The sequence below is a fragment of the Anguilla rostrata genome, chromosome 5 (assembly GCF_018555375.3).
Source record: "Anguilla rostrata isolate EN2019 chromosome 5, ASM1855537v3, whole genome shotgun sequence".
NCBI lineage: Eukaryota > Metazoa > Chordata > Actinopteri > Anguilliformes > Anguillidae > Anguilla > Anguilla rostrata.
The window spans coordinates 7374161-7514721 of NC_057937.1; the positions used below are offsets into that span (position 1 = coordinate 7374161).

General features: G+C 45.2%; 10 protein-coding genes and 1 non-coding gene across 23 annotated transcripts; 8 read left to right on the forward strand and 3 right to left on the reverse strand.

Annotated features, from left to right (window-relative positions):
• The first annotated feature begins 2298 nt into the window (after window positions 1-2298).
• Window positions 2299-13576, forward strand: LOC135254562 (ankyrin repeat domain-containing protein 50-like). 2 transcript variants are annotated; one of them, XM_064334827.1, is made up of 4 exons: window positions 2299-2572; window positions 3005-4233; window positions 4725-5221; window positions 9807-13576. In XM_064334827.1, exons 2-4 carry the CDS (start codon window positions 3740-3742, stop codon window positions 13136-13138), a joined length of 4323 nt encoding a protein of 1440 aa, XP_064190897.1. In that variant the 5' UTR covers window positions 2299-2572; window positions 3005-3739; the 3' UTR covers window positions 13139-13576. The 2 variants fall into 2 exon arrangements, with proteins under 2 accessions (XP_064190897.1, XP_064190898.1); XM_064334828.1 differs by having other exon boundaries at window positions 3011-4233.
• Window positions 13577-20862: 7286 nt separating this feature from the next.
• lap3 (leucine aminopeptidase 3) lies at window positions 20863-26457 on the reverse strand. Its single transcript, XM_064334834.1, has 13 exons — window positions 26233-26457; window positions 25650-25765; window positions 25450-25504; window positions 25116-25221; window positions 24708-24867; window positions 24360-24524; window positions 23818-23976; window positions 23326-23450; window positions 22992-23080; window positions 22495-22597; window positions 22292-22371; window positions 22013-22125; window positions 20863-21608 (listed from the first exon to the last, which is right to left on the reverse strand). Exons 1-13 carry the CDS (start codon window positions 26326-26328, stop codon window positions 21422-21424), a joined length of 1554 nt encoding a protein of 517 aa, XP_064190904.1. The 5' UTR covers window positions 26329-26457; the 3' UTR covers window positions 20863-21421.
• An 864-nt stretch (window positions 26458-27321) lies between these two features.
• On the reverse strand, window positions 27322-29427 carry clrn2 (clarin 2). Its single transcript, XM_064334836.1, has 3 exons — window positions 28610-29427; window positions 27993-28172; window positions 27322-27898 (listed from the first exon to the last, which is right to left on the reverse strand). The coding sequence occupies exons 1-3, from the start codon at window positions 28860-28862 to the stop codon at window positions 27630-27632; spliced, it is 702 nt and encodes a 233-aa protein (XP_064190906.1). The 5' UTR covers window positions 28863-29427; the 3' UTR covers window positions 27322-27629.
• Window positions 29428-29964: 537 nt separating this feature from the next.
• Window positions 29965-35988, forward strand: LOC135254565 (dihydropteridine reductase-like). The gene is made up of 7 exons (XM_064334835.1): window positions 29965-30128; window positions 30580-30672; window positions 30857-30953; window positions 31402-31542; window positions 34143-34251; window positions 34791-34874; window positions 35398-35988. Exons 1-7 carry the CDS (start codon window positions 30036-30038, stop codon window positions 35501-35503), a joined length of 723 nt encoding a protein of 240 aa, XP_064190905.1. The 5' UTR covers window positions 29965-30035; the 3' UTR covers window positions 35504-35988.
• A 917-nt stretch (window positions 35989-36905) lies between these two features.
• On the forward strand, window positions 36906-54545 carry LOC135254563 (transmembrane anterior posterior transformation protein 1 homolog). 4 transcript variants are annotated; one of them, XM_064334829.1, is made up of 16 exons: window positions 36906-37135; window positions 40140-40270; window positions 41650-41768; window positions 42904-42936; window positions 45843-46005; window positions 46124-46259; window positions 46490-46587; window positions 47124-47193; window positions 47674-47753; window positions 48003-48113; window positions 48428-48487; window positions 48908-48976; window positions 49328-49404; window positions 49760-49923; window positions 51024-51143; window positions 52076-54545. In XM_064334829.1, the coding sequence occupies exons 1-16, from the start codon at window positions 36946-36948 to the stop codon at window positions 52324-52326; spliced, it is 1872 nt and encodes a 623-aa protein (XP_064190899.1). In that variant the 5' UTR covers window positions 36906-36945; the 3' UTR covers window positions 52327-54545. The 4 variants fall into 4 exon arrangements, with proteins under 4 accessions (XP_064190899.1, XP_064190902.1, XP_064190900.1 ...); XM_064334832.1 differs by lacking the exon at window positions 51024-51143; XM_064334830.1 differs by lacking the exon at window positions 42904-42936 and having other exon boundaries at window positions 36907-37135.
• Window positions 54546-55862: 1317 nt separating this feature from the next.
• On the forward strand, window positions 55863-85417 carry LOC135254567 (prominin-1-A-like). 7 transcript variants are annotated; one of them, XM_064334838.1, is made up of 27 exons: window positions 55864-56390; window positions 63144-63202; window positions 64173-64199; window positions 65098-65303; window positions 66433-66553; window positions 66900-66963; window positions 67342-67431; window positions 68458-68481; window positions 69307-69524; window positions 69830-69904; window positions 70211-70274; window positions 71042-71201; window positions 71568-71720; window positions 72100-72223; window positions 73699-73802; window positions 74108-74192; window positions 74314-74460; window positions 74644-74715; window positions 75371-75463; window positions 76050-76067; window positions 76487-76540; window positions 76880-76960; window positions 77407-77475; window positions 77795-77884; window positions 79867-79982; window positions 84048-84085; window positions 84182-85417. In XM_064334838.1, the coding sequence occupies exons 1-26, from the start codon at window positions 56165-56167 to the stop codon at window positions 84067-84069; spliced, it is 2562 nt and encodes an 853-aa protein (XP_064190908.1). In that variant the 5' UTR covers window positions 55864-56164; the 3' UTR covers window positions 84070-84085; window positions 84182-85417. The 7 variants fall into 7 exon arrangements, with proteins under 7 accessions (XP_064190912.1, XP_064190907.1, XP_064190909.1 ...); XM_064334842.1 differs by lacking the exon at window positions 76050-76067 and having other exon boundaries at window positions 55863-56390; XM_064334837.1 differs by lacking the exons at window positions 84048-84085; window positions 84182-85417 and adding an exon at window positions 80307-80479 and having other exon boundaries at window positions 55863-56390.
• Window positions 85418-87164: 1747 nt separating this feature from the next.
• LOC135254568 (fibroblast growth factor-binding protein 2-like) lies at window positions 87165-89192 on the forward strand. The gene is made up of 2 exons (XM_064334845.1): window positions 87165-87909; window positions 88574-89192. The coding sequence occupies exon 1, from the start codon at window positions 87231-87233 to the stop codon at window positions 87903-87905; it is 675 nt and encodes a 224-aa protein (XP_064190915.1). The 5' UTR covers window positions 87165-87230; the 3' UTR covers window positions 87906-87909; window positions 88574-89192.
• Window positions 89193-92918: 3726 nt separating this feature from the next.
• Window positions 92919-94409, forward strand: LOC135254569 (fibroblast growth factor-binding protein 1-like). Its single transcript, XM_064334846.1, has 2 exons — window positions 92919-93064; window positions 93399-94409. Exons 1-2 carry the CDS (start codon window positions 92999-93001, stop codon window positions 94101-94103), a joined length of 771 nt encoding a protein of 256 aa, XP_064190916.1. The 5' UTR covers window positions 92919-92998; the 3' UTR covers window positions 94104-94409.
• A 12083-nt stretch (window positions 94410-106492) lies between these two features.
• Window positions 106493-116058, reverse strand: LOC135254570 (annexin A5-like). Of its 3 annotated transcripts, none has more exons than XM_064334847.1 (13): window positions 115937-116058; window positions 115679-115711; window positions 112605-112680; window positions 111455-111549; window positions 110940-111053; window positions 110425-110515; window positions 110249-110328; window positions 109939-109989; window positions 109179-109272; window positions 108535-108630; window positions 108228-108286; window positions 107664-107786; window positions 106493-107189 (listed from the first exon to the last, which is right to left on the reverse strand). In XM_064334847.1, exons 2-13 carry the CDS (start codon window positions 115679-115681, stop codon window positions 107127-107129), a joined length of 945 nt encoding a protein of 314 aa, XP_064190917.1. In that variant the 5' UTR covers window positions 115682-115711; window positions 115937-116058; the 3' UTR covers window positions 106493-107126. The 3 variants fall into 3 exon arrangements, with proteins under 3 accessions (XP_064190917.1, XP_064190920.1, XP_064190918.1); XM_064334850.1 differs by having other exon boundaries at window positions 115933-116025; XM_064334848.1 differs by having other exon boundaries at window positions 115679-115714; window positions 115937-116013.
• Window positions 116059-117491: 1433 nt separating this feature from the next.
• exosc9 (exosome component 9) lies at window positions 117492-123573 on the forward strand. Its single transcript, XM_064334851.1, has 12 exons — window positions 117492-117661; window positions 118412-118506; window positions 118724-118843; window positions 119209-119311; window positions 119462-119599; window positions 120773-120855; window positions 121102-121234; window positions 121440-121528; window positions 121663-121809; window positions 122440-122615; window positions 122764-122842; window positions 123313-123573. Exons 1-12 carry the CDS (start codon window positions 117596-117598, stop codon window positions 123395-123397), a joined length of 1314 nt encoding a protein of 437 aa, XP_064190921.1. The 5' UTR covers window positions 117492-117595; the 3' UTR covers window positions 123398-123573.
• Window positions 123574-124719: 1146 nt separating this feature from the next.
• Window positions 124720-124793, forward strand: trnai-aau (transfer RNA isoleucine (anticodon AAU)). Its single transcript has one exon. It is a non-coding gene; the product is annotated as a tRNA-Ile (tRNA).
• The last annotated feature ends 15768 nt before the right edge of the window (window positions 124794-140561 follow it).

Consider the following 140561-nt stretch of genomic DNA (forward strand, 5'->3'; position numbering starts at 1 on the left):
GTTGTGACACCAAAATCCTTATTTTATACAGATTAGCCTCCTGAGGCTGGAATAAGGATCGACATCTCCAGATGCTGCAGGAATACGCCTGGCTGTTTTGTGAAGAAGGAGGCAGTCAGTAACATGGCTATAACCGAACAGAGGGCCCCGGAGTTGTACTTCCGTTGCCTCCATTGCTGAGCTTGAAAAAGTCCAACCATTGGCTCTACCACAATCTGGCATGGGTTACATACAATGCATTGTACCTATATTCCTTTGGCCTGAAAATAGTTCTGCAAGCCTCTTGGCCAGGACATCCTTCCGAAATGCAAATTAGAGCTGGCTCTCAACTGACCTGCCTGATTAAAGAATGATTAAAAAGTGCATTAAAAGCTGAAGTGCATCGTCTATTTATCATAAGAAAACCATATGGAACATTGAGTTTTTTTTTTCTCTTTTTTTAAATTAAGTGCCAACAATGCAGCTTTTTAACATCTACTTTAATAACTGTCCAGCTAAATTCCCTGCTGTATTTATTAATGATTTTTTTTTTGGCAACAAACTTTGTGAAGTTTTTTTTTTTTGTTTGTATTTTGACAAGAGTGACCACATGAGCGATGACTGGTGAGATTATGAAGTTGCTCGAGTCGACCTGTCTCAGATGAGTGAATCATGATTCTCCCCACCTTTCTCATCACAGTCTCAGATGAATTTGGTATATGAGTTTGCCAGAGAACAGTGGCACATACAGCACCCATTTCAACAGGTACCTGATGTGCACAGATTACTCCACACGCACAGTATGTCTTTGGCAGCTACAACAAACCAATTTATTTAGACGCTTTTCCTGGCAGAGGGCTGTTTACATTTGATGAAAATAGACTTCTGTCGCCAGGGGCTACATGTGAAAAGATATAATTACAGCTAGCATGACATGTTCTGCGGCCATGTAGTAATTAGAGGAACCAGTCGACAGTGCTATTATGTCGCAACACAATAGTGAAGTATTAGTCATGAAAGTCAGAGCTAGTCGCCTGACAGCCAACAGGCTACTGCAGCACCATGTGAAACAATACATATGACTGTAGCACATCCAGTAAACTAACCAAGCCCATAGCAAATGACATACATTTCAAATTGTAGCTTATGTTCAGCAATGCAATGCACAGTTTGTGATTAGGGCTTTAGGGGACTGTGCTTTCATGATAATCTGAATGCAGTAAAATGCTTGTGTGGAAAAACTGCGGGTTCCAAACATGCACACTGTTTAATCCGACCCTCGTTCTAACTACCACTGAGATGGAATAACTAACTTTCTGCAATTGTTATATACTATCTCTGTTTTAGTGCATGTTTTTGATGAGCCCAGGCAGTCCTTGTGTGTGACGATGTTTTCATTGTAGTCAAAGGAAACAATGGTTTGTACAGTATAGCAAACTAGTCTGACACATCAGCTTTTTCTGAGACACATGCAGAGCATGATTATCATCTCTGATACCTGCAGCCATTTGTAAGGAAAAACAACCAACCCTCTCAAGCACACATGTAATCTAATTTTCAAAATAAAAGAGCAGAATAGAATAAATGTACATATAAAATTATTTGAACTGAATTTGTTTTTCAGACTCATCCAAATGAAAAGAGGTCATTGGTTTCCAGTGAGGGACTGGTGTGTGATGCTTTTTCGCTCCCACTCCAGATCGTCATTCACACACGTGTGGGCGTTTGTACTGTGATTAATTATGAGTCAACTTGTGGTCAGCGCATTATATTGACGCCTTGAAGTACACAGACACACACCCTTTGTAGTGCAGACTGTATGAAATCCCCAGCATTATCCAAATATCCAATTTACCCAGATCACCCTCAATGAAAATCAAATTTTTAGTTGACCTTCCTGTTTTCTTTGCAGGTGATAAATATAATAAATTGTGGCACATTGTTGCTTAGTTTTTTTTTTTAAGTGTCCTTTGGACAGACAAGGCAAATGCTTTAAAACTATACAGTCTATATGTAATAAAGAAGAATGGGTGAAATAATACCCTCTGTCCACCTGGGTCTGTTTCCAAATACCTCTGTTGGACAATCAACAAACTAGTCAATCAACTAAATTGTGTGTGTGATTTATTATAGAGACTGCAGTCATTACGCAGTTGCTTCTGTAGTACAGTAAATGCGTAAACGTGCATATTCATGGTGTTGCATTGGTATGGGGGTATTAGTTGTTTAGTTCTGCGTGTAAAATCATTGAGAAGAACTTCAACTCCCAGAGTGCCAGGGCTGGATGACGCGTGTTACCTATGAGGAGCTGGTTTGAACATTTGGAGGAGGGGAACATGCTTAGTCCTGTGCAGTGATTGGGGACAGGAGGGACTGCAGTGGGTGAGAAACGAGCGGACAGGCTCGCAGAAAATGCGAGGGATTATAAACTGCTGATCAAAACACAGTGTGGACTAACAATTACTTTGTCAAGAGAAAATAAACGTAAAAGACCACAGCAAATATAGACCGTGCTGGTGGTCACAGGGCAAACGAGTGGAGCGTCTTCTACCCGCGGTGAAGAGGAAGGGGAACATCAGTCACATCACCAGGGGTAAGAGATACATATTAAATCCAGAAAGTGCATGGGATACGCACCCACGCGCATATACACACACTGACGCCCCAAATCATAAGACACACGGACCGCTATGATTGACGCGTGTAATGCCCAGCGATGGAAAGATCCCTGGAAGCCTGATTTGCGAAAGCTCAGGCTCGGTTCGGTTGGACTTGGCGTGGGTGCCAGGATGCGTGCTTCTGCACAGTACTGAACATCGTGTACATATTGTAAACCGATCGCGAGATCCCTGTAAGATTGAACCCACGCCGCACGTACAGTAGCTTATATAGAAGGACGCGAAGTATAATTTATTTATTTATTCATTTATCTTTACCTGAATCTAATTTTGTGAACTGTAGGACGTTCGACCAATTAACGCTGTGTTCTGGACTGAATTTAACAGCGTGATTTTGTCTCTTGCAGTTGCAGTCAAGCGGAATTTGCCGGCTCTGTAATGTGGCCATGACAGATAAACCAGCACACGGAGGGATAAACCGCACCAACACCAGTGCCAGCCTGCGGAAATTCCCCAACTGCGTTGCAAAAATTCCAAACAGAGACATCGGACACCACAACCCGTTGCCCGATGCCATAAGGAAGCCTGTTACTGCATTTTACCATGCCTGTCCTGCAAGGCTGCATCACTTTGAGATGTAAAAATAAACTGTTTGAGGGAATGTAAGTAAACAAAATCAAAGAAGTCACTGAAGATCTGTTGTTGGGGCTACCGAGGCTGTGTTTCTGGACGCAGCAGTCTTGTAAACGCTGAATCTGGAAACTTCCGGATACAGCCGTAAGTGCTGGGATGGTGATGGAATGGGACCAGTGATAAAACCCAGCAAACTACCGGAATAACCCGTATGTGGGAGTTCTCTGGTAAAAAGGCAACACTGTTACCTCCACCTGCAATGCTGTTCTCTAGACTCACGCCATTTCCCAGGTGGGCCCCAGTTACCCTCATATAGCCCTAGAAACGAAGGCTAACCAGGGGGCAGGGCTAAATTCAGTTTGTGCGTTGGGGCACTCTGAGAACCTGCCCAGAACGAAGATGCTGGCCTGAGAGCCGGAGGGGGACGTCCTGAGCGGGGGCGGCCTGTGCGGGACGCCCTGGCGTCGCAGGATGAGGAGGCCCATGTGAGGGGCGGGGGCGGAGCCGCGATGGCGCCCCCCGGACCCCAGCAAGGCAGGCCCTTCTACTGCAGGGAGTGGGTGTTCCAGAAGCTTCAGCGCTGCCTGCAGGAGAAGTCCAACCCCCTGGCGGGGGGGAGCACCGCCCCCACCCTACAGCCAGGCGGCGGGGCCGGTCCTGGAGCTGGGGGGGCCGCCTCGCCCTCGGGCAGAGGGGCGTCCTGGGGGGTGCTGCTGGTGGGGGGGCCGGGCTGTGGGAAGACCGCTCTCTGCAGGGAGCTGCTGTGGCCCAGCAGGACACAGGGGCTCCTCCGAGGCCTGCACCTCCGGAGCCTGGCCTTCCACTTCTGCCACGCCCTGGACGCGGACACCCTGAGCGTCGGCCGCTTCGTCCGCGGCCTGGTGGCCCAGCTGTGCCGCAGCGTCCTGGTGCCCGGGTTCGAGGAGGCGCTGCGAGACCCTGCAGCCCAGAGCCTCCTGCAGCCCGGGGAGTGCGAGAGGGACCCTGCTGAGGCCTTCAAAAGGTACAGTTTACCTGCCCTTATGCCCCTCTAACGATTCAATTTACCTGCCCTTATGCCCCTCTAATGATTCAATTTACCTGCCCTTATGCCCCTCTAAAGATTCAATTTACCTGCCCTTATGCCCTCTAAAGGTACAGTTTACTGGCCTTATGCCCTCTAAAGGTACAGTTTACTGGCCTTATGCCCTCTAAAGGTACAGTTTACCTGCCCTTATGCCCTCTAAAGATTCAATTTACCTGCCCTTATGCCCCTCTAAGGATTCAATTTACCTGCCCTTATGCCCCTCTAAAGGTACAGTTTACCTGCCCTTATGCCCCTCTAAAGATTCAATTTACCTTTATTTTCCTTGCTGGTGCTGATTACAGACTAGTGCCCAGGGGCTCTTGCTTTTTAGGAATGTGTGGTGTTGTGGGGCCCCGAGAAATGACATCAGAAATATGCATCCGCCTACCAATCTTTAATAACACTGTGCCCCCCCCCCCCCTTAACAGGTGCGTGTTGCTCCCACTCCTGTCCCTGAAGCCCCCGCAGCAGTCCCTGTTCCTCCTGGTGGACTCGGTTGATGAAGGCTGCCAGCTGGGTGAGGCGGAGCCCAGAATGGGGGCGTGGTCAGCGGCGGAGTCCAGAAAAGGGGCGGGATCAGAGGCAGAGCCCAGTAAGGGGGCGGGTTCAGGGGAGGAGATCAGGACGGAGGCGGGATCAGAGGCGGAGCCCAGGACAGGGGCAGGGTCAGGGCAGGAGCTCAGGACGGAGGCGGGATCAGAGGCGGAGCCTAGGACGGGATCGGAGGCGGAGCCCAGTACGGGGGCGGAGTCAGAGGCGAAGCCCAGAGTGGGGGCGAAGTCAGAGGTGGAGCCCAGTGTGGGGGCGAGGCCCTGCAGGACCATCGCTGAACTTCTGGCCAGCCACCACCAGCTCCTGCCCCCCTGGCTGCTCCTCATCTGCTCCTCCCGCCGCCAGAACAGGGCCGTCACCAAGCTGTTCACAGGTAAAGCCTGCTCCCTTTACACTGTTCTACACTAAAGCCTGCTCCCTTTACACTGTTCTACATTAAAGCCTGCTCCCTTTACACTGTTCTACACTAAAGCCTGCTCCCTTTACACTGTTCTACACTAAAGCCTGCTCCCTTTACACTGTTCTACACTAAAGCCTGCTCTCTTTACACTGTTCTACACTAAAGCCTGCTCCCTTTACACTGTTCTACACTAAAGCCTGCTCCCTTTACACTGTTCTACACTAGATCCTGCTCCCTTTACACTGTTCTACACTAACGCCTGCTCCCTTTACACTGTTCTACACTAAAGCCTGCTCCCTTTACACTGTTCTACACTAAAGCCTGCTCCCTTTACACTGTTCTACACTAACGCCTGCTCCCTTTACACTGTTCTACACTAAAGCTGCTCCTTTACACTGTTCTACACTAAAGCCTGCTCCCTTTACACTGTTCTACACTAAAGCCTGCTCCCTTTACACTGTTCTACACTAAAGCCTGCTCCCTTTACACTGTTCTACACTAAAGCCTGCTCCCTTTACACTGTTCTACACTAAAACCTGCTCCCTTTACACTGTTCTACACTAAAGCCTGCTCCCATTACACTGTTCTACACTAAAGCCTGCTCCCTTTACACTGTTCTACACTAAAGCCTGCTCCCTTTACACTGTTCTACACTAAAACCTGCTCCCTTTACACTGTTCTACACTAAAGCCTGCTCCCTTTACACTGTTCTACACTAAATCCTGCTCCCTTTACACTGTTCTACACTAAAGCCTGCTCCCTTTACACTGTTCTACACTAAAGCCTGCTCCCTTTACACTGTTCTACACTAAAAGCTGCTCCCTTTACACTGTTCTACACTAAAGCCTGCTCCCTTTACACTGTTCTACACTAAAGCCTGCTCCCTTTACACTGTTCTACAGTAAAGCCGGCTCCCTTTACACTGTTCTACAATAAATCCTGCTCCCTTTACACTGTTCTACACTAAATCCTGCTCCCTTTACACTGTTCTACACTAAAGCCTGCTCCCATTACACTGTTCTACACTAAAACCTGCTCTCTTTACACTGTTCTACACTAAAGCCTGCTCCCTTTACACTGATCTACACTAAAAGCTGCTCCCTTTACACTGTTCTACACTAAAGCCTGCTCCCTTTACACTGTTCTACACTAAAGCCTGCTCCCTTTACACTGTTCTACACTAAAGCCTGCTCCCTTTACACTGTTCTACACTAAAAGCTGCTCCCTTTACACTGTTCTACACTAAAACCTGCTCCCTTTACACTGTTCTACACTAAGCCTGCTCCCTTTACACTGTTCTACACTAAAGCCTGCTCCCTTTACACTGTTCTACACTAAAGCCTGCTCCCTTTACACTGTTCTACACTAAAGCCTGCTCCCTTTACACTGTTCTACACTAAAGCCTGCTCCCTTTACACTGTTCTACACTAAAGCCTGCTCCCTTTACACTGTTCTACACTAAAGCCTGCTCCCTTTACACTGTTCTACACTAAAGCCTGCTCCCTTTACACTGTTCTACACTAAAGCCTGCTCCCTTTACACTGTTCTACACTAAAGCCTGCTCCATTTACACTGTTCTACACTAAAGCCTGCTCCCTTTACACTGTTCTACACTAAAGCCTGCTCCCTTTACACTGTTCTACACTAAAGCCTGCTCCCTTTACACTGTTCTATACTAAAGCCTGCTCCCTTTACACACTCCTATACTAAAGCCTGCTCCCTTTACACACCGCTCACTCCTACACTACACACTTTTTACTCCTACACTAAAGCCGGCTCCCTTTACGCACTTATCACTCCTACACTACACACTGCTTACTCCTACACTAAATCCTGCTCCCTTTACACACTGCTTACTCCTACACTACACACTGTTTACTCCTACACTAAAGCCTGCTCCCTTTACACACTGCTTACTCCTACACTACACACTGTTTACTCCTACACCAAAGCCCGCTCCCTTTACACACTGCTTACTCCTACACTACACACTGTTTACTTCTATACCAAAGCCCGCTCCCTTTACACACTGCTCACTCCTACACTGCTCTACCCACTGCTTTAGACTGTGCTTTATGCTGTGTCACAGTGCGGTTGTGCTGAAAGGCGCTGGAATGGACTGAGGTCTGTGTTGCGGGTTTTGGTGCTTGTTTTCGCTCTGTTTTCCCCTTGTGTATGAAGCTAAGACATTTAAATGCATGTTCCGAACCAGAAGGGCAGGATACGGAATTTAAAAAGTGTTCTTTTTAGTGTTCTCCTGGGAGAACTGAACACGATGCTCTCTGAAATTCCCTGAATAATCTGGCGGTGGTTACTCATCTACATTTTAATCAGGATTCACGCTCCGATGCGTTTTAAACTGGCGCTCATTTGCATTTTGTTAAATCACCTCGCACTTTGTATGCTAATCTCATATTTTAAAAAATTATTTGAAAAATTTAAAATTCTGTAGAAAGAGGGTTTAGTTTTGTGAAGTATTGCTGTGAGTCAGATGATCCAGGCTAATGCAATATGCCCAACAAGGAATATTACTTACTTAATATTAGCAGCTTAATATATGAAACAGCTGTACAGCAATCCAATTCTGCCATCGGCCAGATATTACTGTTATTTGACCATTTCCGAAGTACAGAAAATTCTGACCAGGCCTCAAGCTAAAACAGACAAGGGCGTTCTGAAGGTTCCTGAGACAGACATGTCCGGCGATAAAATCCTTCCCCCTCCCCCCTTTTCATTTTCTGACCTTGGCTTGCGGCTAAACTCTCTTAGAGGGTCGTTCCCACCGGACGGCTGTGTGTGTTTGTCTGCCTGTCCGAACATCCTGCAGTCCTAATTAAAAAATCTAACTGGAAAAGTTTCCTCATGGTCATTTATGCTGCTGCTACTGTTCTAATATGAATTGTAGATCATGTACAGATATTTGAAGAGCATAATAGTGGTTAAAATGAAAACCACAGGCTTTTTATGAGAAACGTGTCTGTTAAATCGGGTGGTGTGCAGTCTGAGGGAATTTGGAATAATTTTGGGGTAATTAGGCTTTGATTAATTTTTTCCATATGCTAACAATTACGCGATGATGTTCTTAAAACAAAGTGTTGAAACACAATCTGCCCATTAGCTGAGATAAACTGGATCTCACTCAGACTGCAGAAACATGAGCAGGCTTTCTCTTTGTATGGAAACTGTAATATAGTCAGAAATATTTTCATTTCTCCTAGGATGGTTGGAGTGAAGACCTGCAGGTTGCTTTCAGTGTGTTTGTGTGACTTGTTTTGCACTACTTACAAAAGCTTTTTTCCACAGTGCAAATGAATCAAACGCTGACACATAGTCAGAATGTCACAAATTCTTTGAGTTCTGCAACACAGAATCTGGAATTTATTCCCACCCCATTGAAGGTCATTTTGTGATACTCCCAGTAGATTTGTGTTGCTTACGCACTGTGCAATAATGCTTTATAAGAGACAAAAAGGGGCTCGTCTGTACCCTGACCCGTCTGTACCCTGGTCTGTCTGTACCCCGACCCGTCTGTACCTGGCCTGTCTGTATCTGACCCGTCTGTACTCTGAACCATCAGTATAAAATCCACTGATCTTCCACTCCTATGGCATTACAAGGATCTGCGTCTTTTTTTGTGGATATGAGATTTGATTATTTTCTCGTGAGTTAAGAGAGAGTTTTCTTTTGTGCGAAAACCCTGAACTGATTGAAAGATGTGACTTTTTCCATTGTAAGAACCACAATGGCAGCAGTGCTGAATGCCTCTTATGTAGTTTCATTCTTCTCCATTCCCTGAGGTGCAGGATGATTGGGCTATAAAACTAACAAAGCATGGACTTAATGCTGTTCTTCTGTGACATGGGTGTTAAAGAACCTTTCTCATCGGAAATGTTGAATCTGGATCCACTTACTGGATGGACCCGAGGCGCTGCCGTTTTTTTGGGGCGTGTTTTAAGACCCCGGGGGGGGGGGGGGGGGGAGAGTGCTAAGGAGGTCTTTTCCCACCAAAGAAGGACCGCGTTACGTTTGTGAAATATGCACGCTGGTGTGAATTCTCCCCCAGTGCAGAAGTCCTGGGAACAGTAAATCTGCACCAGTCTCCCTCCCCCGGGGCTCAGAGACACGGAGAACATGCACTTCCTGTTTCCTGTGTCTGACGCCAGCGTTTAGAGCCAGAACAACCAAAAAACACTGGCACATTAAAGCAGCTCCTGGTAACGGTGACGCTGCTGTGGAAATTGTTATTGTAGCAATAAATGAGGATAATTAGACTATTTTAGTAAAATCAGTCAGATGGGCTGCAATATTTGGACCTTTATTACAACCAGAGTGAGTTGAGATTCCCGTAAAGACCCCACCCAGTATACAGTACTTTCTCTGTTATACGGTTGGCTGTGGTTTAAGGTTCTTCAACCAAAGACCGCGTAGCAGACTGCAAGCCTTTAAAGACTGTCCAGGATAGAAACACAAGAAAGCCAGCAGGCTTATGTCCACTGTGGTCCTCTAAGATTCAAACACAGACATGACGCTGTTTTATATTCCCGTTCTCCCCTCTCAGGGTTTCGTAAAATCAGCCTGGACGACCTGCGGAAGGCGCACGTGGTGAAGGACGTGCAGCAGTACATCCTGCACCGGCTCGACCAGGAGGAGGCGCTGCGCCGCCACCTGACCAAGGAGACGGCCGAGATGCTCAACCAGCTGCACATCAAGAGCGGCGGCTGCTTCCTGTACCTGGAGCGCGTGCTGGACGGCGCCGGCGACGGCTTCCTGCCGCTGCGCGAGATCCGCCACATCCCCGGCACGCTCAACGGCCTCTACCTGTGGCTGTGCCAGCGCCTCTTCGCCCGCAAGCGCTTCGCCGCCGTGCGGCCCGTCCTGGACGCCGCGCTGGCCGCCCGCCGCCCGCTCGCCGTCAAGGAGCTGTACCGCGCGGCGTGGACCCGCGACACGGCGCTCACCATGGAGGAGTTCCGCCGGAAGATGGACGCCCTGTCCGAGCTGCTGGTGGAGGGCGCGGCGGGGACCAGGACGCTCTTCCACGCCAGCTTCGCCGAGTGGCTGCTGGATGTGAAGCACTGCACGCCCAGGTACCTGTGCAGCGCCGCCGAGGGCCACCGCATGCTCGCCATGAGCTACAGCTGCCGCGCGCGCGAGCTGGGCCCGGCCGAGGTGCGCGAGTTCGCCCTCCACCTGGTCCGGGCCGACCTGCGGGTGGAGCCGGCGCAGCTGGCGCTGTGGATGGTGTGGAACGGGACCCCGGCGCAGGACTCCCTGGGCGCCTCCCCGCCGGAGGAGCGGGAGGTGCTGGAGCTCCTGGTCAAGGCCGGGGCGCACGTGAGCGGCGGGGGCGAGCGGGGCGGGGCCGGCGGGGAGCAGGGCCGGCGGGGGGAGGAGTCCGTGCGGGCGCTCCTGGAGAACGGCGCCTCCGTCAACTGGACGGACGGCGGCGGGCGGAGCCTGCTGGCCAGCGCGGCGCACGGCGGCAGCCTGGGCGCGGTGGACCTGCTGGCGGGCCGCGGGGCGGACCTGGAGCTGGCGGACGGGCACGGGCAGACGCCGCTCACGCTGGCGGCCCGGCAGGGGCACGCCGCGGTGGTGGAGCGGCTGATCGGCTACGGCGCCGCCGTGGACCGCAGCGACCACGACGGCTGGACGGCGCTGCGCTCGGCGGCCTGGGCGGGGCACGCGGGGGCGGTGGCGGCCCTGCTGCGGGCCGGCGCCAGGGTGGACTGCGCCGACGCCGACGGGCGCACGCCGCTCCGGGCCGCCGCCTGGGCGGGCCACGCGGACATCGCGCTCAGCCTCCTCCGGCACGGGGCCCAGGCCGACCGGGCCGACCGCGAGGGGAGGACGCCGCTCATCGCCGCCGCCTACGCGGGCCACCGCCGCGTCGCCGAGCACCTGCTGCGCCACGGCGCCCGGCTGGACCACCAGGACGCCGACGGCAGGACCGCGCTGGCCGTGGCGGCGCTGCGGGCTCCCTCCGGCGGGGGCGGGGGCGGCGGCGGTGGCCACGCCTCCGTGGTCGGCCTCCTCGTGGAGTGCGGCGCGGAGGTGGACCTCCCGGACAAAGAGGGCGTGACGCCCCTGCTGGCGGCGGCGTACGAGGGCCACGCCGAGGCGGTGGACCTGCTCCTGGAGGGCGGGGCCGACGTGGACCACGCCGACCGCAGCGGCCGCACCCCCCTGCTGGCGGCGGCGTCCATGGGCCACGCCGCCGTGGTGAAGGCGCTGCTCTTCTGGGGCGCGGCCGTGGATGGTGTGGACGGCGAGGGCCGCACGGTGCTGGGCGTGGCCGCCGCCCAGGGGAGCGTGGAGGTGGTGCGCCTCCTGCTGGACCGGGGCCTGGACGAGAGCCATCGGGACGATGCCGGCCGGGCCCCGCTCCACGCCGCCGCCTTCGAGGGCCACCGCGCCGTCTGCCAGGCCCTGGTGGACCACGGCGCCCGCTGCGGCGAGGTGGACAACGACGGGCGCGTCCCGCTGGTGCTGGCCGCCCAGGAGGGGCACCGCGACTGCGTGCGGGTGCTGCTGGAGGCCTGCCAGGCCAGCCCGGACCAGCGCGGGTACGACGGGCGCAACGCCCTGCGGGTGGCGGCCCAGGAGGGCCACCGCGACGTCGTGGAGCTCCTGCTGGCCGGCGGCGCCGACGTGGACTGCCGGGACGCGGACGGGCGCACCACGCTCTACGCCCTGGCGCTGGAGAACCAGCTGGGCATGGCCGAGTGCCTGCTGGAGCACGGCGCGGGCGCGGAGGCCAGGGACCCCGAGGGCAGGACGGCGCTGCACGTGGCCTGCTGGCAGGGCCACCTGGAGATGGCGCGGGCGCTGGTCGCCCACGGCGCCGACGTCAACGCCGCCGACGGGGAGCGGCGCTCGCCGCTGCAGTCGGCGGCCTGGCGGGGGCACGCGGCGGTGGCGCGCCTCCTGCTGGACGCCGGGGCGCGGCCGGACCACGCCTGCGACCAGGGGGCCACCGCGCTGGGCGTCGCCGCGCAGGAGGGCCACGCCGAGGTGGTGCGGGCCCTGCTGGACCGCGGAGCCGACCCCAACCACGCCGACCGCTTCGGGCGCACCGCCGTGCGGGTGGCCACCAGGGGGGGCCACACGCACATCGTCCAGCTCCTGGAGAAGTACGGCGCCGTGGGCCAGGTCGGGAGTCCCCCCCCCACCAAGAGCGCAGCGCCCCCCCGCACCAAATCCACTGGCACAAGCACGGGACGGGACGACCCTCCGCCCGCGGGCCTCGCCCAAACTTTCGTCTGCCTGTCCGAGTGCCCCGTCTCTCCGGCCACCCGCTCCCTCCCCAACCACTCCCCCAAGAGCTCCCAGAATTCCCTGCGCACCGCCTCCTCCGCCGGCACCGCCCGGACCACGCCCGCCGACGGCGTCCCGCCTCCCAGCCACACCCTGCAGGTCCAGCAGCGCTCCCTCCCGCGCAGGCGGGACCGGGGGCCCGGCGCCGCCCCCGCGTCCGCCAGCCGCTCCCCGTCCAGCGACCGCGAGGGAAACCGCGTCAAACTCGCCCCCAGGGGCCGAAGGTCCGGGAGCGGCGGCGTCGGCGGCTCCGGCAGGTCGGGCTCGGGGCGGAGGAAGTTCCAGAACGGCCCGGCGCCGGAGTACGACGTGAGCCGGCTCGCCGTCGGGCCGACGGACCCTCTGCGCAAGAGCCATCAGGGCGGCGCCGAGAACAAGCGCAACGCCGTGGCGACCGGCCCCAAATATCACCTGCAGGGCCAGCAGGGCTTCCTGTGCAGAGGGGAGGGCTACCCAATCAGGGAGCCCGAACTCTACCCAATCAGAGAGGCCGAACTGAGCCTGAAACGGGCCCTCATGTTGAGCGAAGCAGCCGACCCTTCTCTTAGCTGTAAGAAGGAGACGCCCTTGTAGCTGGTGACTAATTATGCGGTTATGCAATTATGTCTCAGCTTGTTTACTTCGTTGGAAAATATCACCGCGGTCCTTCGTTCGCGGACAGAACAGAAGCCGGGAGTTTCAAGTGCGTCATGCGCAAATGTCAGCTTGTGGTTCTTACATCAGTCGTGTTGAATTCATGCTGAATTTAGGAAGGGGTGCGAGACAGTGGCAGAATCATCTACCCTTCTGGCTTAAAGCTCTGAGGGGTTCATACATCACCACAGGTCCCCTCCACTCTCAGTTTATAGTCGTCTCAACTCATTTCGCTCTCTCTTCACAATGTATAATTACTGGCTTTAGTTCTCTCGCCACGTGGGGACCCTGTGTTCTTCTGGGATTCTGAACCCCCCCCAAGACTCCAGTTTCTCACAAGAGAACAGCCATCTGTCTGCCCTTCAGACTGTGGGAGGGCGGGGGGGCGGAGGGTGGTGGGGGGGTGGTATAGAACGGGTGTCTGTCTGTCCTTCAGACCATGGGGGCGGGGCAATGTGATTATTTTACAGAACACACTAGTTCTGCCATGTTAACAGCCTTTACAGCGTAACCCTGTGCACTTTTTTATTATTTAAAATGTTTCAATATCCATATTTATTGCGCAAAGTATGCACTTTTTAGACAAACTTTGTTTTAGCCTTTTTATATTTCTGAACAAAGCAGTTGATGAACATACACTAAATTCTGCATTGCCTTTTTTGTGATTATTATTATTAATTTTATTATTATTATCTCCTATCTGCAAATGTGCATGCCTTTTATGACACCAGTTCAGGAACTATGTTCTCCTGGTGGTGGTGTGCTTACTTAAACTCCATTTAACAGCCAGAGCATTTAGGAACAAACACAGGACATTTTTTTAATGGGCATAAATGCTCATGTTTGTGCTGGTTGTTTACCCCCTGTCGCTATGTTCAGAGGTTTACAGACTTGTGTAAGTTTGGCCCTCTGAATTACTGAAGTATTGATTTGATTTTGTCACCAGGGCCCGTGATAACTCAACACAGTTACGTTAATATCACCGTCTGGAATATTTTTTTCATTTTGGCATGCGTCAGAACTGGTCTTTAATTGTCTGTTTACTTTGAACAAGCAGTTTGATGCACAGTGCCAAACCCATGCCAAATCCGAGCCAAAGCCATGGCAAACTTGTGTATGTACCATGTGAGCTGAACATGCGTTTGTCCTGACCTGGCGATGGACACACATGCATGTTTTTTTGTGCGAAGTCAGATTTTTGCCGTTTGCAAATAGTGCAATGTGAAACCCACAATACCACTTTTCTTCTAATGAAAAAAGTAAAGTAAGTAAATACTTTGGTCTGTTACATTAAATTACATTTAATAACCAAAAAGAATTAAAACTACAACCTGACTGAATTGTTTTGTGTGTGTGCGAAACAGAATAGTTTGAAGAAGTTCTGGATAATGTTCAGTCATTAAGCCATTTTATTGATCTTTCTCAGCCTGGACAGATGTCTGTTTGAGACAGGTTTTGTTTTTCTAATTGCACTTAAAAAATATGTGTACAGTAAATGGCCTAAAAATATACATTAAAGTTCTCATTACAAATATTTCTTGTACTGTATTGAGCTTGATTAGCTGATGTATATTACAGTGCTAAATAAATACATTTGCTTTACTCCAGATGCAGTGACCAGTTACTTTCCCTTACACCAGTACTCTCGCACTGACTGTACATCTTTCATTCACATTTTGAGAGGATGTTGGACATAAAAACAAGGCATTTTCTTACATTACCTAAAGACCCTTTGGCCTTTATTGGGAAAGTGCTCTGGTATACTGAGGAGAAAAGAACTTGAATTGCACAGTTTAAAGCACATTAAAATATCTGAGACTGAACTGCACAGTTTACAGCACATTGAAACAGCTGTGAATCAATTGCACAGTTTACAGCACATTAAAACAGCTGTGCTTCCGGGTGCACATTTGAGAGCAATCCAGCCCTCGTCCCACAAAGGGTTTACAATCATGTGCTCATCCTGAATGCAGCTCTGCATTTGTGTTTCTGTTGTGTAGGCATGTAACACAACTCAATGCAACCAACCCAATGCAATTCAGCTAAACACAGCAAAATTCAACACAACCCAACACAACTCAGCTCAACACAGCTCAGTGCAACACAACAGGAAATTACTGAAACACAACACTGAACCGGAGAGATGGGGCTAACAATGAACATGAATGCAGATTGATGCCAGTCAGTTTCTTTATCCGATTTTGGAGAGTCTCACAGATGTAGGCGGGTTGTGTTGGAGGGAAATGATTTGAAAATCTTGTACTGTGACTTGTGTGGGTGTGAGGATTTAGTCTTGCAGATTTTTAAGAAATTGAACTAAGGAAAAACAGAAACTCATATAATATCATTTGAGGTTTTACGCACATAATCCATAATTCAGATAAAATAAGTATTGTATGAATACCAATCTGTATAGGAGAGCTACAATCCCTAAGACAAAAAAACATGAAGTTGGCAAATTGGTTTCACAACAATGCACAACCACATTCTTATATCTTGCGTGGGCTTGATTTTCAAAATATTTTCATCAGATTAACAATCGAGCAGCTAGATAAATCTTGCTACCTGACAAAAAAAAGTTCTATAAGAACTGCAATATTCTCAGGACTGCAGTGAATCCACCAATCAGATCCACAGATTGCAGTGAATCCACCAATCAAATCCTCAGACTACAGTGTGAAGTGCTAAATGTATTCATCATGTATGTTACAGAGAAAAAAACAGGATTGCAAATTCCAGCAGACAAACATTTCATTAATTTACAGTCTGCGCAGTCTGTGCTGCCTTTCAGAGGTCTGAGCTGTTAAAAGGCAAGGAAATTGGAAATGTAAGTAACCGTTGCCATGGTGATGCCACTGATGAGGTCCTTGAAGACCAGAGTTCTGCTAAAAAATAAAAAAACATCTGTAATGCAGCACTGCTAACACGTGTATCTGCTTCTTTAACCTGAATGCACATCGCCCTGCAGGAAAATCTCACTGTAATGGGATCGCCCTGTAAGAGGATTGGACCATTAGAGCATCACCCTGTAACAGAATCGCCCTGTAAGAGAATTGCAGTGTAAGAGAATCACACCAGAAGGGATTCACCCTGCGATAGAATCACCCTGCCAGAGAATTGTCCTGTAAGAGAATCGCCCTGTAAGGGAATCACTCAGTAAGTGCAACGCCCCTATTCAAGCAGCAGCACAATATGCTCCTCTGTTCCTGTGTGAGGGAGTGTGTGTATGTATGTGTGTGTGTGTGTATATATATGTTTGTGCATGTACATGCATTTTTCTGTTTGCATACATGCATGCATGCGTGTAGTTATGTATGTGCATGCATGCTTGTGTTTGTGTACGTAAATGCATGCATCTGTTTGCATATGTGCATGCGTGCATGTCTCAGCCTTTTGGAGATATTCGTTTTGTGTTCTGTTGCAGAGACAGTTGTCTTGGTAGCTGGGCTGTTTGGTGTTTGTTTTCATGGTGTCAGCAGAAGTGAGTTGTGGGGTTTAGACAGCAGCAGCAGTGCTGATAGTCTTTGGACCCTGTTTGTTATACACAAGGAATTTTGGCAGAGAGAGTCTTTCCCTGATGCTGTCCCACAAACAGCCCTCCGACTGCAGCCTGGTTCAGCTCAGGACAGCGCTGACAAACAAGCTCACCCCTATGCAGCTGCGCAGACGTCCTCTCTCCTGCACCTAGCTGCACAGACGTCCTGTCACCAGTACACAGCTGCGCAGACGTCCTGTCACACACACGGCTGCGCAGACGTCCTGTATCCTGCACACAGCTGCGCAGACATCTTCTGTCCTGCACACAGCTGTGCAGATGTCCTCTCTCCTCACACAGATGCGCAGACATCCTGTCTCCTGCATACAGCTGCGCAGACATCTTCTCACCTGCACATAGCTGCGCAGATGTCTTCTCTCCTGCACACAGCTGTGCTGACATCATCTCGCCCATACGCACCTGTGCAGGGCGTTCCACTTGCTTAGAACCCATAGGAAGAGGAAGCCTAGGAAGAACATTCTAGAGAGGAGAGTGCACTAGCATGAGAAGAATTACTGGACATACCACAGCAGTTGTGCTTTAAACAGAATTAATCTGCCTTGCAAGGACATTCTGCTATTTCATCTTTGATGATCAATGGGAGATGCTCTGCAAAAATGATTAAAAATATAACTGCATTTTCATGTGTGTTTTTTATTTTACTTTTGCTGCCTCATTTTTGTTCTTCAGTTCAGTGATTTGCTCTCCCCTGTTCCACCTCCCCACCCCTCATCCCAGAGCTGATCCAGGTTACCATGGCGCTGTTTCTAATACTGGACACAGCAGGCACCCACACCCGCTCACATCCCTTTGGCAGATTTTATAATTGGACGCAGTACACCCAATGAGTCAACCTTGATTTAGCTCACTGACCAGCCAATAATATCTCTGCTTGTGTGCACTGCTGGGGACTTCCTCTGCAGTTATATAGATCAGTAGAGACTCCACTGTAGTGATATAGAACTACAGAGACTCCACTACAGTGATATAGAGCTGCAGAGACTCCACTGTAGTGATATAGAGCTACAGAGACTTCACTGCAATGATATAGATCAGTAGAGACTCCACTGTAGTGATATAGAACTACAGAGACTCCACTGCAGTGATATAGAGCTACAGAGACTCCACTGCAGTGATATAGAATTACAGTCTCCACTGCAGTGATATAGAGCTGCAGAGACTCCACTGTATTGATATAGAACTACAGAGACTCTACTGCAGTGATATAGAGCTACAGAGACTCCACTGCAGTGATATAGAGCTACAGAGACTCCACTGCAGTGATATAGAGCTACAGAGACTCCACTGCAGTGATATAGAACTACAGAGTCTCCACTGCAGTGATACAGAGCTGCAGAGACTCCACTGCAGTGATATACAACTATAGAGACTCCACTGCAGTGATATAGAGGTACAGAGACTCCACTGCTATGATATAGAACTACAGAGAGTCCACTGTAGTGATATAGAGCTACAGAGACTCCACTGCAGTGATATAGAACTACAGTCTCCACTGCAGTGATATAGAACTATAGTCTCCACTGCAGTGATATAGAGCTACAGAGACTCCACTGCAGTGATATAGAGTTACAGAGACTCCACTGCAGTGATACAGAGCTATGGAGACTCCACTGCATTGGAACAGTGGAGCAGCAGAGGCTCAATTGGAAGCTGAAATGCCATACTAAAATTAGATGTCTGCACTGGTAAATCACTGACAACAATGTGGGTCTGAAACACTTCTGTTCCAGAAAAAAAATGAACAGCAGCTTCTTAAATCCACTGAAGAGAAGCATAGAACTGCTGTCTTACAAAAAAAAAATGAAAAGAAAATTTTCTTTCCCAGGGATATGGTTTGGTTTGTAGAGCAAACCAGCTGATATTGGATAATGTAGAGATACTGAGAGCGAGACTCTTGGGAAATGGCTGTGTTTATACTAATTAATCATTCAATGTAAACCCTGGAGAGAATTTGGCATTTAGAGGCATTCCTGTACTGTCCAGTGCTCCCACAGACTAAGCAAGTCTGAAATGACTGAAAGACTTGCCTAGGTCCTTCTCGTGTGCGTGTGTGTGTGTGTGTGTGTGTGTGACTCTGACTGATTGTGCATTTATGCCTGTGTCTGACTACAGCACAGTGGCTAATGGCATTTACTGTCCAACTGGAAGCCAGGGCTTGCTTGCTGTTTTTACAGTTTGCTTTCCCAGTCATACCTAATTTACCACTGAAGTAAAAAAGGACACAGGAGTGGCGTGGCTGCTTATAAAGTTTTGTTTCACGCAGGACATTATCCAAAACAGTCTGTTACCAGTTAGTGAAATATGCGTCTCAGGATGCTGGTCTGTAAATCTTTTGAATATTTTACCTCCTAAAGCGTCTTTACTTTTCTCACATGCTGAAGCCCCGGCAGTTTTCTTTATAGTTGAGAAAATAAGTAGACACTAGGTCAGCTAGTACGAGCGTTCTCCTTTTTCCACAGCAGAGCACTTCAAATGGGTTCCACACCAACCCACCATTCAAATGGGCAGGCAGTTCCATGTGATTTACTTAAATGCTCCTCTCTGAAGAACAGCACTGTTGTTAACTAATTGTGATTGTCATCAAGCTTGCTGACAACCGCTAGTTTTCAAATCTGCTGTTCAAGGCATGGAAGCTTTATTTATTTATTTACTTTTTTTTTTTGGTTACGTCTGATAAGAAAACAATTAATGTATAAAAGTGCCAAACAAAAGCCAGGCAAAATGTAGTTATAATGATGGCATGCTTTCATTTTGGGTTTCGGATGGCCTCCATAGTGAATTACAGCTGTATGAATTCTATGAATGCTTTCAAAAATCAAAGGCAAAAGTCTAGCTCTCTGTGCAGCCTGTAGATGGAGGACAGGCTTTGGACTTTGGTGGCAGGCTGTCAACTCTCCACTCCTTCGTTAGGTTGCCATAGAAACAGATGAGGAAATGACTGCATCACAGGGGAGGATCTCGGAACCCTGCAGGAAGGCCACTGTTCCATGACAGGAGGAAATAATTTGGACCTCAGCAGTGGGCTGTTTAGGCTGAAATCACAGGCAGCTGGACAGATGCCAGATCCAAGTAATGTTTTCTGTCTGAGCGTTGCTAAGAGACAGGTAACACATCTGCACCCTGCTGTTGGCTGATGCTATACAGACCCCAGGGCTGTGATTGGCTGGTAACAAGCAAGAAATCGCAGAAAAGTCAGGGTGAAGCAGATGTTTATAGGGCAAAGTATGCTAACAGCATGAGATAACACACAGAGGGGCTGACACATTTTTTTTTTTAATTCGGATTTGAATAATTAAAAAAAAAAAACATTAAAATTGTAAACACATTTACCAACACTCGCTACACGTATACAGGGCCAACACACTCTGCACGTATACCAACACAACTTACATGTATACTGACATACCATTTGTACTGCAATGGTAGTGTCTGGTGCTGGCTCCAAACATCCAATTGTCTAATGTTCCACAGAGAATGCTGGGACGTATCTTCATATCATTGGTCTCTGGTGCACTGCTCTGGCTCTGGGTCTGTTTAGTGAGATGCGGATTTTCGTCTGTTAACATTTTTACGCAGGACGCATTCCAGCTGTCTTTGCACTGACACGATTCCGCTGTGCTGCCTGAACTCCCAAATTCACTGGATGTCTCTGTACTGACACGGTTCTGCTGCATTATTAACGAGGGTGATGGTGGTGTGAACATGCAACTGTCAGTAAATGTTTCCAAGGACTGTTTTGTAAAATAAGCTTATAGGAACATAGGCCTTATAGGTAAAATAGGTATTCTTTAGCTAAGTGTAGGCTTTCCTTGACAAGTCAGAAACGAGAGAGGTGAAATGACAGTGTTTTTGTGAAGATGACTCACGACAATCCTCCACTGCAGTAAAGCTGGCTTGCGTAACTCAATGGTATATCGCCACCTGCTGGAGAGTCACAATGCAGTAATCCAAGAAAAATATTGGCATCAAATTTGAATGGGAACAAATAAACGTTCAAAAAAATTACCATCATTACATCCAGATTATTTTTTACAACAACTAAGCTTATAAGTAAGTCCCTTTGTGTCTGTGTGTGTGTGTGTGTGAATTTATAAACTCCCAACACCTTGATATAATAGTTTAGTATTTCACTGAAATCGTTCACATCTGCAAACATCTTCGTTATAATAGTTACACTGACTCTCATACCGAGAACCGTTGTCAACTGCATTTGGCCCACAATGCTCATAACTTTAATAATACACAACACAATGATCATGAGTTTAACAATACACACGTTTTTTAACATCACCGTTTTATTGCATTACACAGTACAGATATTTTCAGGAAATGAATTATGACACTTTATTTAGATGCTCCTTGTGGCTGCTGCAGTGTCACTGGCAGATAGTGTTGGATAGCCAATAATTCTGGATCATTACAAAAGCTTAAAACATTTCCTTAAAAGTAATATTGGATACAGTATAGGTATAAATCTCTGTTGAATCCTTATTTCTTTTTGTCCTCCAAATGTTGGAGCGTTGTGCAGTTTGTTAAGAAATCTTCCTTTACACGTGACGTCTTACCACAGTTATGAATTACTCAACAAATGAAAACGCACTTGTTAAAATTGGATTTACATAACTGGATAGACCCAGCCGGTTCTAGGAGATCTAGAGCCAGTTCTTTCAGGATTCTGCACTGAGGCCAGCGGCGAACTCCACCAGGGTCCGCGTGGGTCGGCCTGACATGCCCTTGCGCAGGTACGGGACCTCGTCTTTGTTTGACATCACCCCGGCGATGTCCAGGTGCGCCCAGTGTGGGGCCGTCACAAACTCACCCAGAAACGCCGCTGCAGTGCATGCACCTCCAGACCTGTGGGCGGACAAACCTCCTCTCAGCCAATCACAATGAAATCCCACTCTCAGCCAATCACATCGCAATCCCCCTCTCAGCCAATCACATCGCTATCCCCCTCACAGCCAATCACATCACAACCCCCCTCTCAGCCAATCACATTGCAAACCACCTCTCAGCCAATTACATTGACAGAATGAAATGAATGAAGAATTGCTTCTGTCCCATTAACCTTTACAGGTGATTGGAAAATGAGATGCACTGCAGAAATATAAATGGTGACATTTACTTGAAGCAGAAAAATGCAAATGACATGAAAGCAATTCCTGCCAACATCCTCTCTCGCTCTGTTGTAGTTCCCTAAAAGGAACCAGAAAATCTTACTTTTAAAAAATCAGCTTTATTCTATTGCATTCACCCACCGGCTGTATTTCCCAATGTTGTTGAGGTCAGCCAGCTGGCAGTCAGTGACCTGTCGGGTGTAATGCTGGAACAGGGGCATTCGCCAGACTCGATCGCCAGTCACGATGCTCGCCTGAATCAAACACACAATATTACTCACGACGCTTGCTCAAATCAAACACACAGTATTACTCACGATGCTTGCTCAAATCAAACACACAACATCAACGCAATATAATTTCTGTTTACCAGGAAATATCTGCAAAGGGAAGTGTTCAGTCCAATATTAATATACATACCTTATGCAGGCGACTCCACAGCCAATCAGAATTGGTGAATACTCCCGTAGCAGCAGATCCTAAAGCTACATCCATCGCACCTGTAAACCCATTAACAAAACTCACAAAACGCTCAACATCAGTACGTTTTCAGCTTGTATGAAATCAAGCAGCAGATATACTGGTCGCGGCGTCGAGTTCAGTGAATCGCGCGCACTCCGTACCCGTTAAAGTGGCAGCGTTGATGATCGCTTTGGGGTTGAAGCTGTGGGCGTAGCAGAGGGCGTCGGCCAGTATGAGTCTGCCTTCTGCGTCTGTGTTATCCACCTGGAGGGAAACACAGGGGTGGGCTTTAAGCACAAGTATCCGCCTAAATTTTAAATCTAGTTTAAAATGATCTCATTACTATGATTCAAACAAGTCAAATTGCAAGGAGCAATTGCAATTGCAAGTCCGTCCGATACTTAAATACTAATTCAGGATTGATGGCATATACTCCAGAACATGTCTACCTCCCTGAAAATCTGCTGCTCAAAGTATCTGACGGTATAATCCAGATTGTCTCAACAGACTTCTACTGCTTTAAACTGCAGGTTCTACTGCAGGTTCTAAGCGCAGAGAATATCTGAAACATGTTCCACAGCCTGTCCTGTACGCAGGTATTACAAACCAATGCAGCCTAATGAAAGAACACTGTATGTACAAAAAAGCAGAGCAGTACCTGGATGGTTTTTCCGTTTTTCGCCCTGACAACGTCACCAGGCTTATTAGCTTTCCCACTGGGCATGTTTTCACACAGAGGCGCCAGACCTTGAGAAAACAAAACCCTGTGAAATTCACGCGCAGACAAACAAACCCCACTGAACACAAATTCACGCACAGGCAAACGCCGAACACAAAACTCGCAGACAAACAGCAAGGTTCTGGATGATTCGGAACGTGCGGTAATGAGCAGCAGCGAATGAAAACGCGTAGAAACTCTGACGATGCTTCAGCGGTTGTCGATGGTCGATTGTTAAGTTGCCGGAATGTTCTTAGGCTCGCCGTGACCTCACCGATGATGTTGATGGGAAGTTTCAGGGCCGCCGCGGTGACGACGGCGGAGCAGACGGTCGCGGCCCCGCCCATATCCGCCCTCATGGCGTCCATTCCTGAGGAGGGCTTCAGAGAAATCCCACCGCTAAAAACATAAAACACACCCACGGTGTTACTCAAGAGACATAAAACACACCCACTGTGTTACTTAGAGACATAAAACACACCCACTGTGCTACTCAGAGACATAAAACACACCCGCTGTGCTACTCATACAGTTACCCACTGTGTTACTCATACAGTAAAACACACCCACTGTGCTACTCATACTGTAAAACACACCCACTGTGTTACTCATACAGTAAAACACACCCACTGTGCTACTCAGCCACTTAAAACATACCCACGGTGTACTTTTTCTTACTCCTGACATTCCTGATTTAACAAAACATTTAAGAAGGAAGTAATAAAGTAATGAAAAGAGGAAGTAGATACGATCATGTTTACAATACCTGTCAAAAGTAATTCCTTTCCCGACTAGTACCAGTGGCGGCTGACCGGATTCCAGGCTTCCCTTGTAGTGCAGCTCCAGGAAGACAGGGGGCTCCTCTGAGCCTTTTGAGACACTTAAGAATGCCCCCATCTTCTGCTCCTCTATCCAGGACTGCTGTCTGCCAGAAACGCATACATACACACATTTACAACAAAAAAAAACAGCTGTACAATGTCCTGTCTGGCTTATTTTGTAATAGGTGACCGTTTAAATTGATGGTTACTTTATATCTTGATGGGAACTAAACATGAATTGCTTAAATACCTTGTTGTAAAAATGGCAAAAGAACAATGCGGAAAGTACTGACTTAAAAAACTCTGGCTCTGATTCAATTAAACCATAATGCCTGAATTCAGCTGCCACTGAAATTCATACCGGAAACCTCTGAATAACAGTAAATCTTATCGTTAGTAAAAATGTAAGCTCAGACATCACTCCAGGTTCTATCAGTGTTGGTCCCTGGCCAGGCTCAGGGGAAAACATCATCAAATCTGACGCTACCTTTTATGGACAGCAACTTTGTCGGAGAACGGTGAAAGTTCCTGTTGTATGCAGTCCGCAAAAAACGTTGGGGTGACGTGATTGGCTGGTGCTTCCATCAAGCGACGGGCCAGATTCTGTCCTTCCGCGTACAGGACGCCCCTCTGCCAAGCTGCGGTACTGGAGCTGAAGAACAACGAATACTTTATACATGAAAAAAGGAATACTTTAAACTCTTGGGCTGCAATGAGCTTCTCCATGACGCAGAAAGTGAGCAGCATGACTGCATTTTAAAATAAGGATGTGGAGATGTGTGTCGGCTGCTGCTGCTGCAGGACTGTAGTGAAGTATGCACGGGTTCCAGCACACCTGCCGTGCAGCTGAGTTTTGACGGGCGTCTTCTTCTTCTGCTTGAACTCATCATACTGGAAGAGCCCCAGGACCGCCCCCTCCGCCGCGGCCTGGGCGTCGCCACAGGGGTCCACCTCCACCTCCCCCAGCTCCAGGTCCTGCAGCAGTCTGCAGCCCACTGGGGGGAGGGGGGGGGCAGTGCAGTCAGAACAGAGACAGCACAGGGACAGTCAGCCATAGTCAGCTCATTAGTTGGTTACACGCAGCAGTGCTGCAACTGCACACTGTATCAGTTTTCAGTTGTCATTTGTCAAGTACATCAGTATAGGAGCTTAAATGAACTAGACTGGGCCACTGAGTGAGCACAGACTACAGACAGGAGTCATCATGATACAAGCAGACAATCTGTAAACTAGGCATTTTTACCTGAAACAGCAGCTCGAATATTTTCTTTGCAACTGTCCCAGTTCTCTTTGCCACAAACCTCTGCTGAATGTTTACCAAGACCGACAACAACAATGCTGGAAAAATCCTGAAGTAAAATAGAAAGGTGGGAAATTGTGTTACCTGCACTGAAAGAATTTAAATCATTTAATTTTAAATAATTTACATTTGACACAAAAAAGTCAAAAGTCACATTCCAGAATACTTTGAAGTAAAACTGAAGTTTGATATTGAGCTGTAGATTTGCATTTTTGTGATGTGCTAATCACATACATACAATTTCATCTAATTGACATAAGTGTGTTTGCTAACGTACCTGATGTACACCATAAAATACCCGGCTTTTCCCCTTTTTCAGCGCTGGTCCAGATCTGTGTTGCGTTAACGGAAAAGTGTACATTCATAAATACAATCATTTAAAAAGCATTTTAGCCATTTTTGTAACGTTGATTAACTGTGCCGACAAATGCACAATCCCAGCCACGTCGTTCATTGCACTTGTTTCATCAGACTCACATTGACAACAGCTCTCGTAGCTTTCCTGACAGTGAGCGGTCAAAACTCTCCGCCGCCTCCGTGAAACGCAGGCTCTCATCGTCCTTTTCTTTCTCGTACACACCAAGTACCAGGCCCTGTGGATGCAGCGACACCGATGTCATGGCAACTCGTTAATAATCAGCGAGATTATTCAAATACCACGTACACAACACTGAAGCACACAGTGTGAAAGACTGCTGTTGAACTTTGCACACTATTTGAAGCAGCTCGGGACTGAGCAGGTCTATTTGTTTCCATGACAATCTGTATGTTAATCTATCCGTTTAAATAGTTTTACTAACCCAGTACAACAATACCACGGTCAAATAACTTGCTAGATAAAAAAAGATGTGCAGTGTTCTCAGTTTAAACAGTTAGATTGCTGGATCAACAGTAACGACCTGAGTACATTAAGACCGTAAATTAAATTGTGTGAGGATGAATCGGGTTTAAAATGTACGCAATGAAGCAAACTAATAATATCGATATAACTGGCTGGCGACGACATTATATAATAGCGACATCGTATAGTAACTGTTAAGCGGCGAGAAAGGACACTTACTTTTTTGGCATGCCAGTAGTTTTGGGATACTGAAAATGGTCTACAGCTTGGTCTACTAACCAAAGGTAATAGTAATTTTCTAAACGGAAGCATCATTATTCTGTAGAACAATAAAGTATACCATAGGTCAGTTTTACAATACCGACAAAAAAGTCACATGTGCATTCATTATCGAGCTTTCATAAGTCATTCCAACCTTTTACTGTCGCGTTTGCTTATGTCATCCGAGAGCGACACAACGAGTAAGGGATACCTCGCAAGAGGAGTTCCTCACCAAAAACGTTTTCAGAGTAACAAAAGCCAAATTACGGGTACAATGCATGCACTTTACGCATTTGTAAAAACACTCTTGCTAAAATTTTTATGCGAACCAACTTATTGATATGAAAGGTATGACGAGTTGCTACAAAGCATCCAACAATATGAAACTAAAAAAGCCGTATTTCCCCAATGTTGGGCAATTACGCAGATGCTTCCATGCAAACCGGGGAAACATCGCCATATCCAAAACATCCCTGTGACTGCAAACTACCTTGTATCAACGTAATCACATAGTTATATTATTAAATGCATATGAAAAATGCAAGAACGTTTTATTTCTTAGTAACTTAAGTCCACTCGCCCATCATCAGTGGCAGTACATTCACTGCCCACTCTTACACACACGTGCTCCCTCTTAGATCTACCTGCTGCTGTTCCTGTCAGTGCCCACTTGTTCCGCAGCCTCAGGCTGGGGACAGGGCTAAGAAACGTGACTGGATGTGTGGGTGGTCACATCAGGTGAAGCTTCTTCTGAAAACCAATTCACCAGAACGTAATTGGCAAGTGCTGACTGGTGATCACTTGATGCTGAGATGCCCCATTCATACCTGCTTAAATTTAATGTCCTCAGACATGGCACTTAAATGTCTACCCAAGAATAAGAAATCATATTTCATCATTTTAGTGACATCTTAACATGTAGAACACAACTGAAATATAACAGAACCTCTGATAAGAATAGGGGTAGAGGGCATGCAATCATTACACTGCATATAATGCCTGAACTTGATTTAAGAAAACTTCACTGTAGTAAAAAAATAAATAAAGTGAAGCTTGAGGTTTGTGCCATCATGTACATTTTTATTTTATACAAACATTCTAAAGGAAATGCTAAATAGCTTTAAATGGTTTTACATTTAATCGCTGTACAGTGTCATATAGGTACCAGTCACTAACAGATTGCTCTATTGTTCATTTGATAATTGTACTGTATGTTCCTTGTTCGGGTAACTCACATAGCTGTACATGTTAAAAACAGTGGTGCCTTCTCTGGGATGTAGAGCCTGTAATTTTTGCATGTTCTCATACTAATGCATGCATTAGCACTCAAGGCTATCCAGAGCTGCAAGTCCTTCTCAGTACAGGAGGTCTTCTGCTCTGGCTGTCGGTTCCTCTGGCTTCTTGGTCTGTATTTTCGGAAGGTGGATCCTGCTCATGGTCACGACGATAAAGTTTGCCCCGTGCGTCGCCGCGCTCGCCACGCACAGCCAGAAGGAGAAGTCGTAGTCTTCCTCCAGGACGATGAACTGGAAGATTTCCTCCCTGAAGTTGGCCACCCTCTCAGTGAGTCGGTGGTGCTTCGTGGCCGCGACGAAGCAGACGATGGCGAACGCTCCAAAGAGACCTGGAGGGAGGTCACAGAGAGTCACAGTTACGGGCCGCCAGAGTCTCAGCGCTGACGCTTCACTGTTCCCTGTATAACGGTTATGCTGTCATACCTGCAATGAAGTTCCATAAGTATAGTCCCGGTGGGCCTTTTATTGACTGGTATGGAACTTTTCTCGCATTATAAATGCAGAATGCCAGACTGACTGAAGCAAACCCTATGGCGACGAAGAGAAACAAGATGATGATCACGTGAAGTCCACCGTTCAGCCTCCTCACGAGTTTGGGGAAAACTGGAAAATGACAACAAACAAAAAAAAAGACATAATGCACATTTTCAGAGTGTGTTGACTCACTGATTTCAAAATAACTGCAAAAACACAGCAACTGAATAAAATTCTGTCACTATTGTGACTTGCTGTGCTGTTTCAACTTTAATGCCAGGTTTATATACAGCATTTAAATGATTTAGAATTTTTAAATAGAATATCAAATTGGCACTAATAAAACTGGAGAACAACACAATGCAATCCCATTTTGTGTGGAAAGAAGTATTTCTATATCAGTTCCACTGTTTTGTATATATATGTTTATTTTTTTATCACAAAGCCTTGTAATGGCAGAGTATGAATGTTTTACATTAATTAAATGAAAATGCAGGAATGTTGTTCTGTCTAAGCAGGCATGTTCCACACACTACAATAGCTCACAGAATCGCACACATTCTTACTGTAGATCTTGGACCGTCGGCTTCCCAGGCCACATTTCCAGATTCTTCCACCTTTGAAAAGTCCAAAGTAAACATCCCCGACGAATTTCACCAGCTCCGGATCTGAGGCGTTCACCAGCTCTGCTCCAGTTTTGCACAGGATCTTTCCAGTCACCCACTTCTCCGTAGAGAGAGCCACCACGATCAGGACAATAGACGCGATGCTGAGCACGGAAGCCAAGGAAAAAGTAATCTTCTTCCAGATCCCAGGCATTTCATAGCTTATGATATTCTGACCCCATTCTGCCAAGCCGTAACATGATGCCAGGTTGTGCCAGTGATCTCATGGCAGTAATGCTACATTAGGAATATACAAATAGTTACCAAACCAGTCCTGCATTTTAGCTTGATTGCAGAGTCAAAACAGTCCCATAAGGGGTTCAGAAATGTCCAGCTTATTTTGAAAATAGCATGTTGTCGTTAGAAGGTCTGGAAACAGAATCTACTGTGACAAAGAGACCTGGCTTGCCTCAGGAGGAAATTCTATCTCTCACACGGTGCTAGTGTTCCAGCCAATGGTTTAATTTCCCCTCCTCCACCTTTAATAAACAGAGACCATCTTCCCATGTTTGCCCTCCTTCCAAATGCGATGCTGTCAGATTGAAATATTAAAATGTCTCAATATTAGGCACGGACACCCTCTGCTATTCATCTACAGCCATGCCATTACCGTGTATCAGATGACAGAGGACTGCCATCTCACTCTGTCCCTAAAGGTCAGCCTCACGCGTGAGCGGAGCGATTCTTCCTAGCCACTGAGTTCCAGACGGTGAAGAAATAGAACCATAAGGTCAAGACATCATGTTTAATGACGCTGAAACTAAATGTGGGGGAAATGTTCAGAACCCAGCCACTGAATATTAAGCAGTGCTGCTTGGGCAGGGGATAAAACTGTCGGCAGTAACCATATATTTCCTCCCTTTAAACTCACTCAATGTAAAACAATTCCCTGTTTTTTTTTTTTTGTTTTTTTTTTAAACACAGAGGTGTCATGGGCATAGATTGCCCCCTTTTAAGTAAACCTATTGTGTAAATATTCATAGACACGGTCGATGTTTTGCTTTACGAACCTACAACACGTTACAGCCAAAAATAACTCACAATTCTCACTGGAGTGGGTCATTAATATTATCATATGGCAGATGGACAATGATTTTAAATCCTAGTCGGCAATAATATAGCCACTCAAAGGTTCAACAAATGACGTCCAAATAGACTACGGTGTGTAAGTCCGCCGGCCTACAAGTGGCGCTGTGTTCTGCTCTTTACACCTTTACCCGGCCGATGGGCGGGAGCAGCGACATGCCAGTCATTGTGATTCACACTGACCTGCAGCGTGGGCGTGTTTGCCTGAGTTTATTTGGTTCTTTGGTGCAGAAGGAACAGCATGGCAGGTGCTGAAGTGCAGCGGGTTATTATTTACGGGGGGAGAGGTGCCCTCGGTTCCAGATGTGTCGAGTTCTTCAAGTCAAAAAGCTGGGTAAGTCCCAGACGATATTTTACAGTTGATAACTGTCACTGTGGGGCTATCGCAGCATTTGGGCATGCAGATACGTTAACTAGAATTAGCCGTCTGGTTAGCCAGTGTTCTGTGCATGATAGCTTAGTTGGGGAGTTCTGAGATGCCACTGTTTCAGGCATTAATGTGCATTGGTTTTGGGGTGGGGGGAGACATGTCACCCCCAAAATTTAATTGCTAAATTTGTCAGTGTGCTTGTGTGACTTGATGTTTGACTATGCGTCAAGCAGTGCATCTCCCCCATAATTTAAATGAAACGCGTCTATGCATATGTCAGTCATCTGTTTACCATGCTGCTTGCTCTATCTGAGATATTTGACCAGTAACACGCAGGCGTGCTTACACATCTTAAGTATCATTCTTAGCGTGTGTCGTAATTTGTTTGTAACGACTTTGCTTGTGTCATTTGAAGTGGGTTGCCTGTATTGACCTGAGCGCCAACGAAGAGGCGAACGCGAACGTGATTGTCAAACAATCCGAGTCATTTACGGAACAGGCGGACCAGGTAGGAGGGACATCTTTCACTTCACACATCCAGTTGTCAAGGATACTGTAATTTGCTGCGCTCGAGAAAGAAAAAAATCGACTGGCACGATCGGAACAAAGAAATCGTGAATTACTGTATATTTTAATGGGGGGAGAAGAGTGAGTGTGTGTCCCGATGTGTGTGTGTTTCCGATGTGTTTTAGGTGACTGCAGATGTGTCCCAGTTGCTTGGAGGTGAGAAAGTGGACGCGATCCTATGTGTGGCCGGAGGATGGGCTGGCGGCAGCGCCAAGGCTAAGGGTCAGTGCCTCATATTATCGAAATAACATCTTAAAAGACTATAGCGACAGAAACAATCATTTCACAGCAAAGCTCCAGTAAAATATCGAAATAGCAGCCACTTTTTCATTAAACAAATCTATTTTACATTGACTTTGCATTTAATGACAACTCGGTTATGTCATTTAAGCAAGTGTGGCGGCAAAATGTCCTGTTCTTAAAGAAGTTATGCAGGAAAGCATAATGTGCATTATACACAATAAAGAGCACTAACCAGTAGGCCTAAATCTGCTCATTTTGTCAATATTCAGTTCAATTGTTTCATTTTTCTTTAATAATCTTTTGCTCACAATATGTTTTTTTGTTCCTACTGGATTCAAATAATGTCAGAAGATAGCCTATATATTTTTTAAAAAAACATAAAATCATAATCTCTGGAACATGCATTACGTCATTGTATTCTCTCTAGCTCTGTACAAAAACGCCGATCTGATGTGGAAGCAAAGCGTGTGGACGTCCACCATCTCCAGCCATCTGGCCACCAAGCACCTGAAAGACGGGGGTCTGCTGACCTTAGCGGGAGCAAAAGCAGCACTGGCTGGCACTCCAGGTGAGAGCAAGGCTACCTGGGGCTCCAGGTGAGATCAAGGCTACCTGGGGCTCCAGGTGAGAGCAAGGCTAGCTGGCACTCCAGGTCTGAGCAAGTTTAGCTGGGGCTCCAGGTGAGAGCAATGCTACCTGGGGCTCCAGGTGAGAGCAATGCTAGCTGGGGCTCCAGGTGAGAGCAATGCTACCTGGGGCTCCAGGTGAGAGCAATGCTAGCTGGGGCTCCAGGTGAGATCAAGGCTAGCTGGGGCTCCAGGTGAGAGCAAGGCTAGCTGGCACTCCAGGTGAGATCAAGGCTAGCTGGGGCTCCAGGTGAGATCAAGGCTAGCTGGGGCTCCAGGTGAGAGCAATGCTAACTGGGACTCCATGTGAGAGAAATGCTACCTGGGGCTCCAGGTGAGAGCCATGCTAGTTGGGGCTTCAGGTAAGGGCAATGCTGCAGTGTTTCTTACATTTTCAGTATAATTTATTGTTCATGGTGATAGCTTCGCTGGAGTACAATGGTACAACGGTATAAGCCCAGATCCTTATCTGTATCCCTGCATGGCGTTTATGCAATTTTCTTATCAGGTTAATGTCCTTTCCCAATCAGATGAAGCGATAGGATTCAGTCATTATCTGTGTGTGTGTGTTTGTCCTCTTGTGGTGCATGTTTGTTTAGTCACGCATTGTTCCAGTAGTTATGAAGACTGAACAGCTCAGCAGCCCTACAGGAAATTAAAACTGAGCATGAAATATCTTCCGCCAGTGGATTCAGAATTAGAAGGTGGAAGATAGCATGGAAAGAACATTCCCAATGTTAGGCATGTTTAATAATTTCTTTAACAAGTGGAAACTGCACTCCTGTCATTGGACACAGTTTTTGTTCACCCCATGGGGTCTGTTACCTTTAACTGAAAGATAGCTATGCACTGAGACCCTGCAGTCCACTGAGACCCTTGCACAGAGACCCATACACTGAGACCCGTGCACAGAGACCCATACACTGAGACACATACACTGAGACCCGTGCAGAGAGACACATACACTGAGACCCGTGCACTGAGACACATACACTGAGACCTGTGCACAGAGACACATACACTGACACCCGTGCACTGAGACCCGTGCACTGAGACCCTGCAGTCCACTGAGACCCGTGCACAGAGACCCATACACTGAGACCTGTGCACAGAGACACATACACTGAGACCTGTGCACAGAGACACATACACTGAGACCCATGCACTGAGACACATACACTGAGACCTGTGCACAGAGACACATACGCTGACACCCGTGCACTGAGACCCATACACTGAGACCCGTGCACTGAGACCCGGCAGTCCACTGAGACCCGTGCACAGAGACACATACACTGAGACCCGTGCACAGAGACACATACACTGAGACCCGTGCACAGAGACCCATACACTGAGACCCATACACTGAGACACATACACTGAGACCCGTGCACAGAGACCCATACACTGAGACCTGTGCACAGAGACACATACACTGAGGCCTGTGCACAGAGACACATACACTGAGACCCGTGCACTGAGACCCGGCAGTCCACAGAGACCCATACACTGAGACACATACACTGAGACCCGTGCACAGAGACCCATACACTGAGACCTGTGCACAGAGACACATACACTGAGGCCTGTGCACAGAGACACATACACTGAGACCCGTGCACAGAGACACATACACTGAGACCCGTGCACAGAGACACATACACTGAGACCCGTGCACAGAGACACATACACTGAGACCCGTGCACGGAGGACAATGATTGGCTCAGCTGAGGCTTCAGGAAAAGGCTGCCTCAGCAGGCAGGTCACATGGTCTATTGTGTGCGTGTGTGGGGAGCAGAAAGCAGCCTATTGACTCCTGCAGTTTTGCACACTCGTGGCATTCCAGCCAGGGCCAGACTGCGTGTTCTCTCCCGGTTTGGGCCGCCTGTCTGCAGAGTCGTTCATACACACTAACAAACACACACATTAACACACACGCACTTTCCAGTTACAAGTGTAACAAGCGTTCATATCGACCTAAAGTGAACTTTTGTCCCTTTCTGATTATATGGCAAAATGACAGAAACTATTATCATTCTGACAAAGTTCACCACATGTTTATTTCTTCACCTAAATATAAAAAAACGACAGACATGTGTGACATGGATTTTGAGGAATGCTCATTGAGTCAGCGCTCCACCCCTCAATCTCATTGGCTGTGGCCAAGCTAACGGCATTCTCTGGGACTCAGACAAGACATTGGCCAGATGACACCCTGGAGCAGTGTCAATCAGAACCTGACATCCCTGCCATGAACTGCAGGAGAAGGGGGGGCTCTAGACACCCATTTCAGCACCGGTCTTTATAGCTTACCTCTCACAGACTTTAGGACACTTCTCTCCTTTTAAATCACTCAACACTGGTTGAGTTCCTATTCCTTGCATTCACTATGTTGCCATTTTCACACTGGGTGAACATTTCAGAACAATATTGTCACAGCATATTGTAGTGTTCAAATGGAATTGAAGCAAAATTCAGGGCACACTGGCACAAGTTAAATATGCAAAGAAAGCTGTTTAACTCTCCTCTCCCTCGCCCACAGGCATGCTGGGATACGGCATGGCTAAGGCTGCCGTGCACCAGCTGTGCCAGAGTCTCGCCGGGGAGAAGAGTGGCCTCCCGCCGCGCGCCAGCGCCGTCGCCATCCTGCCGTGAGTGTTCAGGACTATCGGGCCTGTGGTGTTCAGCAGTATCAGGTCCACAATGTTCAGCAGTATCAGGCCCACAATGTTCAGCAGTATCAGGCCAATGGTGTTCAGGAGTATCGGGCCTATGGTGCTCAGCAGTATCGGGCCAATGGTGTTCAGGAGCATCGGGCCTATGGTGCTCAGCAGTATCAGGACCACGGTGTTCAGCTGTATCGGGCCTGTGGTGTTCAGCAGTATCAGGCCTATGGTGTTCAGGAGTATCGGGCCTATGGCGTTCAGCAGTGTCGGGCCTATGGTGTTCAGCAGTATCAGGCCCACAATGTTCAGCAGTATCGGACCCGTGGTGTTCAGCAGTATCAGTGTCATGCAGTATTTGTGAATGTGGACACATTGGACAGTGGCTTATAGTTTGTACACTTTATTTGTGAATGTGGACACTGGACAGTGGTTTAAAGTGTGTAGTTGGTATGTTTTATTTGTGAATGTGGACAGTGGCTTACAGTGAAATGCTAACAGTTACTTTTCCTTTCTGTGTGGCTCAGTGAGACCTTGGATACGCCCATGAACAGAAAATCAATGCCTGATGCGGACTTTGGTTCCTGGACACCACTGGATTTTGTGGCAGAGTAAGCGAGTGTGTGTGTGTGTTTGTGTGTTTGTGTGTGTGTGAGATGATTGAACTTCTCTCTCTGTCTAATGTAGCACGCAGCCTCTGTCCTCTAACAAGGCTGATTGCTACTCTAATATGTTTTGCCTGTTTTCTATTGCCTTATAATTGAGTGCAACAAGAACCAGAGCACGATTTACCCCATGAGCAGTTATCACATTCACTGGTCTGCTGGTCTTCTTCATGTAGTACACTGACATGCACAGGTTCTGTATGTATGACATAACGAATGTATTGTCTGGCTGAAGGATTTATCTGATAGATGAAGATTAGACAGGGATTTGCTGTAAACACTGTTTAATCCTGAAAGCTGTCCTGACAGAATTAAGCACCCATTACACACCTGACTGAGAGTGTTTAAGGAGTCCTTAGAGATGTGGGAGTCTTCAATTCTGTTGAATTTCTAAAAAAAAAAAAGTGCAGGGTGCAGACAGTGCTGCAAAATACATGAATATATGGCAATATCTGTCCCATCCTTCCAGAACCTTCCTCAAATGGACAACAGGAGTGGACCGCCCGGTGTCGGGGAGCCTGGTGCAGCTCATGACGTCTGGGGGCCAGACTGAGGCCAAGGTCATGCAGCAGTGAGGAGAGCGCCCCCTAGCTACAGGCAGCGGCAGCAGCAGCCACACACTGCTCCAACGTCCTGTCAGGAATCCACCATCTGTAGCCAGAAAATACGGAGCCAAAGAAAGAGAAACTGTTTTTCTTTTTAACACTGTTCTTGTTTTTCACTTTCTGGTGAAGTGGCCTTACCCTGTGCTTGCACTGTCCTCAGCAGTATTTGTGAGAATGTCAGTTGAATATGATGATAAAAGTGTGATTTGTCCTCTCAACTGTAGAAATCAGTATTTTGTACAAGTTACCTGTGTGCTGGCAGCAGTGTTTTAGTTCAGCCTGAATTACATGTGGTCTCAGAACAGAACAGGAGAAGATATATTGTCAGAATGGCGTTACGGTGTCTGGGGGGGGGGGGGGGGGGTTGAGCTCTGATGTGCTGCTGACACGGGTTTATGAGGATGTGAAGCATCCCCACGTCACAGAAATCAATAAATCACAAATCATTTGTGCCATTTTTGTGTTGGTTTGTGCCTGATCTGTGATTATAACTTTAAAAAAAAAAAAAAAGTTTAGATTGTTTTTATAATGTAATTGTTTTACATAACTCCTCATGCCCACACACACACTAAACAGGGTTTGTATAAGAACTTCATAATTTTATATGGTACAAGGAATCTGTGACCAAAATTACACCTGCAATCGTCAGATCGGTCACATGTGCATTAAAAATGGTCCAAAACAGATGCAAATGTCAACTATAATGACCACTAATTTTTACCACCATTCATCCAATTGATCTTAACTCGGTAGTGCTGGGGTCATACTAGTCCTTTAAAGGGTCTAAAATGTGCAAATATGCGTGGCTACACTGTTTTCACTTCACATCTAGAACATGACAGAAACAGAAGCACCAAACCTCTGAAAGATGATACTTTCGCACCATCTAGTGGAAGTAAAAAGAATATGATAAAGATTATATCATCAATAGAACTGCATGAGCCCACGTTTGAGGGTTTCAGGTCATCTCTGTGCTCTACAAAGTGGTTCTGTCCTCCCCACCTGACTTTGAGTTGCTTTAAAATGCTTATCATACCAGCCTTAAAAGTGCAGGGTACAACTGCACAGCTCAGCTGATGGTGACAGCATGTATACTGCATAGATTCAGCTGAAGGTGACAGCACATGTACTGTATAGCTCAGCTGATTGGTGACAGGTTTTTGGTCTTCAATCAATACCTTAATAAGTAGATTCAGGTGTCTTAGTAGTGGCCGGCCAAAACTGACACCAACATCGGGCCTTTTCTTATATTATTGGACCATCGGATTGGACCGACGTCCCTGAAGTTAAACGTCATCAGCACAAAAACAACCAAAGGAGCTTTCTGGGATTTGGAGTAATATATTCCAACGTGACGTGATGACGTTGAGTTTATATTTTGCGTCAGTTGCTCTTGCTGCGACTGAGCGAAGATGGCGGATTCGGTGGCAGCTGGGCTTGGGGAGGAAAAAGACACCGAAACGGAGGACAAGGAGAGGGAGAAATTGACTGGGAGCAGCAAAATAAAGTCAGAGAAGAACAGCAGCCCTTCGGAAGTTACGGAAACTCTGGGTTTTTATGAGAGAAACGCTGGCAAGAAGGGTAAACAGAGCAGTCTCTCAGGTGAGTCGGTCGCTGGCCAAGCAGCCAGCTGTACCAGCGGTGGACACCACTGCCCGTCCAGCTCTGTCACAGTGGACTGTGCAAAGGCCCTGGGGGTTATGTCATATTTTTGTTTTTAATCGTTACGTTAGATATTAGCATGACACTTCGTTGTGGAGCCTCATCTAGACTGGCTAGTTAAACTACCTGCCAGCGAATTATTGCTAATGTTAATGCTAACGTCAGTGTTACGTTGGATGTGAATATTTCGTGCAATGACGTTTTATCAGAATAAATATGTAAAGTTAGCAGTCTGCAAGCTAAACTTCAGATGCAAACGAACATAAAAGACAGCTAAATATGTAGCATATTTAATCTACCTGGTTGCCAGTAGCTGGAATAAGCAGTAACCACATGCGTTCAATGTTACCGAGTGCAGGAGAATTCCAAGTCCAAAGTGGGCTAACGGGCTAGCCAGGCTGTTGGTCATGGCTAGATCTAATGACATAGCCAGGCTGTCAGTTCTAGGTGATGTGCTAGTCGGGCTGACGGGCTAGCCAGACTCGTGGTCCAGCCTAACAGGCTACCAGGGCTCTTGGTCTTAGCTAACGTAAAGCTAGCCGATGGTCTCTGTCCTAGCTAACGTTTGCTAATTATCGAGAGTGGCTGCTTACCCTTTCACCAATAACCCAGCTTCCATTCTAGAACTCATGGCATTGTTTAATCATTAGCACATGTAACTCGCCGCTATATTTCACTACTGTCAATATTCAAAAACCTGCTATGCTTTGTCTCCGTGCATGGTATGGCAACTCATATTGCTAGATAGTCCATGTAATGACAGGCAGTCGTGTAGCTTGTATCTGTCAAACGTTATCCCTTGCTAGCCAATTTTCATGCCGAACTGGGAAACCAGCTGGATATCGCAAAACCCGGAGCTGTGTAACGCAGAACGATACAGTACCTTGTGGCTAACTGACTGATTAGCCAGTTACCTTCGCTGGTTAACAGAATTGAAAATAGATACATTTCTTAGCATTGTAGTTCAAGTGGGTTATTATTAGGCTAAATACCTAGCTAAATGTTTTGAGGGAATACATACTTGGTTTTCATTTGTGAGGGAAGTATCAGTGTGGCAGGCAATCCATGTCTGCATTTAATTAATAATTTCTTAGTATGTATTTATTTTTAGCACGTCTAGCGTTACCCGTCTAAACCTCAATGCAGAATAAGGGTGTGTGAAGTATCGATCCGCGGTCCATGATGCTGTTCTGGGGTTCAGCCTTGACCAACGTGCTGTTTGATGGCCAAGACAAGTCTCAGTGGACATGCATTTTACTGCCAGCCAATTATAGGCTCATTTAAAAGATATTCGGAAGTATTTGCATTTGTAGATTTTACAGAGGAACGTTGACAGTGTTGACATGCAAGTAAACGCAGAATTTTTGCGCAGAATTAAAGCCATGGTCCAGTACGTGGATCTCATCGGTGTAAGGTTGGAATCGGTATCCCACGCGTACGATCCCCTTATTTCCTTAACTTTATGTAATGCTGGTTCTGTCACCGAGCATGTTTCTGCAGGGGATAAAAGTGGAACTGAACTAATGGTTAACTCTCTATCCGTCTTTATAATAGAGAAAAACAACTTTAGTACTGTTTGCTAACTAGAGTAGATTTTCAAAGCATAAAAAACATTAATAATGAAATCTCATTAAAGTCGTATGTAGAATTTTGATCATTAGCTATTCCAGTTTTTTAAAAACAAAGGTGGCCTGCATGTATAGGTACTCTATATCAACCAGTACTGTTAATGAAGTGTTTGGTATCGTATCCTAATACAGCTTCAAATAGCTCTACTGCATTTCCCAACTTATAAAGCCTATTGAGTAATAGTTATTGTGGATTTGGCCCTGATGCTTTCTGTGCTAAATGGATTTTAGACAGCCCCCACGGACTCATCCTTCCACAGGACTTACAGGACTCATCCAGCAGCAGTGGCCTTAAAATGAGCAGAGCACAATCACTTCAACGCCAACTAATTACTTTAGCTGTGATTTCTTATACCAATACAGCAGCCAGCAGGAGAATGAGATGCACAGTATATTTCAGGAGTCCATTAAGGTGTGATTGTCTTTCTTAACTTTATTTATTTATTTATTTATTTATTTTATTTTGGGGGGGCAGTTAAGGTTAAGGTTCAGCTGTCCATAGATAAAGTATTCATGGTTTCTATTGTCTGACGGATGGTCTGGTAAAGCCAGGGAGATAGATTGATCAGAGGTACTAAGCTTTTAATTTTAGCTTCTTTAAATACCGAAGCTTCACTTCCTTTTATAGTGCAGTTATAAGGCAAGCTATCAACCATAAAACAGCTCCCGGGGTCCTTTGAGGAAACCCGCTGGGTTGATGACTGAGTGGTTTTATTGGATATTTCATAAGAGTATATATGAAGGCTAAACATAGACTTGACGTAGTCTGCTGTGTTGTGGCACTAATTCAGGGCACGGCTTGGGGGTAAATGCATTCATTATCTGCCACCGTCTGCTCATGCTACCTGAATTACCTGCCTTTTGGCACGCCTTTCAGCTGCTCTGTCCTGAAGGTGAACCTGCGCATCCAGGTGCCAGTTACCTGGCAGCAGACCTAGATCTGGATATGAATATTTACACTGTCTCCATGGCAACGCTGAACTGTCAGAGGCTTTTTTTTCTGCAAGGCTGAAACACGCAAGCCAATCACAGGGCACTGGGGAACCCTGAGAGACTCCGCCCCTTACTCATTAATAATACACAATGCTCAAAGAAGCCCCTCCCCTTACTCATTAATAACACACACTGCTCTGAGAGACTCCTCCCCTTACTCATCAGTAACGCATAGTGGAATGAAATGCTCAGGCTCTGTGTATTCTCCAGTTGTGTTTTCACATTTGTGAGAGTAAATATGTGTATCGGCTGGTGCCAGGGGGAATGTTTTTTTGCTTCTGTTACGCCGTTGTTTAGAATTTTTATCTCTTCCTGAAATTCAGATCTCACGCTGTTCCGGTTCATCGGCACTGAGCTGACGAGGGGCTACTTTCTGGAACACAACGAGGCCAAGTACACCGAGCGGAGAGAGAGGGTGTACACATGCCTGAGAATCCCCAGGGAGCTGGAAAAGGTACGCTGTGTCTCTTCTGCCTGACGTCAGCCGTGTTTGAGTACCTGGTCTTTCGCCAGATTCTGATGTGGTCATTCGCCAAATTCAGATGTCTTTTCCACATTTGAATTTAATAACATAGCTTGACGAACGCTGTAAATGTGATTAATTTTTGCTTCTCACTAGATTAGGCATAAAGACGTGTAGTTGTTATTTTTAATCTGGTTCTCGTGCTCTGAGCTGTGTGATCCATCCCTGGGCAGAGTACTGACACCAGACAACTGCACCGGACGGGTGATGATAAACAAGTGGTCACACTGCCGCCTACTGGCCAATCAGAAGAGCTGCATCGCTCACTGCAGTGTCGTGTCTGTCCAACAGAGGGTGCTGTTGCCTCAAGGGTCCACCATGCAGTACTTTGACCTATTCAGGTTGAGTAATGAACTGCAGCGTAATAACAAGTTTGACCACCAGGCGATAAGAATGCACCACCTTGCTTTCTTATCACCAGCTCTGCTGCATGGAATGTATAATCTTATTATTATCAGTGCACACAGAGTCATTGGAAATATGGCACCTCACTCATTTTTTATGATAACAGATGCAGTATTTGCACTCTACATAGTGTTTGTAAATCAGTACTAAGTTAAACCATTTTGAAAAGGTCATATTCTAAATGCATGGCTTGGCTGTGGTGGCCTACCAACTGTGGGAAGCCATTTTGGCTCCATTAGCTGAGGACTTCCCGGGAAATGCATCCACACAGCTCTGCTTTCCACGGGGTACAGAATGGAGATTCGTTTGTAGTGGATATTTGGGGAAAGATCCCAGTATGGGAGGCTGGTTCTGTGCGCTTCCTGCTGGGCTTGTGAAGGTTGCTTGATTGGCTGCTGCAATGAGAGCTCGGGCCAATGAAAAGGCCGCTCGACCCCAGACAAAGAGGATTCCTCAGATTCCTGCGGCCCCGCCTCCCCGTGGCTCCAGTAAGCTGAGCCTCTGCTGTCTGACTGCAGCTGTGTCACCCGCTCACAGCGGCAACATGATCGCTGTCTTTGCAAAGGTGTGTGTGTTCGTGTATACGTGCGTGTGTTCCAGTGCTTGTGTGTTACCGTGCATACGCGTGTGTCTGTGGGTGTCTGTTTGTGCGTGTGTGTGTGTGTGTTTGTTTGTGTGTGTGCGTGTGTGTTTTTGTGTGTGTGTGCATGTGCACACTCAGCAGATTCCCTTTAGCTGTGGTCATGTTTAACCCGGGTAGCAGCTGTCTGTGGCGCACTGTTGGCTGGGTGTTAGTGTCCATGCTGTACTCTGGCTCTGCCGGTTGGCAGATGTAAGTTCATTCTCATGTTTTAGCCACACTGTTTTCTGTGCGTTAATGTTGATGCTGAACCTTGATCCTGCAGCTGATGCTCTTCGGGTTCTTCCTGTGCCTGGATGCCTTCCTGTACGTGTTCACCCTGCTGCCCCTGCGGGTCCTGCTGGCTCTGGTTCGACTGCTCACCCTGCCCTGCTGCGGCCTCAGGTGAGCGTCCAGTACGCCCCGTTATATACCCTAAATACGTGGAACAGTCTCATATACCCTAAACACAGGGAACAGTCACGTATACCCTAAACACAGGGAGCAGTCTCATATACCCTAAACACAGGGAAGAGTTATATATACCCTAAACATGGGGAGCAGTCCCATATACCCTATACTCAGAAAGCATTCATGTATACCCTGTACACAGGGAATGGTCATATATGCCCTATATATACACATGAAACTGTCCTGCTCCATTTGTATATCTTATATAGGCTGAAAGTTTAGCATGGAAGTGCTGCACATGTGATCTTGTTTCGTTATGAAACATATGTGCCACGTGGCTCGCCTATTAATCAGCAGCTAAAGCAGAAGTAAATGGTAAATGGACTGCATTTATATAGCGCTTTTATCCAAAGCGCTTTACAATTGATGCCTCTCATTCACCCATACACACACACTCATACACACACCAACGGTGAAAGGCTGCCATGCAAGGTACCAATCAGCTCGTTGGGAGCAATTAGGTGTTAGGTGTCTCTCTCAGGGAGACTTCGACACACCCAGGGCGGGGGATCGAATCAGCATGCCTCCGACTGCCAGACAGCCGCTTTTACCTCCTGAGCTATGTCGCCCCCCCCTAGAAGTGCCCCCCTAAGCCTTTATCCAGGACCTTATCCAGGCTTTCATTCCGTTTGCTTCGTTACAGAAACACGAGTTACTGGCGTTTGTACGGTCAGGCATTCCTAAACTCAGACGAAAATGCCTCATTTAAATAAAGTGCGTTTTATGTCTGAATGTTTCTCACGTTGAAGTGGCACACTACACTGCGTCCTTGAACGAACCCCAGCAGTGCGCGGTTATGTCTGTGCGTGTCTGTGCGTTCAGCGAGTACACAGTCCATATGTATGTGCTGCACTGCAGAGCGCCACACCCATGGTAGGTGTGAAATGTTTTGAAGCCGAGCATTTCGTTTTCCAGTCCTGACGTTATTTATGTCCATAAGAACATAAACTGAAATCTGAAATATCAAAGTTTCATCAGCAACACGACACACACAGGACATGGGGAAGAAGATTAAACAGGTTGTGATTATTTTCCCCCTCCCCTTCTCTTCCACTTTTTCTGCCCTCAGGGCATATGTCTGCCCGTACTGCAAAAAGAGCAGGTAGGCCGGTCTGCCTGTGGCTCTGTGTGCGCGGACGGCAGGTGTGGCTTCGCCCCGCTGTAGAGCTTCAGCCCACCGCCGTCTCCGTAGATCTGGCAGTCGAGCAGCTTCGCTTCCCTTCTCTTTAACACCGCCGCCGGTCTCCCTGTCCGGAGAGGTCCCCGCCCGACGGCAGCGCTGGCGCTAAGGCCGCGGTTGCACCGGAACGCCGAGCGTTCGCGTAGCGGAAACGAAGCATTCCAGTCGAGTGTGCTACTTGTAGTGCGCACTTGGCGCCCGACCACGGCTTGTGTAACGGTTGTAGTGCGCTAGCTCGGGCGCCAAAAGCAAGCTTCCGCTACGTGAACGCTCTGGGGCGGTGGGAGAGAAACGGGCCTCATTCAGCTTCGCTCAGCATAGCCGCAGTTTCACCATTAATGGCTCACTTCACACTGAGGGTTTGCGGCCTGTCCAGAAGCTTTATGTGCAGGGGAGGAATGTGACACCTCCACCCTGATCACTGCTGTAACACATCCACCCTGATCACTGCTGTAACACATCCACCCTGATTACTACTGTAACACATCCACCCTGATCACTACTGTAACACATCCACCCTGATCACTGCTGTAACACATCCACCCTGATCACTACTGTAACACATCCACCCTGATCACTACTGTAACACATCCACCCTGATTACTACTGTAACACATCCACCCTGATCACTACTGTAATACATCCACCCTGATTGCTACTGTAATACATCCACCCTGATCAGTACTCTAACACATCGATCCTCATTACTACAGTAACACAGCCACCGTGATCATTACTGTAACCCATCCTTCCTGATTAGTACTGTAACGTCAGTGTAAAACGTGCTTTGGAATGTCAGGTCAGCAGGAAGTTTGAGAAAATGAGCATTACATCCTAAGTTAAAGTGGAAACATCTTGAAAATCTACCTGGACTTTGTTCTTTGTTTGTTCTGTGAAACACCAGTATCTCCATTTGAGTGCTGCTGGGGATACTGTAGAGCTCAGTAGGAGAAGATAGTCGGCGTTGCCCCCCAGGACTTAATTCTGTTGGCAGAGGGTTCTAGACGATGGATTGAAGAGGCTGAAGCTGTGGAATCCACTTGCTTGGATATCCCAACAGAAACTCCAGCCTGTCAATCACAGTGGGCTGAGTGTGGTCACAGTGACTAATGCCCCCTAGTGGCTGAGAGTGGGTCTGCCATGGTAAATGGACTGCATTTATATAGCGCTTTTATCCAAAGCGCTTTACAATTGATGCCTCTCATTCGCCAGAGCAGTTAGGGGTTAGGTGTCTTGCTCAAGGACACTTCGACATGCCCAGGGCGGGGTTTGAACCGGCAACCCTCCGACTGCCAGACAATTGGTCTTACCTCCTGAGCTATGTCGCCCCCATGGGAGAGGCCTATGTGCTTTTTTTATAATCTGAGAATCTTATCTACAATCAAGAAATCGCCCATCGGTTGTTTCTGCTTTTTGTGCTTCTTTGGCTCAGAAACCATCATTTCTGCTTTTGTTGTGAGGATATTTATTCAGAAATTTTGGTTCACAGAAGCGTGATTATTATATATATTATCACTTCCCTTTCTGTCACAGTTTATCTCACCGCAGTATCACGACTGCCTGGCTAGCATAGCTGTAGCATTTTTGAAGACGGTGCTAAATGAAGGCTACCAGAGATTTATACGAGTTTGTTTTTTGGAGGTGTGGAGCTGTGGTACCTAAAAGCCTGTTAACCCCAGCACATTCTGAGCATCCTCATGCTAACCACCTCCCCCTGTAACATTGAGCTCGCTGCGGTGTGCTTTGCAGAACAGATGAAGGTTAAATTCCGCGATGCGGGGGCCCTGTCGCTCCAAACGCAGCGGCTAGCTCCTGGCTTACAGTGGAGGGGTATTAGCCTGAGCCGCTAAGCCGCCAAACTGCTAATGGAATGAATTGGCTGTTTAATGTGATGAGATTGACCTGTAGCCTCACCCTGCTATGAGTGGCCTGCCGTTCACCCTGCACCGCAATACAACTTCTCTACTCAGCCACATGGGGACGCTCTTCACATTAAAAATTTTTCATGGGATTGTAGGAAACGTTAATATTTGTACTGAACTGGGATGAAGTTCCACCTCAGGGACTGAATTAGACATCTTGATGTGCAGTGGTTCCCCCTTTGTAGCCAGCAAACTGACAATTTTGAGTGACTCAGCAAAAGAAGTATCAAATTAATTAAACTTAACTTAACCCCTTCTTGAGTCCTGTGATATCTTACCGTGTTCGTTCCCTGGATGTACTAACGCCATTGGCTGAATGCTTTTTTGTAATAGTGTAGTGATCAGCATTATGTATGTCAAAGCAGATCTTTTAAATTCTTAGGAATCTGATAAACCAGGTCTGTCTGTCTGTGTGCAGCAGAGTATGTGTGTCAGCCACAGTCACATGGTATCTCCACCTGGTGAAGATTGTGACTCAGGGTCTGGTTTAGTGTTCAAGGACCTACTGGCTGAGAGCCACATGTGGACTCTTGGGAAACCTAAATACTTCTGAGTATGCTTCAGTTGCGTAACATACAATATAACCTAAATACTTCTGAGTATCCTTCAGTTGCGTAACATACAATATAACCTAAATACTTCTGAGTATCCTTCAGCTGCGTAAAATGCAATATAAAGAAATCATGTAATTTCTAATTTTCTGTTTCATTTTCTTTTACGCATGTTGCATGTTGTACTTACTGGAATCTTAATAATAATAATAATAATAATATCTCTCTCTGTCTAAAGACCCAGTCTGATGTAGTGTAGTTCTATCCCTGGACTAACATGTCCTTTTCTGTGTGTGTGTGTGCATGTGCGTGTGCGTGTGTGTGTACACGCGTGTGTGTGTGTGTGTATTTTCAGCGGCTCACGGCTCCTGCAGCCGGCCCAGGTGTGTGACCTGTTGAAGGGCTTCATCATGATCATCTGTTACTCCATGATGCACTATGTGGACTACTCCATGATGTACCACCTGATCCGGGGGCAGTCGGTCATAAAGCTGTACATCATCTACAACATGCTGGAGGTATGTCTATAACATGCCTACCCTCATGCAGGTAGTGGATTGGCTGCTTGAAATTGGTCTTCCCTTCCCACTTGCAGGTAGTGGATTGGCTGTTTGAACTTGGCTGTCCCCCTTGCAGGTAGCGGATCGGCTGTTCTCCTCCTTTGGCCAGGACATCCTGGACGCACTGTACTGGACTGCCACAGAGCCAAAGAAGAAGAAGCGGGCCCACATTGGAGTCATTCCCCACTTCCTCATGGCTGTGTTGTATGTCTGTATCCTTCCACAGGGTTCAGAGGTCAGGGTTCAGCACTGTGTGTGCTAGTTTCTGCAGGGTGTGTGTGTGTGTGTGTGTGTGTGTGTGTGTTATTTTCTGCAATGTATGTTAGTTTGAGAAGTGTGTGTGTGTAGGTTTGAGCAGTGTGTGTGTGTGTGTGTGTGTAGGTTTGAGCAGTGTGTGTGTTAGCTCCAGCACTGTGCAGTTTTCCTCAGCATTTTTCCACAGTTCTCCATGCCATTCTCATAATGGTCCAAGCCACGACCCTCAACGTGGCCTTCAACTCTCACAACAAGTCACTGCTCACCATCATGATGTCCAACAATGTGAGTTTCTTCAGATAGAAAACCCAAAAGCTAGCCTGCATTTTTGTTAAACTCACCTGCACTGGATAGCTTGTTAGTTTACTAGTAGCTGTTGCTGGCTGTAACAGAGCTGGTGTTGTTGGTAATGTAGCAAACAAGGAAAGATTTTGAAAATTGTGATTAGTGTTCGAAAGCTAGCAAATAAATTATTTTAAAGAAATGGTATTAGCTACCTACTTTTAGCTACGGTAGAGCTGCAAACTGAGCAAGCAAATATTTCAGATGAATTAACTTTCATTAAAATGATGGTTTCCTGACATGTAACTTGTTTTGCTGGGACTTGTGACAACAGCAAATCTTACTGCCTCTGTCTTATAAGGGTCAGATTGAGTTTACTTTAAGCCTCTTTGTTAGGTTTGAGTTCCTTCAGTTACGTGGATAACTGTGTAAGGAATAATTAAAATGCCTACTACAGTGTCTCTGTCACAGGCAAGGATAAGCCTCACTGCAGTTTGATTGAACAAACCTCATGTTTGTCCCCTTTTTATCACATGCAGTTTGTGGAGATCAAAGGAAGCGTGTTCAAGAAGTTTGAGAAGAATAACCTGTTTCAGATGTCCAACAGTGGTAAGATCTTCCAGCTGTGCTTTTCATTCCATACATGGCCAGGAGGCCATGACTGGTCAAAATGTGGGCTTGGTTTTACGAAACTCCTGTGAATCTCATCAGGAAAAGATGAGTGATTCTTCTGAGCACGCTCAGATCTGAATCTCATGAGGAAAAGATGAGAGATCCTTCTGAGCATTTATGAACTGAGACAGAGTTGCAGCAATCAGTGCTTTAAGCATTTTGCTTGGCTATGATTATTTTTGCTTAGTATTTTAATGTGCTTCTGGATTATACTGTGTGTGTATTATGAATTTTTTTAAATGAATGAATGTATTTAGCAGTGTGTTTAGAGAAGGTATTTTGAGAGGTATTTGGAATATATGTCTGAAATGCGGTTTTGTCATTGGTAGGGGTGCTTGTTTTTATCAAATCAAATTGATTCTTTTTGTATAGCGCTTTTTACAACTATTTTTTAGCACCAGTGTCTTTCCTTCCTAGATATCAAAGAAAGATTCACCAACTACGTGCTGCTCCTGATCGTGTGTCTTCGGAACATGGAGCAGTTCTCATGGAACCCAGGTAATGAGGAGCTCCTTTCTACAGACACTGTATTACTGCCCAGCTGTAACAGACGAAGGGTCTGTTTTCCTTTTCGTTAAAACGCTCAACTGCACAGAATTTTAAAAGTACTGTTTTCTGTGGTTCTCACTGAGTGGAACTGCTGTGCGTGTTGGCTTCTCCAAGTACACTGTGTTACTGTCTGATCGTCTGCTGAGTCAGTGTATGATGACTGGCTGACTGTTGTGTGCTACTTATCCCAAAGTTCCGATCACCTGTGGGTTCTGTTCCCTGACGTCTGCATGGTCATTGCCTCAGAGATCGCCGTCGACATTGTAAAGCACGCTTTCATCACAAAGTTCAATGACATCACGGCAGACGTAAGTGCGGTGTGCACGACATCACAGCAGATGTATCTACGGTCCCTGTGACATCACAGTAGATGTAATTGCAGTACCTATGACATCACGGTAGTTGTAACAGTAGTACCTGACATACGTGATACCATTTTAGATATGGCTATAAATCCTTCCATGTATGTCTCCTGGCCTGTTATGCTAATTATGCCATAGGATTATGTCACTGTGTGACTTACATTTGCAGTCTGTAATTATACAGTCTGTGTACAGACTGTATACTGCATCCTGGTTCACAAATTTTACCAGAAGATTCCTCGTGTTCTTTGTCCCCTCAGGTCTACAGCGAATACAGAGCCAGTCTGGCCTTCGACCTCGTGAGCAGTCGGCAGAAGAACGTGAGTCGGAAATGAGAAACCACGTTTGTGTTACAGCGTCTTCATCTGCAGCAGTGTGCAAGCAGGCCCTCGGTATCAGGAACAGGAAGCTGCTGGATTAAACCTAATGTAGTTCACATCGAATATAGCAGCTTCACAAACCACAGTGGAGATGTCTAAATCAGGAACCTTACTGTCAGAGATGCAGATTGAGTTATACACAGTGGAGCTTTCTAAATGCCAAATCAGGTGCTGTAGTTACACACATGCAGATTGAGTTGTACACAGTGGAGCCATCTAACTGCCAAATCAGAGACATATTAATGTAAATGCAGATAGAGTTTTACACAGTGGAGCTTTCTAACTGTTAAATCAGAGACTTATGAATGCAGATAGAGTTGTACACAGTGTCCTGATTGTGACCCGTCTGTGTGACCTCAGGCTTATACAGACTACAGCGACTCTGTCTCCAGGAGAATGGGATTCATCCCTCTTCCTCTGGCTTTGCTGGTGAGTTCAGCTGTTCTTCAGCACACCTTCAGTCACCTGCTTCTCCTTTCCTTAGTCATACTTACTTACTGTGTCCTGTATAGGACCCAAGTGATTTATGATATCCATTTTTAAAACTGGTGATACATTATTTGGTTGTTTGATGCATACATTTTATGATGCCTATTATAAATGTGTTTTTTAGCCATTATTTGTGTCTCTGGAGGAGTGTGTGGATCAGTGTAGAAGCTAATGGGGAATGTGTGGATCAGTGTAGTTTCTGATTGGAGAGTGTGTGGATCAGTGTAGTTCCTGATTGGAGAGTGCGTGGATCAGTGTAATCACTGATGTGTTGTGATTGTTGTGCGGCAGCTGATCCGAGTGGTGACCAGCTCAGTGAGGATACAGGGGTCGCTGGTCCTGGTCTGTCTGCTGCTCTTCTACCTGGGGTGAGATTCATTTCCCAGTCCAACATTTTACACTTCACTGGTGCAGGGCTTCTGTGTGGTCTTCAGGTCCATGCTTTAGTCCCTCTGTCATTTACATGGCTGTAGTCCTTCTGCCATTTACACTGCTGTAGTCCCTCAAATTAGCACTGCTGTAGATACAGTCTAGCTTGTGAAGTGTGTGTAGACCTGATTTGTGAGCTCACTTTATGACCTGATTTGGGAGCTCCAGCCCTCAACCATGTATCTGTACTTAAGTGGCACTCAAGTGTATTTCTCAAAGATCAAAGCATGTCACTGTTGGATTGAACGGATGTGCCTGACCTACAGTGACCCTCTACACACTGTCTTTCCCCAGGATGATAACACTCAAAGTGTTGAACAGCATTGTCCTGCTGGGAAAGTCTTGTTTATATATTAAGGAGGCCAACATGGAGGAGAAGCTGTTCCAGACCCCCCCCACTGCGGCCCCGGGGAGGGCCTCCAGCAAGACCAACAGGAGCAGATTCACGGCCCCCCCAGGTAAGAACCCAGACTGTTTCCCCCAGGTTAGACACCTTGACTGGACCGATTCTGCAGGTTAGAGACCTACACTAGACCGGTTTTGCAGATTAGAGACCTACACTGGATCGGTTCTGCAGGTTTGAGACCTACACTGGACCGGTTCTGCAGGTTAGAGACCTACACTGGACCGGTTCTGCAGGTTAGAGACCTACACTGGACCGGTTCTGCAGGTTAGAGACCTACACTGGACTGGTTCTGCAGGTTAGAGACCTACACTGGACTGTTTCTGCAGGTTAGAGACCTACACTGGACTGTTTCTGCAGGTTAGAGACCTACACGGGCCATGGTCTAACACTGCATGTGAGAGACCCTGCAGCTGTGTGTTCTCTGTGGTGTCCTGTGCCCTTTGACCTGCCCTCCCTGCACATGCCCAGTAAGGGGCTGCTGCTCTGTCTGTCTGTCCAGCTTGCTCTGTCCTGCAGTCCTGCTGATCCAGCCCCAGAGCACAGCTGCCTGCTTTTGCAAGGGCTGTCCTGTTCTACTGCCCGTCTCCCAGCAGGGCACACTCTGTCAGTCAAGGGCACACACTGCCAGCTAAGGGTACACTCTACCAGCTAAGGGTGCACTGCCAGCTAAGGGCACACATTGCCAGCTAAGGGTACACTCTACCAGCTAAGGACACACACTGCCAGCTAAGGGCACACTCTACCAGCTAAGGGTGCACTACCAGCTAAGGGCACACATTGCCAGCTAAGGGCACACTCTGCCAGCTAAGGACACACTCTGCCAGCTAAGGGCACACTCTGCCAGCTAAGGACACACACTGCCAGCTAAGGGCACACTGTGCCAGCTAAGGGTGCACTACCAGCTAAGGACACACACTACCAGCTAAGGACACACTCTACCAGCTAAGGGTTCACTGTGCCAGCTAAGGGCACACACTGCCCGCTAAGGGCATACTCAACCAGCTGAGGGCACACTTTGCCAGCTAAGGGCACACACTTTGTTCAGGGTGCACTATGTTCAGGCTAGGGTGCTCTGTGTTCAGGCTAAGCGCTCTCCTCCCTTGCTCAGCACCTGCATTGGCCTCTGCTCTTGTCTCCCTCTCTCTGCCCCAGGGCCGGGGGGGCTTGTCTCCCCTCTGCTTACCGCGACAGACCCGTGTGCAGCCGCCTGTCCCAAACCCTCCTCCCTGCTCCCCCCACCCCTCGCTGGCTTCCTGTTTCCCCAAACCCCAGGTAGGGCCCAGTCAGCACCCCAGAACCCTCCTGCTCTAACCCCCCTCATTGCAGAAAGCCTCTGTTCCAACTCTCCGCTAGCAGCCTGCTTTCGCTGGAGCACACACGGCATGCTGGGTACTGGAGTACACAGGGAGGAATCACTCTGCCTGCCACATGGCATGCTGAGAATTGGATTGCGCAGGAAGGAGTAATTGCCAGCCACATGGCTTGCTGGGAATTGGAGTGCACAGGGAGGAGTCACTCTACCAGCCACATTGCATGCTGGGTATTCACAATGCCTCTTTCAGTTCCAATTCTGTCCAGAGCTCAAATCTTACAACGAAGGACCATGATTCTTTGTGAACAGATTTCTTACTTCAGTGTGAATAGGTTCCCAAGCTTCGCTGACTTTGATTGGAATGTTTGCTTCCACCTTGAAGGCTTTTTAATACTCTTCCTGGAAGCAGTAACGGAAATATGTATGTACTTATAAAGTCAGGTTACGCAGGTGGTGTTGATAAACGTTTTACGTTCAGGAAGCCTTCTTTTACGTAGTTATTTGGCATTTTATACATTGTTCCTTGCAATTAATTACAGGTTTTTTAGTGAATATCACTCCAGGGCTATGGATGTATAATCCAGGGCTATGAAGGTGTATCCAGGGCTACAAATTTATAATCCAGGGATATGAATGTATAATCCAGGCCTATGAAGGTGTATCCAGGGCTATGAATGTATAATCTGTGTTATTTTCACCGTCCCTAGCCCACGTTATCGGGCTTTACAGGGTGCATCCAGCTGAACTCGCTGCCTGTGTGTTTTTTTCCCCAGAGAAGGAGGGAGCTTTCCTGCAGCTGGCCTGTGTGTTATAATGCCCGTGCTTTGATCTGAACGTGTCAGAGCTAACACTAACAGAGCAGTGTTTTCACCCCCCCTCCCCCCAAACCCAGGCAATCCCGCAGACGAGGGCGTGTCCCCGTCCATCACCAGCCAGCCCGTCCAGCAGGCGGACAGCCCCGCCCCCGGCCCCGGCCCCGCCCCCGGCATCCCCACCAGCAGCTCGGACCAGTTCCTGACCACGCCCGACGAGAGCGAGGAGAAGGAGCTCGCGCCGGACGGGACCGAACTCAAGCACCGAACCCCCAAAAAGGACCTGCTGGAGATCGACCGTTTCACAATATGCGGGAACCGCATCGACTGACCCTCCCCTCCTGCAGAGGGCGCTGCAGCATGCGCCAAGTGCCACGGGACGGCGGGAGCCTTTCCTCGCCAAAGAGAGTGGCGCCCGAGTATTTATTGAAATGCACAGTGTAATTTATTGTTGACTGGAAGAATTAAATGTAGCTTTCTGCTTTTCCCTGGCCTCGTTCCTTGAAGTGGACATCTACTGGGAGAGGCCTGGGCGGAAGAACAACACCCACTCCCTCTCAACTCCGCCTTCTCCCTCTTAACCCCGCCCACTCCCTCTCAACTCCGCCTTCTCCCTCTTAACCCCGCCCACTTCATCTCAACTCCGCCTTCTCCCTCTCAACCCCGCCCACTTTCATTCAACCCCACCCACTCCTTTTCAACTCCACCCACTCCCTCTGAACTCCGCCCCCTCCCTCTCAACCCTGTCCTCTCCCTCTCAACTCCGCCTTCTCCCTCTCAACCCCGCCCACTCTCATTCAACTCCACCCACTCCCTCTGAACTCCGCCTTCTCCCTCTCAACCCCGCCCACTCTCATTCAACTCCGCCCACTCCCTCTGAACTCCGCCCTCTCCCTCTCAACCCTGTCCTCTCCCTCTCAACTCCGCCCTCTCCCCCTGACCCCACCCCTCTCCTCCTAATTAGGCATTTACTGGATGTGGCCAAGGGGATGAACAAGCCCTGACCCCGTACCCCCCTGCCCCGCTCGGCGATGGGACCCCCATCGCCATGGAAACGGGCGGCTCAGACGCAGTGGCGGCTGCAGTTCAGCAGCGAATCCCGCGAAAGGCCTTCAGTACAGGAAGACGTGCCTGGGACACTTCAGAGGAACTGACGCGCAGTTTCTATCGGAGAACAGTGCAGTGACACGGACACTGAACGAGGATGCGGGAAAATGCATCAGTTCACCCCGCCCCCTCCCCCACCGGTGTTACAGGTTATCAAAATAAAAGTCAAAATCATAACCCATCAGTAATCTGGTTTACTTTAAAGAGCACCAGACAGCGTGAATGGCGAGATAAGTGATTGTGCTGAAATGATGAGTTTGATTCAAATGCAGTCCGTGTAAAAAAAAAAATATATATCTGTTTGCAATTCTAACGGGTTTTGAAAATTTTATTTAAAGCTAAAAGCTGCAACAAAATGAAGAGATATTTTTGCAGCAAACACTAAACTTTTGTATGTCATCACATTGTAGGCTAAGATTTATCCTGCAGGAACTTAATGATCATTTTTATTCTCCAGTGCAATCAGTATTTTTGTTAGGCGAGTCAAGCAAACGTTACACACGTGTGTGAGAATATTTTACTGCAATTTTTTTTTTTCCAGGTTTGTATTTGCTGCTGTTCTGACGTTGGATTGTTTGAGTTTTGCTTTGGGTATTTTTTTTTATTTTTTATTTTGTTTTGCACTGAAGTACCATGCTGTCTTAAACGTCATGCTTTGCTACAGGGCCTACATTGCACTGTGGCATTTTAATGTTTGACTCACAACCTTGAACAAAGCATCATAGCTCTGTTTCCATGGTGAAATGACATGTTATTTACCACTGTAGGAAATTCTGATGTGGGTTTGAGAACGTAGCCTGCTTGTGTGAAAATGTGTTGGTACTCATGTACAAGCGCTTGCCCCATACAACTTATTTGGACAAAATTGCCAATTAATTGTTTTTTGGAGTGTGGGATTTTTTTTTTTTTGAAATGTGATGTTTTAAATGACTAATTTTGCAACCCTTCTGTGTAAAAATCTACAGGGGAGATTATGGATACATGTATATAAACATGTCTGAGTTAGCTGCCAACTTTTTAAAAGACCAATAAGGCATTTTATCCTGCAAGCAGTGTATGGGCGTGGCTCAAAAATGCTTAAGATTTTTACGGCTATCATTGACCAGTTATCAGAAGACTATGAAATCTACATGCCAGCATCAATCCCATTTTCACGTACAGAAACATTTGCCTTTATTGTACATCAATCATGAAATAGTTGAGACGCTTCAGTTTTGAGAGCTTAAATCATAGTCTTTTAGCAAGTTGGATGGTTTGTCAAATAGCATTTTGTTTTTGCATGGAACAGTTTTGGACACCTCAGAATTATCTTTGTCATGTGTTGTAAGCAATCTCAAAGAATTATGGTTTCACTAATTTTAATTTCTCATGTTTCAAAATAGCTGTACTTCTGTAGGAAGCACAGCCAATTGGGGGTGATAAATAAAAGATTTTGTAACTTTATTTGTTGCATTTTTTCCGTGGAAACATTTTGTGAAGGTAAAGTTCTATCTGACAGGTATCTATACATTACTGATCTATCATTGACAGAGAATACTGAAAATGATAGACCAGTAATGTATTGTATTGACTTCTGATTGTAGTTTTTTCCTGATTTTCCATTGTGCTGCAAAGTATTGTGGGTAATCCCCATCACCAAAGTGCCCAGAGATACTTTAGAGAAGGGCAATGTGGAGCCCTCTGACACTTGCATATGTATGGGACAGCTCCGAACCCTCGGTCACTCAAGCGAGATGGTGCATTGAAATGCATGAAGGCAGAATGGTAAACTTAGAGACGGGACGGTGGGCATGTCTTTGGACTTTCGTTGAATCGAGCCATGTGACCTCTCTTTTTTAGTTCCTTTATGTTGGCGGGACTACCATAAAAAGACCGTCTGAAATCTACCCACAGATCTTAACGGCATATAGTCGCATTACTTAAAAGAAGGTTGTATTCAGGGTAGAGCTTGAAGTCCCCTTCATGCCGTTCCCTCCTGCCCTCTAGTGGAAAAATATACATGCAACAGTGAAGCGGCTTTTCTCACGCCGTGAAGCGTTGTCGTTGACTGAGAGCTCTGATTAAGCACTGCCTCCTGTATCACTTATGAAAGTTCTTCCATATTTAGCAACTTAATTGGGTAAATTACACCAGTACAATTTGTCAAGTAATGTTTACAAACTGCATGGCCCACGTCTTCAAGCTAGCTAAAATTCCCAAACAATTGGTTAGAGAACCACATTGGGTTTATGCCAGTGAAGTCAGTACTAAGGGGAACTGCTGTAGAAAACACCAGAAGAATTTGTGGCCAAGCAACATTTCACTTGTTTTTCTTTTGCATACGTTGGGTCGGAATGGGTTATTATCACACATTGGTCCAATTGTAAAGATAACGGGTTTAGTGTTCTATTATCGATCGTTTTTTTTTTTTTTTGAAAAGGTTTAAGCAAAGCTGTCATTTTACAGACATGTTATATTCCAAGTCACGTCATACTGGTATTTTATTAACTAGTATTATTGTAGTTGTTGCCACTTGTGGCACGGAATGGTAATTCATTATTTTCGCAATGTGCGTGATATTTCAGTATAATAAATGTGAGGAGCAATTGTAGAGCTCGTCCCTGCAATAAATCATCGCTCCTTGTTTGTCACTGACAACCAGCTACCTGTTCTGAATTCACCGTCCCAATCGTGATTTGTCATATCGTGGACAGGTGAGATCTCTCTCTCTCTCTCTCTCTCTCTCTCTCTCATGCACGCACGTGCGCGCGCTGAGGTTCGCGCGCACTCCGCGATCACGGTGACGGTTCTGGCAGCACTGAGCAGCAGACAGCAACGCATCCGTCTTTACGCAGCGCACGAGCGATGAGCAGATAACCTGAGCGAGATGTCCACCCTGAACCGAGCCCGGGAGAGCAGAACTTAATCTAGGAGTTCTTATCTGGAACATTATTACATTTTTTTATGTAAAGATCTGATCTGACCAAAATATCTCCTTTTTTATACCCCTTGAATAACCCCTCTTCCCTTAGTTTCTTTCCTTTTATTATTGCCAGTTTGTTTTGAACAACTTTGGTCCTGCCATGCTGGGGAAAGTGGGGTTGCTTTTTCTCGCCTGCTGTTGGGGGGTGGCCACCACGGAGCCTCAGAAAGCTGCCAAACAATTCCAGCCAGGAACTTTGGATTTCGGTTTTGTTCCTTCTGGAGTTTACGAGACGCTCGCCTACTATGAGCCTGGAGCGATCGGGATTCTCTTTCACATGGTGCACGCTTTCCTGTACGTGGTGCAGCCTAACCCCTTCCCCAAAGGTGAGTTGCTTTTCTCTCACGCCAGTGCCTTCCCCAGGTGTGCCGGCAGGTAAAGTATGCGCATACGCATACATTTCTCCATCCCTGATTTTTGGGTTTGTGTCATTAAACACAGGTCATTTTACGCTCGGTCCAACGTCGGTCACTTTTGCCTGCAAATGCACCGAACTAAACCAATTAGTTTCCTTGATTAATTGGTTAATTGGCTCCCTGATAAGTTAGCAGTTAATCACAATAATTTGGACGTGCCACTCATTTAATGCAAGGAATCCAGAAGAGATAAATATTCACAGGACTGGTCCTGTTGTTGCTAAATTGCAGAAATTGGTGGACAGTAACACACACAAACACCTCCTACTTTGTTGTACACTCATATTTTGTTACAATGGCAAAACTGGGGGTTTGTCAGACAGCCAAATATTTGAAGGAGATTGATTGAACTGTATAGTATGATTACGTCTGATTGAGGAGTATGAAGCTACAGCACCTAATGTGTGGTGATAATATTGATTCTGACATACAGTAGGAATACATTTGAATCAAGGCTGTCTTTTCTGTGTGGTGGTGGTGGTTTGTTCCTCATTCAGGGAGCTGAGGTCATGATAGAAGGTAAAGTCCAATAGGATTGGTCTTAAGTCCTTACCATTTTCGGTGTTCGTAATCAATTTAGAAAATCTTGTGATTAGGCGTGGCTTTCTGAGTCACCTGCTTAATTAGGTAATCCTGTAATCTGGAGGGCCATATGTTGCTATGTGTTAGTTTCAGAGTCAGATGCTGTTTTCTCTGGATTAGAAAAATGGGGGCTTTTTACATTTTGAATAATGAATGCCAGGCATTACATAACTGAAGGGAACTGGATACATATTTAATCAAACACTCCGTAAGCATGGCTTCCATTTCTGCTTCTGAATAATGTTATTTGGATTTTAAACATTTGTGGTATCATACTGACCGACAGAGCACACATTTTTACATCCACTGCTCATTGTTAAAGCTGTTGTACAATATATTTACTGGATACTATTGATACTATTAATTCATCCAAGTTCTTTTTTTGCATCCCATGATATCTTTGCTCTGTAGACTGAATCCCAAGTCACTGTGCTCTGTATAAATATTTCTCTCTTTGGTTGTTAACCAGTGAGCAGGTAGATTGTGTAGCTCCAGTACTTTTAAATGCAACTCAGTGTTTTTATGATAAATGATATGATGAAAAGAATCGGATTTTACTATAGAGCTAATCAGATTAGCATGCACTTCTGTCACGTCACCCACCACCACTTTTCACTCCGCAGTCCCCCAGCTGAGCTGCGCAGTCACTCTGCAGCCCACCTGCTGAGCTGCCCAGTCACCCCGCAGTCCCCCTGCAGTCCCCCAGCTGAGCTGCGCAGTCACCCCGCAGTCCCCTAGCTGAGCTGCGCAGTCACCCCGCAGTCCCCTAGCTGAGCTGCGCAGCACCCCACCCCCTGGTGATACGTCTGCGCAGAGCAGTCTAGATTTGCTGCAGGCACCGCAGTCAGTGAGTTCCAATGCCCCATTTAACCCTCCTCGCAGACATGACACGGGGGGCTCTCAAGCGAACCCCCCCCCAACACTGACACGCCCCCCCCCCCACCCTAAAGTAACACATTATACATACTTTTTTAATAGAAGTTCTCATGTAGAGATGGCTCACATTCTCTCTCTGTCTGTTCAGTGCAATTGAGTGCAACACCACTCCCACTTTGCAGTGAGCCCAACTATGACGTCTGCATTGCTGTTCCGTACAGCGGGAGACAGTGAATCGCCGTTTAAACAAATAAAACGGCTATTCACGGTTATGAAGGCAGAATTGACCTTCGTTTATTCATTCATTTGACAAGCTTATTCATAAAATGTTGCTAGGATACCCTGGACTCTGAAACTGTCAGGTGCCTGGTGCCGTCCGGTGTTTGGTTATAAATTCCTGATCTGCGTGAAAGTCTCCATCGCCACTCGGCCTCCTGTGCAGATTACAGGATTAGGTCTTTTACCCAGCATGCAGTGCACATGTCATTGTTTCTCTGGTGGTCAGGTGCTGTGGCCACAAAAGTCCTCTCAGAAATGAGGTCAGCATTTGTAATTTGTCTCTGCATTTTAATTTAAGCTTCTTGTACAAAGTGAGCTTTTAAATTTTTGCCCGTTTTGTGTAATGGGTTTATCTGGCTTGAGGCAGGCTGTGCATCATATCTCAAATGTCATTTAGACTTTCCACCATTTGTTTTTCTCCAGAAATGTCTAAGACATGACTGAGACAACACCCGTCATCAGCTCAAAGCATGACGAGCTGATGAATCACTTGAATTTCAGCAAAAAAAAAATGTCATTGTTTCTCTGGCTCTGGATAGCTGTGAGCACTGCTGTAGATATTCAATCTTTTCATTTTTTATTCTTGTATCCTATAATATTCTATTATATTCTGTGGATTCTATAAAATGAGAATTTTAAAATGTTTTACAAACAATAGTTACATTGGCTAAGCCTACCTGGATTTATTTGGACTGGGAATATGACCTTCCAGTATCTGTTTGTTCTTCTCATGTGATATTTACATTTGTTTAATATGTGAATTTCAAACCTTTTGGAAAAGGATCATTGACATATACTATTATACTGTAATATAGGCTTGCATAAGGAAAACTGTACTCACAGGACAGACGTAAAGAATGTATCATTCTCTGGAGCAGTACAGTTGTACTACTGTGTCTTAGCTTTGCATAGAATTTCTTTAATTTACTATTGTTTGCCATTTGCTTGAAGTGAGAATAGTTTATTCAGTTTGCAAGCTACCTTGAGCTGAAATGATGGCTTGTCCAAAGGTGCTTTCATTCAAAGTCACATTCTGTGTGGTCTCCCCTGAAAGCCCACCAAACCTGTCTGATTTCTCATTTTGTAGCTGTATAAAATCAGGGCTTGGATATCAGTCTGGTACCCTTCCAGCACATTCCATGAGACTGAGGAAGACTGCTGTCAGCTCTTCCGGCTCCCCAAACACTACGGTGTCTTGGAGGAGGGGTGTCCTGGCTGGGGGAGGGGGAGTGTCCCTTTCCCCCGGTCAGGGGTACCAGGAGGTTTAAGGTCTTAAGTAGACCCCATGCTGGGGACAGGGTGACACAGAGGGGCTAGTTTACTGTCGAACCGAAGGACCACTTTAAGACGATTATCCATATGCTGGTGGGGCAGTGATCCAGCCTGAAATAGCCTCAGAGGATCAAAAAACAGCCCATCACTGCAGCCAGGAACCAGAGCTGATCCTTCATCTCTCCATCATTATATTCACCCTCCTGGTCTCTGTGTCTCCATCATTATATTCACCCTCCTGGTCTCTGTGTCCCCATCATTATATTCATCCTCCTGGTCTCTGTGTCCCCATCATTATATTCATCCTCCTGGTCTCTGTGTCCCCATCATTATATTCATCCTCCTGGTCTCTGTGTCCCCATCATTATATTCATCCTCCTGGTCTCTGTGTCCCCATCATTATATTCATCCTCCTGGTCTCTGTGTCCCCATCATTATATTCATCCTCCTGGTCTCTGTGTCCCCATCATTATATTCCCCCTCCTGGTCTCTGTGTCCCCATCATTATATTCCCCCTCCTGGTGTTGGTGTCCCGATCATTATACTCCCCTTCCTGGTCTCTGTGTCCCCATCATTATATTCCCCCTCCTGGTCTCTGTGTCCCAATCATTATATTCCCCCTCCTGGTCTCTGTGTCCCCATCATTATATTCCCCCTCCTGGTCTCTGTGACACCATCATTATATTCCACCTCTTGGTGTCTGTGTGTCCATCATTATATTCCCCATCCTGGTCTCTGTGACACCATCATTGTATTCCCCTCCTTGTCTCTGTGTCCCCATCATTATATTCCCCCTCCTGGTCTCTGTGACACCATCATTATATTCCCCCTCCTGGTTTCTGTGTCTCTGTCACTCTTGGGTTCATGCCTGGTGCTGCCAAATTTTCTTTTGTTTTTCCACTGTGAAGAGTCTGTGATAGTGTCTTTGTAAAAAGCGTGATACAAATAAAATTGAATTGATCTGAAGTGGACTAGGCAGGGAATAGGAGTCAGAGTCCAGTGCTTGGTTGGATGATGTTCTATAGCTGGGGTTTGATATATCGAACCAAGTGCTTTGCCTATGGGGTTATTTCAATAGCTGTTAATACTATAGTTACATTATAGTTAACATTGCAAGAATAATTATATTATTATTAATATTTTACTCTTTATTATTCTTTTTTTCCTGAAAGCTTTTTCACATTCCAATCACATATACATTTAAAATGGCATGGAATGCAAGAAAGCCTTTTGACACAATGACAGCGAACCCGAAAGATGTCTTGACAGGACAATGACAGCTCTCTGCAGCGTCTAGTTGCCGATTCACTCGATTTAAAAAAAAGACTCCACTGTTCTGAAACACAGGCTGTCGTTTTTTATCCTGTGATAACCTCTCAACTGCTTCAGGGGTAACATGGCCATGGCATGCTAATAGCTTGTCTTCAAAGAGTTCAGATGTGAGGATATTTTGAATGTGCGATTCGGTTTCACGCGTGTGGTGTCTTTTGTTGAGGATGTGATTTGGTTTAGCTCAAGAAAAAACCCTCCAATATTTGAATTAGAGTTTTGGCCATACAAAATAAGCGCTGGCATCGTAGCTATCCGAGAGAACATTTTGAATATTGTTCTGCGCACTTGTGACCCGGGGGCATACGCACTTCGTGACTCTGGTTTAAAAGCGGAGATTTTCACTTTGATGAAATATCATATATAACATTTGCATTGAAAATTCCGGAGCACTTTCCCTAGTGTCATGTATCAGTTCAAGGCTATCGGACAGAACACCTGCATATCGGATTTCTATTATTATTTCATACTTTTAGCCAAACTGGTTTCAGGTGTATGCTCTTCCATATTTACGTTCACATTTAAAACCCAGCTGACTTGGGAACAGAATAAATGGAGGTCTGTGGGGCCACTGGGCTTGTAATGGTCCTTCAATAGAGAGAGACTCATTTCTCTAGTGGGCTGCCAGTTCTATTTTACATGGGCATTCATGTACAGAATAAGAAAAGAGCACAGCACACTTAAGCTCTGCCGTTTTATTGCCAACATTTGACCTTGAAGTCTTCATCAGGGCAGAAGAAAACATGATGATGAAGACTAGAGTTCATGTTCAAGTACTTAAAATGTTGGTAATAACATTTCAGAGCTGAAATGTGCAGTGTCCTTGTCTTCTTTTATATAATCTCTGTGATCACCAGAACCTTATGACGTTAAAATTATGGAGTGCGTTTATTTTCCTTCCTTCCCCGACTTTTCACACAGATGTTGGTAACGTGCTAGACGTGCGCCATTTTCAGAAGCGATGAGCAGAACAGGAATGCATGCCTGCTCACGGATGGGTGTTTTTTGGAGCGCGCTCAGTGTGTTTCCACAGCGTGTTGACAGAGAGGCGAGGAGGCCAACGCTGGATTAGGCTGTTTGCATTCCGGTCCCAATGGGATCTGTGCGGAGACGACTGGATGGTTCTCTCTCAGGGGAGGCGCTGATTGGCTGAGGCAGGTGGCAGCACTTTTGTGGAAGAGGCGATTGGTCGAGGCAGGTGGGAGTAGTGCTTCTGTGGAAGAGCCGATTGGCTGAGGAAGGTGGAAGTGCTTCTGTGGAAGAGCTGGTTGGCTGAGGCAGACGGGAATGCTTCTGTGGAAGAGCTGATTGGCTGAGGCATGTGGCAGCAGTGTTGATCACGCTGTCGTGCTCTCTCAGAAGGCTGTTGATGCAGGAGAGCGTTGGTGGCAGGTGCGCTGTGTAAGCCCATTACCAGGCCGTAATCTCAGTGGCCGCATGTGACACGCTCGACACGCCAGCCCACCCTCACCTCCGTGACACACATACGCATGCAGTACTGACACACTGATATACTGACAGTACAGTACTGACGTACTGATACTGACATACTGATGGTACAGTACTGACCCACAGATGGTACAGTACTGACCCACTGGTACTGACAGTACAGTACTAATATACTGATACTGTCACACTGACAGTACAGTACGGACATACTGATACTGACAGACTGATAGTACAGTACTGACCCACTGGTACTGACAGTACAGTACTAATATACTGATACTGACACACTGACAGTGCAGTACTGATAGTGATATACTGACAATACAGTACTCGTACTGATAGTACAATACTAACACACCAATAGTGACATACTGACAGTACTGTACTGACATACTGACAATACAGTACTGATATGCTGACAGTATAGTACAGACATACTGATACTGACATACTGATAGTACAGTCTAAGTATGACTGTATTTTATGCAATATTATTGTCACCGACTTAATAATGCCAGACACTTTTCCTGACATCCTGACAGTTTTACAAGTATGTGGCACTTTTTTTAAACTAATACCCCAGTTCAGATTACAAGACATAACAGAGAAGATATTTTATTAAAAAAGAAATATGGGTATGAAGGTTATTTTTAATAAGTAGCATTGGAGTACTCTGTATGGTAGCAGTGGTTTGTAAGGCTGTTTATTCATACTTTGCTGCAGGCAATGCCAAAGCAGTGACATTTCACGTTTTTTATTACGTGAAATGTGAATTTTCTTCAAGGCAAAACTGTTCATAGTGACCTTGGTAGTGTCAGTCTGTCATGCAGTGTTTCATGACAAAATGCTGTGCTTGTTTTCCCCATGTCATTCCAGATCTCATCGTCAAAGTGGCCCTGCAAAGCATGGGAGAGCTCCAGACGGAATATAAGAAGGTATCTGTGCGTGCACGCGCGCGTGTGTGAGCGAGCGTGTGCACGCGTGTGCGAGAGAGTGTGTGCACGCATGCGTCTGACACAATATGCAGTGAATTTTCATAGCATTGCCAGAGGAGACGTGTGGTATGGAAACGTCTGTGGTGTCTCTGGCTGCTTTTTGCTGCTCAGATTATGCAGGTTGTGCGTCATTGTGTGGGATGAATGACTGCTTCATGTTAGCAATGAATTCCGCGATCTGCCCTGGAAGAGCTTATTTGTTCATTCAGTTACAGCAAAGATCTATTATTTGATTAAAGATGAATAAAATACGTTTTGATGTTACTCTTTTGTTAGAAGGATAGGAGGATATCTGCAATACATTAGGTCTATGACTGGCAGTTTAAAATGCTCAATATACCTGGTTTGTGTCGATTTTGAGTGTTTTGGTTTATTTGGTGCTGATTTAGAATCTTTGCGTGTGTTTTGTGTCAGTTTGAGTCCTGCTGTTTGTTTTGTGTCCGTTAGAGTCTTGCTGTTTGTTTTGAGTCGGTTTGAGTCTTGCTGTTTGATTTGAGTCAGCTGGAGTCTTTCTGTTTGTTTTGTGTCAGTTGGAGTCTGGCTGTTTGTTTTGTGTCCGTTAGAGTCTTGCTGTTTGTTTTGAGTCGGTTTGAGTCTTGCTGTTTGATTTGAGTCAGTTTGAGTCTTGCTGTTTGTTTTGTGTCAGTAGGAGTCATACTGTTTGTTTTGTGTCAGTTTGAGTCTTGCTGTTTGTTTTCAGTCAGCTGGAGTCTTTCTGTTTGTTTTGTGTCAGTTGGAGTCTGGCTGTTTGTTTTTTGTTGGTTGGAGTATTGCTGTTTGTTTTATTGGTATTGCCTTTGGATTCATCACTCTCACCGGTTGCTGTCACATTGTCTTCTGCATGCTGCTCTGTCTGTCTGCCTGCTGCCTGCTGCCTGCTGCCTGCTGCCTGTCTGCTTTGGCTACGCAGCCAGAGAACGTAGTTCTGTCACTTCAGGTAATGCACCCGCCCGCCCCCCCCACCCCCACCCCTATTCACACTACCCCACGCCTGCAACCTCTCTCTCGTAGGGTCTTTCTTAACCGTGGAATTATCACTGGATCCCAGTGTTACATACTGCATACCGCACTGCATTTAGGCCTGTAGTAGCTGGTGATGTAGTAATGTAATCAGGGTGTGCGTGCGTATGTGTGTGTGTGTGTGTGTGTGTGTGCGTGCGTATGTGTGTGTGTGTGTGTGTGATGGCTCTGCTCTCTCTGTTGCAGGCCATATATACTATGAGATTGGGTTTGTGGTGTGTGCGTGCATGTGTGTGTGCGTGCGTGCGTGTGTGTGTGTGTGAGTTCTGCTCTCTCTGTTGCAGGCCGTATACTATGAGATAGGGTTTGTGGTGTGTGCGTGCGTGTGTGTGTGTGTGTGCGTGCATGTGATGGTTCTGCTGTTTCTCTTGCAGGCCGTATACTATGAGATAGGGTTTGTGGTGTGTGCGTGTGTGTGTGTGTGTGTGTGTGCGCAGTGCGTGTTGTGTGTGTGTTGTGTGTTGATAGCTCTCCTCTCTCTGTGCAGGCCGTATACTTAATAGGTTTTGTGGTTGTGTGTTGTGTGTGTGGTGTGTATGATCGGGTGTGTGTGGTGTGTGTGTGTGTGTGTGTGTGTGTGTGTGTGGTGTGTGTGTGTGATAGCTCTGCTCTCTCTGTTGCAGGCCGTATACTATGAGATTGGGTTTGTGGTGTGTGCGTGCATGTGTGTGTGCGTGCGTGCGTGTGTGTGTGTGTGTGTGAGTTCTGCTCTCTCTGTTGCAGGCCGTATACTATGAGATAGGGTTTGTGGTGTGTGCGTGCGTGTGTGTGTGTGTGTGTGCGTGCATGTGATGGTTCTGCTGTTTCTCTTGCAGGCCGTATACTATGAGATAGGGTTTGTGGTGTGTGCGTGCGTGGGGGTGCTGTTTGTGCTGCTGACGCCGCTGGTGGGGCTGTGCTTCTGCATGTGCCGCTGCTGCGAGAACTGCGGCGGGGAGATGCACCAGCGCCAGCGCAAGAACGCGGACTGCCAGAGGGGCTTCTTCACCACCGTCCTCATCGCCACCTCCGTCATCATCACGTGAGTGAGCAGTCACCCCCACCGGCAAAGCAACGTGCCAGAGGGATTCTCAGCAGTTAACTTATTTACATGCTACAGCCTGCCCAGTATGCAGCCCTGCGAGAAAAGCTATCATTTAAGCACATGCACAGGCTGTGCAGGTGAACTGCGCTGAGATCCGATCTACCCACCAGTGTGGAACTGGACTGTGTACCACAAACACCCTGAGCAGCACTTTCATGTGAAGAGACAGAGGCTGAAGTAAAAGAGCACATATCTGTCTAATGAAATGTAGCTGTATTATGAGGGAAACATGGGATGGCACAGTCAGCCAGCGTTAGCGAGAAACTAGCAACCGCGCGGCAAATCCCTGATATGCTTCACCCCACCCCCCACCTCCACCCCTGCTCCTCTGCCATTGGCCAGGCTGGGGTGAGGGGTGGCGGCTAAAGTTGATTAGGGTAATTCCCCGTGTGTGGGGGGGACCATGATTAAAATAGCAACAAGGTCAAAGGTCAGCTGGCCTTCGTGCGGTCAGGGTGAACTTTGTAGGGCCTTTCTCTGCATGGTTCTCACAGGACAGCCGTACAGTAGGTGTCTTTTTTATAGGTTCAGTAAATCTCGAAAGAAAATCTGCATCTGCTGAATGTTATCTGCTCATCCCAAAAAATTCATTCAAAAATAATTATTACTTCTACATCAACAGCAGTTGCTTTTTTGCTTGAGATCAGTCATGAAAATTAATTTCTGGCAACATAAATCAGTGCTGTAAGGTTATGATCAGCCTGGTCATGTTCATAATACCATCATTTTATGAGCAGCCTGGTCTGGCTTGTAATACTGTACAGTTATGAGCAACCTGGTCTGGCTCATATTGCTGTAAGGTTATGAGCAGCCTGGTCTGGCTCATATTGCTGTAAGGTTATGAGCAGCCTGGTCTGGCTCATATTGCTGTAAGGTTATGAGCAGCCTGGTCTGGCTCATAGTGCTGTAAGGTTATGAGCAGCCTGGTCTGGCTCATAGTGCTGTAAGGTAATGAGCAGCCTGGTCAGGCTCACAGTACTGTAAGTCTGTAGCCTTGCCAAGCAAATCCCTCTCACCTCTTAGTAAGATGGCAGACGGTCATCAGCGTGGTGTCTTCCTCTTTCAGAGCTGGCGTGCTGTGCGCTTACGCTGCCAACCAGAACCTCACCAACCAGCTGAAGGGCACCAGGAGGCTGGTCAACGCCAACATTAAGGACCTCAAGTCCTTCGCCAACGAGACCCCCGCGGTAAGCAGCGTGGCTTTGTGATTGGCCATCCAGACGTATGAATTACGCCCGCCGCGTGTGTGAAAGGGGTAGAGATATAGCACAGTCCATGAAAAGAACAACAGGAAATCCTTTCAGACAAACTGCGACCGTAACATTTTTGTGTGTGTGTATGTGCGTGCGTGTGTGTGTGTACATATATGTATGCGTATGCGTACGTGAATGTTTGTGTGTGTAAATGTGTTAAGACAGCTCTGTCCTAGCCTAAACATACTGCAATGACTGTAAGGATGCCTCTGTCCTTAAGCTATTACATCTGCCACTAAACCCATGTCTTTTGGCTGATGACAATCTGTTTGTATTTCAGCAAATCGACTACCTTACTGCTCAGTACAACACCGCCAAGAACAAAGTCCTGTACGACCTGGACAGTAAGTGCAGCAGGAGCAGTGCATCATGGTTCCTATGGGACATGCACATAATGGTGCCATTCTGAAATATCTGTGATTATGTGTGTGTGCAGCACAGCAGGTATAGAATGGAGGTCTGATTTATTGTAGGCATGCTAATGCCATGGAGACTGCAAATGCTACATGCTAATGCTATAGACAGTATAGATGCTTCATGCTAATGCTATAGAGACATGAAATGCTACATGCTAATGCTATGGAGACTGCGGACAAATATATTTCTAAATATATATATATATTTCTACTAAGATGCAGTCTAGATTTTATCATGTACTTTATAATCAATCATATGAGTCCTGTTCATCACATTCATTCCCAGGCTTGCATTTGTCCTTTCAGATATTCACCAGCTGCTGGGAGTTAAAATTCAGGCTCAGCTTGGAAAAGAAGTTCTTCCTGCTCTCGATGCAGCCCTGAGCATGGCTTCAGGTATGGTATGGCCTCAGTACAGTGTGACCTCAGTACTGTGACCTCAGCACTGTGTGACCTCAGTACTGTGACCTCAGCAAGGTGTGACCTCAGTACTGTGACCTCAGCACAATGTGACCTCAGTACTGTGATCTCAGCACAGTGTGACCTCATTACAATGTGACCTCAGTACTGTGACCTCAGAATGGTGTGACCTCAGTATTGGAAAGTCAGTACAGTGTGACCTCAGTGAAGTGTGACCTCAGCACAATGTGTTCTCGGAATGTTGTGACCTCAGTTCTGTGTGTGAGCCACACAAAGCTTTTCTCAGAATGTAGCGTATTGTTATAGCACTCAACCAGATTAATTGAACGTTTGCTCGTCTTTGATTGGCTCTGTTGTTAAAAACATGAAATCCTACAGAGACTTGACCAGTATCTGGGGACTCATTCTAGAGATTTCTGTTCAGTTAATGACAGAATCCAGATAAACAGGGCTTTGGTGCCAAACGTCTACATGATGCATTTCTTATAATTATTCTCAGGGGCTTGTTTATATGTACAACCCAATTTGTACGACACAGCTGTATATCTGTGAACTGTTGTTGCATAATTAGCCACTGGGGGGAGTTTTGAGTTTACGATTTTGGAGGTTCCTGCAACATTTGTGTTCTGGTAAGTCTAGTTATCATTAGACAAGCAGGGTCTTTTAGCATCTTGCATTTTGTCTTGCATGCATTTCATGCTTAATAAAAAATATATATATTCTCATATTTCTATTGATTTTCCTTGACAGAATAATGTAGTTCAATTGTATTGTTCTGTTTTGTTTAGTAAATGTATTAATTAAATCCTGTCTGATTCTCCATAATTAGATTCACATTATTTACCTGCTCTCTTTATTTCTTATATGAGATTCTAAAGCTGTTTATTTCTCGGTATATTAGCCTTTGTACAAAGAACATGCCCATATTACCTATTAGTATTAATATTACATAACTGAGCTTGCTCTTCATTCTCATACTTTTGTTTTTTTTTCTTCTCAAAGTTAAAGTGGAGATGGCAATCAAAGGTAAGGAGCACTCTTCCCCCCAGTACATTGCTCTCACTCCTGTTTGGTTGCATGTGGACTGGTCAAAACCCATCATGGTGCTTCAAGATCTCAGTCTCCTGAGGTTCTGGACAAGGCTGGTGGAACTGGTGTGTAGAACAGAACATATCACAACAGGGAACACTGTGATTGGAGAGTCTCTCTTTCTGTCTGTTTGGTTATAGTGAAGGTGAAGGGCTCTAGATAATGGACACCATGCTGTTTAATTCTGCTTTGTGTTACGTTATGTTGAACTGCGGTGGTAGCTGAACTGGGATTCAAAGCCCACTGTGTTTTTATTTTTTTTTAAAACACTTTCTGTCCCCTTCTGTCTCCTTTATACTTCAGGAGAACTGAGCTGATTAAATAAACACGTTGATCTCTTTCTTCTGGTGCTACCCACCTCCTGTCTTCAGGAGGTTTCAGCCAATTACTGTGGGCAACACTGAGAGTCTTATCTGCCGTTGGGTCCCAGTATAGCTCTCAGGCTAATTCCATATGCATACTCTTACTCATGTGTTCAAGCAGCAGGTTTGTTTTTTTTTGTCAGCCTAAAACAGAGCAGTTGTAAATACTCTAGATGAAGTGTCCTTAGAGCACTGTGTGTGTAGTGAGTGATTTTGGAAGGAAAGTGATTTGATGAAGTGAACAGAAGGGGTTCTGCCTGGCTGAGTCATGGTGGGTTTTGGCCAGAACTGTCCACCTTTGGTGTGTGTGTATGTATGAGTGTGTGTGTGCTGTGTGTGTGTGTGTGTGTGTGTGTGTGTGAGGGCCTTTGACGCTGATGTGCTCTGTTGCTGTGAGCAGCGATGCGGGAGACTAAGGAGGCTCTGGAGAACGTGAGCGCTGCTCTGGACACCCTGCAGGGCGGCAGCACTGAGCTGCAGACCCTCCTGAGCAACGTCAGGTCCAGCCTGGGCAACACGCTCAACGACCCGGCCTGCTCCAACGGCGCCGTGTCCCACACCTGCAACACCATCCGCGGCACGCTCAGCCAGCTGGGCATCAACGCCGACTTCACTGGGGTGCGTGTCTTCCCTTAAACCCCCGCCCCCCAAACCTCAGTTTCGCCGGTCTGTTTAACAATGCTGTGATTAAAGCCCTCCACCCCGCCCAAACCTCAGTTGGGCCGGTTTGTTTAACAGTTCTGTGATTAAAGTTCTCCCACCCAGTCTGGCTGTTCTGTGTAACAGTGCTGTTATTAAAGCCCCCTCCCCCCCACCCCCCTCCTGATTGGCTGGTCTCTTTAACTGTGCTGTTATTAAAGCTCCCCCCTGTTAGGCTGGTGTGTTTAACAGGACCTTTATTAACGTTCTCTTGTGCTTCTCAGTTGCCTGAAGTGGGTCAGCAGCTGGAGAATGTGAACAATGTTCTAAAGACTGACCTCAGCAACATCGTTCAAAAGGTGACCAAGGACGCCATCGTCACACACACACACACACACACTCCTGATGGGATGCCCTGTGTCTTCATCTGCTATTCTCTGCTTGCTACCTTGGAAACCAGCTAGTAAACTGCACCAGATTACCTACGTATTTAAAAGAATTGAGTACTTTTGTGTCAGACATATATAGTCAAATACATACTCATGTTACTGAGAGTGTGTGTGCTTGTCTGAGTGTGTGTGTGTGTGTGCGTGTGTGCGTAATTGAGTGTGAGGGCATATTTTCACAGTGGAGCTCACTCTTTGTCCTGTGTTGTATGATTCCAGGGGTATTCCTCGTTTAACAACACTCCCAGCATGGTAAAAGAACAGACCAGGGGTGTGGTTCTAGGTGAGAGAAAATGCCATAATTGTCATTTAAAATATCTTTCGTTCTTGCAAAATATCTGCTACACATTTCACTGTCCAAGCAAATTTGACTGTTTGTTTGATTGGTTTATTTTTTTATTCATAACCATTCATCTCACCTGCTTTCTTGGGGGCTGACCAGCAAACTAAAAGGGGCAGACCAGCAAACCTCTGCCTGACATGCTATGCTAAAAACTTTTTATCCTTCACAATTTCCACAAATGTTTCCTCCCTTGACAATGTTTTACTTTCTGATCTTCAAGGTGGTGAGAGCCTGAGTAAAACGGTTTCTTACATGGATGCCAGTCATTATCTCTCTTTCAGCATCCAAATGAGAACTGAAATGCTTTGTCGTGTTTGGAGTTAATCGCTCAATGTGTTCCTTCTGTTTTTCTGCTACTGCTGTCTGTGTCTTTCACAGCCTTGCCTCGTAAGTGACGTCAAATTATGTAGTTTGACAGCCTGTGGCTGTGTGTGTGCGTGTGTGCATGTGCGTGTGTGTGTGTGTGTGTGTGTGTGTGTGCTAGCCCCTGGCTCTGTGTGTGTGTGATAGCCTGTGGCTCTGTGCGTGTGTGTGCATGTGTGTGTGTCTGTGCAGAGCTGTTCCTGTGTGTTGTGTATATAGTCATACAATGTTGTCCTACTCATAGAATTGAACACAGATCCCAGCTCCCTGCTGTCACCTCTAGCTCAGTCACACCCCAACATTGTTCTCGTTCTGCTGAATGTATACACCCCTCTCCCACACAGGGGTCAAAGGCGTGCTCGACACCATCGGGGGAAACATCACCGCCTTCGCCAAAATGTTCGCCATCCAGGACTCCCTGGCCAACTTCACCCTTTTCCTTACAGAGAAGCAGATGATGATGGAGGCCTTCTACCCACAGATCGACCAGATGGACTTTTACAGGTGCCCACCCCCCATACCACCATGCACTCATCAACCACAACTGTCCCGGGATCTCAATCTCAGTTCTGTGACATGAAAATGCAGCTCTTCCCTGGCTAAATCTGCACTGTGTTTCTACAGCAGTGTGGTTGTAGTAGTTTCTGTAAAGCACACCCTTTCCATGTGGCTTTTCAGTCATAAGAAGAGATGAGACCACTCTGAGAGATGGATGTTGACAGAGAGCAGACTAAGGGCATTCTGGTGGTACCATTAAAAGAAGCAGTCGCCTTTCTTCAAAAAGCTTCAGGATATTCCCTGTTCAGTCACGTCTGCAAATGTGTTTTTTCACGTTGGTGCTGAGAGTTGGCTCTCTGGTTCCCCCTGCAGGTGGGTCGGCTGTGTGGTGGTATGCTGTATGGTGGTGCTCATCCTTGCGTTCAACTTCCTGGGTATACTGTGCGGAAGCTGCGGTTACGACAAACACGCCACCCCCACCACCCGCGGCTGCCTGTCCAACACCGGCGGCATCCTCCTCATGGCGTGAGTGCCCTCAGCTCTCTGCCTGAACGCCGAAACACCCTGTCAATCACCAAAATGCCCTGCCAAAACATCAAAAACACATTTCTGAGTGTGTGGGATGTGACCCAACACTCTTCCTCGGAGGGTGTGGGATGTGATCTAACAACCTTCTTCTTGAGTGTGTGAGATGTGATCTAACACCCTTCCTATGTGTGTGTAATATGTGACCTAACATTATTTCTCTCTGAGTGTGTGGGATGTGACCTAACACCCTTCCTTTGAGTGTGTTGGATGTGATCTAGCACCTTCCTCTAAGTGTGTGGAATGTGACCTAACATTATTCCTCTCTGAGTGTGTGGGATGTGATCTAACACCCTTCCTCCTTTGCTGTCGGGATCAGTGGAGTTGGCTTCAGCTTCATCTTCTCCTGGGTGCTGATGGCCTTGGTCACTACCACCTTCGTCGTCGGGGGCAACGTGGAGAAGCTAGTCTGTGAGCCTTATGAGACCAGACAGCTTTTCAAGGCAAGTCGAGAGATAGGGGCCTAGTATTCACACTGTTACACAGAGCAGGGAATTACCCGGAGCAGGGCGTTACACAGAGCAGGGCGTTATACGGAGCAGAGTGTTACACGGAGCAGGGCGTTACACAGAGCAGGGCGTCACACGGACTAGGGCGTTACACAGAGCACGGTGTTACACACGACAGGGTGGTACACAGCACAGAGCAGGGCGTTATACGGAGCAGAGCGTTACACGGAGCAGAGCGTTACACGGAGCAGGGCGTTACAAGGAGCAGGGCGTTACACGGAGCAGGGCGTTACACGGAGCAGGGCGTTACACGGACTAGGGCGTTACACAGAGCACGGTGTTACACACGACAGGGTGGTACACAGCACAGAGCAGGGCGTTATACGGAGCAGAGCGTTACACGGAGCAGAGCGTTACACGGAGCAGGGCGTTACAAGGAGCAGAGTGTTACACGGAGCAGGGCGTTACACGGAGCAGAGCGTTACACAGAGCAGGGTGTCACACGGACTAGGGCGTTACACAGAGCACGGTGTTACACACGACAGGGTGGTACACAGCACAGAGCAGGGCGTTATACGGAGCAGAGTGTTACACGGAGCAGAGCGTTACACAGAGCAGGCCGTCACGCAAAACAGAGGAGCTGCACATCCACACTGCTGCCTTTAACACAAACCACGGCCTGTTCCCCAGTCTTGTGTGCTTTTTTTGCTCATTTCTGTCTGGATATTACCCCACAGTCTTCATTCATTCATGCATTCATTCAGTTTCTCTGGAGAACACTGCTCTGGATTTGTGTTCATTACCAGTGAGTATGACTCCCACCAGTAATAGGCACCCCTCCTCAAGAGCAGCATTGTTCTCTTGTACTTCAGCGATTTCACTGTTGCTATCATTCATGCCAACCGATGTTTTTCAAGGGAAACAGATTTGTAAAAAGTTATAAATTAGCCTGTAACAGAAGCCGTCCCATTCAACGCAATGAAAAACTGCATTTAAACTGAGAAACTTAAGGAGGGAGTTTTCGTTAAGAATCCACGCCACAGAGACTGCAGTGAAACACAGCCGACAAAAACTGTTTTATTGAAACGCTCGATAAAGTCCAATTGCTGAACAGGACACATTTGATGCTCGATGAAGTACGATTGCAGACCGGGACACATTCGATTCTTTTTGGGGTGTTAGGAAACGCATTTCAAGAGGATTTTTTTCGATCTTGTCTCATTGCCATAATCTTTGCTCGCTGTTGATGTTGGCATCCCGTAAATACTTATATAACGCTCTACACAGGGGCGGCTGTTGTTACTGTGGACTGGTGGAACACGTGCACATAAGTGTGCTCTGCACATTCACACTATGGACCGTGCACTCTAAACACTTAACGAATAGAACAGTTTTTGTATTATAAATGATGATGATGTTGATACTGTTTCCTTGTGCTCCTGACCAGCATGAAATATTGCCTTCAACAGGTCATGGACACTCCGTACATGGTGAACCCCAAAGCACGAAACATCCTCCCAACCATGCTTTTCGGCAAACCGGACCTGGACCTCACCATAGAGAGCGTTTACAGGTGAGCAAAATTTGATGTCAACCTCACCATAGACGGCATGTCCTTGTAAGCCAAACTAGATCTCAGCCTCTCTATAGACACTCTATTGAGTGTACCAGTTGGCAAAACTAGACCTTTGCCTTACCATATACAGAGTGTACCAGTAAACCAAAATAGATCCATTCCTCACCATACACTACCCCAGATGTGGACCTCACCATAGAGGGAATCAGGATGAAATAACAAAGACACAGAAGCATTTGTGTTTCACAGAGCAATTAAATGTTTTCTCTCTCCCTCTCACTCTCTCTATCTCTCTCTCTCAGGAGCTGCAAAGAAAACAGAGGCCTCTACTCTGCGCTGAAATTGGACAATCTCTTCAATGTGCACACGTTCTTGAATATCAGTGTGGTGAGTGAGAGTTAGTGTTAGGGTTCTCACTGTGTCCATGCTCTCAACCAACGCTGCAATTACACTGATATTTAATTTTCAGGAAGTAATACCTCTGGTAAAGGCCTCTTTTTATTTTCAGTACACCAAGGATCTGACTAAACTGTTCAACGAGGTGAAGGTGGACTTCCGGGGGATTGTGTTGCTGGAGGCCGCGGGGAGGGAGAACCTCATGCAGTTTGCCAACACAGGCGTCGGGGGCATCAACTACGCTGCTTACCTGGCTGAGGTGGGGTGGGCTCTGACACAAGTCCGCTCTCCTGTTCTCTCACATGCATTACATACACAGCTGTGCATAAGCCTGCTACGTGCAGCATGAACCTGACGACTCAAACTCATACGTATCATACGAAAGGCATTTGAGTTTATGTCTGTGCATATGCATGTGAGTTTACTTCTGTGGACTTTACAGGTAAACAAAGGTGTGACACTGGTGGACCTGCTGTCATTTGCCAATGAGTTGGAGGCTCAAGCAGACCAGCTGGTGAGCTCAAATAAAATCTAATCACGTAAAGTATCAGAATAGCGCTTCTGCATAGTGGCTAAACACCGGCTCCCAAATCCCCGCTTTAGTAGAGGTGTAGTGATTTTAGTAAAGCACTTGGCTAGATTTAGGCTTTGTTTTCGCTTTGTAAATAGATGCTTACTTTTTTCAAATCAAAGCTAGCAGTATGCAGCCCTGCTATGCACTTGAAGAGCTGACTAGGCCTGTGGAAAGCGGTGTTTTTTTTAATGTACCGCTTTACTGCGTTGCTCAGTTTCCTGAACAGACCCCCCATTCATCCGGGAAATGTTTCTTATAAAACAGCGAGAGCCCCTCGTGCCTGTGGGGGGAGCTGATGTGTCCAGTTTCTGCCCCCCTCTCCCTCCCTTTCTGCCCCCCTCCCTTACTGTCTGGCCCCCTCTCTGTATGTCTGTTCTGCCTGTTTCTGCCCCCCCTAACCTGTCTGCCACTCTCCCTTCCTCTTTCTGCCCTCCCCGCCAACCCGTCTTCCCCCTTCCTCCCTTTTCTGCCCCGTTCCCCTGCATGTCTGCCCCCCTCCATATATTTTTCTGCCTCCCCCCCGACACACGTCTGCCCCTGCCTGTCTTCTCCCCTCTGTCCGCCCCCGCCCCTGCGCTGTCCGTCGGGCTGACAGCCGCGAGGAGCGTTGGAGAACGCGCTGAAGGGACACGCCAGCAGCATCCGCCAGATCCACAGCCTGCAGGTGGTCCCCATGGAGCAGGCCATGGTAATTATGCTGCCCCGGTGCCTGCTGGGAAACGGCACCGGAGCACGTTAACGACCAAGGCCTCTGTTGCCTGCGGTCTTGTGGCCAGGAGCCAGGACCGCGTGAGCTCTCAGGAGAATGAAACCAGTCCGTGTGAAGCCTGGGTGGAATCGCCTGTCTCCCTGTAATGGGCTCAGTTTGAAACCCGGCAGTCTGTGCGCTTTGTGGCCAGCATTAAGTAAAATACATTACACAGGCAGGTAGAAATTAAGCTTATTTATGCACTGTAACTTAGATTAAATGGCCTGTTCAAAGCTGGTATGGCTACAGAAAGCTCTGGCATTAGGCACAGTTCTGAGTTTGAAAAGTAGTATTGTCCTTTAAATTATCCATAGAAAATATCACAGAGTAAGAGAAGTGCATGCTTTGTTTAGTTTGTAGGTTGCCATCCACTGCTGACTATCATAATGAAATATACCTGACTATGTCCTATAATCTTCAACACTCATTATAACAAAGTAAAATTGCAATGGTACATCTGTTGCAGTAGAGGTCACTGTTCTCCTTTCATTTATGACTTTCCCAATGCTATCAAATGGCCGTGAAGAAATTTGTTCGAGCGAGGGTAAGCATGTCTGCAGCGTCCCTGTGTTTCCCCCTGAGCTGCTGGTGCTGAGACCTGGTTATCTGCCTTTTCTCTGAATGGGACGTTCCTTAACTTTGACTTTCCGTCCAATGTGAATGCTTTGCGCTACTAGTAATATGCTGCAAATGGACGTGTTTCGCATGGGGCAGCTTGCATGGAGGCAGAGAACTTTTGGCTTCCCAGGTTCCTTTAAACACACCCACTTCCCTTTATATGATACAATATGCCAACTCCCCTTTTTAGAATAGGACACGCCCACTTTCATTTATATTGTAGGATACGCCCACTCCCCTTTATAAGGTAGGACATGTTGGATTCCCTTTATAAGACTCTGTCTTGCTGTGGTTATACGCACGTGTGTGTGCGCTGTGTCTGTAATGTTTAACTCCTCTTTACAGAGCACTCTGAATCAGAGCATTCGGCAGCTTCAGAGATCTGCTTCTACCCTGCCGGTGAGTATTCAGATCATAGGTTTACATGTACACCCCCCCACCCCCACCCTCATGATAAATCACAGCCTTATCTCCCATGATGAACCACAAACGTACCCCCCCCCCCCCTACCCCCACACATGATATACTGTAACCCTATCCCCCAACTCTTCATCGGAGCTGTAGAAGTTTATATTGCTGTTTAGCGATAGCATTATTGTGTGTGCAGGATCTCATCCATTTGTAAGGGTCAGAGGTTGTATGAAAAATAAAACCCAGAGAAAGTTTTTGCTTGGACACATCATCATGCCGCAGTTTTTCCACACAGTGCTGTTCCTCTTTTTTTCCCATGCTGCGCAGGACACGATCAACGATGTGCTGAGCGCCATCAACGCAGCGGAATACCTCATCAGCCAGAACGCATCGTTCGTGGTCCAGCAGGTACAGCAACTCAGTACTACGCAGTAACAAAGTAAAGCAACTCAGTACAGTTTAGTAATGAAGAATAGCAACTCAGTACAGCACAGTACTGAAGAACAGCAACTCAGTACAGAGCAGTAATGAATAATAGCAACTCAGTACAGCACAGTACTGAAGAACAGCAACGCAGTACAGCACAGTACTAAAGAACAGCAACGCAGTACAGCACAGCAATGAAGGAGAGCAACTCAGTACAGCACAGTACTACAGAACAGAAACTCAGTACAGCACAATAATGAAGTAGAGCAACTCTATGCAGCTGTATACTGTGCAGTAATTCTCATGGAATGGTAATCACTGCTGATCCCTTCAGAATCACAGGAAGCCAAGAATCAAGTGGTGTATAAATGTACAGCAGATGTAGTCGCGCTGAACACACACGGTGTTTATGTTCTCTCCTGGTACAGGAAACCCTGAAGTACATGCAGAACGTCGGGGGGTACTTCAGACAGTACATGGACTGGGTCAAAACCTCAGTAAGCTTTCAGCTCTTCTGCTGCATACACATCCTGTTTCCACATCCTTTTATCCATGGGACATATCAAGTTTTAGCATGCATCTAAGCTGATAACGTGTGGCAGCGTATGCAAGACGCTAATGTGTAGTATTGTGTGTAAGAATTTAACGTGCCATTGTATGTAAGATGTTAATGCATGGTATTGTGTGTAAGATTTTAACATGTGTGGCACTATAAATAACGTTTTAATATGTGTGGCATTCTATACCAGGTTTGTTGTGTTGTTGGATTTGTATGTATGATTTTAACATACACGTTACATGATATTATCTCTGCAGCTGGATATGGAAGTTGCACCCTGCAAGCCCCTCAGTAACATTCTGGACAGCATGGAGATTGTGGCCTGCAGCTTCATAGTGGACTCATTGGTGAGACACAAAGCCCCCTTTTGAGACCGTTCTGGAACCCCCCGGGGGTACAGCATTCGCATGTACGGGCACAGTGTGCCCCCCCCCCCAGACACACACACAGACACACACACGCCCGTACACCCCGGCCCCCCGATTAGAGGCGCAGGATGGGGGGGGGGGTTCGAACACTCACTCAGTGTTCGCTGTGGGGTCCCAAGCACCCCAGAGCCCGGAACATGGCTGTTTGTGGAGGCGGAGACTGAGACTGCCAGAGGTCGTAGGTCACGCACATGGTGCCATGGTTAATGTTCTAATGTGTATGAAGTTGTGGGTCACACACATGGTACTATGGTTTATGTGTATGAAGAATGGGCCATGGAGGGCAGCTAGGGTTTTGGGTGGGGAGATATAAGGGGTTCAGGTCCTTAACCTGCAGGTTTTACCGATGATTTATTAACAATTGGAACTATAAGTACCCAGAGGCTTAAAGGGGTTTTTGGTGTTTTAGATGCTAATTTAAACAACGTGGTTCATGTAAGCACTAATGCACAAAACCAGGATAACATAGCGCAGTTAAAAAGAATGTCCTGATGAACTTAGCGCAGCTAATAGAGCGAATGTCCTGACTCAAGGGGTGCAGTCAGTATAGCAGATGTCCTGATGAACTTGGCACAGGGAATGTAGTGTATGTCCTGATGAACACAGCGTAGGGAATGTAACCCCCCCCCCCTCCCCCACCCCTCCTTCCCGGCTTTAAAAAAAGCAGCTATATTGTTACTGCTGGACGTTTCCGCACTTACAGCCTGGAGCAGCTGTTGGATGACAAGCTGGACAGGTCTGCTGGCTGTAGTGCTGTGTGGGGGGATGTGTTAGATTAAAATGTTCCAGCTCCTGGAAGCGATCCAGATAACAGGATCTGCACACAGCTGCGGGCGAGACAGAATTCTGTGTGCAGCTCAGCGTGGTTTGTACAGTATGTTACGTCCCAAATCCACCCATACAATAACAAGGAAAACACGAAGTGGAATACAACATAAAGTCCCTTGTGCCCAAAACAAAAGTGCAAAAGAAATTTCCCCCAATATAATATAAACAAACATACTCATTATAAAAACTCTAAAACTAAACCCAGAAACCCAGAAATAACCCTAGTCTGCAACAAATATTCATCTCTAATAGTCATCAAATAGTCATCCTACTCTGACCTAAAACCTAACAAAAAACTAAAAGGAAAAGAACATTACTTGTCCAAACACCATACAAAAAGACAAGAAACCAAACAAAGCCACAAGTCTGTGACATACGGTAGTGACAGTCCAGCCACAAAAGCTTCTCCATCCTTCAGCTGCAGCAGGCTTTTTGTAGGGCCACTGGCAGGTGAAGCCAATCAGGTAATCAGTAGCATGTTAATTTAGGAAAGAAGCACAGATCGCCTGCAGGGGGTTCCTTTAAAATCACCAGCATATAACACAGGAACACTGTGGAAGTGTCCCTGAGCGTGTCCACTTCCACTCACATTAAACAGGGTTTGAGAGGGTCTCTCTTTCCACAGACCTTAGCATTTGCACTGTGCATTAGTGTGAAAGGGCTACTTAACAAACAGTGTGCAGGCAGGATTAATTAAACAGCTAACTGAAAAACTCTGTAGGAAGATGTATTTCTACTGTAACTCACATCCTGCATTTGGTCTAGCGATGGTTTGGTTTTGCAAGTGTTCTGTTTAACGATCATTTGATTTAGAAATCATTTGATATATAGTGAGTGTTTGGTTTAGCAGTAGTGTAATTTGGCCAGTACTCGGTTTAACGATTGTTTGATTTAGCAATCGTTTGATCTGGCGAGTGTTTGGTTTAGCGACTGTTTGATTTAGCGGCCCTTTGATTTAATTAGATTTTGCTTTAGTGGGTGTTTGATTTAGTGAGTGTTTGGTTTTAGTGGGAGTTTGATTTAGTGAGCGTTCGGCGTAACCTCATCCACTCTTGAACTTTCTTCCTGTCCAGAACACCTTCTGGTTTGGCCTCGGCTGCTGTGCGATTTTCCTCGTCCCCAGTATAATATTCTCGGTGAAGCTGGCGAAATTCTACCGCAGGATGGACACGGAGGACGTTTACGATGAGTGAGTATGGCAAGCGAGGCCCTTTCCTGACAGCATTCAAAGCCACTGAAAGCCATGATTTTTAATCCTGTTATTAATCTTTAGAATGTCTGTGAACGGGTTTATGAATGTGTATGAATGGTTATGAATGCCACTGTGCACATTAATGAAATGCTTGTTCGGCACGTCTGTGTAACATCAGTGTATCATATTGTGTTCCTGTGCTACCTGACCTGAATAGAGATACCCCTGATTTAAACGATTTAGCATTAGCTCTGCCTCTCACTTCCTGCTTCAGTTCCTTGTTCCCCCTGTAGTAATCAGCATCTCTTTTCTGACTTTCAGTTCCTCTGTCTCAGAGACCTGGCACTTTACTTTGTGATGATCATTCTTACCGTTTCCACCATCTCTCTCCCGCTCCTAAATTCTCTTTATGCACTTTGCACTTTATGAAAAGCTTAAAAAGCACCACTGCCCTCATACAATACCCTTACCCCCCATACAGCACCCCTACCCCCATACACACCCTTACCCCAGCCTACAACACCCTACCCCATACAGCACCTTACACCCCATACAGCACCCTTACCCACCATACAGCACCCTTACCCACCATACAGCACCCTTACCCCCATACAGCACCCCTACCCCCATACAGCACCTTTACACCCCATACAGCACCCCTACCACCATTACAGACACACCACCCATACAGCACCTCTACCCCATACAGCACCTCTACCCCCATTACACACCCCTACCCCCATACAACACCCTTACCCCCCATACAGCACCCCTACCCCCCATTACACACCCCTACCCCCACACAGCACCTTTACCCCCATACAGCACCTCTACCCCCATTACACACCCCTACCCCCATACAGCACCCTTACCCCCATACAGCACCTCTACCCCCCATTACACACCCCTACCCCCATACAGCACCCTTACACCCCATACAGCACCTCTACCCCCATTACACACCCTACCTCCATACAGCACCCTTACCCCCCATACAGCACCTCTACCCCCCATACACCACCCTTACCCCAGCCATACAACACCCCTACCCCCATACAGCACCTTTACACCCCATACAGCACCCTTACCCACCATACAGCACCCTTACCCACCATACAGCACCCCTACCCCCATACAGCACCCTTACCCACCATACAGCACCCCTACCCCCATACAGCACCTCTACCCCCATTACACACCCCTACCCCCATATAGCACCCTTACACCCCATACAGCACCCTTCCCCCCATATACCACCCTTACCCCAGCCATACAACACCCCTACTCTTCATATACCACCCCAACCCCCCCGTACACACCTCTACCCCTATACAGCATCACCAATTGACATTTAATATCTATTTTTTAAGTATCACTGTAAGCACACCAAGATTTTTGTGTTATGATGACATTTGTACGTGCAACATTTTGTACCGGTATGGAAACAGGTAATAATGGTTATCATAATGGACATCTACGAGGTATTCACAGTGCTGTAATGGTGAGGTGAAAGTGACACATTATTGTTGCATGTTTCTCAGTAGTGGTAGCTTGGATGCCACTGGTGGCTTACTTAAATGTTATAATGTCTGGGGCAAAGCATGATGGGAAGTACTGGAAAAAGGCTGCTGGTTGGCTCTTATCTACCCTCTTGCATGATGCTGGCCAGAGGGGTGTTAGCTGTATTTGCATTCCTGTGTAAACTGAGCTGCTCTCTAAATGTAAAACAATGAAACCATTTCAGCTCTGGTTAAAAAATAACAGAGAGATTGAATGTTGGCCTCAGGCAGAGCCCAGCATTTTATAAAAACCTTAAGGTTTAACGTTGGTATTTTAGTTTTTTTAAACAGCATTTTTATGTGCTTAAACAGCAGCTTTTGCAGAGAACAAGTTTAACACCCCTGTGTTCTGTGAGCTTCACTGAGCACAGTGTTTCACTGGAAGCACTGCTAACACCCTGATGCTCCGTACACAATGCCCTGGGCTGCCACCATTTTGTGTGCTCATTTTGCATGGATACAGATGCACGTCTGCATGCGAGTCTTAAGCAATGCACCAGTCATCTCACTGCACGGGCTCCTTAAGGAGTTACAGAGCTGAAAAGCTAAGGACAACACCCCCCACCCCCCAAAGCAGCTGTGGGACTTATACGGCTATATCTCACCATATGACGCCCCCTTCATGGCTATAACCCTGTTGTGTGAGATTTAAAATATCTCAGCAGTGCTGGTGCTGGTGTGGTAGGTAAACAAAAAATTTGGACAGGCCATATGCATTTTAATCCTCACGGAACATTCTGTAACAGTGATAGCTCGTCAAATGCACAGCTTGTAGCCCTGCTGTATATTTTTCTTGGATGCTTTTGGCTTTTAATTTCACAAAATACATTTAACAGCGAAAGCTCTGCGTGGAATGATAGCACTAACAGCAAAAGCTATGTGTGGAATGACAGTACTAACAGTGAACCCTCAGTATGGAATGACATCACTAATAGTGAGCGCTCCGTATAGAATGACATTACTAATAGTGAGGGCTCACTATGGAATGACATCACTAATAGTGAGTGCTCAGTATGGAATGACATCACTAATAGTGAGTGCTCAGTGTGGAATGACATCACTACAGTGACAGCGCTAACCGCTCTTTGGTGTTGGTGAAGAGACAGAGAAGGAAGAGTCACAGACTGGTGAGACACAGGGCGGCTTTACCTGACCCAGGAAGGTACTGGCTGCCACATCCCCCATCTGTTCCAGCATGATTCTCATCTGCTCTCCTCCACCTGCCTGTCTGTCCATTTCTTTGAGACTGCACCTACCGACCTGTCCGTCACTGTGGGACTCCACCCACCTGTACATCACTGTGGGGCTTCTCCATTTCCCATCACAGAGTGCAGACAAACACACGCTCTCCTCTGAAGCACATGGTGTTGCCAACTGCTTCTTTTCACACTGTGGCCCACAAGCCAAGCTGCACAGACATGAGTCGGAGGCAGACACTTCATGTGCAAGCACGCCGTGGACACCCCATATGACCAGCAGAGGTCACTGGAGAGGCGCAGATCCTGGCCGACGGAAACCTTCCTAAACCTGGCTACTGCCAATTACTGCCAGCATAGTCGGATATGGCCGTGTCAGGATTTGATCCAAAACTGATTCGATTCTCGAACCGTAGGGCCCATCCACAGTGCCTCACTACCCAGTAGCCAAAAGCTAAGGATCTGGGGTACCAGGTCTGTTTGACACTTGGCTTTTTAACAGCTATGGGGTGCCAAGTCTGTCAGACACTTGGCTTTTTAATAGTTATTTTCATCCAATTCATTTCAACAGCATTTCAGTCATCATGTCTTATGATCGTTTCTGAAACTGATTTGTTTGTGCAAAACATACCAGCAGGGAAGTAGAGCAGGAAAAACAAAAATATTTTCATGCATTTCTGTCCACATGGCCAAATTTAATATTTCTGTGTCTAAATTAAGCATGCATTTTGGTTCAGAGATGTGGCTAAGCCTGTGTTCTCTCAGCCAAAGCATGGCTGCGACTGTTACTCCTATTTTGAGCCTGACAGAGCTAGCTCAAATAAATCCTGTTCCCTGTCCCCCTGCCACATACTGCCCCCCTCCACCCACCCACCCACACACACACACACACCCCTCCCCACACACAACCTCTCACACACACACACACACACAACACCACTCTCCCCACCCAGACACATCACACACACACCCCTCTCCACCACACACACTACACACACCTACCCCTCCCCACAGACACACTCACACCCCCCACACCCCCCCTACACACACACACACTACACCCCCCTCCCCACAGACACACTCACACCCCCCCACACACCACACACACACACACACTACACCCCCTCCCCACAGACACTCACACCCCCCCCCCCCACACACACACACACACACACACACTACACCCCAGCACTTTCGTTCCCGCTCATTTCGTGTGCACAAACACAACGCCGGGGTGACTCTGTTATATGGCTCCCCTGTGTGACGGTAGTACCCCCTGGGCCTAATCCCTGTCTTCCTGCTTACAGTGGCACGGAGAACTGGAGCTGAAGCGCAGCCGATGATGGTAAGGCTCTAGAATGTGTTTCACTGACATCCGGCTTGTTATTCATCATAATAAATCTACATTCACATTAATATTCTTAATGCGTCTCCTTGTCAGAATATCTGGAAGCTTCCAGAATTTGGACCAAAGAAGCTCCTGCTCTTATTCAGCCTGCAGAACAGTCCGCACGTTCCTGGAACTTCACCTCCACCTGGTTAACTCATCACGTCCACCTGGCTAACATCATCTTCACCTGGTCCAAATACAGCAGCTCCGCCACCCAAATCTCAGCCGTTTTTTACTTCACTTCTCATGCAAAATCATTTGTTTTTTTTTTTAACGGAGTCGTTTTTTCTAGATGTGTGATGTTTGGGTAAAGAAACTTGAAACTTATTATAATAGCACTCTCCTTGGCAACATGATACATGATACATCTCAAATCGTAATTGTCTATGAAACCTCATTTCTCAAATATAAGTTACATATGCAGGTCAGCTATTATGTACATTTTATATGCTTTCAAAACTTTGGAAGTTTTATATATTTTTTGTGAATATTTGTTTTATAAACCATGTTGTTAGTTTTTTCTTCCTTGCGCATGTGTTGGGGACTCAGTCACTGGCTTTTACAGGAATAGAGGTGAATTTTTGTTTTTACGGGTGAAAATTCACTACATGGGAATAGATAATTTCCCCTCTTATGCAGCTACAAAAATGAATGTTCTGGCTGTGTTGGAATGGGCATATACAGTTAAATGCAGTTAGCCAATCAAACTGTCGTAGGCTCAGGAGTGATGCCGTCTGTGGGTGGTGCCAATTTGGGGAGGCTGTGTGTAAATTGTGCTTATATTACACTGGTTAATAATACTACACCAAATAATATTACACTGGATATTATTACACTGGGTAATATTACTACACTAAATAATATTACACTGGTTATTATTACACTGGGTAATATTAAAGTGGACAATATTATGCTGGGTAGTAATACACTGGGTGATAGTACTCTTGGTAATATTACACTTGGTTATATTACCCTGGGTATTATTACACTGGGTAATATTACATATACAGACTCCCTGAAGATACCATGGCATCCGTATGCTTCTGCAGGTGTTCTGTGTCCGCAGTTATAACCTGTCCCTTTGACTGTTAAAGACCTCAGCTAATGTTTTTTACACCAGTGTAAAAAAAATAGGCTTTTGTTATAAAGTTGGACGCGTGTAGGAATGCCCAGCTTGTGAAATAGCTCTTTACGAGGTGTGGTGTTAGCTTACACTGGGGAAGTGTACCATTGGACAACTCGAGGTGTAAAAATTGTGAATTAAAAAAAGTCAAAATTTTCCAGTTCCGTGCGGTGTCTTATGGCGTTCATTTTCATGTCACCTGTGAAATGAAGGACAGTCAGTCATTCCAGGTTTCTGTTCGTAGATGAATATGAAATACCATGTATGTCTATCCACAGTGAAATCCTGAGCTTGTTGGTTCACAGAATGTGTGGAACAGTGAAGGTAGATTTCACAGCCATGACCTGGACTACACAGTACCTGGAGGAAAGGCTGCACCATTCACTCACACACACTCATACCTCTGGGCAATTTAGGGTCTCCAATTACCCTAGAAAGTATTTATGAGAAATAATATTAATACAATTATCTAAAACAATAATTATTTTGCAGAATCATTCAAGGCAGAACTTCCTGTTCGGCTGAAGAGAAACTTACAATCTGCGATAATGCATATCTTTCTCTTATGACCACAGCTATAAAAAAAAAAAAACACGCATTTTGGGGAAAATGAGACTGGGGAGAAAAGAAAATAATGACGTCCCTCTTGTGTAAGATTTCAAGTCCTGGTGCCATCGTTGCAATGTAAACAACATAACTGGACACCCACACACTCCCTGGGGCTTCAGAGATATGGGGTTTTGGTGTAGACTTGTGTAAAGTTCCCTGTGGTATGGGGAGGGGGGGGGCATCAGACTGAATAGTCCACATTCAAAAAAAAAAAGCCTCCTTCAGTCTCTTTGTTTCATGTGAAAAAATTTAAGCTCAACCATTCATCCTGCAGCTCCTCACCCCTTGAGTCATGTCTGTCTGTCAGACGTTTCCTGTCGAGCCTGAGCCTCCACGAAACAGACAACTGAAAGAAACGCCGCTTCTCCAGACGAATCGATTCTGCAAGGCGGCGAGGCGCGATGTTTCGGCGTCCTATAAGCCCCGCGCCAATTAAAATGCTTTTTTTTTTTTTCTTCTTCTCCTCCATGAATGGTACAGCCTGCAGCGCCTTCCACTTGGCCGAGATCCACAAGCCCGTCCCGCTAGCCTTTGATTCGGCCCGAACGGAGCAAGCCGGCTTCCCGTGTTTACGTTACCGACTCCGTGTCACTCACAAGGAGCTCTTTCTCCGCTCCGCTGGATTGATTGCTAAAAAAACAGAGGTCCTGAGGGGTCTGTGGTCTCCGGTCACTCATATTTCTCCCTCAATCTCGCTCTGCTCCGTGGTACATACTGTATGTGGAATATTTCCAACTAAGCAGTTCCATAATCTCAAAGCATAGTCTGTTTTGCTATGTATTTTTTTTAAATGCATCTTTACCTAGTAGACAGGCCACTGTGCGATGCACTAAATCGGCTGCTTAAAGCTCACAACTGTTCATGCTTGTGCATCATTCTTTAGATTCGCCATTTTAACACAGTTGACATTATTATAGCCTACTGCAGACCATACACCAGTAAACTGACGTTCTGGAATAAATGAAATATCTTGCTGGACGTTGGTGGGAAGACCAGCCTGTACCAGGTGAATTGCTTTCTTTGACTTTTTTCTTTCTTTTTTTTTTACACAAGACCAGTCCTGGCATCAATAGTCAATGGAGCGCTTATGTGTTGGGGCGAGCTTATATAATGTCTGGTGAAGGTTTAAACGTTTTAGCTCAGGATGTATACAGCACCTTTACTCCCCACCCCCCCCCCACCCCCTCCCCCGCCCATCAGGATGTCCCACAGCAGAAGGGCGGGTCTCCTCGGCCCCGCCCAGAGGGCCCTGCTCGCCCCCCTCAATGCCCTCTTTGTAGCGGGGAGCCCATAAGTAAGGGGACGGCGCACAGACCCCGGCCCCGTACAGGCAGAGACGCACCCTCGGCCGCTACCCTCACCGTAACCATGGCGCCCCCGCTCAGCATCCCGCTGCTCCTCGCCTGCTGCCTGTGGGCCGCGCTGGCCCAGAGCGACAGCGCCAAGAAGAGCATCTGGGACGACCCCATCAAGTTCAACTCCAAGGCCAAGGACGCCTGCCTCATGCACGTTTCGGGCCAGGGGGACTACACCAAGCTGAGGATCTCCTGCAGGAACAAGGCCAGCTCCTACTACTGCGACTACCAGGGCAAGCCCAACTTCTGCCGCGCCTACAGCAACAACCCCCGCCACTACTTCACCCAGATCATGTGGGACCTGCGCAAGCAGACCAACGCCTGCCAGGGGCCCAAGGTGCTCCGGGCCCTCATGTGCAAGAAGGCCCCCGACGAGGCGCAGATGACCTTCGTCAGCTCCTGGCCCAAGCCGGCCGCCCCCAAGCAGACGGCGAAGATCACCTACGAGAGGAAGCCCGCCACCCAGAAACCCGCCGCCAACAAGCCGCCGCAGCCCGCCCCCGCCAGACCGGGAGCCAGAGCCCCCCAGCCCAAAAAGCCCACGCCGAAGACCACCAGGGGCCAGACCACGCCCAGGCCCACAGAGCACGGCGGAGAGAGCCGCGCCGTCAAGCTGGCCCAGGAGTACTGCTGGAAGTCCCTGCAGGGCGTCTGCGCCTACTTCATCAGCTGGTTCCACCGCAACTAGACAGGTGAGCTAGCCCTTCTACAATTAGACAGGTGAGCTAGCCCTTCCGCAATTAAACAGGTGAGCTAGCCTTCTGCAATTATTCCGGTGAGCTAGCCTTCTGCACTAAAACAAATGAGCTAGCCTTCTGCACTTAGACAGGTGAGCTAGCCTTCTGCACTAAAACAACTGAGCTAGCCTTCTGCAATTGAACAGGTCAGCTAGCCTTCTGCAATTAAACAGGTGAGCTAGCCATTTGCACTTAGACAGGTGAGCTAGCCTTCTGCACTAAAAAAATGAGCTAGCCTTCTGCAATTAGACAGGTGAGCTAGCCTTCTGCAATTAAACAGGGGAGCTAGCCTTCTGCGCTTAAACAGGTCAGATAGCCTTCCACCCACATCCACAAGTCAACACTGATCAAAAGCCAGGAAAACATGCACAACTTTAGGGCAGCCAAGTGTAGCTCCACGATGGCAGTCGTGTATTATATGGCAGTGAAAAAAATTGTGCATTTTTAAACAGTCTATTGTATGTCATTAAAATTCTGCTTTGTGTTATGAAATTCTTTGCAATTCAGTGTGAATTATCGTTTAGTTGTTATCATTGATTAACCCTACTCGTTGAATTCTTTGTGGTTTTCGATTGAACAATCATTTTTGATGCTGAAGTCACTGTTTTCTGTTTTGTAGGTTTAAATTCCCACAAAGAAGACTTTATAAGTCACAGTTGTGGTCAGTACCTTATATATGAGGAGGAAAGGATCCACAGACCATCTGTCAGTAGTTTCAGCTTTTTGGCTTTGCTGTCAATAAACAGACTGTCCTTTTCAACAGTTTTTATATGATGTTGTTATACATTTCATTTCACCATTTGTCAGAAATTCTGTTTTTTTATATATGTATAGTGTGTAAATTAAGATATCAGCTTTTGAGTAAATGGTATTTGAAAAGCTACATTGCAGACACGATGCGGTGGGGGTTACTGGAACAAAAACCTTTTAGGTTTAAATTTGCCTGGCTTGTTTTGGACAGCTAGATATTTTAATGTTTTGGAGTAATGCTCACTCCATAGGCAGGTCTGACCCCTGTACATTACAACAGTAACATTGTCCATATAATGCCAGTTTGTATATGCTGTGGTTTCCACAAATCATCTTAACCGAAGAGAACAAAAGTGTGTGGTTATGTCTTCAAACGGCAAAGGTGACGAGCAGATTTTACCACTGGTTCACTTTCTGGTGTAACATTTAAATAATAAAACCCATCTGGTGTGTACATGCACATGTAATAAATATAGATGGTTATTAAACCCTTTCATTGCAGTTTCCTTCCTGTTTAGTCCTTTGAGGAACGGCAGAAGCTTTGGCTGAAAATGTGTACCAAGTGGTGCAAAAATAGTCTAAAAATAGTCTTAGTCATAAACAGTCCTAAGGCAGTCATAAACAATCATAAAAGTAGCCAAAAATTGTTATAAACAAACAGATGTATTTTAAGTTGTCTCGCAGCATCAATGGGCTTCTTCAAAATGATGTTGTTTCATTAAAACCTTGAAAATGTTTACAGAATTTAGTAAACTGAGCCATGAACTGCAGGGAAGATGTGGACATTTGCTAAATGCATAGGGGTGGGGGTCGGGGTGGGGGTGGGGGGGGGGGATTAAGGGTGGGGTGATGTACACTGCATCACCCTCACTTTCAGCCAAAATGACACGCATTCGGTTATACAATGCATTTGTTCCAAGTGTGATTTACATAGCTTACAACTGGCATATTGCCATTAAAATATCCATTTAAAAAAAAAAATTATTAGTACATTACTGGAGCCAATCTTCAGCCCCACACCACACAGCTGTACAAACTGTACAAAATGTAAAACAAGCATCAGAGCATAAGGAACAGGACAACCTTCATAGAACAAAGTGTTTTCAGAGCCCAGGAAAAAAAAAGTGTGCATTGTGTTGGTCTCCCTGTTTCTTTCTGTTGCCTCTTTCCATCTACAGCTCTGTTCTCCCACATAACAACATAACACCCCCCCCCCATACACACCTTGTGCATATGATTATGATCCAGTCGTAGTTGTCAGCAGTTACCTGGGTTTTTATTTTGGAAATTTGCACGATGCATCGCTAACTATTCTCAGTACATTCGAGAGAGCTTGCTGTAAAAAAAAAAAATTGAACTTGTCCGCCAAAAAGATGACAACTAAAATATATAACATATCAACGTCAGTGAATGTGTATGTTAAGAGAGCGATTGAGGTGAACTGCGAATGCATAAAGGACTGCCTGTCCTTGACAAATCTCACATCTGTCTGGATACACAAAGGCATCCAATGAAAGCCTGCATCCAGCTGTTGATTGCATCGGTGCCAGCAGGTGCCGCTGCTCTACAGGAGGAATCTGACGGATTGTTCCCCTAGAGCACGGATACTCCGATCTGGCCCTCAAGGTCAGTAGTACTGTTGGTTATCATTCTTCCCCTCTAATCAGAACTGATTTAAACCTGGGACACCAGATAGGCTAAATATCTTTCCCCAATCACTGGCATTAATTGATCAATTCATTTTTCACATAGAAAACAAAACCAGCAGTACTACTGGCCTGAAGGGACAAATTTGAGTATCCCTGGCCTACAGTTGCCTGTGTGGAATCAAATATATGCACTGTGTTGAAAATGTTCTGTAATGTTCAGTCTTCTGAGAAATTATGTAAATTAGCATTGATTGTGAATTTACCTCACAACCTTCTTTGAGGTGGCAGAAATTAATTAACCTAAGGGCAGACAGTTAAAAATATGTTTTGATCTTTTTTTTTTTATTTTACCATAACAACTGTGGCTCTTTCAATTGATCTCACACATCAGCATCCAATAAGCAGCTATGTTGCACACTAAGTTCATTCATCAGCATCCAATAAGCAGCAGCTGTGTTGCACATCAATCTCAAATCAGCATCCAATAAGCAGCCGTATTGCACAAAATTGCAACAAAGCAGGCCTTACAGGCTCCTATTGCAAATCCCTCTGAGTGTACACCGCCCCCCCCCCCCCCTTTCCCCCCATCCTCCTCCTCACAGTGCTTTACCTGACTTGTAATCCTTTCAATACTTTTTATAAACAGCTGTTCTCTTTTTTTTTCTTAAACAACACTTGAAGCATAGAGGCCAAAGGCAATTCACTAGAGAGACATGCTAAGATTGATTTGCTAAGATTCCCACTAATCATTCAAGTACTGCTCTGCAGCTATTCTGTCAGACCTGTAAAAAGTAACCATTTAAAGCATGTGCACAGGAGCAAGTTGGACATTAAGAAATAGTTGTTAAAATAGTTTAAATGTTTTTGAAAAAAAGCTTCAAGATAATCCCGTCATTACTGAGCGGGACAATTTTGCCAACAAACACAAGGTTGGGGGGTAGGTGGTAGGGGAGACCTCCAATGCCTCTGCGTTACCCTCTCTCTCGCACACACATACACGCAGATTTTATGATCACTCTCGGTCACAAACCGTGAAAGAACACACAGAGTGTTCTGGGGTCTCAGCACCACATCGGTGTCATTTCGCCAGGACTGAGGTGCTGAGATGAAAAGCTGAATGGTTTTCTGCTCTCGGTAAACTCAGTAAACAAGCTTTTCAGCAGAAGCACTGCCAACGACAACAATATGCCCTTTAATGCCCACTCAAAGGGCACATGCCTGCGTTCTATAGGCTATTTTAAAGGAAGCCATAATATCTGTGGTCTTCGTCTCATTCGTCCACTTAAAATGTCAAAGCCACTTGTATTTAATCAAATGTCACTCATCTAAAAAAAAGCCCTCTCTACTGCAGTAGTCTGCACTCTGCAATTCGTCACGGCTCAGCTGAAACGATAATGAAAAATACCAGCATAGTATCCATCGCGCGATGCTAAATGCGAAGAATGAAAACCCCGTAAATGTCAAGGAAATTGACCATGAAAGTAGCTTAGCTTACTACCACGGAAATACGGGTAAATACAGGTAATGGTGTTCCCTTCCCAAACCATAAAGGAAGCCGACAATTTTGTAGTCACGCATCAGATAAATTAATTGAAGGGGAGGAGCTCAAGTCAGGAAAACAACGTCCTCTGCTACCGAACCTCCACTTCGTTTCTCTGTGAGCGCCCACAATAAGACACTATGAAATATTGAACAATGCGATCACGTGGGAGAACTCAAGTGTCGCTCCACGGGTTATTCTCTACGTCCTGGAAGGTCCTGCAGTTCATTATGCATCGGTGTTTTTTTTCCTCCCTACATTCCTTAGGTTGCCATGGTGAGCGCTCAACTAGTATGCCAGTCTGCTACAGGACCCGTTAATGCAGATTCGCACCAGTTGCAATAACATTGATTTACAAATGTGCTACAGGGCAGATCTCATAGTAAAACATATCGAACTGGCACTAATATACGGTGCTAGATTCCTTCCAGTTGAATCGTAAAATCTCAAGTTTTAAAATTAAATGATATTCATATTTTATTGCCACTTATCAGTAACTTTAAATCAAGTTCACCTTACTTTTATTCTATATTTTTTGTGTCTCGCATTTTTTATTTTCTCATATTTTACCTTCTTTTACCTATATTTTACCTTGTATTGTTAGCACTACAAGTTAATAGGCTACTCTATTGTTCGGAGAAGCGCTTGCGATGCATCCTATGTAGGCCTACAAAAGGAGCTATAATGAGAATAATTTGTGTTTGGGACTTCTGTGTTTCTGTACTTATATATCAATTCGAAAATAAACGAGGAGAAATAAACTCGAGACACACGAGCATGGCTGGAGAACGGCACGTTTTCAATGCAGCTGACACAATGGGGTGCTGAAGCTCCTTGGCAGAGGGGTCTTATAGGCTACAGTGCAGGGTAAAAGCTATATGACAACATACTTTTACGATAAAGCCGTTTCGGCATGTCATATCAGGTTACCTTGGCTTCTCTTTGTCCGCCCCCTTAACATTCCTCCAGTTGATTCATCGGTGTTTAGGTCTCCCGCATCACAGCCTTCACAGCGTAGCGCGGACGTGTTCGCCTATGCATTGTGTTTAAAAAAAACTGGCGATCGGGCGGGAGGTGGGCGTGTCAAAAGAAGTATATATTGCACATGCAAGTACTTCAGGTGTTCATGAGCGCGAGTATCTCAGTTCCTCACGTGCGCACTTGGTCATTGGTAAGTAGCCTACAAATTATTAACTTGGAATCTTTTGAATCATAAAGATGAATGACAATATGTGGTCATCATTCTATTTATATGACTGCCATGAGAGTATTTAAATAAGTTAACTATTCGTTGTTAGGCCTGTTTACAATTTCATGACTGAGTCTGTTAGACTTGTCGGCTTATTATTATTATTATTATTATCATTATTATTATTATTATTAATTTAAACCATGGAACTACAAACCATCAACAGAAAATGTAGAACGTTTAGCTTGTCTCAAGTATAAAGCGATACAAAATAAATGAAGAAGTTTACATTTAAACCAATGCTTTTAATCCACAGGTTTCCTTGCTCCTTTTGGAAACGCACGCAACCGGGGAGGACATGGTGATCCTAAACCACTTTGCACTGCTGCTGCTTCTCGCCTGCGTCGCCCAGCACTTCCTTGTAATTGACTGTCAGAAGGGCCAGGGAAGAACGGGGAGAAGAGATGGGAGAGGAAGAGAAAGTGGAGGTGAAGACCGTCTACCAGAGAAGCCTCTGGCCGACGGCAACGGCAAGACTCAAAGCGGAAAGGCTTTCTTGAAGGGGAAGTTCTCTACCAAAGACAAAACTCAATGCACGTGGTTAGCCGACGAAGAGGACACCGTTACCCTTGGCGTTGTCTGCCAGAAAGGCGGGGTTGGTTTCAACTGTGAGTACTCCGCCAGACCTGCTACCTGTGCGCCGTACGCGTCCAACGTCAAGCAGTACTGGAAACAAATCGCTCGCGCGCTAAAGAAGCAGAAGAACATCTGCCAGGACGCCGCGGCGCTGGTCAAAGCTGGCATGTGCAAGAAAGCCCCCAGGGACGCCCATTTCAAACTGAGAATCAGCGAGGCACCACCTCCGGTTGTACAGCCCGAAAACACGAGGCAGTCTTCATCGGACAATAAATCGTGTTCAGATAAAGTTGATCAAAAGAAACTAGCTGAAGAATACTGCAGTGGCTCCTGGGTCGCCTTGTGTAATTTCTTTTTTACAATGGTACAAAGCGAGGACTGCTAAGTGACTAACAATCTGTTGTAAGTAGTCGATCCCCCGTGCTGAAATGCTTTGCTCAGTGCGATTGTGTCTCCTGAACTTTCTCATGCCGCACGCGTAAGGGGCAGTCGAATATTTCTCAATTACGGATTGTAAATACTATGTTTTTTACAAGCAGATATCAGGCATAATGTTAACTATATGAAACTGCACTGTTTGAAATTAGTTTTGCCACGTTTATTTTTACACTCTCTACCTTATCTGTCCTTAAACTACACTTCTGTATTTATGTTGTAAAAAATACTAAATAAATATTTTTTATTGAATCACTTTTTATTGTGCATTGTGTGCTGTCTGATGGGGAAAATTGTATATGTATTCTCTCTCTCTCTCTCTTTCTAAAATGTTCAGTGTTAAATCAACTCTTACAGAGTACATATATTCACTATTGGACTCATGTAGTCTTTTAGGGTTGAACTAAAACTGCTTAATTTAGTGTGTGTGTAAGTGTGGTGACTCTCCTGCACTGAATTTGGCACCAAACACTAATGGAAATTGTAAACACTCGTTCCCATGGTTACTGGATCTTTTAAGGGGAGACATTTCTTCTGGTGAATTTGGCAACCATTGTGGAGAGATGTGGACATTGGCTGGGAAGGTTTTCTGCCCATCGCTGACATGAGCAGTGCCTCCCATTGCTCAATCTCTTGCCATTGTCTGCATGTCTATGCGTCTCTGTGTTGGGGGATGACAGACGCTGGAAGCTTTACTACCCACATGCGCAGGCTGCTGGAAGCGGAGATTACACAACCTGGACACATTATGGGAAAGTAAATACTTGGGCTGTCTCACTCTGTGTGGGTTTGTCCATGTTAAACAGATGTATCCCACTTGAATAAAGTTGCTGTGTGCAGCAGGGAGTGTTGCCTGGGGCAGGGGTTGCCCATGGGTGAGTACATTCAAGGAACAAATACATTTCCTGTCCATTTCCCCCCCCCACCCTTTTAATCATTGTATTGTCCGTGAAAGTCACAGCATGTTTGAATGACATGAATGTCTGTAGAAAGGGTGTGCCATATTCCTCAAACATATCCCACAGTGCCCCTCTCGCAGCCCACCAGCAGGTCCCAACACAGTTTGAGGCAGTTCCTTTGTGACCAGAGAGTATGTATTTTATCACACGTGCCGATTGCCTCTTAAACTATTTTTCTTTGTCAAATGAAGGGGTGAGCGTACAAACTCCTTCAGTCAAAATTAACCCATTATCTTTTGCGCTTCTCAATCTGTGAATCCAAATGAACGTTTTGTAGAGCGAGACTTGAAGGATTTCACAGGCGTGAAGCTGCAGGTGCGGACTAGCTCTCCGCAGGTGGATATTGGAGCTGAACCTGTCTACCTGAGCTCACACACTCCACGTGTACGAGGGCTTTAAATAATTAGAGCTGCCATTGCACTGGCATTGACTACAGGCTCAGCAGTGCAGATAAGGAGACAGATAGCAAACATCACCCTGAATAACTCAACAGGTGTATGTGTGTGTGTCTGTGTGTGTGTGTGTGTGTGTGCGCTTGCGTGAGAGTGTGTGTGTATGTGTGACTGTTCGGGCCACACACACTGTTGGAAAGGGGAAAACTTGGCACATCCTTGTCAGAGTAATCATATGAAGTTCCTGGATTGAAACGGGCAGCATTGGTCGTTATGCTGGGGGCTCCTCTCTGACTATTGCAGAGATTTATGAGCTCACGCTGTACAGTATGTTCTAACAGGAAAGCATGATCCGATCTGTTATGATTTTACATGATCCTATCAGAAGGAACACGTGCCTACACACACACACACATGCACATACACACATCTGCATACAAATACACACACATACACACACATACACATACAGATGCACATACACAGACTTATGTGCATATACACACAACTTCACATGCCTACATTTTAGGCATCTGTAGTTGTGGTTTTTCTTTTCTTTTAAAAAGTTAAGCCTAATGACAGTGTTCCCTAAGACATTCCTGCAGATTCCATTACTTTCAAATTAGAAACAAATTACAAAGCGCTTCTGCCTCTCTTCGCCGCAGCGCTGCCCGGCACCACCGTGTAAAAAAAAAAAAAGCTCCCTAAATTATCTGGTAGTAAATTTCCCCCCTCACATTCCAATCCCTTTCATCTCCAGCTGCACCCCCCCCCAAACCTCCCCCCACGGTCCGTCTGTCTGTCTCAGACAAGCCTGCACATGATCTGTGATTGTTTCACGTGAAAACGTTCCTCTCTAATCCTTTCTGCGAGTCAGAAGGATCATGGCAAATGTACAGAGTGAGTAAATCAGACGGGGGTAACAGGAACACGCAGAAACATCTACTTTCAGCAGATCGGACTCTTAGCAAGGCCTTATTAGAGATCTTGTAGATGGGTAACATGTGGTAGGACTGAATTCTTCTCTCAGCTGAAGCTTGTTCATACAGTAATGTGACGTTGGCCTCTCCATATTCGCCTGCTTAATTTAGTTTCTGATGAAGAGTACTTTACACAACTTAATTCGCCCACGCACAATTAACAATGTAAAAACAATTAATATAATACTAGAAGATGGCACTCAGTGGGACACATAGCTCTGCCAACACTGTAATTATGAAGATATGCCAGTTCCATGTGTCAGATGTTGACAAATAGTTAGTGCCCCTGATCAACCTTGCCGCAAAAGTTGTGTGGTGCTGCATAAACCCATTCGGAAGTCATTATGCATCCTCCGTAAAGGGATTCTTTCTATCGCTGCGCAGTGCATCAGTCACTGTAATGGAATTCTGTGCACACAGTACAATACCTGATGTTATGCACTGCAGTCAGACAAACCCGGCAAAGATAATATTTGGAAAAGGAGCTCCAGAGAAAAATACATTATATTTGACCTCAGAGGGACCCAATGTTCTTCTGTCTTCTGCTTTAACCAATCAAAAGGCAGCGTGAAATAGCAGGGGGAAGCTGCCTGACCTTTGACCCCGGCGTGCTCAGGCAGACTGCTGGTGTTCCCCGGGGCCCGTAACCTGTAGTGGCTGCTTGAGTGAATGTGCAGCTGTGTAAATGGCGGCGGAGAAACTCCAGGCCTGCGTAAGCCCGTGTGAGACCAGGAAGTCTGCCAGCCCAATACATAACGTTATGCAATGTCCTCTGGTCCCACAGCACTTATAACAGTCAGTCAGACCTGGGGAGGGGAAGGGAGGGGAGAGGAGGTGGGGTGGGCAGTCCACATCCCTTCTCCGTGCTCTCATGGGCAGTGGCTGCCAGCTGACCGGGAAATATTGGAAAACCCCCAAACCCACCCTCACCCAACCCCCAACCCCCAACCCAACACTGATGTAGAACCACTCCAGGAACTGGCTGTTCTTACACCACCTGTGGTAGACACAGAAGCCCTGGTATAAATGCATTCGGACACTTCTGATTGGTATACTGCATTTCTGGAATGACTAACTCAGCGAGCAACACAGTATCAAGATCATTACAGAGTACACAATGAATTCTGGGTAAACTGAATATAACACTGATCTTCAGCAGCATTCGGTACAGGCTGCACTCCATATGAGTGGGTTCTAGAGGCAAAGCATGTTCCCTCATCACACACTTTGTAGCATTAACACTGGACAAGTTCTAACAATGGTACCGGTAGACATGACATCTGCCAAAATGTAGCCGCATTACACAGAACCCAACAGTGCAGCTGGCAGGTTTGTCTCATGGAGGTCAAATCAGAGATACACGTTACTGTGCAATCCTACCTGAAATGTCAAAGGTTGCACACCTCTCTGTGTGACGCAAATGTGGCCTTGCCTAGAAATCTGATGGTCTCCTTACCGACAGGATCTGGCATGAGTTATGAGTCACCCTTTCATTCAGTTTCTTCCCCTCTGGGACACACCCCCTATTCAGGAACTGCAGGAGGGCTGCGCTTCACCCCCATACTAATCACGGCATCTGAAAATATACTTAACCCTGGTCCTGGAGGGCCAAAGGCCTGCCAGGCTACTTAACCCTGGTCCTGGAGGGCCAGACTGCCTGCAGGGCTAAGCAACCGGGGACCCAAGGGGCATCAGTCCCTACAAAACCATTTCATTTACAAAACCTGGTCTCCAGGAGGCATCTGTTAAGCATTTGTGTCTGCCAGGAACTTCACCAACTGATAAATAACATGGAGGGAACCTCAAGGGAAGATTTTCTCTTGAGGGATCCCATTTTTCTTCTTTCCGCTGTCTTTGCTGTCATTGCGGTAGGAGAAGTAAAGGAGCAGCTAATTGGCTCTGTGCTGCAGTGGAGAGGTAAAGGACCAGCTGATTGGTTCTGGGCTGCAATGGAGAGGTAAAGGAGCAGCTGATTGGCTCTGCAATGTAGGGGAGAGGTAAAGGAGCAGCTGACTCTGTGCTGTCTGTGTAATTTGTAGGTAGGTAAATACAAACATCTATGTATGTTTTTATTGTAAAGATCTGGATCTTTGCGTTCAATCCATGTTCTAGATTTGGGAGGGTTCCAGGTTTTACTTTAGTGCAGTTATCCAGCTAACTCTATAATTCTGCTTTGTGAAAGAGGGTCCTGTTCTATATATCATCGGTGTTGCCCAATCACAGCTGTACAGTGCTTCCCACGTTATGTTTTAGCACAGAAGGAACCCCAAATGACTCATCCAGCTGTTGCTCCAAACATGAAGCGTGGCACTTGTACAAAATGCTTACAGTTAACTCACATAACCTTATTTTTGGTTCTGAATCAGAGAAGGATTTTAAAGTGAAAACCAAAACCTGAAAATTGTCTTGACCACTGACTTTGACATTTCTTCAAAGGTGCTCTTGTAGCTGTGGTGACTCCTGTTCCTGTTCGTGCGTTCCAGTTTTTCCATCTCTCCCAGCATGCTTCTCTGTCTTGATTTAGGACAAGTGTTCTCACCTGAATGGAGCTTCCAGCGTAGATGAATGTGAGCACTCAGCAGCACCTGCTGATGGATGCCATGCTGCACTGTTTTTTCCACCACTTCTGTGGCTTTCAAACCTTCTTTACTTACTGATCAAGCTAGTGGGAAGTGGCTGTTAGAGCTCTTTTTCAGGTTTTCACGGTTATGTTCCTGTTAGTCTTAGTTAGGCCTTTGGTTTAACATCCTACCGTAGGGTGGCCCAAACTCCCTCCTTTTTTAACCTCTTCTTTTGCGTCCCATTGTCTGAGGCATTGCTGCATGAGTTTTTTTTTTTTTTTTGGTTAAGTCTGTTAATAACCTCCAACCCAAACTCCCCCTGGTCTGAGAGGCGAAACCTGAGCAACTGACGTCCTGTCATCACCGGATCCCTTTTGGGTGGTCCTGGGGCAGGAAGTGGGCGGGACCCGGACTTGTGGGAGCACAAAGGGGAAAACAAAAACAAGCGAAGGCACAACAGGACGGTTTCCTGTCCACATTTCATTCTTTTTCAAGGTTCAACACAAAAACATTCACCGTGTTATTCTTGATGTTTAGGGTCCTAGTCCCCCCCCCCCCCCACCCAAGACTCTGTGTCATGTGTCTTGGCTCGTCCACAGTATGTGCCCCGGTGAAATATTTGACGTTTTACGGACTGTGGTGATGCGTGACGAACAGTATGATGGCGTTTGATAGTCATGCCTTCAACCTTTTTTCGGCAGCAACAGTTGTATTATTCAGGAGGGATTGAATTCTGGCGCTGGTGCCAAGTGGAGTCGATGGTATCGGGCAGTCACAGACACCAGCGGTTTACTCATGCATGCAAGGCTCCCAGAACATGATCTTTTGTTCATATACATGAGGAAGGACAGTTTGATTACCATAAGAAATTGTGATTGGAGGAAAGAGGAAATCAGGTCATTCGCAAGCCAGTGATATTCAAAAACTCAGTCTCCTCATACTGGTAACCGCCTTTCTTTACGAGCAATTAAATACTTGGGTGCCACAAAGTATTCTATTTCTCGAGCTGTGGGTGGTTCTGTCTGTAATTTGCACCCGGTTTGTGGCACAGTGTGCATTACTCTGCCTGTGTATTAACTCTGATCATGCTGTAGAATGGTTGCAGTATGTACGGAGTATTCACTTGATTGTGTTGGTTGTGTCCTGGTGGGGAAAAAATAAAGCTCTCTCTGTTTGTCTGTGTGTGTGCACGTGTGTGTATGTGTGAGTATGAGTGTGGATGTGGGTGGGTGAGGAAAATTTTGCTTCACTAAAGTCACCATGTTAATTCCCCATATGTACTGTATTTTGTTATACTGCAGCTCGGATAGTCTGCCAGTAACCGTATCGCCGGATTGGATGTTTATGATGTCATTGCTGCTTGGTAACCAAAGTATCATGATCCCAGAGGGTACATCGAACGAATCACTGTGTGAACGAATCTCAGATGGCCTCAATGGTGAATCTAGCGAGCAAACTGTAGAATAAGCTTCTGCTGCTGCATAATTTGCTTCCATTTTGTATGATACAACAGTGTCTGTTTGATTTCTAAGCACTGACTTTAAAATGGCGGCACGGTTCAGTGTTTAACTTACAGTCGTGCACCAGCTGAACAATAATCAAACATTAGTTACCAGGGTAACTGGCTTTGAATTTATACAATACTGACCCCAATTCCTTAAAGACTCACACCACCGTCAGATCTGAGCACTTTAATATGATTGGAATTTGTGGATTAAACAATCACTGTACAACTGTCGTATTTAAGTTAAACAGAGTTAACAATATGAGAAATATGCATGCATCATGGTAAATGAAAATATGATGTTCCTAGTCATTTACCAAGGAATGGCTCTTTTTGAATGGATAGTCGTCGGAACATGTTAGAAATACTGTTGTCAGCTGCCTAATAATCTTACTCTTTAAGGTGCAGTTCTTGTGTAGAGGTTTATTATTTGAGAATAATTTCTCTTAGTCACGGTTAAGCATCCCAAACGTGTGGTAATGTACTAATACTTTGGAGGAGAGCAGAGACAATGTTTTGCTTCCTCAAAGGCTCTCTGCTTTTTGCTGAGTATTCCCAGCTCACATTCCTGTGCAATAAAGCTGTCCGTGTTTGAATAACTGTGGATACACTGGGAATAAACTGGGCATAGTTCACGCGGTACTGCAAAAGAATGGAGCTCTGTAGCACTGGAACCAGTAGAAGCTTTCTCTATCATCCCAGTACATCACCCAGGTAACAGAACACACAATGCTATCACAGTCCTTTAGTATCCCATTCATGATCTTCAGAAACATCCCTCTGTAAAATAATAATAATAATGATACTAAAAAAAAACTCACTATTTTCCATTTACTAACGAGCATGATGGATTTATGATTTAGAGTTCTGAACAAACTGTTTGAGTTATGAAACTCTGACAGTATTTGCAGCCATGTGTTAATTGATATGGGGATATGAGGCTTATGCACAATCCCGATGATATGTTATACGATTACCTCACCATTCTGTGTTCACTGTCGAAACCCTAAATCCTTCGGGTGTGGTTGTTTAAACAGGAAATGTCCCATTTCACTGCCATTGTCTTTACATTACATTACATTACATTACAGGCATTTAGTAAACTCTCTTATCCAGAGCAACTTACACATTTCGTCCATTTATACAGCTGGATGTATACTGAAGTAATGCAGATTAAGTACCTTGCTCAAGAGTACAACAGCAGTGTCCCAACCGAGAATCAAACTGGAGACCTTTAGGTTACAAGACCAGTGCCTTCCTCATTATGATACACTGTCGCCCTTTAGTCTGAATATTTTCACATACAGAGCAGGGAACCATGGGATACTTTAGGAAGGTGCCAAATAATCAGAGCAAATGAGAAGCTGTCACATGCACAGTGTTGTGGATCTGGTACACCTTAATGAAACAGTCTCATCAGCAAAGTACAGTAATTATCACATTACAGGTGGCTTTCTATAACTCAACAGCAATGGATGAGTTAATGGAGAGCTACAGAGAGCTATGGGGGTAGACTCTTTCTCTAAGGACTGTCCCAGGATCCCTTACTTTCCTCACTGACACAGACCCCGTGTTATCCAGGGTGGTCTGTATGTCACGCTTTTCCACAGTCTGAGTCCGTCTCTCATACGTCTGTGTAAGTCACTCTCTCCAGTCTGAGCTCGTCTCTCATACTTTCCCTGTGAGCTGTCTTTGTTTCCTATGATGTGAGAAATAAAGTAGATTTTCTGCAGTTTGAAAAAGAAGATGTAGAATTATCTTTCATTTGTTTTATGATTGGATTGGCTGGGGGAAGCTGCTTCATGGAAGTCTGTTTGGCGATCCTTTCTCGAGAACGTGATCTGGCGTGTGGAATGACACGCTCGAGGCCAGTAAAAGTATCTGCCCTGCGTGTGTATTGATTTTCACGCACAGAATCGAATTTAAATGTGTTCCGTTTCAGCAGACCAGACCCAGACATCAGCCACGTCTTCACGGATCCTGCAATTCCTGAGATTTCTGCACAGCAAGCTTTAAAACATGTACATTCCACATCATATTGTTTTTTTTCCCCCCCAGTTCTCTGATTGGCTGGTTTTCCCATAGCACATGGACTGATATATGATCAGAGTCTTCAGAGCCTAAGTCCCTAACAGCCTGGCGATATCTCTCTTAGTACTGCAGCACTCAGAAAGGACAACTCAAATGGGCTGGAGGAAGGGCTCTTTCAAGGCAGCATCACATCTATCCAGAGGTGGGTAACTCGGCTTCAAAGAGTAAAAAGACTGACCGTGTATTTGCTCCATCACCATGCGCTAAACCAGCTGATTCTAATTAGCATAACTCTTCAGCATGATGGGAGAACTTATTATTGTAATCAGTTGGTTTAGTGCATGTTGGTGGAGCAAATACATGTTCATGTCTTTTTACTCTTTGAAGCCGGGTTACCCACCTCTGCATCTATCTCTGTGTGACAGAGCAGGCCAGTCCTGGCAGTCTTTGGTGACTAATGCCTCCTAACATGGCTTTAATGATACTGAGGACTAATCCCTCCAAGATATGCATAAATAATACTGAGGACTAATCCCTTCCAGATATGCTTAAATAATACTGAGGACTAATACCTCCCAGATATACATAAATAATACTGAGGGTTAATCCCTTCCAGATATGCTTCAATGATACGGAGAACTAATCCCTCTGAGATGACTTAGATCAGTGGTAACCAATCATGTTCCTGTTAGATCTACTGTCCTGTAGGTTTTCACTCCAGCCCTAAAAAAACACATCTCATTCAACAGCTAGAGATCTTGTTGAGCTGGCTATTGATTGAGTTAGGTGTGACAAATTAGAGTTGAAATGAAAACCTACAAGGCGGAAGATTTCCAAGAACAGGGTGATTTACCATTGATTTAGATATATAGTCACAGCTCACAGAACAAAGAGGAGTAAAAATTGGATGCAACTTTTTTATCGTTACCAATCTCATTTTCCATGGCAAATTTTCATTCATAAAATCAAGTTCAGACTTGAATATTTACATCCCTCTTGGCTGTGGTTGCAAAGGCTTATAATTCAGCTTAAGATCAAACAAGTTTTAAAAAATGTCTTCAGGGGTGCATCCTGGAGTGAAACTACTTTAATCATTTAGGTTTTAATCCAACAACAACAACCTACATATTATACAACATATATGGACTTGTGCTGCGTGTGACAGTTGGTATGAAGAAAGAGGATTTGCTGATGATCATCTATGGAAAGGTCAGCCTTTCAAAGAGGAGTCTTAGATGTCAAAACCTTACATAGAACCATAAGCCTAATTTAATTTACTATATTTACTTAAGGCCAAACTGTGCAGTTGCCACAATCTTGCGCAACCTTGTTGCACTGTAAATTTGTGTGAAAGTTGTACTGCATATAAGCTAATAACTTTAACAGTGTGAAGTCATAATATACTGGACATATTAATAAATATATCAAATTGCACAAAGGGAATTTCTACATATTTGCGGTAAATATATATTCACCAGGTCGTTTTCCAAATTTAAAAAAAATAAATGCGTTAATATCTACATGAAGGAAGCCCAGCAGCCTATTTTTAAAGATATTCAGAAAATCTTTATTTAAGATTTGATACTTTAACACTATAACATTACTTGTTAGTTGTGAGAGGAGGAATGCAGCAGTGAAATGAAAGCTCTTTTCCCACAGTGGAGCCCTGAGTGAACACCCACACGCTGTGTGCTGTTTACTGAGATAACACTGACCACACACCATGTAGCCCATGTGTTTCAGACATACACACAGGCACACACACGTACACACACACACACGCACACATACACACACATACACACACACACACACACACACACGTACATACACACATACACATACACACGTGTACACACATGCACACACACAGGCATACATGAGAATACCTTATGTGAATTCTGCACATGATAAGGAAGGCTCTGTCCTTGAAAAGTTCAGATGTATATATTCACAGGGGTTTTGGTCCTGACTCTAAAACGATTGGACTACATTCATGTGCACCAGGAACCCGAGTTATATTTTCCTCCCTGTTTTATATATGAGAGCGTGTGAGGGTGTATGTAGCCGTGGAGAGGGCGCGGCTCAACATGTGCTCACTGTCGAGTTATCTGGCCAGGCACCACTTCACCATCCTGCGCTCCTTAAATGAGCCGGGTCACATGGGAGCGCTCGGGCCAGGGAACATCCTCGGCCGCGAGCGCTGACTTGCGCAGCAGCAGACTGAGTTTGCGTTGACCTTTGACCCTGAGACTGTGCCCCCCAGCTGGGAGAAAATGGGAAAACAGGAAGATGCTTATTCATTCAGAAACTGTGCAGGGAACCCCACCGAGCCCAATTACTCATACCCCCCTCCCCATTACCAACACCCCCCCCTCCTCAGCACTCACATCCGACACCACTTGCACCAGTGCACTCTCTCACGTGAGCGTTGGCCTGGAATGCGGAGTGAGTGTTTCTGGGGTGGAGCTGAAGTCTTTGTTTCTCCAGACGCACAGGTGACCTGGCATTGGCTCAGGGCCTCTCTGTGCTGCCACTGGCTGCTAAAATAGTGCCAACGTCAATAGGGATGCTCTCTAACCCTCTCCCTGCCCTGTGGAGGGAGGAGGTGCAGATTATAACATTCCCCCTTCCCTGTGGAGGAGGTGCAGGTTATGACCCTCTCTTTGCCCTGTAGAGGAGGTGCAGATTATGCCCCTCTCTTTGCCCTGTGGAGGAGGTGCAGATTATACACCTCTTCCTGCCCTCCTCCATGGCTCCCAAAATGGATGAAAACAAACATGTGAATATGATAGTAGCTACTCAAAAAAGGAAGGTCACTTTAGCAAAGGTTTTGCACTTAGCGTTGACTGAATGGGTTCAGAAATAAAAGTGGCTGCAGTCAGCTCTTTTTCCATCTTGTTCTTTGAACAGCCACACAGGTATTTACTGTTTGGGTGCTAGCGAGTGTGCACTGAGGTGCTCCCTACTACACAGTATTTTATCCCCACTGATTTACACTGCTATTATATAGTACCTCAGGAGTACCTCCCATTAGCCAGGATATGCTGAAATGCAGTAAAAAAAAAGCTGTGCAGTAAAATACAACCCCCTGCAGCTCAGCTCAGATTGAAGAACTGGAGGAGATGAAATCTCTGCTTTGCTTAGTATGTTACTAATACTAACATATGCCATATGTTACTAATTTCATTTACATGGTAAAAAAAAACACCACACACATTCAGCATATGTACACAGAGAATTATGCACACAGCAGAAATGCATGCTGCAACATGAAAACGGAAATCATTCACGCATTCCCTTCAACCACAATCAGCTTATTGTGTCAGTGGAACCAGCCGAAGTTTACGGGTGATTTTTTGAGTGTTACGCGGTTTTAAACTTCCATTGTACTTTGGCGCCCCCGTGTGGTAATTCACCACTGCAGGACGCATTATGCACAGCACTGTTGGTAATACTTAGCGCCAGTCATTCTGACACATGACCCCTGACCCTTGCTGGGCAGCTGGATGGGAAATGACACTGGTAGCACAGAGACAATACTGAAAATTAAAAAAAAAATTATTTACAGGAAACCACTGCCCCGATCTTCATAAACACGTCTTATTATTGTCTGGGCTCATAACTGTAGGTTGTGGGCTCCATTCCCATCTGGGGTGCAGCTGTTGTACCCTTGAGCAAAGCGCTTAACATGTACTGCTTCAGTAAAAAAAATATCCTACTGTATAAATGGTCTGTATGTTAATATATAATCTGTGTAAATTTGTCTAGATAATAGTATCTAATAAATGTCTAGAATGTAAATGTGGGAGAACCCAACTGGGAGACTTTTCAGCCAAATATGGCACAATGACGCCCCCTAGTGGGTAAACTCATCCAGTGTTGAAAGCAGGAGGACTGAACAAACACAGCCAGGGCTGCAGTGCATTCTTTATTGCATTTCCACATTGCCTACATTTCAAATTCCAAAGCACCATGATACACGTGCATCTGCGTAACAGACAGGGTTGATGGGCGGGGTCTACAGGGTTTGTGGGCGGGGTCAGCAAAAAACAAATGCGTGGTGTTTGAACTAATGAGGAGGCTGAGGTGTCATCTTTCATAAAGAAACCATTCCACGTGTTTTTCCGAGGGGAACCCAGGATGTCCACATTCTCCCAAATCGGCAAAGATTCACATATGAACGAAGCTGTGTTTGTAAACAGTTTGACCTTCCAATTCAGGGTGGGCACTGGATGTGCTAAACTTCATGTTGGGTGTCAATATTTTTAAAAAAAGAAACAATTGCAAACACACTGAGCACCTATTTGTTAACGGTAGCATTAAAAAAAACTGACATGCTATGATGCTGGCAACACATAACTGGCATATTAATAAGAGTTTTAAACAACATGACTAAATGAAGTTTGCAGAACAAATATAGGTAATACACTTGTGTCATGCCAGCACATGACAGGCAGTACACTTGAGAGCAGTTATACTCATGGATTATCAGCGCATGCTGATCACATGCTGGTGTCAGGCCACGCCCCACTGCGTGATGTCATCACTTATCATCGCCTCCGCACAGGATCAGGAGGGTCTTCCTGTAGTCCCCCGATGTGTCTTGCTGAAACACAGACCCCCCCCCAAAAAAAGCCCATCAACACAAGCAACTGACACCCTACCCAAGAAACAGACACCGTGCGGATGCACTCAACATGCACGCAAACACCAATACTGACAATCCAACGGTCAGTGAGAAGAGACATTCCATTAAGAACATATGAATACATACTGAGAACAGGCCATTCAGCCCATCTAAGCTCGCCAGTTACCTACAAACTAGTGAGTATGCAGTCTGGCACCAAGCCAATCTCGCTAATCCTTTTATTTCACAAAGGGATTAGCATGCAGGTAACTACAAAAGAGTTTCCAGGTCAAATTTTTACAAAAGAACAATGGGAAGAGGTGGAGATTAGCTAAAGGTAAATTCCACAGGAATCGAGAAATCTTCCCTGATGTTCCTGATGTGTTTTTGCCTGACTGTTTCTGGTTGGGAGCAGAAGGCTTCTGTGTGTGTACAGCTGGTGTGATGGCTTACCTGAATGGAGGTGTGAAGAGACTTGGCAAACAGCTTCCTGTACTGAGCCCTGATCTCCAGCATGTCCACCTCACTCCTGGACACCATGATGCGAATCAGGGTGTTGTCATCAGTACCACTTCCCTGATGGTGACATCACATCACCCAGCTGTCAGTGCAAGGGTTAAACTACACACTGCTCAATCAAAGCAATGGTTTAAACTACACACTGCTCTCTCAAAGCTACACACTGCTCTAAATCAGTGTTATCTCACAAGGGTTAAACTACACACTGCTCCCACAAAGCAACACACTGTTCTAATTCACTGTGCTGTCTCACAAGAGCTAAACTACATAGTATTTCACACTATTGCAATCTGTATGACAATGGATCCACTGAAAACTATTGTGAAAAATGGAGGGAAAGAAAAAAAACAATCTCTAGTCCAGCATAAACATATGTAGCTCAACAGTTATTTCAGAAATGCATTACATGATTATGTTTGGCTGAATAATTAGTTAACAATAGCAGGAATACTTCCCCCTTTCCATTTTTGAAAATGTACAAAAAGTACAGATTGATACCTTCATTGAGTTATACAGGCTTTCTGCAAAATAGGCTGGAATACTTCTTGCAGATTTCACTGTGGGAAGACAACATTTTAAATCTCAAGCTTTTCTCATTTACTGCAACATAAACAACAGGAATTAATCTATAGAGTGAGCCTTTATCCCCACACAATTATTTAAATACAGGTAAAAAAATATATAAATGTAAATGATTGCAGACCTTATGTAAGGAATATAACCAGGTATCTATCCTCATGCAGGTTATCTAATCAATTTGTAATAATGTGAAAGAGTCCAAATGTTCCTAAAGATCAGCTCTTACCCACAGCCAGAAGCATATCCTCCAAGCTTCCAGATGTTTCTCTCTTAATGGTCTCCTCAATTTCAAATCCAGAGAGCTTCATGTACTCAGCAAACACTGAGGGTCACACAAATACTGGGTCTTACACACAAATATGTACTGTACTGTATTACCCATTAAACATTTCTGAAAACAAAAATGTTATTTTTTAACAATCAGAAGACAATTCTGTGTTCTACAAAAATATAAGAAAACATTTTCCTGTCCCAACTAACTAAGACAATCCTACAATACAAAAGAGGAACAATGTAGAGAAAATGAATCTAGATAATTTTTATGAATGTAAATTTTGTGTATTTACTTAAGTTTGAGATGGTCTGAAGATCAGAACTGGCATGAGGAGCAGCAGGGGTAGCAGGAGGAGCGAGAAGACCAGGAGGAACAAGTAGACCACGAGGAGCAGGAGGACCAGGAGGAACAAGTAGACCAGTTGGACCAGGAGGAACAAGTAGAGCAGTTGGACAAGGAGGACCAGGAGGAATAAGTAGTCCAGGAGGAGCAGGAGGAACAAGTGGACCAGGAGGACCAGGAGGAACAAGTAGACCAGGAGGAGCAGGAGGAACAAGTAGACCAGGAGGAGGAGCGGGAGCAAGAGGAGCACACACCTCTCCTCAGGTGAGCAGCACTCCGATTGCCCAGGATGGTGATGAACGTTTCCTCATCAGTGCCAAACTTCTTCTCTCCAGCAGCAAACAGCGCCTGTGGTGCATCACAGTGATCACTAGAGGGAGCTCTCCCAATATATCCATTACAGGACATTCAGCGTACATAGGAACTGGAGAGGGTAGGAGGGGCTAAGCGGTGAGGCCTAGGAAGTTACGGGAAACAGCCTCTCCTACACATGATGAGTGCAAAAGAGCTTTCTGCCCATTGAATCCACAGTAAAAAATCTAAGTGGTTTAACAACTAAAAACTTCATCGGTAAATTTTTTGTGATCACAAATTTAACTGTGAGTAGCAGTATTTTTTTTTAACAATGGTTGCTTTGGTCCATAGGTTTAGGTAAAACATTTCTTAAAATTGACATATTTAATTACATATCACGTATTTTCAAACTCTGCTTTTCATATGAAGCGTAACAATTTGAGGAATGTCATTTTGCCTTCAAAAATATTTCCCTTTCATTTTAATGGGAGCTCCAATGTTTTGCACTCAACATGCACAGTGCACCCTTACTTCTGGGACTTAACAAGCTTAGGTTAGCTGAAAGTGTGCTTGCCTGTCTAGCTAAATATATGTGTCTATGCATCCACCCACAGGACAGTAATACCCGTACATGCATGCATGCGTGCATGGGCGCGTGTGTAAGTGTGCGGGTTGTGTTGTATGCATTGCATTGTGTGTGTGGTGTCATCACAGACTGACCTCAGCGTCACTGTTCACTTTGCTTTCATCAACCCCCTGCTGCCTACTGGCCTGAGGAAAGAATGAATCAAAAACAGCAGTTTAGCTTTTACCTTCCTGTGTGCCACCAGCTCCTGCATTACACCGGGTTTGTTGTTCCAATGACCATAATATGCACTTTTGTACGTCGCTTTGGATAAAAGCGTCTGCTAAATAAATGTAATGTGTTCCACAGTCCCCACAGGGTTTAGTGTTTAGGGTTAACCCCCTGCGTGCACGCCTCTTCCTGTCTTACTGGAGTCCCCACAATCCGGCACTCTGACACACACACCTGCAGGAGCACCACCATCATCCTTTTGAAGTGTCCGGAGGTGTCTCCAGTAATGTCCTCCTCAAGGTCATGATTGTACTCTGAAACACAGCAGTGTGTTAGTAACACACACACACACACACACACACACACACACACACACACACACACACTCACACTCACACAGGATTTCTCACCTTCTTTATAGGCCTTGATGATGTCTTTGATCTGCTGCGCACTCCGAGTCGCCAAGATCTCAATCAGCACCTTCTCATCAGTGCCTGCACCCTGGAGAACATCCACAGTGAAGAACACTACTGCAACCACATCCACCGACAGTGAAGAAGACTACTGTACCAACATCCACCCACAGTGAAGACTACTGCCTCCACATCCACCCACAGTGAAGAAGACTACTGCACCAACATCCACCCACAGTGAAGAAGACTACTGTACCAACATCCATCCACAGTGAAGGAGACTACTGTACCAACATCCATCCACAGTGAAGGAGACTACTGCACCTACATTCCAGCAGGTGTATAAATTCTATTTTTCTAAAGGCCAGGTCTCCCTAAATCTCCCTAGCAATGAATGCAAGGAAGGAAAGCACAGACATCATTACTGACCTGCTGTCGTGACATCATCAGGAATAAGAAAACACGCACCACTATAAAGCGGGGACTATGTCTGGCAGGAGACTGTGATTTACCTTTATTGCGTTCCTCAGCTGCGTGGCATCATATTCGATGGGTGGAGTCATAAGACCTACAATCAGAGTTTCAAACTTTCCCCCCAGTTCAGATTTTAAATCATTCACCAGGTCCTGAGGAAAAACAGGAAAAAAGAAAAGCATTCAAACCGTGTTTGCCTGGGGATTCAGCTGAGAGAGAACACTGGAACATTGTGATATTTACTGATAAGATTATCACTTAAACACTGTGCCAGCATTGCACAAACAGATCAACAGCAAGCACAGGTCTTTTCATCCAACTCTACTGATATGCCTTCACTTACTCAATACAATACCATCCCAGGCAGAACACTGTGAACAAAGACATTTACCAAAACCATCAGATTAGCTATTGGGTTTCACTATTATTAACCTGGCTTTTCTTTAAGGGGTTTGACATCATAGATTGCCATTTCTATAGTGCCATGTCCAGGGTGGCTACAGGTCTACACGTCACCATGGAAACGTGCCACAGTGGCTCTCGCTGACCTCACCTTTCCGTGCAGGGTCTTATAAGCTGCTTTGATCTGCTGCCGCTGCGCGTTGCTACGGGCAGTCAGGAGCTGCAGGATGGCGGCTTCATCAGTGCCTAGAAAACACGAGCCACCGAAACGCTATTACTGGAGAACAGGAGCTAAAGTCACAACTGCACCTGAAGCAGCAAGGACAGTCAGCAAGCTCCCCTTTCAGAAACAGCAGACCCCAGAGAGAAAAGTTACCTTTAGACTAGCAAGAGAGAGACTAGAATCCCTTCAGACTAGCAATAGAGAGACTAGGAGATCTTGTTTGATGCCTTAAGAGATATATTGGGTTTACAGGGCATCAGTGATTCTGCTGTCAGGAGTTAAACCACGTAGCGTATTAAAAGCGATCGATAAAATCAGAAAATCTTTTCCAAACAGAGGTCAGGATTGGGGTAGTGTGCAATGTACATTCACGGCCAAAGTCACCACCAAACAAGATGGCGGGAGAATACGAAATGAGAGCTGCATCGGCTAAAGCTGTTCACCCCGTAATTACAGACCGCTGCGGATGCGCTGCATAAACAGGAGTCATAAATCGTCACATCAGATGACAGCATTCAACTGGAAGAGCTGAAGAGAAGCTCAGTGTCAGGAGGACAGGTCCCGGACAGATTGGTTTGGTGTGACCGCACGGAATGCCAGTAAACAAGCACGGCTTCCAAAAGTGGAGATGGGCACTCATTATAAATATCTGAAATGCAACAAAAACTTTCCAACTGTCCCCACAGGACTTCAGTAAACATATTTCAGTCTTGTAAAAAAAGAACGGACCGACTTGTTCATGCATGCTGTGAATTCAACTGGAAAATGTCCTTACTATAACAAAATACTGTACAGAGTGTCCATGCCCAACTTGAGAAGGGATCTTGTGACTGGTTTACTTGATTTGCACACTGTTTTACGTTATGAGGGAGATTATGACCTATGACCCAACAAAACACTGTAATGAACTGTAATGAACAAACATGTGGGCAAAGAAATGTGCAAGCAACTGTCCTTGGTTTAGATTTTGAAAATGGGCTGTAATACCATGGACCATAATACCATTTTCAGAATGACATCATCACAGAGAGGTGCAGAACTGGAGACTGATGGCAGGCGCTGTGTGCCGCTCACTCACCCAGCCCTTTCATTGCCTTGAACAGGACCTCAGCGTCGCCATTGGCATTGAAATTACCGCTTGCTTTCACAGTGGCCTGCCGAAAAAGAGACACACACACACACACACACAGTACATCACATTACAATCACTTAGCAGACTCGAGCAGAGCAACATCTTATCCAGAGCAGCACAAAAAAAACACACGCATGCAAACACACGCACGCACGCACGCACGCACACACACAAACACAGTACTTATGTAAGTCATGGGCTGTGTGTGTTTACAGTGCGTCCACACTGGCGCATACTGCTGGGTCTCAGGTCTCAAGCACACACGGGGATAATAAACAGGATGTGGGAAACAGGAAATGTCGCTGGCTCCATTCCTCGCAGATAAAATAAAGGGGTCTTTCATTTTGGTAAAATATATTCTGTACAGTAACCAGGTGTCATAGAACAGTTTTTGGAGGCTGGTGTGCCCTTTGAGCACCCGCCCCTCTAAAGGTCTCTGCAAGGCCCTTCTCAGCATGGTCTGGAATGAAAGCAATGAGTTGGCTAACATCAGGTCAGAGCTGATTAATATGGATGCTTTTAAATGAGATATTGAACTTGCAAAAGCTCTAAAGTTTGTCAGTTTTGATGAATGGCATTTCAATGTGGAGTTAGACGGACTATAACGTGTGTCCTAAAGTCTTCAGCATGTGAACTTTGTGGAAACACGCATTAGTAATACTGGTGCCAAAAAGAAGCGGCCCTAAGGTTCTTAATGACTTGAGATCAGCTGCCCTTATTGTATATCCCTGATAATGAAGTCCTTTGAAAACTAGCGAGCGCAGAGCTTTTGAAGAGAACTGAGCACGCTTTTTCCTCCAAGCAGATCGCTCATAGACTAAACAGCGGACTTAAACACATTGCCAACATTCGGCTTCACTTCTTCCATAAACATTTAGTAGTAGTCATATAGTTTCCTTTAGCGTGTGTTTTCATTTTTCGCTTAGTTTGAGAGATTTCTTTGACTCAGCACTTGATTACAGGGCTATGTGGGTGAGCTGTTGATCAGGGTCTTGGAGACTGGCAGTTAATTAGTCATTGAGGGTGTGATGACGGCCTTCCTCTTGGTATTAGAGGCAGGAAATGGTGTATCCTGCCTCAGTTTTTTTTTTTTTATACTTGATGTTCTATTTTAAAACACACCCATGATGGGTCATCTGTGCTAGGGGACCAGCAGATGTAGACTTTGCTAACCATTTCAAGTCTACACCAGTCTAAATTATTGTTTAGCTCTGTAGGCTTTATTTGTGTTGTTTAATTCAAGTTTAGCTCTGAAAGCCCTTCTATCAACACAATTGCTTTTGTTATTCAATAGGAAGGAATGTAACTTGGCAAGACTTATATTTATTGTTTTTCCCCATCTCCTTTAAACACTATTCAATCACATATTAACAATGAGACTGGACAACTCTAAACTGAACTTTAATTTGGTTGGATGGACTTTTGAGTTTGAGTAGCAGGAGCCAGAAGGAGAAAGTAAATGGAGATAACAGCTGATTTTCTCAGCTCCTCTACTTTTTCTCCCCAGGGTTGAATTCTTTCACCCTCTATTGTACGCTGGTATGTGCTGCAGTAAACCTGGAAACAGGGTCAGTTAAGTCTGCAGATGATTCAGTTACTGTCAGACTGCTCCTGGAATACGAGTCTGATCATGGTCCAGTAATTGTCCCGACTTTGTTTCTTGGTGGGATTAATCTTTTCTGCACCTGAATATCTCGGACAGGAGACATGATTATAGATTTTATAGGTCCCATGCTGCAACCCACAGGGTTACAACCATGAAAGTCTAGGTTGTAGAACAAGTGGAGAACTACCAGTTCTTGGGGACAGGTATTGACTCTAAACTGTGATGGCAGGATGGGAAAAGGGGCAAGATTGTTCTCCCAGGAAACTGTCCCTTTTCCATGTTCATATAACCACAATGTTTCCTTTCTGCCATGTTTTATTGAATGAATTTAGTCTTTCTTTTGCATCATGGTTTGGAAATCTGTCTCTTAACAACAGGACTGCTTTAAATCAGCAAGACGTCACAAGGAAGTTAAGTAAATCTACAGCTGACTAGCAGTCATTATTTAAATACATACTAAAAAGATAAGACCACTCCTTTAGACCTCACTATGTTTATTAATGAGCGTTGTTAAGGGCGCCGTTGCCTCGCCTACCTGCGTATTCTGAGAAAGCAATATTCTGAGACAGCACAATACGCAGCCACACCCATGTAACCGACCGAGACATAAAGCGTGAAATACAAGCGCGTGTAATTACTCCCAGCATCCTTAGCGTTCCACGTGGAAATAACTAGGGTACAGTACACGGCGCCTCCCTAGTCCCTAAATGGCAAGCAGCCAGCGCGTGAGTCACACAGACTAGTCTTCATCCTCAAGTATTATTTACTGAACCGAAGAAATGGTGGAGTACTGCGGGTTTTCCTAAGAGTGTCTAATCTCCTCTTGCGCCTTGGTGTTCAGCTCCACGCCACGACACCTCCTGGGCTGTGATCCCATCTCTATCTGTAACGCTGTCTGCTCCTCCGTAACTCCGTCTGAATAAGTGAATCCATACGTGAAGGCGGACTGCCTTCTCACTTCAAAAAGTCTAAGAAAATGGCATTTATCCTGTCAGGTTTTCCTTCCTCTCATCTTAAATCGGGCTTAGACTATATAAAAAAATAACCGTGCTTTTTCCCTTAAACTCCGGGAAGCCGAAAAAAATGGATTTCCTGTCTATGCGAAAATCTCAATAATAAAAAAAATAACACGCCATTCTCTTTCACTGATTTTAAAGTCTCAACTGTACCGTTCTCATACAAAATTCAGTCTAAAATGTGTGTAAAGTTTTGCAATAAAATAATTACTCAGAAAGCATCCCATTCGCATAAACTGGGGCTTTTCGCTAGTTAATAGTTCATTTGCGCAATATTTAAGAATAACTGAGAAATAGAGTGGGCGGTGTCTTTGTACAACTAGGGATACCAATGTGGCCGCACTGGTTTCGCATTTAAACATACAACCTATTAGACTAAGAGAACGTGATCAACTTACCATTTTCGATGTTTATTTCAGGGGAGACTGATGCTGCTTGCAAGATAATCACAAAGACAAGACAAAAAATAAAACATTAACATTGACACATCACATATATTTAATCGGTTCATTCATGAGTTATAAGTACTGCAGTGATGTCAAAATACACCTTTTCAACAAATACCGCTATTCATGGGTGCACAAGTATATGATCGCCTGTTGAAACGTACATAATTTGAGTTCGTTTCACTACTTGCTAAAGTCTAGGAAACCTACCTAATAGCGTCTGCGATGTATTCCAACCCAAGTCACAGGACACAGTAAGCTGCCAGAAGGGAAAGGAAAGTTTTCTGTATTTCGTTCTACGCTTTGCCACACCCAGCTGAGTTAATACCGTGCGCAAAACAGAAATGAAGTCTGGGAGATGTCGTTTTAATTGACAGTTTGACTTTATTTTTGGAAATTTTTACGCTTCCCGTTCGTGATAGCAATGCAAAAAAATACAACGATATGGCGATAGGCGAGAAGTTTGTAACTGTATACCAGAGGTAATATTTACTTTAACTAAAAGAAACGTGTGTGATTGAAGCTATGGGGGAAGTTTGATAGCTTGGCATAGAGTTTAAACAAGAAGGTTTATATCCTTTGTTTAAAGTAGCTCAGGTTAAATGCATGGCATTTGTCGATGCTGCCAGCCTCAGTTTTTTTAAGGCAAATTATTTCTCTTATTACTTTGAGAAACATTTTGCACAAATTACTAAACTTTGGCCGTCCAGTGAAATATAAATACGCTGAATGGCAGACCATTCCTCACATGACAATGTATGTACTGTTGAGAAACATTGCAATATTGTTGCATGACAGTGGCATAACTGATTCATGGATTTCACTTCCTTTTTTGTTCAGGGTCTCTCCCTCGTTTGTACATGGATCTCTCTCTCTCTCTCTCTCTCTCTCTCTCTCCCTACTCATTCTCTCTCTCTCTCTCTCTCTCTCTCTTCTACTCATTCTCACTTATTCTCAGAAACAACGGACCTTTACAAACAGCCAAACTGATCAAGGAAATTCAGTTCACTATGAAATTAAAAATGCTATAAAATAATTAGCTCTGTACAATTTTATTATCAGTTATTAAAGCACGCTTTTTGTAAAAACAATTCTCTGGTTCTTGCCTTCCACAGTTAACAGTACTCCCAGGTTTGTCTCTTCCCCTTCCTTTAGGAGAACTTCTTGTTTTACACTGATGGAACAGTGAATGAACGCCACCTGTTAATAATTACCCAAAGGCAAATCTCAGTATCGCCGGGAAGAAAGCCAAGAACAGTACTCGTGCGTTTGCATAGCAACAGCTTGATCTATTTGCTTCAGACCTTGACTTGGTTTAATAAAAGCTGCATCTCCAACATAAAACACTATGTTAGGCCAAAAAAAGATCGAACTACTGTTGTCAACAGAGTTGCTTTCCTAGGCTGTCGGTGATGTCTTCAGAGGGTCAGTGGAGTAATGAATTTAATGTCAGCGATTTCGGATGATTAGCCAATGGCATGTCAGAGCCTGTAGTCACAGCCTCTCAGCCATTTTAGCTACATTTGTGAAAATGGTGATGAAATATATTTTAAAATGAAGAAGTAAATCTGTTTTTGTGTAAATGACAGTATAACAGATATAAATGATATAGGTACAAAGAAATACAGATTTATAATCATATAATGTATAAAATACATATATAATTTTTATATTTGAGAAAGTGATTTTCAGTATTTTCAATAACAGATCTCATATGCTTATGTTGGATCCATGTCGGTAAAACGTCATTTAAGGCGCCGCCATCAGATATTGCTTTCGTCATCAATGTACGACGCTCAGTGCATGCCGTAAGAGGGAGTGAAATAGCACGTTCCATTGGCTACATATACTATTAATTTATATAGTAAAATGAGGGAAACACCGTTATCAAACTGCGAGCGGCAATTTCTGTTGAAAGCCATCGAAGAAAAAAAGGTAAATTAAAATGACGGCACAAGCTGTACGGAATTCAAGCGAACAAACGTGAATGAACTAACGTTAACTTGGGTATAGTTAGATAGCTAGGCAATTTTCCCAAAACATAGCTATGACATATTGGGATGTTTGCTAACGGTTGCTAATACGTGTTTTGTTAACCAAGGCGTAGTTCGCTGTGATAACTCGGGTTCACTGCATTTTAATGGATTACTGCTGGAGAATAGTCAGTGTAGCATATCCAGTTGTCAGTGGAACTATTGATGTTTACTAGGGACGTTGGCAGTATTACCACCGTGACTGAGTTAATCTGGGTTTGAGTCTGTTCCATTTCAGTTAAGGAAATTAACAAATTTGCATACATCTCTTGGATCGTAACACTGTAGTCGCTAATCTAAGAGGACTCCTTCAAGTCGCAGGCTAATTAACTTTAATTAGGCTACATCGATAAGCAGTCTGAAATGCGGTTTTTGATATACCTATTTCTAATCATTATTTACAACTGACTCGCAATAAAGACACTGTTCCTTTCAATAGAGGCGTAAGTAACAGCCTGTTTCCTTATTTATTTGTACTGCAGCATTGGTTAGTGTTATTAATGTGTAGTGCAGCGCTGGGTGTTGTTATTCATGTGTACTGCAACACTTGGTGTTATCATTATTAATGTGTACTGCAGAGCTGCTTTGTGTTATTGTTATTAATGTTTACTGTATCACTAGTTACTGCTATTATTATTTATGTCTACTGCAGCGCTTGGATGGAAGACAGACTTATGACTACAGAAATATAAAGATCACATTTGGAACGGACTATGGGTGCTGCATTGTTGACCTTGGAAAGACCAGGTGAGCCATTCACTGAACAGTTCACATTCTCTCTTTTTTTTGGAAATTAAGAAGAAGAAAAAAATGCTGCAAAATGTATTCTCACTTTCCATCGCAAGAACCAGTAGTCAGTCAGTTTTAATCTCATCTTTTCTCTTGTCTGGATTTCTCTGTCTCTCGTACACCCGATTGTGATCACTCCTCCATAACAGGTTATTTATGTGTTTTTGCTTGTCAGGGTTCTGGCCCAGGTGTCTTGTGAGCTGGTAGCACCCAAAGAGAACAGACCGACGGAGGGCATCCTGTTCCTCTCCCTGGAACTCTCCCCCATGGCGTCCCCCATCTTTGAGGCGGGCAGGTTGGGTTTCCGTTGTTCTCGTATCACTTTGGTTCCCAGAAATGCATCCTGGATTATCATGAATCATGAATGAGAAATTTTAACCTGTCATCCTGACTTTCTGTGAGTAACTTCCTAAGAAATATAGTGCCTTCAGAAGGTTCTCCTCCCACATTGTTTTCCTGCAGCCAATTTTTGGAATAGCCTAGTTTTCTTAATATTTTCATTAAATATTTATTGCAACTGTAAGTCCTGTGTAAAAAGTGTTCTAGGTGTTCATGGAGTATTGTATGAGGACAACCCTTTATCACCAGATAAACCTTATTTTCAGCTCAGGTGTATGTTTCATTTTAAGTTTTTCTTCTTTGTTCGTTTCTTTGTTTCAGGCAGTCTGATTTACTTGTGAAGTTAAACCGACTGCTAGAAAGATGCCTTCGGAACTCCAAATGCATAGACACAGAGTCTCTGTGTGTGGTTTCCGGTGAAAAGGTAAATTAGAATATCAACGCTGTCGCACCAGACACAGTAAACTGAACATGCGTTTCCTCAGCCGATGCTGAGAACATATAAACATGACTGTATTTAATGAGTCACTGATTCTGGTCGGTATCTTTATCGTCCTCCGACTCGTTTTTGCAGGTGTGGCAGATCAGAGTGGACGTGCACGTGCTGAACCACGAGGGAAACCTCATGGACGCGGCTAGCATAGCGGCCATCGCTGGGCTGTGCCACTTCAGACGGCCAGGCGTGGGCATCCAGGGGGACGAGGTTACTGTGGTCATTGTCTGATTAGTTTGGCTTCCATTGGTACCAAGCAGCATGCTGCTGTGCCACTCAGACGCGGATTGGGCATCCGGTGACATGTTACTGGGTCATACCTGATAGTTGGTTCCATTGGCACCCAGCGCCATCGCTGGGCTGGCACTCAGACGCCAGGTGGCATCCAGGGGGACGAGGTTACTGTGGTCATTGTCTGATTAGTTTGGCTTCCATAGGCACCTGGAGATCACAGTTGGGCTTGCCGAGTCATACTGTTGTGCACTGTTGTTAGTGTTGTGTTGTGAGGCCCACTGTCCAGGTGTATACATTAAAAATCTGCATTGCGGTCTCTTATAAGATACTCTAATCCAGAGTGAAGTACAGAAATGATGTACAGATGTTTATCCAATGTATTACTGTGATTGGTGTTATTCCTACTACATTTTTTCTACATGTATTACAATTCCCTGAACAGTTTGTATTGACATAGCCAAACTATGGCACATTCACATCAAGTATGTTTCATACAAACAATTATTTTTCAGTTTAGTTTTACTAAACCCAGTTTACACCCAGTTTTGACTGCTGCTTTGCTCCTAAAATAAATCCAGTCCTGATACTATGATTAAATCCAGTCCTGGCACCATGAATAAATCCAGTCCTGGCACCACAAAAAAATCCAGGTTGGATGTTTGTGTAGGACTGACTGATTATATCAACTGGGTGTGGAAGTTAGTGGGATGATCTTTATCTTAATTCTAATTAATCTTAAATCTCATACCTGCATTTTATTGGATAGAGGTTGAATTTTGGGGCTGTAGCAAAGCACAGCTGATAGGGGGAGAAGTTACACACTCAGGTGTGACAGGTTCCATGCTCAGGTGTAACAGGTTCCATGCTCAGGTGTGAAAGGTTAAATGGTCAGGTGACAGGTTAGCGCTCAGGTGTGAAAAAAAATGTCATGTGTGACTGTGTGACAGGTTCATGCTCAGGTGAGATATATGCTCAGGTGTGACAGGTTCATGCTCAGGTTAGACTTATGCTCAGGTGTGACAGGTTCATGCTCAGGTGAGATATATGCTCAGGTGTGACAGGTTCATGCTCAGGTGAGATATATGCTCAGGTGTGACAGGTTCATGCTCAGGTGCAGGACGTGTGCTTTCTGATGGTCATGTGCGCCTCTCTCCACAGTACGGCCCAGAGGAACGGGACCCTGTTCCCCTGAGCATTTATCACATGCCCATCTGCGTCAGCTTCGCCTTCTTCCTGGAAGGGTGAGTCACTGTGGGTGAGTCACTGCACTCAGGAAGTGCCGGTCACCCCACCCAAAACTCTAACCTTATCTGACCCTGTTCTATCTGCAGAAAGATCCCAACCCTGACCTTTCTGCAGAAAGATCCCAACCCCAACCCCAACCCCATCCTTTCTGCAGTGGGGTATTTAATGTCCGCAGTGAGTCTTGGCCTTGATTTAAGCCCTGGTATGAAAGTCTTCTTTCTCTCTCTCTCTCCGCTGCGCAGAACATACCTGCTGGTGGACCCCAGCGAAAGGGAGGAGAGAGTGATGGACGGTCTGCTGGTCATTGCCATGAACAAACACAGAGAGATCTGCTCCATTCAGTCCAGTGGAGGAATCATGCTCCTGAAGGACCAGGTGAGCTCAATCCAGCCATGACTGATCTAGGGTCAGATCTTTCTAATCATAATCACCGCACACTCTGAGCACTGTGACTGATCCGAGATCAGCTCTCTCTAATCATAATCGCAGCATACTCTGAGCACCGTGGCCGGTCCAGGTTCAGATTTCTCTCTGATCATAATAAATTGTTTCCCCGTTTCTGATCTGCGTTTCCATCAAGGTCTTACGATGCAGCAAGATCGCAAGCGTGAAAGTGTCCGAGATAACGGACCTCATCAACAGAGCTCTGGAGAATGACAGGAAAGCCAGGTGTGTAGCAGGTGCAGCTTAATGATTTAATGATCTTTTTCCTGCCTGAATCCTCTTGACTCTTCCTCCCAAATATAACCGCTGCCCCCTTGTGGCAGCCCCATGTTAACGCTGAATGTGTACTGTGAGTCCAGGAAAGAGGGAGGCAAATTTGGCTTTGCGGAGCTGATGGCCGTGCAGCGAATCACAGCGCTGAAGAGCGATGAAGTTTCCATAGAGATGAGTGACGGGGACACGGGAGCCCCCAGCGATGCCATCACGACAGAGTCTCCACCTGAGGTGTATCCTTTGCTGAAAGGACCAGTATTTGTGGAAAAAAGAGAAAATCCAGAAATGTTTCTTATTAAAATATTGAACACACATATATACACACACACACACACACACACACACAAAGAGTGTGTACCTGTTTAGCTAAGTAGTTTGGGGTGAAGAGTGCGGCTAGGTGTGTAATGTGTGTGGGGGGACGGGGCTGCTAGATGTGTTCGGGTGCTTGGAGTGTGTACCTCCTTAGCTAATGGGTATGGGGTGTGTGTGTGTTGGGGGGGGGGTGCTGCTAGGTGTGATCTGGTGCTTGGAGTGTGTACCTCCTTAGCTAAGGGGTGGGGGGGGGGATGTTGGGGGGAGGGGGATGCTGTTGCTAGGTGTGTTCTGGTGCTTGGAGCGGGAACCTCCTTAGCTAAGGGGTATGGGGGGGTGGGGTGCTGCTGCTAGGCGTGTTCTGGTGCTTGGAGCGGGAACCTCCTTAGCTAAGGGGTATGGGTGGGGGGGTGGGGGGGTGCTGCTAGGTGTGATCTGGTGCTTGGAGCGGGAACCTCCTTAGCTAAGGGATATGGGTAGGGGGGTGGGGGGGTGCTGCTAGGTGTGATCTGGTGCTTGGAGTGTGTACCTCCTTAGCTAAGGGCCGGTAGCGGGAGGGTGCCGTCGCCGGTGGTTCGAGCGCCAGGGGCCGGCCAGGTGGGAGAGAGCCTGGAGAACGCCTGGGGCCTGGAGCAGCTGGAGGAAGAGGAAGACCAGCCTGGCGATGAAGTCATGGATGAAGGCCTGGAGATAAAAGAGGAGAACCAGAGACAGGAGAAAAGCAAAGGTGTGTAATTCAGTGCACGTGTCTGTGTCTGTATGCTGGGATGTTGCGCATTTCAATAAGAATGCTTAAGTTGCATGCTTCATGTATAGGAACTGATAAATACACCAGGTAACAAAACAAATTCCCTCAACTAATTTTTCACATCCAGGTGAAGTTGTCGTCATCTCAGACAGTGAAGAGGAAGAAGTTGTCATTTTAAATCCGAAAACACAAGTCAAAGAATCGACGTGAGTTCATAACTGTGGAGTCATTTCACGTACAGAGATGTTGCTGAAGGAATTTACTGTAATACAGAACAACACACCAACGCAATGTTGTTTTGCAGGGTTACAGAATAGAAGGGTGTGCTTTGCAGATTATATAATCATCATTGGCATAAGTCAGAATGTGTCATTTAAAGAATTAACATGATTTTAGGATAATAGCAGATTCAGGATGCAACGTTAAAAATGAATAATTACTGCTGGTTCCATCTTTCGATTATGTACATTGTGAAATCCACTAAATATTTTGGATGCCATTTACACACAGATGAATTATGTAGCAACGTAATTCAACATACAAAGATAACTGTTTACAGGTTTAAATGTATAATCAATAAATGGAAGTTATTTAAGATTTCTGGATTACACGTGACTTGTAATCACATGACCCGTTTCATTGGGTTTATATTTACAAGTATTGTATATTTTAACAGGCTACATGCAAGTCAGTCACAGCCACAAAGCACAGGTGCTGCCAAGAAGAAGAAGAAGCAGCAGAAGAAGAAGCCTGTTCACTGAAGGACCTGTTACCGTGGTTACAGATCATTTCCCCTGCAGTTTTGAGATCTTCTGTCTTTGACCACAACCCTTAAATTGTTTTTTCTTCTTGTCTTTACAATGAATGTTTAAAATGGGTTAATTCACCCACAACTCTTCACGATTAAAAGCAAATCTTTTTGTACAACTTTATTAAATCTACCACTTAATCATGTTGTCCCTAAAAACCAACCTCTCCCAAGTTGCAAACACATTTAACCATTTAAGGAGAGGTGGGAGCAGTTATACACAACCTGTTTCAGGAGAGGTGACGTGAAAGCATTTGTTGCAATGAAATAAAAGTAAAATATGGAATTACAATGAATAAAGGTTACAATACAGTCCACCAAGCTTTAAAAACAGTCCTCATGCAATTACTTTTACAATTACAACAATTACAATTGTTAAAACAAATGCCTTCGAGTGCTGTCAAAATAAATTCCCAGTACTCTTCAGCCAATCAATGACTTAAATGGGCCACAGGTGTCGAGCCACCCCAAAAACCATGACCAATGGCCCTCCGGGACTGGAGTCTGACATCTGTTCCTGAAAACAGCTCTCAAGGCAAGATCCGGTATTTCAATTATTGAAATATTGTTTAATTTGTTTAAATCATGCAAGAACTTGCAAAAAACAAGTTTAGTTTGAATTACAAATCACCCCCTGGGTGCACGGAGTAGTGGGTCAGGTCAACCAACGGCCAACTGAAAGGTAGCCTACATAGGAACAGACTTGTAGCGAGGAAGAGGAGGAAAGCATGTACTGCAAAACGATGTATTAAAAGTAGTCGCTTTTAAGGACGTAGATTTCGTGATCCCTTTACAGCAATGGAGGAACCGTGCCGCATTGGCGGGGATCCTGCTACTTCTCGCATGCTAAGCGACAGATCACTGCACGCCAGCCTAATTCCCCTTCTCACTGAACGTGGCCGTTTTATGACATCAATGACTATTGCGCGTTCATAAATATCTGAACATTGTTGTCAAGACCAATCTTGTTTTTCCACTCTGGGATAGTGTTTTGTATGGTATTTACATAGGCGAATGCTACAGACTTCTGCGTAGCGGATAAATTCGACAGTGATCACATACAAAGATGGAGGCAGATATGATTAATGGAAACGTTGATTCAAGTCAATATAGAAGGCTGTCTGCAAAACTCAATCGGATTGTTGTCCCTCGTGGAATTTAGTGGAGCTGCGGTGAGAATGGACAACACGTAACGTAAACAGAATAATGGTCTTTTGTATTATTTATGAATAATGAGGTACGTTCATATATGTGTATTACTAAGTAAAATGCCGTGGCCGGTTAGCTCAGTTGGTTAGAGCGTGGTGCTAATAACGCCAAGGTCGCGGGTTCGATCCCCGTACGGGCCAAACCTTTTCTTTCTTTTTTTTGGCAAGTCCACACGTTAGTTGAATAATTACAGTAAGCCCTAAGAGCTCTCCAAGGGTTTGTGTCTACTGACGACACTGATGGGAAATATATTGTAATATTTATGATTACAGGTAAGAAGAATATATAAATGTTTCGACACCCCGACCTGTTGTTTTTACCTCTTTTGGAGGGGTCCAAGTCTTAATTAGGGGGGTCAGACCCCCCCAATCCCCCCAGTTCCTCTCGTAATTCGAACACTTAACATGCGTCGTAAAATACCCCACTTTGTTATTTGAATCAGACAATGCAATGGATCTCTGTCGAGTTGGCGTTTTTGAGCCTTGTAATGAATTGAGTGGGCCATAAGAGGTCGCGCTTTCACAATTAAATCAGTTTAATTTATCTCTCACTGTCTTATGGAAATGACTTTTTTCCCTGTGCTGTAATAATTAGTTAGATTGCATCGTGAGTATAAATGTTCACAGTCGCGTTAAAAACACAGTAATAAACATATTAGCAAATTAATTTTGTGAGTTTGGTCGGAAGCAGGGCGATGCGTTCATGGAATAGTGCCACGCTGTTGGTTGTCTAAAATGCTGGAAATGTTGCATATAACATTACATGGGTAGGAGGTGGTTATACAATCTTTTCAACTATCAGTTAGTAGCAGTAGTCAAATTATAAGGATATTCTAATGATAATTGTAATTATGATGACGATGCTGCTGTTGCCATTGTTGGCTAATATAGGTTGTCTAATAAGATACAGTTACAATTCTCCCAGAACGATGATTTATCTTAATAGGACATAACGGTTTTAACACATTATTCACAGCTGGTGTAGGTCTGTTTAAGTGTCTATCTACTTTAAAATGAGACAACCGACCAGTCCCGCTCCCGAATAACCGATGTTAAGAGCAATTGCTCTTACTTTCAGCAGATGGCGCCATATGGCACATTACAGTGACAAAGCTCCCTTATCACCTTAATCGAGCCAGGCAGCGGCAGAGAGTAATTAGTTTATTAGATCATACAGATAGCATTCTCTAAAAGATATTATATCTTTAATGTTTGTGAAAATATGTATGTTTAGGTGATTGGCAGAGAGCAGTATAATGCATTTTAAATTGTTTTAGCATCAACCGAAAATGCAGCCAGTGCAATGTTAAATCTAATTTTTCTGCGCAAAAACCTAATTAGGCATTTAAAAAGGTTAACGCCAGCGCCTGAGACGGTTTTTGTTTAATAATCCTATTACTGACGGCTCATCATGTATAAAATGGTGCAGAACGATGCAAAGTTTCCACTGCTTTAAGTGTATCTCTGAGAAATAGGTCAGACAAGTATTCTGTTAGGGAAGACCATGCGGATATAGGCTACAGTAGTCAAGTTGAATTCATATTATCTGTAAGTACACGCTGTCATTGTAATCGGTTATATTCTTGTCTTTGTAGATTTTGCGGTCTTTTAAAATAACGGTTCTTTCTTGTACGTCGAAGTCTGTGTCTTTTCAGTTTGATGATTTGTGCACAACGGCCGTTGTTGCCCGAATCACCTTGGAGACTGCAAGGCTCAGAACTGCTGTGATCATAGCTGCACTTCGGGGATATGCCATAGTTGCGCGTGCTTATTGAAATTATCACCTCCCTGGCTGGAGGAAAATCTCAGAGGTAAAACAAAAAATGTCAATTACAAAACAATTTTCTGCCTGTTTTTATTGTTTATTCTTCCCCGAAGGTCTTTGTGATTTGTGGGGGTCTAAATATTTTCAAAGTCGTAATATTTTACTGGAATGACCCGTGACAAATGCAGTCGACTGGATTATTATTTTTTCACGCTATAAAAAATTTCAATGCTTGTAGGCTATGCACAATAGGCGGGGCTTCTCATTGTAGTAGTATTGGGTTGATCTCTGTTTTTATATGATATAGTATACATTTATATATTAAAATAAAACAAAAAAAAAACTATATATACCTATATATAGTGCATACATATACAAAACCTATTTTGACCTTCCGTTACATTTAAGTCAATATTTAAGAAAACTATAAAAACTATATTAGCAGTGTTTTTTGTCTACATATATCGTTTCGAACTAAAGCTCAAGCAGAGTTTTTGAGAACGTTCAGAGGCAATATTTATTTTTATTGTGGTCAAACTATTTCATCGAAATAATAATAATAATAATAATAATAATAATAATAATAATAATAATAATAATAATAATAATAATAACAATAAGCAGTAGTAGGCTACTACAAATATTTCATTTAATAATTGTTAGGTTTGTCATATATTTGTTCATGTGTTTGTTTTTGGTAAGCAATATGGATTTTTATTTTATTTTTAATTGTCTTTAATTATGAATTATTTTGAGAAGTATTATTTTCACATTTTAAACATATTTGTCTATATAAGGTTATACATCCCTAAGAATAAAACCAGAATAGCCATATAATGTTTTAGTCGCGCAAAAGGACAATTGTTTGCTCAATACATAACTGTCAGAAGACAGTTGCTAGACCATAAGACAGAAAAATCACTAATAGGCAACAATAAAGAGAGGGCGTGCATAATTTGGTTCAGTTAGCCTATTATTTTTAACACAATTATTTAAAATATTTGTTTCTATCAAGTCGGTCAACCCAAAGCTTAACCCTTCGTTGCTTTTAGGCTCCAAATGATCTCAATTTTCACAAGCAAAAGAACTTAGTCATCTCGATTTCAAAGCTACGAAAACGGCAGTTACATTCGCTCTCCTTTTGCGCAATTTCCCTCTGTTCTTGCACCCTGTTTTAAAACTGATCCATCAGCGGTCGTGTTTGGGAAGAATTCTGGTTTAGAAAATGCGACAAAAGACAGCGATTGACAGGTCAAGTCAAAGACGCCTAAAAAGAGAGAAATCAAAGCCTGAAAAGGAATTTGGTCCAAACCCGAAAAGAAGCCGTAGTCTTTCACCCGCTGTAGCGGAATAAAAAGAACTAAAACAAATAGGGTGTGGAAAGGGGATGAACCAGTTGCTCGCTAACGAAAAAAACAAGCGTTAGAAAGTTTTAAAACGAAGGGAAAGAGCAGGGTGATGAATAGATTAATGTTGTCCAAAGTAGCCTTTAGTGACCGAGTGAACGATCACGAGTTGTCTTTATCTCACATAAATACAATGTGTAAATACCATCGCCGCGGTGAAAATAACAGATTTTTATACGCTGAAGTGATAAATAAGGTCGCCCGTAAATTGCAGCAATTAAAACACGCGCTTCACCCTTTCAAGACGGTGCGAATGCGGATGAAATAGCCTACTCGGTGTAGGCTAATCCTACAACCCAATTTTTATACTAAACCCTACCGAGGAGAGTGGCCGCTGGTCATGTTAATAGTCATAAGAAATGAATAGGCCTAATCGTTTCGCACTGAACAACAACTATTAAAACACTTTACGGTGTGGTCATTTTGTCGGCTGTGAGTGTGCATTTGGGTACTAGGTGCGCGTTTCAAGAAGGTGTTGATGATGTACCCTACCTGTAGACTAGGCTGCCTTTTACGTTTCATAGGCTTACTGGTACAAATTTTGTGATATTTTTTTAAGAGTTCATAAAATGTTATTATATCAAACGGATCAAATGATCCCATAGATTAAAAAAATAAAAACCATATAATAAATTGTCTGGAAGAAAGCAGGACATACAATATGCTATTGAGTAAAAAAGAATACGTATATGTATGGCGCAAACTCATTTGTAATCTCATTCTATCGCAAATCGAAGAACATCGGTGCGATTGCCACCGGCTCGGTCTTTCTTGTGTGATATTTTCAGTGATTCAGTGATTTCAAGGTGATCACGCGTGCAGGTGCAGTATTAAATGTGGGTTTGTTTCCACGCACTTCTCCGGTGTGGAGCTGCAATTATGTGCGATTGCACGAGTCTATGTGGGTCCCACACTATCATCGCATTTTCAAATGAATATAATGGGAGAACGCAGAATTTTTAGGGCAAGATCTGTTGCCGTGTGGAATTATAAGCCCTGTGGAATCCGCAGTCTCCGCGTGACCGCTGTGTGTGTCCTCTGTGTTGGTGACAGATTATTAGTACAGGGTGGAGTTTCACAGTTTGATGAAGCGTTAAGCCACTCTCCGACCAGCCATCTCCACTGCAACATTCATCATGTTCCAATTCAAGTTTCAAATATGCATTCATCTTTGTCGTCTCTAAGTTCCAACGCTTCAGATCGAATATCCCTCCCATTTCTATTTTTCCTGTAGGCTTGTCGTATTGTTTCTTTGCATTTATGCCATTAGACATCAGCATTAAGGCCTATAATCCATATTTCGTTGTTTATAAAAAGAGGTAGGGCTGAACCACTTAAAGCGTAGTCTATCCTAGGTTGTATTCTACAACATGCAATAGGCTATTTTTTATTATCGCCTGTATGTTTGTAGTGGATTGCTATGGGGTACCTAAACCGTTTGTTGGAGATCAAATCGGATACCTGAACAACAATAAACATGCATAGTTCATCGACACAATGACATTATTGTCTACAACAACCTAGAAATGTAACGTTCTGATTAATCGGTTTTAATTTAAACGGACAGCCTAACGTTCTAAAACGAGACTTGAAATTAATTACATTAAATTAATAATTAAGAAGGTTTAAACAACTTAGTCATCTCGATTTCAAAAGGCGGACTGTGTGATTGTCCCCTTAAGAGTAAATGTCATCCTTATTGCTTTATCAAACTCAGTCGGGAAATAAATTAATCAACACACAAGTGGAGCTAGCACGCGGATCATTTGCAAGTAACGGATGGATATTAAGATTTGCCGATATTATTTTCTGTCATTCAAAGTAACAAAGTGAACATTTATTGCATATATATTAAAAATTATACACAGATCGAGTAAGGTTGATGTCTATTTTATTGAGGCGCAGTGGAAGGTGAGGTCTCCACGGATTCATTTTTCGGGGTGTAATTCTCAGAGGAGAAACGTTTCAAAAATTGCTTTAAGTGACCGCTAAATTGAGTTGTTTCGCGAAAGAATTCATAACATAGACATGGCAGTGAGCTCGTTTTTAGCCTATTATTTGAAGCAGGATACGTGAATGCGTGCACATGTGTGTGCATTATTTTCTCCTAGGATATTCCACTTTACAATTCAGCAAAAATAAATACATTCACGTGCATGCTTATAGTTTCCAAATCAATGCTTTCATTATATACACATCTCGAAAAAGAACTGGGCCTCAGTTCCCCTATAAGGATGGAAGGTAAGCCTGTACTGCGGTTTTTAAGATGCATCGTTATTAACATGCGTAACTTCAGCCATTTTCCCCAAACACCACCTCCAATAAATCGTTGGAAGGGAGAGTTAAGTGCATGCAACGTCATGCAGACGTTGCATTCTGAAAACGACCAATTAAAATCGATCCATACAGCTACGTTTCAGCATTAACGTGATAGGATTACATAATATTTGAATATATTTCTTGAAACGAGAGAATCTGAACTAGTAGTCTATGTCAAATCTGTAGGTAATTTAAAAACTATTATTATAGGAAATAATTTCACTTTTAGTGCATGGTTTGGACTGTGTGGTATAAAGGTTATTTTTGATACTTACAGAAGTTTTACAGAACTTTAGAAAACTCCAGAAAATACCCCAAACACCTCAAATATTAAAGATGATTCACTAAGGTCTACTTACAAATCTCCTGCACTGCCAAGTTCTGGTAGAGACGTTGTTTGTTGTCTTCAGAGGTGAAAACATCCAGGTTCAGAAAGTCCACCCTGGTATTTTCTTCCCATCTCCTCGATCTGCTAATCAGCCAGGAGGTAGAACTAATTAGTGAAATCAGCTGGCTGAGTTCATGGGTGGAAGAAACACATGGCAGAACATTTACTTTCTGGCCCCGGGACTTTCCACCTCTGGTTATCATCCCCTTGAGAGTGTATGCCACCCTTAATGAGAGACTTCACTCTATGGTATCACACAAGGCTTACATTTATTTGTTATCACACACAAAAAAATGGGCCCAGTATGACCTTAGATACTCTGTTTTTGGACCTCTGAAGTTTAACTTGCGCTAGTAGTTGGCTAAAAATAGGAAGGATTTCCCTAGTAACCGTGAATTAAGATTTGTTGGACTGAATGCTGCTGTAGACGGATGTTTACCCAATGAGGATTCGGAAGGCTGAGAGTATTTGCTACTGAGAAACTTGCAAAAGGTCAGATGGAGTTCTGATGTCTAAGATCCTCTGCACGTGCTCTGTAGGACACTTCTGGGAGCCCGTACCCATGGAACAGGACACTCTATTTCTGCATTGTGCATTTACAATGGAACGCAAAAGGGCCCTTTTCATACCCAAATGGGGACAAAACAAAGTGTGTCTATATTGCTTAATTCGGTTTACGAATCAAGGGCTTTCGATAAAATGGGCCCGCTTAATCGGCGAAGCCCAGCACAGAGAGGATGAAGGACGTTTGAATCTTGTGTACATTATCACTCCGACGCCGCGTAAAAGGCTAAACTGAGGATGGGACCTGCAACACGGTTTGCGCAGTGGGATAATTAGATAGAGATTGATGAATGGCGGTTAAGTGAATGGCATTCACTGGGACCTGGGGCGATGTGTGTCGCTCAGCACAGGAACATCGGCAACCCTGGACTGCAGGGGCTTGCTCCTCAAATGAGATAATCTCCACTTTGATATAATGCTACTCTCTGTGATGACCGGTCTGACCTTAGAGTGCAGCGAGATTGCTCCTAATTTGATGGTCATTAAAATTGACCCGTATTGTCTGAAGTAAAATGTATTTCAGGAAAAGTGCTGAAGTTTTTTGAGGACACTTAAATGAAATCCATTAAAAATAATGTAGAACCATATAAAAGTTTTATATATACGTGTGTGTCTGTGTCTGTGTGTGTGAGTGTCTCAAAAGTCGACATTAGTCAAAAAACCCACCCCAAATAGGAACAAAGCAACTTATGTTGCAGAGGTGTAAATATTGTCTTCCTTTTCATCTTGTCATACAAGTTTTTTTTTTTAATTTTTAATCCATTTATTTTTGAACACAAGGATAGCTTTGCTGTGGGCTGCAAAGATGCCCTTCTAGTTTGCACGACTTATATTCTTATATTCTCTTGTTAACATTTGTGTTAAATGTTAACAGCTTGGAACAATCCATTGTGTCGCCGTTAACAAATCGGTGTTGACTTGACCACTCTTCCCCTTTGTGTCCTTTATGTCGCTGCCCTCACGTGAAGATTTATGCATTTTTAATATTAAATTCCTTCTGTCGCAAAGATTGTTCCCTTGTTGACTCTTCCTGACGCCTTGACCCCTTCCCTAAACTTTCCCATATTTAATGCAGAATTTTTTTTTCTTCTTCTTCTTCTTTTTGGTCAGCATCATTTGACTCGTTTAGCTCTGCGGCTGACTGCATGCCGTCCCCGTTCTTTGCGAGCATGCGTTGTTTGCGCTGCTCTTGAGCGCGGTCGCCTCTGCCATGCCCCTGTCCCCTTCCCTCTGAACCCTGAATATCTTCCTCAGAAAAGTGCCGCCTTGTCCTACAAGCCTCCCCCTGCCCGCACAGCTTGGTAATTAGTTAAACAAACACCTTTTCTAATGATTCCCCGTGACTCCCCATCTTCGGGGGTTTTTTTTGTTTGCCGCGGTGGCCGCTGCCGGAGATTTTTTGCTTGTCCCGCTGGAAGCTTGGCCTCGCTGACCTGCAGCACCGCCAGGGCACCAAACCCCGCGGACAGGCCTGTCCGAAAGTAGCCCCCCCCCCAGCCCACCCCCCCGCGGACAGGCCTGTCCGAATATGGCCCCCTCCCTCCCCACAGATCAAAGGCCAGGCCCAGGAGAACCCTGGATACCACCAGCTGCTTCCTGTGACACCAGTCACAAAGGCATTTATATATATATATATATATATGGCTATTTTGCATGTGTATTTCTATGCTCTATATAATGAAAAAACAAAACAAACAAAAAAAACTAGTTTATAGGGAAAAGCCGAGGAGTGTAGGAAATTGCTCATAAAGTGCTGTATTCTGCGGAGAACGACATCTGTTTCGTGCGGTTTCGGCTGCCGCATTGCCTGCACCATTGTGTTCCGCAGTATAAGATCTGGGCGTGCGTTCGCCGAGCGTTGCCGCTTGCTCTGTCCCCTGCTTACCCAACCCTGCTCCCTGGAGATCCCGACAGAAATTGATACTAATTGAGGTGACTGTACACTGCTGGCTGCCGAACTGCCTGAGGCCAGTGGAGGACCTGCTCGTCAGTGGCTAATTGACAAGAGCTTGTCTGTGTTTAGGAGCAGCTGGGCCTAAGCACTGGCACACAAGCGCAATCTTGACACAGCCTCCCCTTGCCTGAAGGAGTCTGAGGGCAAATGTAGTTAAAATGAAGAAAGATTTATGGAAACCCTATTTGGGTGACGTGACGGAGGACGAGCAAGGGAGATATTTCTCCTGGTGGAGTCTCTAGGCTATTTGGCTTGTCCCGGTTGTAGTGGCGTGTTCCAGTGGTTACGGATAATATAAGGGGCAATTAGAAAGAGGCAGTTAGCTCGGCTAAATTATTCTTCGATGCATCATTGTAAACTAGATGTGAAGCGTACAAACTAATGACTCTGTCAATAGCAATAGTGCTCACGTTGTAGACGGTGTAATTAACAATGCGCCATTTTAAAATGAGCAGCACCCGGATCATCACGAGACGCAACTGTTAAATATTTGTGATCTAGCGTCATGTCACGGCACTCCTTTGAAGGGCCTTATATGCGCCAAACATTTGTCTGTAGGCAATGACAAATGTAATATTTAAAATCCGATCTGTATATTATTATGGAATATAAAAGCACGTACAATAGCCTACCGTAAGTGGATAGATTCGAACTATTTTAAGCCCAGTAAAAATCAAATAAAGTCATGCAAAATGGGGCATTGTTCCGGCAGAGGTGGGGAGTTTAACTTTCCCACTCCCTGTACGTGAGAACACAAATAAAGAGCCGTGGAACTTAGTTGCTTTCGCCTTTAGACCGAAATAGCAAAGTTTTCGTGCGTTTTCTTTGCGTTTCCTCGCTTTATTTTTCAGTAACAATGACGACATTGAAGCACCCCGTCGGAGCGCCACAGTTGGGGATCTTTGGTAGTGTTTTAGGCATCTTTAGATTTCATCAATCAAAGTGACTGCAGTTTTCCATAAAAATGCTGAATTCGGGTCTGAAACTGGGAGAAGTTTATAAAAATACCCGGCTGTCCTGTGAAATGATAAATGGCTGTCCTTTTACATAGACAATAAGAAGAAAACTTGTTTGTGGTCCCATTTCCACGTATAGCTTGAGATAAACCGATATAACATGTTCTTTGTTCAACAAATGCACCTAAGTTACCGTAATACAGCATTATATTTATGTGGGAATCAACATCATTGAATGGTAAGCGGTAAGCATTTATGTTACAAGAAATGTCTTTTCCTAAAAAATAACATTAACTATTTTCTAATTATATAGACCTATGAATAATTTAATATATAAAATAAGAGAGGAAGCCGGGTTGTTTTCTAGGAAAGAATGACAAGAATACTCAGTTGTTTAATAAAGAAAAAGTTAAATCATGAAGAAATGACCTATTTTAAGTAAGTTGGAATACAATCATGCTGACATTTTTAATGATATTATTTATTTATTTATTTATTTTTCTCTGAATATTATAATGCCATTGTTATAATGATCATATTTAATTCCTTTTGAAGGGGAAGTAATGAATGTAGATTTATATTATTATATTTTTTATATTAATTATTATTGAGTACGGATGAGGAGTCGTATTTTTACGTTTTTCACGACGTTATTTACAAGACTGAACAGCAACAGAAAAACTGTACCAAATGAATTAGTTGAATTCATATCAATTTCCTCTGTATAAATATCACTAAACTGGAAAAGGAAGATTATGATTCAAAAGTGGACTGACTCCTTGATATTTGTATAGTGGTTTTGTCCAGTTGTATCATTTCAGTACATTAAATCAGAAAACGACCTAGTGACTGTCCTCAGAATGTTTACTTATAAATATGTCGCCGAGAAATCCAACAGATGCTCAAAAACAACAGTCTGACTGTACAGTAAGAAGCACAGCGAACGCGTTACCATATCTTAATGGATTTATAGTCCAAATCTCCTGCTTTTGAGAGGAAATAAAATACCTCCGAAGTCTAAGATGGCCGCTGTAACACATTCAGAGTTTTTTTTTTTTTTTTGTCTGCTTATCACAATTCATCAAGTGTGGCCCAATATATCTCAATGATCTCCCAGATATGACGACGTCCCGCATGCAAATGAGTGCGCGGGATCGCGCGGAGGAGGCTGTCGGTGCAGACGGGGAGGACGGGCCCTGGCCAGGCTACGGCGTGCCACTCACTCCGGCAGGGGGCTCGCGGCTCTCACCGGCTTTAGTCCCGTTTTTTCAAAGCCCTTTTCATCGTCTCTGCGGGCTCCTCGCCGAAAGAGACTGGGTCTAAATAAAGGAGCATTATGAAAATTGTAATATCAACCCCAAGAGCATGTCCGCCTTGGCAGTTTCGCAGCCTTCACGCATTGAACTGATGCATCAGCCAAGTCGATACCTAAAAGTCCATTTAAATGCATATACTGGGGTTGAATGAAACAACAGTACTTTCTTTATACGATATATCTTAATTCAACTTTTCAATTTCGTGACAGTTGGTTTTAGCTCGCCCCCTTCTTCACGCCGAATTCTTTTTAGTTGGTCTTTTAACTGGTCCTTTGTGGCTCTATCTGACACACTGTCTTACTTTAGTTTGTCATTGATGATAAATGATCCTTATCAGACCTTTACAATCTTTATTGTGATACATTTTCGGGCAAAAAGAGAATAAATATAAATGTAGTGAAAGCACCAAACAAATCTTCTGCTACCGAAAAACAACGGACTTCGGGGATCAAGTCCACAACACAAATAAGCCGGATTCCACAGACAACAGGTCTTCGTGCCAGTACAGAATAGTAGTCTGTACTAGCCTATGTATTTGGATATTTGGCCACTGAAAAGTTCGTAAATACGATCTGAAAGCCCACATCTTGGCCGGTTTAAAACGAGATGACTTTAGCCATACACCAACAATGTAGGCCTATGCTAAAGATTAAAATAGAATTACAGAGTATTCATCTTATTCTTTGCACCAATGGCTGTTTATGAGTGATAAACAGTGATCCCCAGCCACCAAATGCTAAACAAACTAAAACCCAGGTGATTATATCGATATTGTTGTGTAGGCTGTATGAGAAGGGGGAGTCGGGGGGTGGGGGGATATATAAATATTAATCGTCTGAGTGAAAAGAGTGTCTGACAGATATGATGTATGGCGGCAGATGAACTGAAGGAGGTATTCAAATGTACAGTATGTGGCTCATTGTGTTGTTAATTACCTTAAAGTGGGGGCGCACTTCATAATAATAAAGCTTTTATCATTAATAAACCAACCGGAGTTGATATAATTGCGCGTGATGAATGGCGTCGGTCCTGTTCTGCAGGTGCCGAAGACGCTGGTCACTCCGGGGAGGTGCTGTTCCCTCATTGTTGGAGGACACTAGGCGCGTATACAGACCGAGTACTAAGCGATATTTCTGCATGGATAAGCAGGTGCTTGTGTTGTGTACATGGAAATGGAAAAAAAAAAAAACAATAGGGGGGTTTTGCACTGGAGGTTAAGGCCATGAAAAATGGTGTAATTTTAGGACAGAGTGAAAGGTCTGACCTGAGCGGGGACTGTGGCATTTCCTGTGGTGAGCTCTGCATTGGCTGCTAATAGAGATCTAATTGATGGGCGAAGCCCCATTTCCTCGCGCCATCCGTTATTGCTCCATCCAGCCCGCTGCAAAATAGAACCATAATCGGATTGTGCAATTCCACCAGGATCGCAGCTAGAGCTAACGGCACAGAAAAATCGTTATTAAAAAAGTTAAAATGCTGGCTTGAAGTCGGCTTTCTGCCTTCTTTAAAGAGAAAACACGAAGAAAAGGATACCATCGAGGAACCTGACAGTAGCCTACCCTACCTCAGTCCTAAACTCCCAATGCCATATAAACATGCATAGGCTACTCATACATACATAGGCCACACACACACATGCACAAAAAGATTGTCTGTAAAATATACGTATGAAGTATTGAACATTGATTACTTAATACATATTAATAATAACGAAAACAATCATAATCAATTATATTTTGTGCACTCAATTTGTGGTTCCTACATTCAGATTTTTACCTCTATAAGATTCAGTACCTTGCTGCGCGGTGCCTTAACACTTCTTTCTTATATAAGACATTTTCATCCCAATGAGAAAATCTGTATAACATAACTGACAAATAAAAATAAATGGTGGACAATAGGTATAGTTCCTTTTTGTATTTTTTTGGCATCTAAACATCCTTTGAGGTAAAAATCAACATGCCTCTTTCTTGAGAAACTGCTCGCAAGACTTGCAATTGCACACATACTCATCTTCTTCCTCTGATAAAATGCTAAAACATCTTAAATATGAATTTCCCACATGCAGAATAGCTATATTGAATGTCATTGGCTGTGATTCTACCTATTTCTACAATCTGTTTCCATGTTCTTGATTCATGGCCCGAAGGAGAGATACCGGCATTGTTTCAGCCCAAAGGTGTTCCTCATTAGACAAACCCTGGCACATCCTGGGTAAATGCTGGATACTGACTCCAGGTCAGCAGCCAGGCGGTTAGAGAGGGTGTTTTGTTCTCCACCATTGCACTGCAATCTTACGGCTACCACAAGCAAAACTCCCTTCTGTGTTCTGAGTCCAAATTTCCAAAGGTCCAGGGGCACTGAGAGCTGAACAATAAAAACAGGATGTGCGTGATCCTCTGGTGCTCCACTGAAAATGTTCATTTTCCCTTTTTTTTTGAAAGGCAAACATGAGATGAAAGATGCTATAACAACTGTAATAAAGTAAAGCAGCCACAGCAAAACAGGTGTTTGCACTATATAGGAAAAGTGGTTTTATTTGTCAGTCACCATTTCAATTCTGAAGATGGCAAAAAACATTACTCTAACTGTTGAGCTGGATGACTCCAACTGCATGACTTTCAAAATCTCCCACAACAGTATTTGCATCACCTGTCTAATGCGTTTACATTCATCCCAAAAACAGCATGTCGTACCTCTGTGTATCTGTTTGACCTTATTAGGTACCTGGACACAATAAAGGCACTAAAGGACAAAATCAACATGCAATTCTGCATTTTATGTGGACGCTACAAAGTTGTGACATACAATGAAATAAAAAATGCAACTTGACAGAGAACACTTACAATTTGTGATTTTACATTTGTGTGACAGTGGGACCGAGAGATCATAGGAAGAAGGTGAAGAACATTCACAGTTCAACCAGAAGAGAGAGAGAGGAGAATGGACAGACTCCTTCCCAAAAAGGTTACATCCCTCACCCCCCCTCCCTCTCTCTCTCATTCTCTCTCTCCCTCTCTCTTTTACCCTCACTCACTTCCTCTCAATTCCCCTCTCTCTCTCCTTCTCATTCTCTCTTCCTCTCTTACCGTCTTTCACTCTCTTCTTCTCTTTACCCCTACTCTCTCTCTCTCTCTTCCTCTCGTTTTCTCTCTCCCTCTTTTTTACCCTCCTACTCCCTCTCTCACTCTCTCTCTCTCTCTCTCATTCTCCCTCTCTCCCCCTCCTCTCTCTCTCGCTCTCTCTCGCTCCCTCTCTCTTCCCCTTTTGCATCTCCCTTGAAGGGTGTAATGAGGCATGTCTTCACACAGAGGCAGGGCCCGGAGGGAGATGATTGATGAATCTGGGGGCAAAGCCAAGCCCCGCTGGGATAAAGGCCCATAGAGGCCCGCATAGAGCTGGGATAGTGGTTGGGATGGGCCAGCTCAATGGCCCGGGACCCCAGCGTATAGAGGCCAAACAGGGAGGGAAGGTGCTCTGTTGTTCCGTAATCCATTTAGCCATTGAGCCACCAGCCGTCTGATGCTGGATAAGTAGTGCAGAGGAAGTGAGGAGGGGATGGCGAGGGGCGGGGGGGTGGGGGGGGGCGGCTGGGGGGTTGGGTGGGGTGTTTAGGGATGGGGAGATGCACTCGTTGGGCCGCAGTGAGCAAGGAGAGCGGCAAAGGGCCCGGGGGGCCACGGGGGGCCCCGTGGAGTGGTGCTTGAGAACCCAGCAGGGGGGTGCAGCATTGCGAGCACCATCAGCCCCAGACACACCACAAAAACCTGCCGCCTAAAAAAAATGATGCGGCTGCTCCTCTGCCCGTTCGGGACAAGCTTTCAGTTCTGCGAAGGCCCTGTGCCGAAAGAACGACAGCCATTTTAACGTACGAATGGAAACAGAGCAAACGCTGACAGTTCTGCGAACTTAAACGAACACACAGAAACGACCAGCGACAGTACAGAATTACGTTAAAAAACATTAACAATAAGCAAGAGCTCCTCATTAACCGCTCCTCAGCTCTCTGCTATTGACTGCTGATTGTATTGTTTTGATATAAAGACCAAATATTTTGGTAAAGACCAAAAATCTGTTATACGACAGATTTCATTAAAATAATAAAATTTGTCAAATTTAGCTTTTTGAAGAAATTAGCTTGGTAAGCCCAGTAGTTATGTGTGTTTTTCTTTAAATGAAGAAGGTAAGTTAGACATGCGTAAATATCCACACGACAGGACACTTACTGATGTGGAGACCTTTGTTTATTCAACAGAACCAGGCTGCACGGTGTCATCGATGAGTCTGCAGTAAAACAGAGAGAGAGAGGGAATCTCAGAGAGGGCGAGACAGAGGAAGGGAGAGAGAGAGTGTGTGCGTGTGAGAGAGAGAGGGAATCTCAGAGAGAGTGAGACAGAGGAAAGGAGAGAGAGAGAGAGTGTGTGTGTGAGAGAGACAGAGAGAGAGAGAGTGTGTGCGTGTGAGAGAGAGAGGGAATCTCAGAGAGAGTGAGACAGAGGAGAGGAGAGAGATAGAGAGTGTGTGTGTGTGAGAGAGACAGAGAGAGAGAGAGAGCGTGTGTGTGTGTGAGAGAGACAGAGAGAGACAGAGAGAGAGAGAGAGCTTGTCTCTTTCTCTTCCCTTCATTACTGAAAGCTTGGCTCCCGTACCCTCTCTCCGCACGCGGCCGCGGCCCTTGTTGTTCCTCTTCTGACCATGGCTCTCGGCCAGCGAGTCTGGCGGCATTATGTCAGAGCCCGCCCGCCCGCCCACCCGCCCACCCGCCACGCTTCAAAAACTCCGGCAGCAACGGCCACCAATGAATCCATAATCTCCCCCCCTCCGGCCAGATATGGGGGTGGGGGGTCAGCGCTCAATGCAAACCCCACGGTCTCGCTCAGCGATGGTCTTGTCCGCCTTTCACGGGCGGCGCTGACCGGGCCTGTCGGACCGCGGTGACCGCGTGGCACAACATCTCCGCGCGCACAATGGGGGCAGCAATCTCCCGCCCCCTCCCTTTATCTGTTTAAGTGCTTCTGCGTGGCGGCCTGCGTCCCTCAGAGGAGAGGGGGGAAGAGTGATCTTACTGTGTGATCTTACTGTGAGGAGAGTGACCTTGCTGTGTGATCTTACTGTGAGGAGAGTGATCTTACTGTGTGATCTTACCGTGAGGAGAGTGATATTACTATGTGATCTTACTGTCAGAAGAGTGGCCTTACTGTGTGATCTTACCGTGAGGAGAGTGATCTTACTGTGTGATCT

Excerpts from the sequence above, each read along its gene's own strand:
- lap3 (XM_064334834.1), bottom strand. The coding sequence starts at position 26,328 with ATGATGCTTCCGTTTAGAAAATTACTATTACCTTTGGTTAGTAGACCA. Across the intron at positions 25,766-26,232 it reads ACTACTGGCATGCCAAAAAA|GGCCTGGTACTTGGTGTGTA; the intron begins GTAAGTGTCCTT and ends CTGCATCCACAG. Across the intron at positions 23,081-23,325 it reads ACTTCCCATCAACATCATCG|GTCTGGCGCCTCTGTGTGAA; the intron begins GTGAGGTCACGG and ends TGTTTTCTCAAG.
- LOC135254565 (XM_064334835.1), top strand. The coding sequence starts at position 30,036 with ATGGCAGGTGCTGAAGTGCAGCGGGTTATTATTTACGGGGGGAGAGGT. Across the intron at positions 30,673-30,856 it reads TTACGGAACAGGCGGACCAG|GTGACTGCAGATGTGTCCCA; the intron begins GTAGGAGGGACA and ends GATGTGTTTTAG. Across the intron at positions 34,252-34,790 it reads AGCGCCGTCGCCATCCTGCC|TGAGACCTTGGATACGCCCA; the intron begins GTGAGTGTTCAG and ends TGTGTGGCTCAG.
- LOC135254567 (XM_064334837.1), top strand. The coding sequence starts at position 56,165 with ATGCTGGGGAAAGTGGGGTTGCTTTTTCTCGCCTGCTGTTGGGGGGTG. Across the intron at positions 66,554-66,899 it reads TCGCCAACGAGACCCCCGCG|CAAATCGACTACCTTACTGC; the intron begins GTAAGCAGCGTG and ends TTTGTATTTCAG. Across the intron at positions 71,202-71,567 it reads GACCAGATGGACTTTTACAG|GTGGGTCGGCTGTGTGGTGG; the intron begins GTGCCCACCCCC and ends TTCCCCCTGCAG.
- clrn2 (XM_064334836.1), bottom strand. The coding sequence starts at position 28,862 with ATGCCTGGGATCTGGAAGAAGATTACTTTTTCCTTGGCTTCCGTGCTC. Across the intron at positions 28,173-28,609 it reads CCGACGGTCCAAGATCTACA|TTTTCCCCAAACTCGTGAGG; the intron begins GTAAGAATGTGT and ends GTCATTTTCCAG. Across the intron at positions 27,899-27,992 it reads CTTATGGAACTTCATTGCAG|GTCTCTTTGGAGCGTTCGCC; the intron begins GTATGACAGCAT and ends ACCTCCCTCCAG.
- exosc9 (XM_064334851.1), top strand. The coding sequence starts at position 117,596 with ATGAGGGAAACACCGTTATCAAACTGCGAGCGGCAATTTCTGTTGAAA. Across the intron at positions 119,600-120,772 it reads AGGGGGACGAGGTTACTGTG|TACGGCCCAGAGGAACGGGA; the intron begins GTCATTGTCTGA and ends CTCTCTCCACAG. Across the intron at positions 122,843-123,312 it reads ACACAAGTCAAAGAATCGAC|GCTACATGCAAGTCAGTCAC; the intron begins GTGAGTTCATAA and ends ATATTTTAACAG.
- LOC135254563 (XM_064334829.1), top strand. The coding sequence starts at position 36,946 with ATGGCGGATTCGGTGGCAGCTGGGCTTGGGGAGGAAAAAGACACCGAA. Across the intron at positions 42,937-45,842 it reads CCGTACTGCAAAAAGAGCAG|CGGCTCACGGCTCCTGCAGC; the intron begins GTAGGCCGGTCT and ends GTGTATTTTCAG. Across the intron at positions 47,754-48,002 it reads AGCAGTTCTCATGGAACCCA|GATCACCTGTGGGTTCTGTT; the intron begins GGTAATGAGGAG and ends TCCCAAAGTTCC.
- LOC135254562 (XM_064334827.1), top strand. The coding sequence starts at position 3,740 with ATGGCGCCCCCCGGACCCCAGCAAGGCAGGCCCTTCTACTGCAGGGAG. Across the intron at positions 4,234-4,724 it reads CCTGCTGAGGCCTTCAAAAG|GTGCGTGTTGCTCCCACTCC; the intron begins GTACAGTTTACC and ends CCCCCTTAACAG. Across the intron at positions 5,222-9,806 it reads CGTCACCAAGCTGTTCACAG|GGTTTCGTAAAATCAGCCTG; the intron begins GTAAAGCCTGCT and ends CTCCCCTCTCAG.
- LOC135254570 (XM_064334847.1), bottom strand. Across the intron at positions 109,990-110,248 it reads TGATGGTGGTGCTCCTGCAG|GCCAGTAGGCAGCAGGGGGT; the intron begins GTGTGTGTGTCA and ends TTCTTTCCTCAG. Across the intron at positions 107,190-107,663 it reads CTCTTCACACCTCCATTCAG|CAAGACACATCGGGGGACTA; the intron begins GTAAGCCATCAC and ends TCTGTGTTTCAG.
- LOC135254569 (XM_064334846.1), top strand. The coding sequence starts at position 92,999 with ATGCAAGTACTTCAGGTGTTCATGAGCGCGAGTATCTCAGTTCCTCAC. Across the intron at positions 93,065-93,398 it reads ACGTGCGCACTTGGTCATTG|GTTTCCTTGCTCCTTTTGGA; the intron begins GTAAGTAGCCTA and ends TTTAATCCACAG.
- LOC135254568 (XM_064334845.1), top strand. The coding sequence starts at position 87,231 with ATGGCGCCCCCGCTCAGCATCCCGCTGCTCCTCGCCTGCTGCCTGTGG.